This window comes from Grampus griseus, assembly GCF_964374135.1.
Source record: "Grampus griseus genome assembly, chromosome: 11".
NCBI classification, from domain to species: Eukaryota; Metazoa; Chordata; class Mammalia; order Artiodactyla; family Delphinidae; genus Grampus; species Grampus griseus.
Window position 1 is genome coordinate 83,025,455 of NC_139005.1, and position 127,109 is coordinate 83,152,563.

Consider the following 127,109-nt stretch of genomic DNA (forward strand, 5'->3'; position numbering starts at 1 on the left):
ATTTGTATCATCTTTAATTTCTTTCATCAGTGTCTTATAGTTTTCTGCATACAGGTCTTTTGTCTCCTTAGGTAGGTTTATTCCTAGGTATTTTATTCTTTTTGTTGCACTGGTAAATGGGAGTGTTTCCTTAATTTCTCTTTCAGATTTTTCATCCTTAGTGTATAGGAATGCAAGAGATTTCCGTGCATTAATTTTGCATCCTGCTACTTTACCAAATTCATTGATTAGCTCTAGTAGTTTTCTGGTGGCATTTTTAGGATTCTCTATGTATAGTATCATGTCATCTGCAAACAGTGGCAGCTTTACTTCTTCTTTTCCGATTTGGATTCCTTTTATTTCTTTTTCTTCTCTGATTACTGTGGCTAAAACTTTCAAAACAATGTTGAATAATAGTGGTGAGAGTGTGCAACATTGTCTTGTTCCTGATCTTTGTGGAAATGGTTTCAGTTTTTCACCATTGAGGACAATGTTGGCTGTTGGTTTGTCATATATGGCCTTTATTATGTTGAGATAAGTTCCCTCTATGCCTATTTTCTGGAGGGTTTTTATCATAAATGGGTGTTGAATTTTGTCAAAAGCTTTTTCTGCATCTGTTGAGATGATCATATGGTTTTTATCCTTCAATTTGTTAATATGGTGTACCACATTGATTGATTTGCATATATTGAAGAATCCTTGCATTCCTGGGATAAACCCCACTTGATCATGGTGTATGATCCTTTTAATGTGCTCTTGGATTCTGTTTGCTAGTATTTTGTTGAGGATTTTTGCATGTATGTTCATCAGTGATTTTGGCCTGTAGTTTTCTTTCTTTGTGACAACCTTGTCTGGTTTGGGAATCAAGGTGATGGTGGCCTCATAGAATTAATTTGGGAGTGTTCCTCCCTCTGTTATATTTTGGAAGAGTTTGAAAAGGATAGGTGTTAGCTCTTCTCTAAATGTTTGATAGAATTCTCCTGTGAAGCCATGTGGTGCTGGACTTTAGTTTGTTGGAAGATTTTTAATCACAGTTTCAATTCCAGTGCTTGTGATTGGTCTGTTTATATTTTCTGTTTCTTCCTGGTTCAGTCTTTGGAAGGTGTGCTTTTCTAGTATTTGTCCATTTCTTCCAGTTGTCCATTTTATTGGCACATAATTGCTTGTAGTAATCTCTCATGATCCTTTGTATTTCTGCAGTGTCAGTTGTTACTTCTCCTTTTTCATTTCTAATTCTGTTGATTTGAGTCTTCTCCCTTTTTTTCTTGATGAGTCTGGGTAATGGCTTATCAATTTTGCTTATCTTCTCAAAGAAACAGCTTTTAGTTTTATTGATCTTTGCTATTGTTTCCTTCATTTCTTTTTCATCTATTTTTGATCTGATCTTTCTGATTTCTTTCCTTCTGCTAACTTTGGGGTTTTTTGTTGTTCTTCTTTCTGTAATTGCTTTAGGTTTAATGTTAGGTTGTTTATTTGAGATTTTTCTTGTTTCCTGAGGTAGGATTGTATTGCTGTAAACTTCCCTCTTAGAACTTCTTTTGCTGCATCCCATAGGTTTTGGGTCGTCGTGTTTTCATTGTAATTTGTTTCTAGGCATTTTTTGATTTCCTCTTTGATTTCTTCAGTGATCTCTTGGTTATTTAGTAGCATATTGTTTAGCCTCCCTGTGTTTGTATTTTTTACAGTTTTTTTCCTGTAATTGATAGCTAGTCTCATAGCATTGTGGTTGGAAAAGATGCTTGAGATGATTTCAGTTTTCTTAAATTTACCAAGGCTTGATTTGTGACCCAAGATATGATCTATCCTGGGGAATGTTCCATGAGCACTTGAGAAGGAAGTGTATTCTGCTGTTTTGGGATGGAATGTTAATTAAATTAAATCTATCTGGTCTGTTCTGTCATTTAAAGCTTGTGTTTCCTTATTTATTTTCATTTTGGATGATCTGTCCATTGGTGAAAGTGGGGGGTTACAGTCCCCTGCTATGATTGTGTTACTGTCGATTTCCCCTTTTATGGCTGTTAGCATTTGCCTTATGTATTGAGGTGCTCCTATGTTGGGTGCATATATATTTCCAATTGTTATATCTTCCTCTTGGATTGATCCCTTGATCATTATGTAGTGTCCTTCCTTGTCTCTTTTAACATTCTTTATTTTAAAATCTATTTTATCTGGTATGAGTACTGCTACTCCAGCTTTCTTTTGATTTCCATTTGCATGGAATATCTTTTTCCATCCCCTCACTTGCAGTCTGTATGTGTCCCTAGGTCTGAAGTGGGTTTCTTGTAGACAGCATACATACGGGTCTTGTTTTTGTATCCATTCAGCCAGTCTTTGTCTTTTGGTTGGAGCATTTAATCCATTTACACTTAAGGTAATTATCAATATGTATGTCCCTTTACCATTTTCTTAATTGTTTTGGGTTTGTTATTGTAGGTCTCTTCCTTCTCTTGTGTTTCCTGCCTAGAAAAGTTCCTTTAGCATTTGTTGTAAAGCTGGTTTGGTGTTGCTGAACTCTCTTAACTTTTGCTTGTCTGTAAAGGTTTTAATTTCTCTGTCGAATCTGAATGAGATCCTTGCTGGGTAGAATAATCTTGGTTATAGGTTTTTCCTTTCATCACTTTAAGTTTGTCCTGCCACTCCCTTCTGGCTTGCAGAGTTTCTGCTGAAAGATCAGCTGTTAACCTTATGAGAATTCCCTTGTATGTTATTTGTTGCCTTTCCCTTGATGCTTTTAATATTTTTTTCTTCGTATTTAATTTTTGATAGTTTGATTAATATGTGTCTTGGCATGTTTCTCCTTGGATTTATCCTGTATGGTACTCTCTACACTTCCTGAACTTCATTGACTATTTCCTTTCCCATTTTAGGGAAGTTTTCAACTACAATATCTTCAAATATTTTCTTTGGCCCTTTCTTTTTCTCTTCTTCTTTTGGGACCCCTATGATTCGAATGTTGGTGCATTTAATGTTGTCCCAGAGGTCTCTGAGGCTGTCCTCAATTCTTTTCATTCTTTTTTCTTTATTCTGCTCTGCAGTAGTTATTTCCACTATTTTATCTTCCAGGTCACTTATCTGTTTTTCTGCCATAGTTATTCTGCTATTGGTTCCTTCTAGAGAATTTTAAATTTCATTTATTGTGTTGTTCATCATTGTTTCTTTGCTCTTTCATTCTTCTAAGCCCCTGTTAAATGTTTCTTGTATTTTCTCCATTCTATTTCCAAGATTTTGGATCATCTTTACTATCATTACTCTGAATTGTTTTTCAGGTAGACTGCCTATTTCCTCTTCATTTGTTTGGTCTGGTGGTGTTTTTTTACCTTGCTCCTTTATTTGCTGCATATTTCTCTGTCTTCTCATTTTGCTTATCTTACTGTGTTTGGGGTCTCCTTTTTGCAGGCTGCACGTTCGTAGTTCCTGTTGTTTTTGGTGTCTGCCCCCAGTGGGTGAGGTTGGTTCAGTGGCTTGTGTAGGTTCCCTGGTTGAGGGGACTGGTGCCTGTGTTCTGGTGGGTGGGGCTGGGTCTTGTCCTTATGATGGGCAGGGCTGCATCCAGCAGTGTGTTTTGGGGTGTCTGTGAACTTAGTATGATTTTAGGCAGCCTCTCTGCTAATGGGTGGGGTGGTGTTCCTGTCTTGTTAGTTATTTGGCATGGGGCGTCCAGCACTGGAGCTTGCTGGCCGTTGGATGGAGCTGGGTCTTAGTGTCGAGACAGCAATCTCTGGGAGAGCTCTTGCTGATTGATATTACATGGGGCCAGGAGGTCTCTGGTGGACCAATGTCCTGAACTCGGCTCTCCCACCTCAGAGGCTCAGGCCTGACACCCAACTGGAGCACCAAGGCTCTGTCAGCCACATGGCCAGGTATGTGGGGAGTTTCTTGCCTTTTGGAAGACTGAGTTCTTCTGCCATCGTTCAGTAGGTGTTCTGTAGGAGTTGTTCCACATGTAGATGTATTTTTGATGTATTTGTGGGGAGGAAGGTGATCTTTACATCTTACTCCTCCACCATCTTGAAGGTTCCCCTGCAATAGGAGACTCCACTGAAGATACCAACCTCTGCAAGAACTAGAGGTGTAGAGGCATTTTTTCCAGAGGGTTTGCAGCTTGCTCTTTTTTTTTCTTTTCCTTTGTGCTTCGTCTAGTTTCCCTTGTTCACAGGGTGCTTCATGTAGAGGCCTCGCACCCGGCACTTCAGATCAGAGTGCCTAGTGAGAAAAGGCTGTGCTGACACCTTAGCTGCATGGGCCGGTCCCTGTCAGTTGAACCTTTAATCATTACGTAGTGATCCTAATAATGCTTTTTGTATTAAAATTCTATTTTGTGTGATATTAATAAAACTTCTCTATGGTTTTTTGTTTTGTTTAATATTTACCTAGGACATCTTTTCCCATCCATTTACTCTCAAACTTTCCATATCCTTTTATATTCATGTGTATCCCATAGTGCATATGTGGTTTTGTTTTATGATACAATATAATAGTGGTTTTGTTTTATGATACAATGTAATAGTCTATCTTTTAACTGGTAAGTTCTGTCCATTAACAGTTTCTGTGACTAACTCACACTTCTGAGCTTCTTCCTACCATGTAGTACTTTATTTTTTTTCCTTACCTTTTCTTTTTCTCTTGTGTGCTTTGTGTTGAATGGAGTGTTTTTGTTTCTGTTTTAATCTCACATTTTACCCACCTCTACTCATTCAGAAATTATATTTTTAATTTCTAACTCTTGTAGTTTACCGTTCACACTTAAAATCTATAATTATTCAATTTCATTTTCTTTATAGAATTTTTAAAAATTAATTTAGTTTTGGCTGCATTGGGTCTTCATTGCCGCGTGCAGGCTTTCTCTAGTTGCAGTGAGTGGGGGCTGCTCTTCGTTGCAGCACACGGGCTTTTCATTGTGGTGGATTCTCTTGTTGCAGAGCACAGGCTTCAGTAGTTGTGGCATGCAGGCTCAGTAGTTGTGGCTTGCAGACTCTAGAGCACAGGCTGAGCAGTTGTGGCACACGGGCTTAGTTGTTCCATGGCATGTGGGATCTTCCCAGGCTGGGGATCGAACCCATGTCCCCTGCATTGACAGGCGGATTCTTAACCACTGTGCCACCAGGGAAGTCCTCAGTTTCATTTTGAACAGCTTTCCTTTGAACACTTTGATTCCAGTCATCCCTTTCCAGTCATGATATATATACATTCCAGTGTGTACATATATACACTATTGTTATCCATTATTTCTGGCTTTAATCCCTGAAGTTAGACACTATTATTATTGTAATAATATATACAGACAGTTGATAATTTACTTATGTATTTGCCAGTTTCTGCACTCAGAAAATACTACTTTTTGGATCTTAGACCATCCTTCTGGCATCCTTTTCCTTCTTCTTGAAATAACATCCCTTAAAAGTTCTTTTGGTAGTAAACTCTATTTTCACTTATCAGAAATTGTCCTTATTTGCCTTTTATCTTAAAATATCATTTTCTGATTTGATATTTTTTCTCAGCAGTTCAAATATATGCCTCCACTGATGCTGTTAGGAAGTCTGCTTATTATTGCTTCATAGGCAGTTTATTAAATTGTAGTTCATTTTTATATGATCTGAATATTCTGTCTCGCTACTATGATTTTTAGGGTTCTGTAGTTTCATTACAACGAGTGTAGGTGTGGATTCTTTTTATTTGTCCCCTTCGGTTCTTCATATATCTGTAGATTCAACTGTTTCATAGAAACAAATTTTATGGAAAATTCTTAGCTATTCTCTCTTCATTCTATCTCGGACTCTAATTAAATTATATTAGATCTTATTACATCCACGATATCTATAAACTTCGATCAATTATCTGTTACTACGTAGTAAACCACCCTAAAGCTTAGTTGCTAAAAGCAAACACCATTTTATTTGTTTGCAATTTTATGGGTCATCGCTTTGGGCTGATCTCACCTGTAACTCATGTGGCAGCAGTCATCTGGCAGGTCTATGGGGACTGGATGATCTAATATGTCTTTGCTTACACGTTTGGGGATATGCAGGCTATTGGCTACGGTGCTTCAGTTCTCCTCTAAGTGGGCTCTCCAAGAGGCTGGCTCAGGCCCATTCACATTAAGGTTTCAAGGTTCCAACTGAAGCCAAAAGAGGGCAAGCCCAAAGTACAAACAGTTTTTAAGCCTCTGCATGTGATGTGTTCCATGTGCCAAAGCTATTCAAATAGCAAAGCCAGCTTTAAAGAGTGGAGAAATAAATTCCAGTAAATTGGTGGGAGGAACAGCATAGTCACAGTGCAAAAGTCTGTGCATACAGGGACAGGAGGGATTATTGTGGCCATCTTTACAAATAAGCTATCACAAATCTCTTTCATGGGAATTCCCTGGTGGTGCAGTGGTTAGGACTCCGTGCTTTCACTGCTGAAGGTCCGGGTTCAGTCCCTGGTTGGAGAACTAAGACCCTACAAGCCACACAGTGCAGCCAAAAAAAAAAAAAAAAAGCCAAAACAAATCTCTTTCATAGTTTGCAGCTCCCTGTATCTCTGCTGAGATGTGTGTATTTTTGGTTAGTCACTATGTGAAATGCAGCCAAATGCAATTCTGAACAATATAGAGGTAATAACTGAAATTCATTATTTTACCTAGTTTGCATTAGCTAAAATGGACTCTTACTGGGAAAAATCCAAGCATATATAATGACTCAAAAATTTTATTACTTCTGTAACAGTGCTGGGCAAGTGAATAGGTCCTTGGGCCAGTTTCCATCCATGTGGTCAGTCAGGGACCCAAGCTGATAGAAACTGCCGTCTTCAACATGTGACTTCCAAGTTTGCCCTAGAGGTGGTCTCCGTACTCTTTTCCCCTTCTAGCTGGCGGGGATGGAGGTTTTTATGGGCTAGGCTTGGAAGATGTAAGCAGTTGACACATCATTTCTGCTCACATTTTATTGGTTAGAACTTAGTCACCTGGTCACACCTAACAGTCAGGAAGACTGGCAAGTGTTGCCAAGCTGAGGGCCCAGGAAGAGAAGAACGAGGAAGCTAGGTGAGTAGTTAGCAATCACTGCTTCCTACCAAGAAGAATTCCAAAAAGAATCTTAGAAGTTAAGTATAATATTACCCAAGGAGAAACTCATTCAAATGGTTTAAAATGTGACATGGGGGCTTCCCTGGTGGCACAGTGGTCGAGGGTCCAACTGCCGTTGCAGGGGACACAGGTTCGTGCCCCCGGTCCGGGAGGATCCCACATGCCACGGAGCGGCTGGGCCCGTGAGCCACGGCCGCTGAGCCTGCGCGTCCGGAGCCTGTGCTCTGCAACGGGAGAGGCCACAACAGTGAGAGGCCCGCATACGGGGAAAAAAAAAAAAAAGTGACATGAAAATCTAGGACAAAATTAAATTGGGCTCTGCCACTTATTAACTGTGAGAACTTGGTCAAATGACTTGAGTTCTCTAAGCCTCCACTTTCTTCACTAACATAATGGCCATAATAATAGTATTTATCTCAGAATTTTTTCTTTTAGAAACGTGAAATAAATGCATAAAAACTCTTAGTTAGGTACTCAACAGCATATAGCCAAGGACTCAGTAGATATAAGCTATCGACATTGATAATATTATAATGGGTACTTGTTGAGTCACTGGTGTAGTATTTCCTGAATATCAAACATATGAATGCCTACCAACACCAGACATATTTAACATAAAAAATAAAAATTTTATGTTAAAAATTAGAAGTAATATTTTATCAACAAGTGTAGATTTTTAGATGGAAAATAACAGTTCCTTCTTTTTTTTTTTTTTTTTTTGCGGACACGGGCCTCTCACTGTCGTGGCCTCTCCCATTGTGGAGCACATGCTCCGGACGCACAGGCTCAGCAGCCATGGCTCACGGGCCCAGCCGCTCCACGGCATGTGGGATATTCCCGGACCGGGGCACAAACTCGTGTCCCCTGCATTGGCAGGCAGACTCTCAACCACTGCGCCACCAGGGAAGCCCAACAGTTCTTTCAAATAGAATAGTTACTTAGGTTATGTAGAAAGCATCTGAGTCTTTAAGGAAGTATTTTCAAGAGAAGATCTAAGGGGACTTCCCTGGTGGTCCAGGGGTTAAGACTTCACACTTCCACTGCAGGGGGCACAGGTTCAATCCCTGGGCAGGGAACCGAGGTCCGGCATGCCGTGCAGTGCAGCCAAAAAAAAAAAAAAAAAGTATCTAAGAAGTTGACAGCTATTTAATCAAAAGGAAAACTGTTTTGCATAGACTGGTTTAGAAGGACCCTATGGTAGTCAGTGCTTTCACAATCTTAAGGCCAGTCTCATTCCTTACCCCATCCAATTCTGCCTATAATTGGCAAATTATATTGATTTTTATTAAGTTTAGTGAACTGACACTTTGCACATGAAAGAGAACAACTTCCTAGACATCCCTTTAACCAGGGAGCCCTTTCCCTCCAAGACCCTGTAGGAAAGCTTCATGGCAGCTGCCAGTTCCCTCCCACTGTGTCTCCTACTTGCTCGCCTCCCCACTACACCTTTATTTTTCCTTTTTCCTGTTACCCTGGATCTTCCCTTTTGTGTTCTTCTATCATTTTCTTTTGTAAACAAGATAACTTTCTCATGCTTTTGTTGCATCCCCTCTATTACTCCATTCACCAAAACAAAGGAGCCTCCTAAGAAGGTCTGAAAAGGACAAGATTATATGTAAGTATTGATATTTTTGCAATCATAGTTAAAAAGAAAGCTTAATTTGGAAAGTTAATCTTCTAGGCAGACGTCCCAAGCAGCCTTGATATGAACCTCTTGGTCACTCCTGTTCACTCACTGAGCACTATGGCATCTGCCACAATCTTCTCATGTTGACTCCTGCTGCCCTCGTCCTTTGGCCTCTCCGTTCCTTAAGATTCTTGTCTAAGTGACCTGCCCCTACACTCCATGCAATGCCCTCCAACTCCTGTGGCCATACCTGGAGCTGTTCCACCTTCAGAATTCCTCTTTCAGAAATCCTACCCTCAAACCAATTCCTCCTACCTTTCTAGCTCAGTCTCATCTGTTCCCACTATAACCATTTGCCAGGCTCATAAGAACTTCCAATCCTTTACCTTTTTATATACTTTTCCTCTCTCCATGAGCCCCACTCTTGTTGTCTTAGACTCAGATTCCATCATTTCACTCAGTCTCTTGCAAATAACAACCTGTGCTTCCACTGCATTTGTCTGGCAAAGTGTTACTCCTGCAAAAATCCAACTGTCTTTCTTATGCCTACCCCAGCACTGGTGCCTCTGAAGAAAATTACCCAATGGGGCAAATGTGTAACATTTAAATTTATGAGTTCTGGCTTCATTTGGGCCCTCAACATTGCCCCAGTTTCCCATTTCCCTCTAGCCAATTCATTCTCTCCAGTAAGCCTTTTCTACTCTATTCAACCTTTAACCCTACCACCTCCCTTCATGCTTAGTATTTGTTCCTCTTCCTATTTTTTTCTGAGGAAATGTTGAGACTGAAACCCCCAAAACTCCTGCCATCCAACTTACAACCTACCTGCATCTGTGTCCATCCTCTCTTCCTCTTAGACTAAGGACGATATCCCTCCTCCTGTGATCTAACTTCTATGGCCTCTTGTCTTCCAAGATTCTTATATTATCCATTATTTCTCTCTTTCTCTGCTCAATCCCTCCCATTAACATTAACAAATACTCTCTCAGCTTAATTCCTGAGCCTTATTTCCAAACAAACTGCTACTGTCCTATCTCTTCCTCTTAGCAGCCAAAGTTCTAGAAAGAATTATCTAAGTTTGTTGCCTCAATTTCTTCTCCTCCCATGTGTGCTTTAAGCCACTTTAAAACAACTTTGGCCCCTCCCACTAATTCAAAATGGTGATCGCTCTGAAGTGACCAGTTATCTCCGTGTTGCTGAATTGAATGGACGTCCTCTGGTCCTCACCTCACTTGACTCTCAGCAACAGTCAAAACTATCGCCCACTCTTTCTTCCCTCATTCTGTCTTCCTTGGGCTTCTTCCACAGCTACACATTCTCTTCCTCTTATCGTGGCAGCTTCTCAGTGCTTTGCCAGCTCTTCCTCCTCTAATGGACCTTTGGATGCTGGAGTTCCCCAGGAATTGGTTTTACTTGTATTTTTTTTTTTTCCTCAGTTTGCACTCTTTCTCTAATGTTTTCATATATACATATGGCTTCAAATATCAGTTTTGCAAAGTGTGGTTCATGGGCCAGCCTGTACCAGGATCACTTGCAGAGGGTGAAGTGGGGCATGTGGCGGAGTGGGAGAAAGGAGTGTTAAAATTCAGGTTCCCTGGCCCAATCCAGGGTCTACCAAATTAACTGTGGGCGGAGACTGGGAATCTGCATTTTAAATTCATTCTCCAGGTTATTCCCATACCAACTAAAGTATGGAACCACTAATTTGATTTGTCACATTAACAAGGACAGCTCAGCATCTCCATCTGCTGACTTATTAAAATCATTGCCTTATTTTCTCAAATGTTAGGAAACAAAAATCAGAAACACAGGAACAAAGTAAGGAACAAAAGAGATGAAAGAATTATCTGCCTCATGAATAATCAAGATTGGATTATGTCAGCTTTTGACTTTCCTAGCTCCAAATGAGAACTGTTCTATATTTGGGTTTCAATTTTTAATCCTTAACCAACTGAATAAAAATGTAAGAATTGGAATGACTATTTCATCACACACAGTCTCTTAAAATGCAGCATTTTATTCTTTTGTTGTTATTTCTGAGATATACATTTTAAAGTAATAACTAGAATTATGACTTATAACATTATACCAGAACATATAAGATTTTTAGAAATTTCATGTAATGTCTGAAACATTTATATTAACATATTTCCATACAAATAACCCAAAGAAAATTTAGTACTAGTTTTTTTTGTTTGCTTTTTTTATACTGCAGATTCTTATCAGTCATCAATTTTATACACATCAGTGTATACATGTCAATCCCAATCGCCCAATTCATATCACCATCCCCACCCCACTGCAGTTTTCCCCCCTTGGTGTCCATACGTTTGTTCTCTACATCTGTCTCTAAACTTCTGCCCTGTAAACTGGTTCATCTGTACCATTTTTCTAGGTTCCACATACATGCGTTAATATACGATATTTGTTTTTCTTTTTCTAACTTACTTCACTCTGTGTGACAGTCTCTAGATCCATCCACGTCTCAACAAATGACTCAATATTGTTCCTTTTTATGGCTGAGTAATATTCCATTGTATATATGTACCACATCTTCTTTATCCATTCATCTGTCGATGGGCACTTAGGCTGCTTCCATGACCTGGCTATTGTAAATAGTGCTGCAATGAACATTGGGGTGCATGTGTCTTTTTGAATTATGGTTTTCTCTGGGTATATGCCCAGCAGTGGGATTGCTGGATCATATGGTAATTCTATTTTTAGTTTTTTAAGGAACCTCCATACTGTTCTCCATAGTGGCTGTACCAATTTACATTCCCACCAACAGTGCAAGAGGGTTCCCTTTTCTCCACACCCTCTCCAGCATTTGTTGTTTGTAGATTTTCTGATAATGCCCATTCTAACTGGTGTGAGGTGATACCTCATTGTAGTTTTGATTTGCATTTCTCTAATAATTAGTGATGTTGAGCATATTTTCATGTGCTTTGGCCATCTGTATGTCTTCTTTGGAGAAATGTCTATTTAGGCCTTCTGCCCATTTTTGCACTGGGTTGTTGGTTTCTTTAATATTGAGCTGCATGAGCTGTTTATGTATTTTGGAGATTAATCCTCTGTCCGTTGATTCGTTTGTAAATATTTTCTCCCATTCTGAGGGTTGTCTTTTCATCTTGTTCATGGTTTCCTTTGCTTTGCAAAAGCTTTGAAGTTTCATTAGGTCCCATTTGTTTATTTATTTTTTCATTTCCATTACTCTAGGAGGTGGATCAAAAAAGATCTTGCTGCAATTTATGTCAAAGTGTGTTCTTCCTATGTTTTCCTCTAAGAGTTTTATAGTATCCAGTCTTACATTTTAGGTCTCGAATCCATTTTGAGTTTATTTTTGTGTATGGTGTTAGGGAGTGTTCTAATTTCATTCCTTTACATGTAGCTGTCCAGTTTTCCCAGCACCACTTATTGAAGAGACTGTTTTTCTCCGTTGTATATCTTTGCCTCCTTTGTCATAGATTAGTTGACCATAGGTGTGTGGGTTTATCTCTAGGCTTTCTATCTTGTTGCATTGATCTATGTTTCTGTTTTTGTGCCAGTACCATATTGTCTTGATTACTGTAGCTTTGTAGTATAGTCTGAAGTCAGGGAGTCTGATTTCTCCAGCTCTGTTTTTTTCCCTGAAGACTGCTTTGGCTCTTCGGGGTCTTTTCTGTCTCCATACAAATTTTAAGATGATTTGTTCTAGTTCCATAAAAAATGCCATTGGTAGGTTGTTAGAGATTGCATTGAATCTGTTGATTGCTTTGGGTAGTATAGTCATTTTCACAATATTGATTCTTCCAATCCAAAAACATGGTATATCTCTCCATCTGTTGGTATCATCTTTAATTTCTCTCATCAGTGTCTTATAGTTTTCTGCATACAGATCTTTTGTCTCCCTAGGTAGGTTTATTCCTAGGTATTTTATTCTTTTTATTGCAATGATAAATGGGAGTTTTTCCATAATTTCTCTTTCAAATTTTTCATCATTATAGGAATGCAAGAGATTTCCGTGCATTAATTTTGTATCCTGCAACTTTACCAAATTCATTGATTAGCTCTAGTAGTTTTCTGATGGCATTTTTAGGATTCTCTATGTAAAGTATCATATCATCTGCGAACAGTGACAGTTATACTTCTTCTTTTCCAGTTTGTATTCCTTTTATTTCTTTTTCTTCTCTGATTGCCGTGGCTAGGACTTCCAAAGCTATGTTGAATAATAGTGGTGGGAGTGGACATCCTGGTCTCGTTCCTGATCTTAGAGGAAATGCTTTCAGTTTTTCACCATTGAGAATGATGTTTGCTGTGGGTTTGTCATATATGGCCTTTATTATGTTGAGGTAGGTTCCCTCTATGCCCACTTTCTGGAGAGTTTTTATCATAAATGGGTGTTGAATCTTGTCAAAAGCTTTTCCGCATCTACTGAGATGATCATATGGTTTTTATTCTTCAATATGTTAATATGGTTTATCACATTGATTGATTTGTGTATATTGAAGAATCCTTGCATCCCTGGGATAAATCCGACTTGATCATGGTGTATGATCCTTTTAATGTGTTGGATTCTGTTTGCTAGTATTTTGTTGAGGATATTTGCATCTATATTCATCAGTGATATTGGTCTGTAATTTTCTTTTTTTGTAGTGTCTTTGTCTGGTTTTGGTATCAGGGTGATGGTGGCCTCATAGAATGAGTTTGGGAGTGTTCCTTCCTCTGCACTTTTTTGGAAGAGTTTGAGAAGGATGGGTGTTAGCCCTTCTCTAAATGTTTGATAGAATTCACCTGTGAAGCCATCTGGTCCTGGACTTTTGTTTGTTGGAAGATTTTTAATCACAGTTTCAATTTCATTATTTGCGATTGGTCTGTTCATATTTTCTGTTCCTTCCTGGTTCAGTCTTGGAAGGTTATACCTTTCGAAGAATTTGTCCATTTCTTCCAGATTGTCCATTTTATTGGCATAGAGTTGCTTGAGGTAGTTTCTTAGGATGCTTTGTATTTCTGTGGTCACTGTTGTAACTTCTCCTTTTTCATTTCTAATTTTATTGATTTGAGTCCTCTCCCTCTTTTTCTTGATGAGTCTGGCTAATGGTTTATCAATTTGTTTATCTTCTCAAAGAACCAGCTTTTAGTTTTATTGATCATTGCTGTTGTTTTCTTTCTATTTCATTTATTTCTGCTCTGATCTTTATGATTTCTTTCCTTCTGCTAACTTTGGGTTTTGTTTGTTCTTCTTTCTGTAGTTCCTTTAGGTGTAAGGTTAGATTGTTTACTTAAGATTTTTCTTGTTTCTTGAGGTAGGCTTGTATAGCTATAAACTTCCCTCTTAGAACTGCTTTTGCTGTATCCCATAGGTTTTGGATTGTCGTGTTTTCATTGTCATTTTTCTCTAGGTATTTTTTGATTTCCTCTTTGATTTCTTCAGTGATCTCTTGGTTATTTAGTAAAGTATTGTTTAGCCTCCATATGTTTGTGTTTTTTATGGTTTTTTCCCTGTAATTCATTTCTAATCTCATAGTGTTGTGGTCAAAAAAGATATTTCGTATGATTTCAGTTTTCTTAAATTTACTGAGGCTTGAATTGTGACCCAAGATGTGATCTTTCCTGGAGAATGTTCTGTGCGCACTTGAGAAGAAAGTGTAATCTGCTGTTTTTGAATGGAATGTCCTATAAATATCAATTAAATCTATCTGCTCTTTTGTGTCATTTAAAGCTTCTGTTTCCATATTTATTTTCATTTTGGATGATCTGTCCACTGGTGTAAGTGAGGTGTTAAAGTCCCCCACTATTATTTTGTTACTGTCGATTTCCTCTTTTATAGCTGTTAGCATTTTCCTTTTGTCTTGAGGTGCTCCTATGTTGGGTGCATATATATTTATAATTGTTATATCTTCCTCTTGGATTGATCCCATGATCATTATGTAGTGTCCTTCTTTGTCCCTTGTAATAGTCTTTATTTTAAAGTCTATTTTATCTGATATGAGTATAGCTACTCCAGCTTTCTTTGATTTCCATTTGCATGGAATATCTTTTTCCATCCCCTCACTTTCAGTCTGTATGTGTCCCTAGGTCTGAAGTGGGTCTCTTGTAGACAGCATATATATGGGTCTTGTTTTTGTATCCATTCTGCAAGCCTGTGTCTTTTGGTTGGAGCAGTTAATCCATTCACGTTTAAGGTAATTATCGATACGTATGTTCCTATGACCATTTTCTTAATTGTTTTGGGGTTTATATTTTAGGTCCTTTTCTTCTCCTGTGTTTCCCACTTAGAGAAGTTCCTTTAGCATTTGTTGTAGAGCTGGTTTGGTTGGTGCTGAATTCTCTTAGCTTTTGCTTGTCTGTAAAGCTTTTGATTTCTCCATTGAATCTGAATGAGATCCTTGCCAGGTAGAGTAATCTTGGTTGTAGTTTTTTCCCTTTCATCACTTTAAGTATATCATTCCACTCCCTTCTGGCTTGTAGAGTTTCTGCTGAGAAATCACCTGTTATCCTTATGGTAGTTTCCTTGTAGGTTATTTGCCATTTTTCCTTTGCTGCTTTCAATAATTTTTCTTTGTCTTTAATTTTTGCCAATTTGATTACTATGTGTCTCAGCATGTTTCTCCTTGGGTTTATCCTGTATGGGACTTGCTGTGCTTCCTGGACTTGGGTGGCTGTTTCCTTTCCCATGTTACGGAAGTTTTCAACTATAATCTCTTCAAATATTTTCTCTGGTCCTTTCTCTCTCTCTTCTCCTTTTGGACCCCTATAATGCAAATGTTGTTGCGTTTAATGCTGTCCCAGAGGTCTCTTAGGCTGTCTTCATTTCTTTTCATCCTTTTTTCTTTATTCTGTTCTGCAGCAGTGAATTCCGCCATTCTGTCTTCCAGGCCACTTATCCGTTTTTCTGCCTCAGTTATTCTGCTATTGATTCTTTCTAGTTTAGTTTTCATTTCAGTTATTGTTCATCTTTGTTTGTTTGTTCTTTAATTCTTCTAGGTCTTTGTTAAACATTTCTTGCATCTTCTTAATCTTTGCCTCCATTGTTTTTCCGAGGTCCTGGATCATCTTCACTATCATTATTCTGAATTCTCTTTCTGGAAGGTTGCCTATCACCACTTCATTTAGTTGTTTTTCTGGGGTTTTATCTTGTTCCTTCATCTGGTACATAGCCCTCTGCCTTTTCAGCTTGTCTGTCTTTCTGTGAATGTGGTTTTTGTTCCACAGGCTGCAGGATTGTAGTTCTTGCTTCTGCTGTCTGCCCTCTGGTGGATGAGGCTATCTAAGAGGCTTGATGGGAGGGACTGGTTGTGGGTAGAGCTGACTGTTGCTCTGGTGGGCAGAGCTCAGTAAAACTTTAATCCACTTGACTGTTGGGTGGGGCTGTGTTTCCTCTCTGTTGGTTGTTTGGCCTGAGGCAACCCAACACTGGAGCCTACTTGGGCTCTTTGGTGGGGCTAATGACAGACTCTGGGAGGGCTCACACCAAGGAGTACTTCCCAGAACTTCTGCCAGTGTCCTTGTCTCCACGGTGTAACAGAGCCACCCCCTGCCTCTGCAGGAGACCCTCCAACACTAGCAGGTAGGTCTGGTTCTGTCTCCCCTATGGTCACTGCTTCTTGCCCTGGGTCCTGATGCGCACACTACTTTGTGTGTGCCCTCCAAGAGTGGAGTCTCTGTTTCCCCCACTCCTGTCGAAGTCCTGCAGTCAATTCCCACTAGGCTTCAAAATCTGATTCTCTAGGAATTCCTCCTCCTGTTGCTGGACCTGCAGGTTGGGAAGCCTAACGTGGGGCTCAGAACCTCCACCCAGTGCGTGGACTTCTGTGGTATAAGTTAAGTGTTCACCAGTCTGTGAGTCACCCACCCAGCAGTTATGGGATTTGATTTTACTGTCATTGTGCCCCTTCCACCATCTCATTGTGGCTTCTCCTTAGTCTTTGGATGTGGGGTATCTTTTTTGGTGAGTTCCAGTGTCTTCCTGTCGATGATTGTGCAGCAGCTAGTTGTGATTGTGGTGTTCTTGCAAGAGGGAATGAGAGCATGTCCTTCTACTCCGCCATCTTGGTTCCTCAAAATGCAGCATTTTATGGATTTTCAAAGTTAGCTTTCCTGGGGTTGGCTAATAAAAACCATTGTACTTTCCATTAAAAATTTAACATGTGTCACTATAATTCTACCTAATATTTATTGTTCTTGTTATAAAAGTATTCATTCTAAAACAATTTTTAGAAGATAAATAATTTATGAAGAAATGAAATTCACTCATAGTCTCACTACCAAGAGACAATACACAATTTTAAATTTGGGGTATTATTTCCTTTCTTCTGTACATAAATGTATTTCCCCCCAGATAATGTAAAAGTATATTTTGACCTTTGTACCTGCCTTAGACCTTTGTACCTACCTGAAGAACTACCAGTTCTTCAATTTATTTGTCTGTTTTTAATTATATATTTTTACCTCTTTAAAATTTGGCAAAGGCTTCAGGATTTTATTGACTTTGATCATACTTAAGAAACTGCCTAGTTCAAGTCTCAGGGCTAATTCTTAGAAGACCACATTTTTACTACTCCTCCATATATGTCATTTGCCCATTTATTCCCTCTAATTACCTGGATTCCTGACAAAATGTTTTCTTCTTTTCTTTTTTTTTAATTGTTGCACATTTTATCATTGAAGTATAGGTGATTTGTAATATTGTATTAGTTTCAGGTGTACAGCATAGTGATTTGGTATTTTTGCAGATTATATTACATTATAGGTTATTACAAGGTAATGGGTATAATTCCCTGTGCTATCCAGTATATCCTTGTTGCTTATTTACTTTATATATAGTAGTTTGTATCTGTTAATCTCATACCCCTAATTTGTCCCTCCCCACTTTCCTCTCCCATTTGGTAACCACAAGTTTGTTTTCTGTATCTGTGAGTCTGTTTCTGTTTTGCGTATATATTCATTTGTATTATTTTTTAGATTGTATAAGTGATATCGTATAGTATTTGTTTTTCTGTCTGATTTATTCTGTAGGTCCACCCACGTTGTTGCAAGTAGCAGTATTTCATTTTTTTAAGCTGAGTAATATTCCATTATATATATATATATATATATGTATGTATGTATGTATATATACCACAACTTCTTTATCCAGTTGTCTGTTGATGGGCACTTGGGTTGCTTCTATGTCTTGGCTATTGTACATAGTGCTGCTATGAACATTTTGGTGCATATATCTTTTTCAATTAGTGTCTTCATTTTTTCTGGATATATACCCAGGAGTAGAATTGCTGGATCATATGGTATTTCTCATTTTAGATTTTTTTTTTTTTTTTTTTAGGCCGCACCATGCGGCATGAAGGATCTTAGTTGCCCGACTGGGGATCGAACCTGTGCCCCCTGCATTGGGAGCGTGGAGTCATAACCACTGGACCGCCAAGAAAGTCCCGATTTGTAGATTTTTGCGGAACCTCCATATGGTTTTCCATAGGGTCTGCACCAATTTACATTCCTACCAACAGTATATGAGGGTTCCCTTTTCTCCAAATCCAATATTTGTTATTTGTAGACTTTTTGATAGCTATTCTGACAAGTATGAGGTGATATCTCATTGTGCTTTTGATATGCATTTCTCTAATAATTAGTGATTAGCATTTTTTCATGTGCCTGTTGGCAATCTGTATGTTTTCTTTGGAAAAATGACTATTCATGTCTTCCCATTTTTTTGATTGGATTTTTTTTATATTGAATTGTATGAACTGTTTGTATATTTTAGATACTAACCCCTTGTCAGTCACATCATTTGCAAATATTCTCTCCTATTCTGTAGGTTGTCTTTTCAATTTGTCAATGGTTTCCTTTGCTGTGCAAAAGTTTAATTAAGTCCCATTTGGTTTTGCTTTCACTTATTTTGTCTCAGGAGACTGATCTAAGAAAATACTGCTATGATTTATGTCAAAGAGTGTTCTGCCTGTGTTGTCTTCTAGTTTTATGGTTCAAGGTCTGACATTTAGGTCTTTAAACCATTTCAGTTTATTTTTGTATATGGTGTAAGAGAATATTCTAATCTCGTTGTTTTACATGTGGCTGTCCAGTTTTCCCAGCATCACTTGTTGAAGAGACTGTCTTCTGTATTGTATCAATATATTCTTGCCTCCTTTTGTCATAGAATAATTGACGGTAGGTGCATGGTTTTATTTCTGGGCTTTCTATTCTGTTGCATTGATCTATGTGTCTGTTTTTGTGCCAGTACCATGCTGTTTGATTACTGTAGCTTTGGAGTATAGTCTGAAGTCTGGGAGGGTTATACCTCCAGCTTTGTTCTTTTTTTCTCAGGATTGCTTTGGCAATTCAGGGTCTTTTGTGGTTACATACAAATTTTAGGATTACTTGTTTTATTTCTTTGAAAAATGTCCTGGGTATTTTGATAGGAACTGCATTAAATCTGTAGATTGCTTTGGGTAGTATGGCCATGTTAGTAATATTGATCCTTCCAATCCAAGAGCATGAGATATCTCTCCATTTCTTTGAATCATCTTCAGTTTCCTTAATCAATGTTTTATAGTTTTCAGAGTATATGTATTTCATCTCCTTGGTTAAGTTTACTCCTAAGTAATTTTTAATGCAATTTTAAATGGGATTTTTTTAAACTTGTATTTCATTATTAGTGTATAGAAATGAAGCAGTTACTGTATAGTAATCTTATATCCTGCAACCTTGCTGAATTCATTTAGGGGGGACTTTAGTGTTCTCTATAAAAGTATCATTTCATTTGCAAATAGTGACAGTTTTACCTCTTCCCTTCCAATTTGGATACCTTTTATTTCTTGTCTGACTGCTGTGGCTAGGGCTTCCAATACTATGGTAAATAGAGGTGGTAAGAGGGGTATCCTTGTTTTGTTCCTGAATTTGGCAGGAAGGCTTTCAGCTTTTCATCATTGGGTATTATGTTGGCTATGGGTTTGTCGTAAATGGCCTTTATTATGTTATGTTCCCTCTATACTCACTTTGATGGGAGTTTTTATCATGAATTGATTTTGAATTTTGTCAAATGCTTTTAGAGATGCATCTGAGATGATCATGTGATTTCTGTCTTTTGTTAATGTGGTGTATGTATCACACTGATTTGCATATGTTGAACCATCCTTGTTACTCTGGAATAAATCTAACTTGATCATAGTAATGATCTTTTTATGTATTGGTTGGATTCAGTTTGCTAGTATTTTGTTGAGGATTTTTGCATCTGTATTCCAAAGATATTGGTCTGTAATTTCCTTTTTCTGTAGTATCTTTGGTTTTGGTATCAGGGTGATGGTGGCCTTGTAGAATAAATTTAGGAGTGTTCCCTCCTTGATCCTTTTGGAATAATTTGAGGATAGGTATTAGTTCTTTTTTATATGTTTGGTAGAATTCCCCTGTGAAGTTGTCCAGTCCTGGACTTTTGTTTGCTGAGAGTTCTTTTTGTTTTTTTGTTTTTTTCTTTTTTTAACAGATTCAATTTCACTTCTAGTGATTGGTCTGTTCAAATTATCTGATTCTTCTTGACTCAGTCTTGGCAAGCTGTACATTTCTAGAAATTTGTCCATTTCTTCTAGGTTGTCGAATTTGTTGGCATATAACTGTTCACAGTATCATGATTTTTTTCCTCTGTGGTATGGGTTATTTCTCCTCTTTCATTTCTTATTTTATTGGGGTCCTCTCTCTTTTCTTCTTGGTGAACCTGGCTAAAGTTTATCAGTTTTATTTATTTTTTTAAAAAAAACAGCTCTTGGTTTCATATTTTCTAATTGCTTTTTTGATCCCTATTTTATTTCTTCTCTGATCTTTATTTCCTTCTTCTGCTGACTTTGGGCTTTTTTTTGTTCTTCTTTTTCCAATTCTAGGTTGTTTGTGATTTTTCTTGCTTCTTGAGGAAGGCCTGTATCACTATGAACTTCCCTCTTAGTATATTGATATAGCTTTTGCTATATCCCAGAGATTTTGGAAAGTTGCGTTTTCATTTTCATTTATCTTGAGGTATTTTCTGATTTCCTCTTTGATTTCATTATTGACCCATTGGTTTTTTTAGTAGCATGTCATTTAGTTTGCACATGTTCCCCCCCCTTTTTTTTTCTGTAATTGATTTCTACTTTCATCCCATTGTGATCCAGAAAAATGCTTGATATAATTTCTATGCTGTTTAATTTGTTGAGGCTTGTTTTGTGACCTAGTATGTGATCTATCCTGGAGAACATTCCATGTGCACTTGAAAAGAATGTGTATTCTGCTTTTTTTGGATGTCATGTCCTTGAGATATCAATTAAGTCCAACTGGTCTATTGTGTCATTTAAGACCTCTGTTGCCTTATTCATTTTCTGTCTGGATGACCTGTCCACTGATGTCAGTAGGGTGTTAAAGTCTCCTACTATTATTGTATTACTCTCAATTTCTCCCTTTATGTATGTTAGCACTTGCTTCATCTATTTAAGGTGCTCCTGTATTGGATGTGTATATGTTAACAAGTATAATATCCTCTTCTTGTATTGATCCCTTTATCATTATGTAATGCTCTTTTTTTGTCTTTCATTATAGCTTTTGTTTTAAAGTCTATTTTGTTTGATATGATTATTGCTACCCCCACTTCCTTGTCATTTCCGTTTGCATAAAATCTTTTTACCATCTCCACTCTCATTCTGTATGTCTTTTGCCCTGAAGTGAGTCTCTTGTAGGCAGCATATTGAAGGGTCTTGTTTTTTTATCCAATTAGCCACCCTATGTCTTTTGATTGGATCATCTAGTTCATTGACATTTAAAGTGATAATTGATAGGTATGTATTTATTGCCATTTTATTCCTTGTTTTCCAGTTGTTTTTGTAGTTCTCTGTTCATTTCTTCTTTTTGTTTCTCCCATTGTGGTCTGATGGTTTTCTTTTGTAGTATGCTTAAGTTCCTTTCTTCTCGGTTTTTGTGTACTACTGTAGGTTTTTGATTTGTGGTTACCATAGGGTTCATATATATTGACCCATAATTATATCTACTTGCTTTAAACTGATAATCATTTAAGTTCAAACACATTCTGAAAGATCTACATTTAAATTTTTAACTTTTTAATTGAAGTATAGTTGATTTAGTTTGTTAATTTCTGCTGTATAGTAAAGTGATTCAGATTATATATAGATATAGATAGATAGATATAGGTATATACACATTCTTTTAAAAATTCTTTTCCTCTATGGTTTATCACAGGATATTGACTATAATTCCCTGTGCTATACAGTAGGACCTTGTTGTTTATCCATTCTCTATATAATGGTTTGCATCTACTAACTCCAAACTCCCAATCCTTCCCTCCCCAACACCCCCACCCCCTGCCTTGGCAACCACAAGTCTGTTCTCTGTGTCTGTGAGTCTGCTTCTGTTTCATAGATAGGTTCATTTGTGTCATATTTTAGATTTCACATATAAGTGATATCATATGGTATTTGTCTTTCTCTTTCTGACTTACTTAATATGATCATCTCTAAGTCCATAAAAGATCTACATTTTTTATTCTCCTCTACCATGTTTTGTTTTTCATGTCATATTTTATATCTTCATGCTTATCCCTTTACTGTTTATTGTAGTCATAATTGCTTTTCAATTAAAAAAAATTTTAAATCTATCTACTGGCTTATTTAAGTGATCTTCAATCCTTACTACATATTTGCCTTTCCTACTGGGATTTTTCCCTTTCAGAGAAGACCCTTCCACACTTCTTTCAAGGTAGGTTTAGTATTGCTGATTTCTTTATTTTTGCTTATCTGAGAGATTCTTTCTCTCTCCTGCTATCCTAAAAGACAATCTTGTTGGGTAGAGTATCCTAGGTTGCAGGTTTTTCCCTTTTAGGACTTTGAATAATCATGTCACTCCCCTTTGGCCTTCAAAGTTTCTGCAGAGAAATCAGCTGATAACTTTATGGGGATTCCCTTGTATATGATTCTTTTTTTTTCTCTTGATGCCTTTAGAATTCTCTGACTTTTGCCATTTTAATTATGATATGTCTTGGTGTGGGTCTGTTTGCGTTCATCTTCTTGGGGACTTTCTGTGCTTTCTGAACCTGGATATCTGTTTCCTTCTTTAGGTTTGGGAATTTTTCAGCCATAATTTCTTCAAATACATTTTCAATCCCCTTCTCTCTCTCTCTTCTCCTTCTGGAACCCCTATAATGTGAAAGTTGGTACGTTTTATACTATCCCATAGATCTTGTATGTTGCTTTCATTGTTTTTGTTTGTTTTGTCTCTCTGCTCTTCCGATTGGGTGATTTCCATTATTCAGTCTTCCAGATCACTTGTGTTCTTCTCTGTCAGTTAGTTGTCTATTCACTGCTTCTAGAGTGCTTTTTATCTCAGAAATTGAATTATCTATTTTTTTATTAAGTCCTAAGTTTCTGGTTCCTTATTAAGATGATCTGTGCTTAGACTGATTCTCTTAATTAAATTAGCATTTTTATTACCAACTTCTTGAATTCATTGTCTGGTAGACTGATTATCTCGGTTGCATTATTTTTTCAGGGGTTTTCTCTTGCTCTTTCAACTGAGAGTAGTTCCTCTGCCTTTTCATTTTACTTAACTTTCTCTGTCTCTATGAATTTAGGTTTAACAGTTATCTACTGTCTTGAAGGGGTGTTTTTACGTAGGAGCATCCCTGTGTAGACTGCATGTGCCCAATGTCTTTGATGGGAGGGCTGGATTTGATGTGGATGTCAGCCACATCTTTCCTCAGGGTGTGCTGTCCACTGCCACTTTGATAGGGGGTGTGCCTGGTGTTGCTAGAGCTAGAGTCTGCACAGGGTGTGAGGCGGACTTCTTCTCTGCTCAGTGGCAGGGGCAGGGCCTGCTCCCAAGTGGCTGGAGTGGATGCCCTGAGGGTCAGGCTTGAGCTGGCTCTGCTCCCTTTGTGTTTTTTTCCTTCTCCCTGCATTGGGGCCTTTGCCCCAAGGAGGGTAGTGCAGAAGTAAGTGGGGCTCGTGTACTTAGATAGGTTCCATGCACTGCCTATACAGGTGTCTGCAGCTCCACTCAGATGTAGCCTAAGGCCGCATCTTTTCCCTTGTTGTGGTTGTCCCACATCTAGTGCAATGTTGTGGTGTGGAATGGGCAGGGCTCAAGTGTTTGCTTGGCTGGGGCTCATGGCATTCTGGTTGTGGGCACTGAAGCAGCTGGGCTGCTGTCAGAAGTCTGGGCTGCTTCTGTGACACTGTCTGAGTAAATGCCAGTGGCCTCTGCCACCCCACCTGGATCATACCCCAGGCCTCCCAGCCACTTCTGCATCCTAAATCAAGTCTTTTCCCAGGACCTGGCTGCGCTAGATCCAGTACCAGCGGTGGTGTGGAGTGAGGTGTTCATTCAGCTCAAATGGGGCGTGCAGTAAGACAGCAGCCACTAGGGCAGACCTCTCTCCACCCTGTCTGGGGATGAGCCAGCACCCGTGTACTTCTCACGAGTGGGGTCTAGGCTTCTCTCCTCTGCATGGGAGGCCCAGTCTGTGGCTCAAGACACTCACTCCTCGGGGCAAGTCTCTGCCCTTGCGATTTCCCCTCCCCTCCCCTGTGAGTCCCCTCTCAGGGGCACAGGTCTCGACTCAATGCTGTTTTATTTTTTAACTGTGCTGAGCAGCTTGTGAGATCCTAGTTCCCTGACCAGGGATTGAACCCGGGCCCTTGGCAGTGAAAACATGGAATCCTAACCACTGGACCACCAGGGAATTCTGGGGTTTTTTGTTTTGTTCTGTTTTGTTTCCGAGCCGATGTTTTTCTTCCTATCCTACCCAACCACGTGGGAATCCTTCTTGCAGTTTCCCTTTTTGGTCCCCCGGATGTGATTTGCAGTGCTTTTCAAGTGTTGGGCCAACCTGCAATCCTGGACTGGGCCCAGCCTGATCATAAAGTGTTGCTCCTTTGGAGAACGAACTAACGTGGCTTGCTAGTGTTTCGTTTGGGATTCCCATGAGGTAGACTGGCCTATGGTTTTTCCTTTCTTGTGGCAACTGAACCAGGCTTTGGTGAGGGGTTGTGTTGACCTTGACGGAAAAATGAGACAATGTTTTCCTTCTGTTTTCCATGCTCTGGAGGAATTCTGGGGGATTAGTGCTATTCCTTCCATAAATGTTCTGACCTAAGCTGCAATCACATTTTACTTTTAAACCCTTGATCATTATCTGTATGCTTTTTGGTGTATGTAGAAACAGTTTTAAAAGTAAACACTTTAAGAAAAAGTAGGCAAAAAATATTTTTAATTAGAAAATGTGTCACTTTCTTAGCTAAAAGCAATGTAATAATTTCACCCTAAAGACTACACTGGAAACCTCACCCCTGACCTGGATAACAATCCTTTACATACTTTCCTCACTATCATCCTCACCACTGACATTTATCAGGCAGGAGTATTTGCCAGGCACTGTGCTGGGTATGTTGCATGTCATTTCTTCCATCCTCACCAGAAGCCTATGAGGTAGGCAGACACCAGTATTGCCTCCTACGTTTTAGAAGAGAAAGCTGAATCTTGGCAATCAATGTCTAGGAGCGAGGACTCAAACCCCGTAAGTCGGACCGCAGAGAGTGTGCTTTTCACGTGCACATGCCACTGTGTCCTGGGGAGGCGGCATGGCCTGGAGGGGACTAGAGAAAGAGACAAGCTGGGCTCCAGCCCACCTCTGCCCCCAGCTGGCTGTGAGACCTTGGACAAATCATGTAATCTTCCTGACCCTAGTGTCCTCGATGATAACATACAAGATGTGGGGCTTTGAAACTGCCTGTGAAGCCTGGGAGTTTTGGAGGCACTGCCTTGGGGTCAGGTAGGGTGAGCAGCTTTCCCTCTTCTGTGTTACATACTGGTCTTCCAGAGGGTTTCATTTGGACTATTGGTTCTGAGGCTTTAAAATTCTGGAAGACCATTTGACGACTCATCAACTTCTGAGGTTCTTTCGTTCTAATGATTCTACTGAATCATTAGATAAATGATTCCATGAACATTCTGATTCTGTTATCCATCTCATTATCTATTAAGCTCTGAATAAGGTGTGGATTGTATTCACCTGACCAGAAATCTCCATCACACCCAAATATTCATTTCTTTAACTTTTCTAGAATTCTTCATGTTAAGAATGATACCCAGATAACCCCTAAATTTTTACCACATAAATCCCATTTAGAACTTATTTTCCCCCATACAGTGACATTCTCCAGGTTGTAATATTACCACCCTCTCCTTACACTGCTTTCCACTTAATTTCAGTTGTGTTAAGGACAGATCCTGACATTCCATGTAAGCACTCAAAGTGATTTCTGAATCTGGATAACGAACTCACTCCTCAAAGATTAAAAATCAAAGCAGCAGATAAAATTTAAGTTTTTATGAGACTTCAGTTTTTCAAATACATAACTCTTACAGCACAAACACAGTTATTTACAAGTTCTTTTTACAAAATATGTATGCCATTTTGAAAGAATACTGTTAAGATCATGATCTAAAATGCCTGTCAGAGTTCAAAAAGGACACATAAAGTCCACAGTACAATGACATAAATAAAGCATGGCTGAACATCAGGGCTTACCCACACGTAAAAATACTAATTCTCTATCCCAGTGGTCACAGACCAATGGCCTATGGCCCGAATCCAGCTGGTGGCCTGTTTTTGTACATCTGCGACTTAGACATGGTTTTGACATTTTTAAAGGATTGTTAAAAACAAAAGCTAAACTAAACAAAGAATATGCAACATAGACACAGGTGGCCTGCAAATATTTACCATGTGGCTTTTTTACAGAAAAAGTTTCCTGACCCTTCATTGTGTGAAACTGATTGAGAGCCAGCTACTGGAATATACTGATGGGTATTAAAGAAGACACCACTGTTATGGGCCACGACCACCAGCACTACTCGTCTCTAAAATGAGGCACTTCTTTTTGAATATGTACATCTTCAAAACATAATTACATCTGGCAAGTAGCTCAGCTACTTAACTCTAGCCCTTTGTCATCAGGCCTCCACATGAAATCACAGTATTCTTAGGGGCTGAAGAAAACAAGCACAAAGTCTCAGATGTCAGTCACTGAGCTCATAAATAATGGTAAGTGCGTTAAGATCCCATTGTTTTAAATGTTAATAAAATCCATAATTTAGGTACTGCCAATAGGACATGATATTGCTGCTGCATTAGTTAAATAACATCTATAAAAACATGTTTACACATCCCGATTCACTGTTTGCAAAAGCAAGGATAACTTAACTTAGTATGTACTTACTTTAGAAATGAGAAATGGAAAAACCAAACAAACAAAAAAAACCCCAAAATGTAAAACCACAGCAAAAAGCTTTGGAATGCAAGACTGGGGACTCTTAGCAATAGCACTCAAGCTGGCTGAGGCTTCTCATATTAGTTAGCTGCTCAGTTGCCATAGCAACCATTGCTGTCTCTCATCAGCGAGGCTTTTCATTAAAAGAAAGATCGGTCCACGAGCAGATGCTTTAAAAGTAAAACCAGAGCTGCTCAACACACACATTTCCCGTGTGTTGGTTAAGCAATTCCTGGTCAGTAGGCTACATTCATTCCAGAAACCAAGTATTACACTGGATGGTATTCCTTCTTCAGGCCAAGCTGGCTAAGCATTACATCATGAAGACATCTCTGATGTCGAGTTTTAAAATGCTCAGTGAATGCTGAGGTAGATTTTCAGATGAAGATCCTTTATACCTTGATTCGGTCAGGACTGGCTTCTTTGTGTATCCTCCTCCTGGGAAATATCTTCCGCTTAAGTGCAATTAACTAAAGGATGAAAGACAGAAAATAAATTTTAATTCTCCAGGTTGACAAACTTTAACTTTCTTTCTGAGGGTCCTATGACCTTAATCTTTTCCACAGTCCTATACATAAAAAACAGACAGCAAACATCATTCCTCCCCTCAAAACGAAACCAACCACTGATTTTGTCTGGCTTTGGTTAAAGTTACTTTGGTCCAAGTTTCATTTTTTTAAGACCTATAAAAACTACAGGGCTTCCCTGGTGGCGCAGTGGTTGAGAGTCCGCCTGCCGATGCAGGGGACACGGGTTCGTGCCCCGGTCCAGGAAGATCCCACATGCCGCGGAGCGGCTGGGCCCGTGAGCCATGGCCACTGAGCCTGCGCGTCCGGAGCCTGTGCTCCGCGATGGGAGAGGCCACAACAGTGAGAGGCCCGCGTACCGCAAAAAAAAAAAAAAAAAAAAAAAAAAAAACTACAGATTTTTACATAGCAATTACCACGTATATTTATTTTCACAGTGTCTGTCAAGTCTTTCTACTGAAGGAAATGGACTCTTCAGCCATTAAGATGTTGTCTCTGGGTTTGAAAATGACTACATGTGTAAGTTGGAATTTTAATTTTAAGAATTCTATCACCACTTTTTTTCCTATACTTAGTGACCACAGCAATAATCATTGGGCATTGCCTGTATTTTCAAGTTCATGAATGGGTTGAAATACAAAAGTTCATTTATAACTTAGCAGCTTAGAACTTGGATAAATACTTCTAATAGAAACAGTTTATCCATGATACATCTGAAATAGAAAACCTGACCACCTTTATAAGAAAGTTTCAATTTCTACTGCTCCATCTTGAGGTGAAAGCAGAACTTTGCCCGGACCACCCTGGTCTGGATGACGAGCTGGGATTCTGGGGCAGCGGAAGAGGCAGCCCTGGCTTGTGTGGGAGTGTGCAGGAGTTAAGGAATTCGATTCAGGCAGGTGAAGAGCAGGGTGTCGGGGAGGAGAGGGGATTTACTCTTCCCTTCCTCTCGCCCTGCCTCTCTGGTCCCCTATTCTCTGCAGGTATAAACGACAGCGGAGAAAGACCCTCCTGCTCCTTCCATGGCCGCCAGCTGCTCCTTTCAGCCAGTGTCCCTCTCCTCCCCCATCGCAGGCCAGCACACAGCTGACTCACAGGTTCCTCGCTGGACCTCCGTTCTAAAAGCAGGTACAATCTGTTTAAGATCTTTTTCCTAAGATTTTTACTTGCCAAGAACAATGGCAACAAGACCAAGAGGAAGGTTTCTATTCCGTGGGAAGTGGATGAAGGTTAAATTGCAGTCCTGCTCGCCTGTCAGACCTTTATTTCCTGAGTTTCCTTCCATCTGCAGCACGCAGCCCAGGGCTATTTACCCTAAAGCTCTCAGTTCTCGGGCCGCCGCCCCGCGCCCGGCCTCCTCATTGTAAGTAAACTCTGTAAGCTTCCCATCCTGACAGCCAGAAAAGCTCCACTTGAGAGTCACCTGGAATGAGGCTGAGGCAGGTTCGCCTGCCCGGCACAAGTCGGTCAGCCCAGACACCCGTCCCTTCCTTCCGAATCCTTTCTTTTCAGAGCATCTCACACCTGCTGTGGCCTAATGAGGACTCTCTTATCCCTTTCTTTCGACCTCACAAATCTCCCTCTGACTTCTGGGAGGTGGCTGTGTGCGCGCCTGTGTGGGGATGAACTCCCAGCAGCTCAAAGGAAATGTAAGTGGGAGACGGGCCGTGTGCCCGAGCCAGGCACCGTCAGCAGAACAGGGGGAGGCCTGAAGATAAGATGCTGTGGCCACTAGTTTGGAAAGATTAACAGAAAATTAGTGTCAGATGCAGATTCGAGGTGGTTTTTTTGGTTTAAAATAGTTTGACTTGCAGACTTCAGGCTAAAACTGAAAAGCTCTGTTTATTGAGCTCCAGGTACAAAGAATACTGGTTATAGATTTAGAGGATAAATGGAAAAAAAAAAGGCGATTATGACTGTTGCCTGAATATTATGAAATATTTAACATGAGTATAAGCCAACAGGAGAAATAAACATTTTCTTCTTATGAATTTATATCATTTTCTTAAAAAAATCAGATTAATGATACCAAGAAATACTGTTTGACATCCACATAAAATATATAACACTTACCTGTTCAGCAAAAAATGAGAATACAGTAAATATAATCAATGTTGCTAGCACACAATGAGTCCAAAACTTCAATTTGTCTCGATACACCCTCCTGTTCAGAGAGAAAAGAAGGAAAATATGTAGTTATGTGTAGGGTTTAACTATCATTACTTAGTAAAGCTACTAGTTTAGCAAAAACAATGTCTGGAGGCAATTCTAAAATGTTAACATAATTATACATTTCCCACCTGAGTTCAGATTTTCATTGTTATAGTAAATATTGGAATTAGTAAAAGTTACCCAGGCAGGGGAGAGGACTTCAAAAGAAAATAAGAATTTTTAACAAATTAAACAAAATCCCCTCTTCCATTCATTTGTATTTGCTCAGTCACCCAACCGACACCTCCTGTGGATACAGCAAGGCGACAAGGAGAAGTCCCTGCTCTAAAGTATCTGCAAACCTGGGGAGGCGCTGACGTGCAGACAACTAGCCATCATACACGTGGACAGAAATATCTGTTATCAAAAGCAGAGTCTTGTGGAAAAACAGTGAAATGAGGAAAGCACCACAGAGATGGGGACACTCCATTTGAGCCTTGACGTGGGGAAGGAGAGCCTGTGGCTGAGAAAGGGGATGAGCGTCAGCAGCCGCTGCAAGCTGCGTCCTGCTCAACTGAGCCCAGTCTGCACGGAGGCACGAGGGACACTCGGCCGAGGAGAAGCAGGTAGGTGTAAACTGCAGCTGTTCGGGAAAACCATGCAATAGCATTTGGACATAATACTCTGTGGGAAGTGCGTGTGTGTGTGTCACAATCGGGGTGCAAATGGCGGCCGTGTGAAGGATGGATGTCAAAGCAGGTGGCCAGAGGCAGGCAATCCGGTCAGTCTGGGCAGAGAAAAGAATAAGGGCTGTACTAGGGCAGTGAGAATGGAAGGAATGAAGCAACAGAAGAGACATCCTGAGGGTGGGATCAACTGGCCTAGGAGATAAATGGGAGTACAGCAGTTTCATCACCTGTAATTTGGAAATAATAATTTGTTATGAAGATTAAATAAATGCTTAACATAAGGCTTAGAAGATATGCTATGCTAACAACTGCCAGGTTTAGGCCTCTGCTGAGTTCCAGGCTTATTCACACCTGCCTGGTAGCGGGTGTCTCTACTCTGAGTCACATATTCCAAATGGTACCCTGCCCCGCACTGTTCTTCCTCCTGTGTTTCCTACATTAAGAGGATCAAAAACCAGCTCAGTGAGTTCTAAGTCTACAGTATCATTCAGAATCTGTGTGTAATTTGAAGAGCTAAGAAGCCACAGGCTGTGACACAGCTAATGAGTTGCCCCAGTGACCAGAGAACCCTGTAACGGGAGCTGAGCTCCCCTCAGCCAGCCATGCACTGAGCACCTACTGTGCACCACGGATGCAAGTGGACTCGGACAGGGAGAGCCAGTCTCTGCCTCGACGAGGGCTCACAGTCTACAAGGAGCGACAAGCACACCACATGGACTGCTCTAAGTGCAGAAGCTGCTCTTCCCAAGAAAGGGACAGGAAGAAAGCCACTGCAGGAAACCAGGGGAAGATGACGGGGACTCAGGAGTGCAGGATCATGAAAGGAAAGCAAAGGAAGACGTTTCTATCGGGTTGGCCAAAAAGCTCGTTCAGGTTTTCTTCCGTAATGTGGAAAAACCAGAAGGAACTTTTTGGCCAGCCCAACAGAAAGCAGGGCGGCATTGGTGGGTCAGCAGTGAGAGATGACACAGAAGCAGGGCGGCTGAGGAAAAGGAAGCCCCCGATCAGCAACCTGCACCTGATTCACCTCATCTGTACAACAAAGAACTCAAAGCCCCCTCCAGCTACTCTTAAACCCACTCCTTTCTTATTCAGTAGGCCCTTGAAGGTGAATTTAGTCATGAACTGGATTGGTGGGGACTGACAGCTGGAACTGTCCAAAGTTCTTTTTCCTCTGAGCTAAGGCAAAGTGAAAATGGTGAGAAGCCGTTCCTTGCCATTGCTAGAAGACAAGTTATTTAGTAACAACTTCTCCTTATGAAAATAAAAATAGGTACATAGTAGCAATACACGTGCTAATTGTCTCACTTACCCAACTGCAAGACACCAAAGAGCTCTAGCTGCCAAGGTCTGCTAATTTCCTCTCTCAAATCTCTGCCAGTTGTATCTACTGCTTCTCTTTATTCCCTGGGCCATGTCCTTGGTTCACACCTTGACCATCTGTTTCCAGGACAAGTGAAATGCTTACTGCTTGTCTCTCTGCCTCAAGTTCCCAGACAACACTGCCTTACTCCAGACGCCTTCCTCACCAGTCCACCCCGCAAGCACTGTTAAGTTATCTTTCCAAATCATGAACTCTGATGAGACAGACATCTAAAAAAGTCTCTCCTGGGAACCGCTATTCTCTAAAGAAAGATGTCTAACTCAGATACAGCCCTTCACAATTTCTCCTTTCCCTCTCCACAGCACTGTCTTCTGGAAAAGTCCTTTTCATAATTCAAAACCAAGTCCAAATGTCACCATCCTGTCATGGAACTAGCTGCTTCCTCCTCTGTACTCTGAGAGCACTGAAGCCTATCTAGTCACGTCCTCCGTGTCACGGCTGGTTCGCTGGCTTCTGGTGAAGGCCGGCGCAGTGTCCCTTCCATCTTGAACAGGCAATACCACACCTAACTGGCCTCACTTTACTGCACTGCACAGCCCTGTGTCAAGCAAGTCTGTCGGCACCATTTTCCCAACAGCATTTGCTCACTTCGTATTTCTGTATCACATCTTGGTAATTCTTGCAATATTTCAAACTTCTTCATTATTATGTTTGTCACGGTGATCTACGATCAATGACCTTTGATATTACTACAACTTGCTGAAGGCTCAGATGATGGTTAGCATTTTTAGCAAATATTTTTAAATTAAGGAATGTACTTTTTTTTAGATATAATGCTAGTGCACATTTAATAGACTATGACATAGTCTGAACATAACTTTCATGTGAACTGGGGACGGCAGTGGTCTGGAACCGAACCCGCAGTATCTCCGAGGCTTTGCCCCTGTTCCTAGTGCCTGGTGTGGCGGGCAGGCAAGGGGTCAAAAATTTCCCTAAATTGAAAGATAAAATGATCTTTCTAATGAAGTGTTGGTAGTAAAAATCAAAGAAGGAAACATTCTAAAGCAGCTTTGGAATACAGTGGAACGAACGTGTGGAGGGTCAGGAATCGGGCTGGACTTGCCACTTGTCAGCTACTCCACCTTGAGCAAATCACTCACTTCTGTTACTGTGCTCTCACCTGTAACGTGGCAACAAGAGTAGCACCTTTCATTGTAAAGAGTAAATATACTGCCCAGCGGGTACTCAAGAAACAGGGCAGCCACTTTGATGGCAGTGATGACAAATAAGGCTCAGAAAGTGTGCTCAGCCAGTGAGCTCAATAAAAACTATGCGTGTACTTTACAAAGAAAGCAAATAACACAGTAAAGAAATTTCATCACTCTAAAAAAAGAAAAAATACACATATGTACGTATATGAAACAGGAAAACTTACCATTCCTGCAGCTCATGCATATGAAGGAAACGGTTTCGATACTCCCTTGGCAGCTCAAACTGGGATGGGATGGGGAACACTGATTCGTAGAAGTCCCTGAGAACAGCCTTCACTGTCTGGGCATCTTTATGATTGTGGTCAATGTTGTCATTCAGGCAAACAAACTTCCTGGAAACGAGAGAGACCCAGGGTTACTACCGGTTATCATAAGGATGATCCTTACCTAACGAAAGAAGTGTGGATTCCAAATATATTTTAAATGGACTTATGTCCCAAGCTGTTGCATTTACTGATATGATTCTCTAGGGGAGTAATGTTCTGTAAAATTTTTCTTTAGATATTCCTCTCCTGTAAAACAAAAAGAACTAGGGATGATAATTTTGAATGTGCCTTCTAGCTATGGGAGTGAATTATTTTAATTTCTATTTGGCATGTCCCTGACTGAAGCATTCTGTTAGCATCCAGGGAAAAACCTACTAAATGCCTACAACTGAGTTCTCTGAACTGATACAGTTACATTACTAAGAACAGTCCTGTAGATCATTGCGATAGAGATGGTTCCTTATAGCTATAGATTTTATGAGATTGATGACGACTTCTTCACATGTCTCCAACCAGGCTGTAAGATGCTAGAGTTCCAGCAAAAAGTAGGTTACAGTGGTGCTTCCCTACTTGTTTCAGGTTCCCTTCCTGGCAAAAGTCACTAAACTGAGGGCCCATTAAAACAGTAGGTAGGGATAACACCACTTTTGAAGTACATTTAATTTTAATTTTTTTTTACAATTTTATCAAGTCTAATAAAGCCCTCAGATCCTACTACCAACTTACAGGAAATACAGGGGACAGAGAAACACGTTAAACAACTGGGAGACAATCAGAAAAGTCCAAAGTTCAGGAAATCTACAGAATATATAATCTGATTTCTTCATATACACATGCAAACATTTATATGGTTTAAAAAAAAGAGATGGGGAACCTATGGACTTAATTGCAATGAATTAACTTGATACCATTTCAAACCAACAAAGTTAAAAACATAAATGCTTATAAAAGACAACGGAGGAGAAAAGTCTCTGCTTATTGAAGATGAGTGATGAGTAAGTGAAAGTTCATTATCCTATCTCTTCTCTAAAGTTGGGGAAGTTTAAATTAAAGGATATTAAAGAGTTATGTCAACCAAATACAATGCATGAGGCTTGACTGTTTCCTAGATTAAAAACAAACAACAGCTGTAAAGGGCATCTGGACGCAACTGGCGAAGTTTGAATATAGACCATCTATTAGATGGTTCTATTTTAGTCAGTGTTAAGGTTCTTGGATATGTGTTAGTGGTCCTGTGGTATAAAGGAGAATGGCTCTGTTTAGATGTGCTAAACACTACTGACCCTGTGCTCTAGAGCTCGTGAGCCACAACTACTGAAGCCTGCGCACCTACAGCCCGTGCTCCAAAACTACTGAGCCCATGCACCACAACTACTGAAGCCCGCGTGCCCTTGGGCCCACGTGCCGCAACTACTGAAGCCCACACGCCTAGAGCCCGTGCTCCACAACAAGAGAAGCCACCGCAATGAGAAGCCCACGCCCAGCAACGAAGACCCAATGCAGCCAAAAAAGGAAGAAGACGTGCTAAAATAATGAGGGGTAAAGGGTCTGGATGTTTGCAACTAATTTTCAAATGGTTTAGCAAACAAAACAAAAACCAAACCTGTGTGTTCATACAGAGAGATGGAGAGAGAGAGCAGACAGACATAACAAAATGCTGAAACTTTAAAAGTCTGAGCTAAGGGTTTATTGTACTATTTTTTTCAGTTTTTCTGTATCTTCAAAATTTTTCAATAAGTTGGGAAAAGTTAAAGAAGAAAGTATGTGTATGAGACAAAGAGTATGTGTAGACACAGGGTAACTAAAGCAGACCTTGCTGGGTGCCCAGCAAACACTCCCTCTCCTTCCAATGAGAACTTGCATTTTGCTCCGTATTTCTCCCCCATGAGCTGACTCAAAAGGTAGGCAACCGCACCCCAACCCAGAGTCGGCTTCTGACTAGCGTAAGTGAATCCCTCCCCTTCACTGCGACTGGTATAGAAATGGGGGGAGGGAACAACACACGACACACAGGAAGGGACAATCCCCTATAGCCTCAGAACATGGCTATGTCTGCAGGGACATTGGAACAGCTGCAGCTGCCCTATCTCCAGCCTGAGGATGAAGCCAACACAAGCAGGAAGGGAGAAGGGCAGCGGAGCCCAGATACCGCCTATCCTAGATTCCCTGTTAATGCAATAAACCTGTCCTTAAAGTGTACGTCAGTCAGAAGGCTGGTTTTCCACTCCTGACTTAAAAATCAGCCCCCCAAAGTAAAACAGAACAAGAGTTAAAAATGATAAAATCTGTTCAGGGTTATAGGACGTATCTGGGCCCGGCAGACACTGCTGGAAAAGCCTGTCTTGCCTTGGGTCTTTTCAGCAAAACCCTATCCCTTTAAGTATCATGAAGATGTCTGTGAATCCTCTCGCCCAACAACTTTCAAACTGGCACAAGACATAAAAGTATAGGATACAACTAAAAACTCTAATTCTCCATTGGTCTCACTACAGATCACCAAGGACTGAGCAAGCACGTCAATAGAATGGGGGAAGCAAGAAGCAAGTACTGAAATTGGCTCTTAAGGTTGTTTTTGTTTTTTAAAATTTGAGCAGGGCATTCCAAGAAGGGAACAGCATGTACAAAAAGAGCTGCAAGCTGGGTGGTTCTTAATTATTATGGCTTATTGTTTGTTTAGCTTGTGGGAAATATTTGTTATTTTGTAGGAAGTATTTTATGAATATACTACATAAGTATTAAAAATATTTTCATTTTTCTTAAAATTCCATATTCCCCTCTGCCCAAAAATCAAGAATGGAATTTTAAGAAAAAATGCCATGGCTTTAAAATGCCTGGAAATTTTACACCTCTGATCATATATAATTAAGATCATAATTTAAAAGAGATAAAACTGAAAACTTCCAAAAGCATTTGAAAAACTCAGATGAAAACATTCAATTTCATAAGCCAAGGTTTTTCTTCTGAGAAACTACTGAAACACCTATTTCCCACTAAAGTTCAAAACTCAAAAATGCAGATTTTAACCAATTTTTTCGAACTAGAGCAACTGTTAGGGGGCCAGGCTGGAAATTTTCAAGGTTTATGTAAACCTGAACATTGAATTTATCCCCAAAGAATGACTGCAGTTTACTGGATTTTCACATTTATGGTAGCCTTCCTTTTTCCTCAGAAGCTAATTTGAACTTTACTTTGAATTGCAGGTCTAACCACCAAAACAACTTCTCTGGTAGCACCTTTTTAGAAATGCTCTGAGAGTGCTAGCCGTCTGGCCTCACCTCCCCGATGATGCTGTCTGCCCCTCAGCCCAGCCCTCAGCCTCACTGAACAGTCCTGTCACTGGACTCTGAGATGTCCGTGCTAGTCCCTGTGCGCGCGGGGCCCGATCTCAACTCACAACTCCCATCTCTCGGTTCAAACACTACCTCTACCGTTAGACATTTCCGTCTGCTCCGAACAGAAATAAGCCACTCCCGTTTCTATAGTCCTACTGCTTTTTTTCCTCCATACTTTCTATTCAATTGCGCTGTGAACCTAAAATGTTCTAAATTAAAAACGACAACAAACAACAACAACAACAGTACCTGGGGTTTTTTCTTATATCATCCAACTGGCCAACCACATGAGAAACATTGGTACGAATCATCTTAAAAGCAATTTCTTCTTCTCCCATGATTTCAAATCTAATATCAAAACATATTTAAAGAGTTTAAATATTTATGTGGATATGTAAAATAAAATTTCAATAAGAAAAGCATTGTATAAAACTTTAAAAAAATCAGCATCCTTGGAATGACTTAATTTTTCCATATTACTAAAGAAAATCTCACATAAATTTCAAAGAATGCTTAATAAACTATGGTAAAATTATGAAAATACCACTCATAATTATCCTTAAATTAAACAAAGAGAAAATGTATGTAGTACTTACCTATATTTGTTTTTGTCCTTATATGCTTTGTGGATTCTATCAGTTACTGGTTTACAGTTGGTTACTAGACTTTTAGTGACTGGTGGCTGCGAGAAAATACAGACATTATATCAGGGCAAAGACAAGGGTGAGGCAACTGAAGCATCATCTCAGGTGCAAAATTTAAGGGGGCACAGAAAGACTCAGTAATTAAGATGACTTTTTTTTTTTTTTTTTTTTGCGGTACGCGGGCCTCTCACTGTTGTGGCCTCTCCCGTTGCGGAGCACAGGCTCCGGACGCGCAGGCCCAGCGGCCATGGCTCACGGGCCCAGCCGCTCCGCGGCATGTGGGATCTTCCCGGACCGGGGCACGAACCCGCGTCCCCTGCATCAGCAGGCGGACTCTCAACCACTGCGCCACCAGGGAAGCCCAAGATGACTATTTTAATGTAATATTCTTAAAAATCAAATTGGCATACTATGGCCCGCATGCTAATTGCCTGTTATTGTGAATAAAGTTTTATTTTAATCACACATTACTACACACTATCTGTTAAAACAGTCTTATAAGTGATTGCTATAATTTTTTCAAAATGAAAATAAATTCGAAGATAAACTGTAATGAAGTGGTCTATATGATACTCATAAGCTAAGCTGTCATTCTTATAGTCTAATTAGAAAATACTTTATCCTGTGTGTAATCACAGTTAATTACAGTAATGAAGCCAACACCTTGGCTAAGAGTTCACTCGAGTAATGTTAACTAATGCTGTCTGTATAATTAGTACTTATGCTCTAAACAGCTTTATTTGCATAAGCCTGAAGACTAACTTATAACCATTAGCAAAGCAGCCCCTACTTACTTAATCCTTAGCATTCAAAGGATATTTGCTGATTCTAAACCTCATGCCAGATATTTGGTAAAACAGTAAAATACTCTAATAGATGAATATGTGTGCATTTCTTTAAAAAAAGCCCTAAAATCCCTCAAGAACCTTTCATCATGCCTGTAAAAGGGAAAGATGAATAACTGTTTTCTACGCATAGATCATCTTCCTTAGAAAAGAACACTCTTCTCTAAGTTCTATACCAGTGCAAGGGGTTGGTAATTGTAAAATCTTACTAGGAAACCAAAGTTTATAGAGAAGGAAAGACAGACAAGTGAAAGGACGGATGTGGAAATACAGATGGTGAAAGACAAGTCTGGAGCGAGCACTGAAACAGGCTGAGCCACTCGCAAAGCTCCCTGGACCTGGGGTGACGTCAGTGCCTCTAAGGCAACCTGTCAGTACGATCACAACGTGGTCCCGAAGACAGTAAAGACCAGAGAGGCCTGGTCCAGGGGAGAGGCTGAGCGGAGATGGTTTAGGAGCCCAGCACACTTTCTCCTTTCTTCCCCCTCTGTCCAGTGCTCTGGGTTTGCCCACCAAGAAGATACCAGAAAAGACAAGTCAGGGCAGCCTGGAACCCTCGGCTTACTGTTCCCCTCCTGGAGAAAGGGTGTACCCAGATCTCTGATAACTGGTAGAACTTTATTTGGACAAATACATAAAAAAATGTTTAAACCAGGACACTGACCTCTGGATGATTTAGAGTTGACTATATTAGCTTTGTTGGGGTAACTCCAAATTGGGGGAAAACAGAAAAGAGCTTTATCATTGTTTGAAAAGTCCTAAAACTGAGAATGTCTTTTAGCCTATGCAATCTACTTTTTTTTTTTTAACTTTGATTCTATTCTCTGTGGAGGCAGGGAACACACCTACAGTGATTACAAATGTGCCTTTTTAATCATTAAGACCACGCTTGTAAAGAACTACTAACATCTCTGTATAACATTCTGGGTCTGACAAAGCATTTTTACTGGATTGCGCCAAAGACCCAGAAGAAGCTGCTGCAGCTCACAAGACAAGCTGCCATTCTCCTATCAGCCTGACTGCGCATCAGCTCCATGCGAGGCCTCCCGAGGACCCGCAACCCAGGACTAGTCTCCACCTGCTGATTCATGCCTGTTTACCCCACTAGAGGAAGATCCCTTAGGGCTGACACCAGGTCTTATACCTCTACCTCAGTTTTGTTGATTTCATAGTTTTACGTTTTAGAATATTTAGAGAACTGGCTTTACGTGACACATTTGTATACAAACCCATGTCATATGCTAAACTAACCAACGCATGATCAGCAATACTTAGTTTGTCTACGGGTAACTAAAGCTGCTGGGCTGCCCCTCACACTGTCTCCTCATGAGGGAGCTTCCCAGGACCCTCCGAGAACACAAGTGAGAAATACCATCCCTGCCGTGTGCAATGAATGCCAAAGGAATGACTGCCTTCTTCCAGGAATCAGATTTTTAACTGATTCATTACTCTTCTCTACATTCATTTACAACCATCTGCAGTTAATTACAGGGCTTGAACATTTGCAAGATGGTCAGTTTTTTTTAAATACATGTTATTATGCTTATGAAAGTGTAGTCTATTCATTATAGAAAATATGGAAAATACTAGTGTGAAAAAACGATATTAAGAACTACCTATGGGGCTTCCCATGGTGACTCAGTGGTTAAGAATCCGCCTGCTAATGCAGGGGACATGGGTTCAAGCCCTGGTCCAGGAAGATCCCACATGCCGCAGAGCAACTAAGCCCCTGCACCACAACTACTGAGCCCGAGTGGCACAACTACTGAAGCCCACGCACCTAGAGGCCATGCTCTGCAACAAGAGAAGCTACCCAATGAGAAGCCTGCGCACCGCAACAAAGAGTAGCCCCTGCTGGCTGCAACTAGAGAAAAGCCCGTGCGCAGCAACAAAGACCCAAATGCAGCCAAAAATAAAAATAAATAAATTTATATTAAAACTACCTATGTTATTAAAAAAAAAGCCGGACACAAGACTGCACGCTGCATGATCTAAAAAAAAAAACAAAACATATACACACACACACACACACACACACAAATAGACTATTACTCAGCCATAAAAAGGAAATGAAATTGAGTTATCTATAGTGAGGTGGATGGACACAGTCTTTCATACAGAGTGAAGTCAGAAAGAGAAAAACAAATACCATATGCTAACCCATAGATATGGAATCTAAAAAAAAAAAAGGTCTGAAGAACCTAGGGGCAGGACAGGAATAAAGACGCAGACGTAGAGAATGGACTTGAGGACACGGGGAGGGGGAAAGGTAAGCTGGGATGAAGTGAGAGAGTGGCATGGACATATATACACTACCAAATGTAAAACAGATAGCTAGTGGGAAGCAGCCGCATAGCACAGGGAGATGAGCTCGGTGCTCTGTGACCACCTAGAGGGATGGGTTACGGAGGGTGGGAAGGAGATGCAAGAGGGAAGGGATATGGGGATATATGTATATGTATAGCTGATTCACTTTGTGATAAAGCAGAAACTAACACACCACTGTAAAGCAATTATGCTCCAATAAAGATGTTGAAAAAAAGAAAAAGAACTACCTATAATTTAACCTACTGTCATTTTCATTAATTTTGGGGATGTGTGTGAAGGTATCAGGAGTTTTCCATAGTTCAAACCGTATTCTGTATATGGCAGTACCCATTTTCTCCCCACCTAATTTTATTTTATAAACATTCTTCCATATATATCAGTAAAAATTAACTGTAAGCATCACATAATGGCTGTATTATATCCTTGGTCCATCAATTCTAAATGCATTTTTTCCACATTATCATTTCTCTGAAGCTGGGATGCATCTTACAGATATCAAGAGTCTTCCAATCATTTCAGCCAAATGCTGCTCTGATATACTTGTGTATAGATCATCCACTGCCCCTAGTGGTAAGATCCAGAAAATGCCAGCATCAAAGCAACTGAGCTTTGATGAAAGATGGGATTCCGCCTGATGTTTAACCTCAGGATTGTTCTCCCAAGCCAGTGAGTATACTCTGGCGCTGCCTTCCGCTATCCTTAGTGAACAGGATGTCTGCTTACAGAATATAAGCAACTAATCTCAGTATTAGCTTAACATCCGTTAGGGAGGAAAAAAAGATATTCCAAAGAAAAATATGAATGATTCTGGATTATCTGTGCTACTGATTTCCACCAAAGACCTATAAACAGAGCCTGCTTCTAGTTTTTCAAGTGCTCTACAGAAATGATGTAACTAACACCCGATAAGGATACACGTTCTACTTTACATAAAAGAACCCACGGCACTCACCAGATTGGGATCATAGTACGCTTCCTGAGTTGGTGGGATGTTGTTTAGCTGAGTGATGTTAGCAGGAAGCATTTTCGAACAATTTATTAACACGTGTTCCAGACCTGTTAAGTCCTAACAAAGCAAAAATAAAAGGATAAACCTATATACATTACAAGTAACAACTGTGGTTTTAAAAATAAAAATGTTAAAGTCACCAAAATTTAAGCGTTATCGTCAAAGAGGGTTTGACTATATGATTCTTAAAGACACCCTAAAAAGAGCAGAATGAAACAATACAAATAACTCATCTTTGTCTCAAAGTAGAACATACGGGCCTGTGAGGCACCGTTTTACACAAGGTGGTCCACGGGATCACCAGATGGGTGTCCTGCAGCTGGATTCATCTTGGAGCTCTCCGTTAGTGAGTGTCCTACTCCTGGGACTAAAGGATGCCATGACAGAAGGGGCTCTGCAACACCGTGGGCCTGGCTAAGATCTCCACTCGGCCACACCTGAAGGCCCTGAATGAGCTTGACACGAGAATCTTATCTGCAGGTATGGTCTGCCTCGTCTCCAGAAAATACAATTACAATCCCTACTAAAAGCCTAAAAAAAAAAATCTTATACAATATGAACTTCAAATTTGATTTTAATCCTGGCATTTAAAATGGACTAGTTGTGAACCCCCTCATTAAATATGAAGAATTACTTGTACTTGCATTCCATTGAAGTATGTAGGGGAAAGAGAGAAAGTATCAAATGTAAAAGTTTCATGCAAAATGTCATTAAGTTTAGGGGAAAAAAAATGACAATACCTGCAAACTTAAAGGCAGGTCGTGAATTCTGGTAGCCAGCGTGCGGATTTCTCTGTCAGATAAGACACCAGATTGGTCTGTGTCAACTTCATCAAAAACCTGAGATATGTTCAGTGGCTGAACTGCACTCATGAGATAATAAAAATAAGAGAAGGCAAACTGCATGTCCTCAGAGTGGCGCACTTTGTGAAATGACGTCTTGTCAAATTCTTCAGGGAACCTGTCCAAATGTAGCATACCATAAGATCTGGATATTTAAGATATATACAGTACCTAACACTTGTGGAGTCAGAATCTTCCTTCCCACTTATTTAGATAATACCTTCGACATACTAGTCATCAAGTGTTAGAGCCATAAACGCAGCATAGCAAGGATGTAAACTTCAAGCAACCTTGGCTCTGAGCACACACAAACAACTCAAACACAAGCAAGACTTACATGTCTTGCAGTTCTTGCATAACTATTCGGTCGATCATGTGAGGCATGTGTGCAGGGACTTTCCGAGACGTGAATCCAAACTTGCTATTTAGAATTTTGTTTACATATCGGAGGGAATCTGCGAACGTATCTTTTAGTTGCCTCCCTGTGTGCTTGCTCTCAGTAAAGTATGCCAGTTGTGTCTTCAGTGACTCTTCTTCCTGAAAAGAGAATTCCACACAACACAGCATTGTGTTTAGTGCACAGGTGCCCTGTGCTAACAAGAGACAGAGGTACTACTTTATGTCACCTGGTAATAACTAGTCACTAACTGTCCTGAGGGGCAAATGAAACGAGCACTAACAGGTCTCCTCAAGCATCCTAACATCAGGACAAACTGGATTTCAGTGAAAGTATCGCCAACATCGGCTCGAGAACAACAGCTGTGGGGTGGAGGTCTGCTTTTAGGGTACTCTTTAAGGACTAGTCATTGATCATGAGATTTCATAGCCAATTTCAATGCAATATTTAATTGATTTACAATAAATTTGATAGTGCTTTCAGTATCAAGTTATTTCTACTGGTGACATCAAAGCAGCAAGTCCCTTGAGTTCTGAACACAAAGACTAGAATACAAAATTGGTTTCACCATATAATAGTGTTAACATTATGAAATGTAAAGAACCCTATCAAAACCAGTAAGAGGCGAAACTGAATGAATGGGCAAAGAATATTGGCAAAGAACCTGAACACACTTTACAGAAGACGAAATATTTTTGCTTCTCAAACTGATGAAAATATAGATGCTATTAACTGCTGTTGGTTAGTCCTGTGGAGAAACAAGCACGCTTGCATACTGTTTGTGGAAGGAGGAAGGGGTGCAATATTTAAGAAAGACAGTTAAATTTTATATGCAATAGACCCTTTAACCTAGCAATTCTACCTACAGAAATAAAACTTCCTCAAGAGTAAGATATATGTACGAGAATATTTATTGCAACATTAGGTATTTGTACTTGCAAAAACACTGGACGCAACTTACAGCTGTTAAAAATAAACAATGGCAATTTGCCCACATACTACCACATCAAAGGCAACTGCAGAGCAATATATATAACTTCACTGCTGCAAAACAAACTATATAGTATGTCTGCATATCTATAGAAAAATACTGGAAGAATACCCACCAAACTACATATTCATAGTGACTGTCTCAAGTAAGGAGATTAAGGAAGGAAGGAGACAGACCTTTCCCTTTTTTTTTTTTCTGCTTTTTTTGTTTTTTTGCATTGCTTGCGATTTTTACCATTAGCCTATAGTACTTTTGCAATTTAAAAAGCAGGGAGCGGGGGAGAATGAGGAAATCAATGCAGGCAAGAACTCTGCAGCCCCTTGCTTAACAATTAGTAAATGCTACCATGGCAGGGACAATATACTTCCTGAAGACCATGAGAGGAATGAGACAACGCCTCTCTTCATCACTTTCCCCCAGCCTAACATCCACTCACGGCTGTGCTTTGGTCACGATCCAGCCCCACCCTTCCAAGGTCAGCTCACAGGGCGTGTCCTCCTGTATGCCTCCCCCAATACCTCCAGGCAGAGTTAAGGAATCTTCCCTTCGGACTCCTTGTCCATACTTCAGCAGACACTTATCACACTGCCACAATTATTTGCCCACAAATCTGTCCTCCCAGCTTGCTCTTTGAGTCTCCAAGAGCAGCAACTGTTCTCACCATCTTGCACTCCCCGGCAGTCAGCACAGTGACGGCGCTTGTGAGATGTACAAAGGACCCCAGGGCACCGTGGAGGCCGTGGTACAGGAGGGAGAGCTCTGGGCTCACCCTCACCTGCTGTTGTGATGTCGGGAAAGCTAACGAATTTATCTGCCTCTCGGGTTTTTCATTAGTAAAGTTTGAAAAACATGAGATCTGACTGCACGAGGTATTCAAAAGCGTTTTCTGATATCGCAACATGCCAAGTAAAGATACCATCCCTGTTCTACTATGGACTCAGGGTATGCCCCTGGCTAAATCCCTTACTCATTCACATGAAGGCTGCTTCCTAAACTGCAAAATGGGGACAATGATAGCAGACCCTTACAAGGTAGTTTTATTGTTAGAATTATTGGGACAATTAAATGAAACCACATAAGAAAAGTACTGAGTCCAGTGGCGGGCACAGGGAAGTACTGAATGAATGGTAGCTATTATTATATCACTACCACTTACAAGGTTATTTATTTTTCCTGAGCATGGGAAACAATAAGGCTGGATGTAACTTACATCAAGAAGATCTTGGAAATACTTTTTCTTCTCCCATGGCAAAAAGCCCAGGTAACTCTGTGTGTAATGTTGCAGTTTTCTTCCAGGTAATACTTCATTACCACCTAGGTAACTGTTAGCATTTTCCTCCATTCTGTGCTTCTCTTGTTCTTTCCCTGTGATTACCTTTTGTGTCTCCCTGTTTTCCAGTGGGAAAATCAGAGATGAGAGCTTTTCTTTTGACACACCTCCACCTCCTACTTTCGGGGTCACAGTTTTGGACCTGAATCTTGCTTTGGTTTCTAAGTCCAGGGGTGGAGTCTGGCTCTGGGAGTGGCCATTCACTGTCATTGTCACTGTTGGAAAAGGCAATAACCCCTGGAATCTTTCAGATGTTCCTAAGCTGCTGGGTAAGATGCTTTTGTGAGCCTGTTTTTCCAGTGGGGCCTCCAAACTGTCATTTCTTTGCTCTGTCATCAGAGGGTGATTTATTGTTAACTTTGCATCCTGTGGGTTCATCGGAAACGACCTCAGCAGGGCTGACTTGGATAGATTGTATCCTTTCATGGTGATGTCTCCGTGTTCTAGCTGCAAATCCAAGTTATTCAGGCTCAACTGGGTCTCTTTTGGAAGGAGTGAAATATTGACCAGCGGAATTTGCACCTCCATTTGGAAACTTCCTGTTGTGTTAACATCGTGTCTTTTGACCTTGGGGAAGCGTTTTTCTTCGGGGATATCCTCAAACAGGATTTCCACCTCTGGAAGAAGAGCTGAGGGGCTAACCAAACTTTGGTAAGACTTCTGGGTCGTAGAATTCCGTTTGGGCTCCTCCCTTGTGTCAACCTCTACTGCTATCTGGATTCTGAACTCTTCATCACTTGTACTTTGAAATGTGAGATTAAAATGTATTGTGGTCGCGTTCATTCCACTGTGCATTAAGAGGTGGATGGTCTTCCACTTATTGGCGATAGAAGCATGTCGGACTATTGGGTTGTCACTATAGGCGCCTTCGATTCCCCTTTTGGCTATTTCTGCAAAGCTGAAATAAGGCAGGCATTCACCTTTCGGAATAACATAGTGAGTCTGGTTTGGGAGAAGAGTTACTTTATACAATTCATGAAAATGATCTAAAGGAAAAAAACACAAACATGATTTTTAAAAAACTACGCATTTTCCCCCTTTTCCTTTAATTCTTAGGGTTTGAGTTTTCACTTTCTAAGAGTGACTTTAAATGGACTTTAAAATCATCAGAAGTTCTAACACAAAAGCTACTGGTATAGGGCTCATTTTTACTTTCTGAAGCAATCACTATTATCGACATGGAATGCTGAGGCTGACTCACTACAGAGACAAGGCACGGTTCAGGACAGCGAATTCCAATGGTCAACTTCCATCTTTTTGTCCATTTGAAAAAAAGACAACTTTCTGACCAAAAGGACCGCCATTAATAAGCTATCAACAAGATCCAGTATTCAAACCAAGCTTATTTAATGAATTATTGGTCTCCTTTCACTGTTCCCAAATTAAACCTTCACCATGTAAGATAAATCTGCTAAGATAAATCTGCTTACTAAAAAAAAGAAAAAAAAAATCAGACTAGAGCAGTAACAGGAAAAGATGCAGCTTCAGTGTCTCGTGTTGTCTAAAGATCTGTGCCCTCTTATAACTCACAACTAGTTTGGATGCAAGGCTGGGAAAGGGATACCTAGAGAATTATTACTTTAACAAAAACGATCCAAACTCCTCTATTTATGAAAGATTGTTATCCCCTTATCCTAAATACGTTTTTATGGCAATAAATATACCTTGTCCACAGTCACCAGCATCAAAGCCACAGGATAAGACATTGCAGGCTTGGTCACAGAACTTATCAGCCAGCCAGGAATTTGCACATCCTTGATTGCAGTAAGAGACGCCGCTTATTCCTCCACCGAAATGCCAGGGCTGTCCGACTCCAATGCCCCCGGTGCCCCCACCTCCTCCTACATAGCGACCCGCACCACTGTTACCTGGAGGGAGAGGAGGAAAACAGAATCCTGCTGTGCTTACAGTCTTGGAAGAAAGCCAGTTCCTTATTTCTCAGCTGTGTTTTCAAGACCGATGCATGAATTTCAGTCAGGAAAGGTTCACCCCATTCTTTAACAGAAGATTTTACATAGCTTAAAAAGAGACAATCTGAAAAGGGGGCATCAGTTGCCAGTGGACTGGGCGTGGGATGACCAGGCCTCAGCACTTACATCTGTGCAACCCAGAAGTACAGGCCTCAGATGTGCTCAAGGGGGGCACATGCAGATGTGTATGGAGGATCAGATTATTCTGAAGACCGTGACTCTCGGGACTGACAAGAACATGTCCTAACACTGGCAATCAGCTCGTGACCAAGTGTCACTGCTCTGTCCCCGAGCTCTCCGCGTTGCAGAGACTCTCCTGCACGTCTACGTTCTCTCCCTGCAGCGGTTCGTATCTTTCAAAAGTGCCTCTGATAGAGCTGACTGAAACACAAGCTTTGTTTCTTCCAACACCTTCCCAAACCTGTTTCCTCAAATGCAGTAGGATGAGAATTATCTGTGCACCTACTCTCCTTCTTTTGGTGACTAAGAAATTCAAGTGGATAATGGATGATGCTTTATAAACTGAAAGGCAATAAAGAAATGTAAAAACTTGTTATCCTCAACAGTCTAAATGTTAGTGTACAAGAAAGGGAGAAGAGATGCTGAGGAGAGGAGATGTTTATTTCTTCTGCATCTCTTTAGTCCCTCACTGACCTGGAGTAGTGTGCTTCCAGGGGCCACTGGCCATGAGCTCCGACAGGAACCAGTGAGAGCGATTCTTACTCTCAAGCTCACATAATTAAGGGTATAACTGATTTTCATATTTTGAATAATAAAAAACACTTTCAAGTGTAGGGTCATATGGGAAAATGCCCCCAACAATAACAATATGAATAAACTGGGCCACATGGGGACACCAGTCATCACCTCCAAAGAGTCTACGATGATTGTTTCAATACGCGAAGAACGTTTAATTAAGTCACTGTACCTGGTTGATAATGACGACAAATGAAAAAAATTCTGTCAACATGGACAAGTTACATTTGAACACACCCTCACCGGAGCAATCACCGCCATCCCAATCACAGGCCGAATTATTACAAGCCTTGTCACAATAGCCGTCTTTAATCCAGGATCCCGGGCAGCCCTCAGCACAGTTTGGCACAGGCCATGTCAAATAAACCTATGATAAAACCAGAGGGAAAATAAAGTGGTTTCTGGTTTCTGACACTTTTTAAAAAAATATTTATTTATTTATTTGGTTGCACGCCAGGTCTTAGTTGCAGAAGACGGGCTCCTTAGTTGCAGCTTCCCGGCTCCTTAGTTGTGGCATGCGAACTCTTAGTTGCAGCATGCATGTGGGATCTAGTTCCCTGACCAGGGATCGAACCTGGGCCCCCTGTATTGGGAGCTCAGAGTCTTATCCACTGCGCCACCAGGGAAGTCCCCTGACACTTTTTATTCTTAAATTAGGATTCCTTTAACAGAAAAACAAAACAAATTGAGCCTCTAGAAAAGGTCTGCGTTCAGGGCCATCCTGTGGTAGTTTCTCAGTCCTGCCCTGCTGATGGGTCTTACCCGGCACATTTACTCTTTTCCGTTGCTCAAGGAAAGGAGACAAGGACTCAACTTACGGGTCAGTCTTACAACATGGTTTTATAAATGATCTATTTTGAAATAAAGCAGCAACATGCCAAACTTAAATGCGAGTTCAAGAGCGTGCAGGTGGAAAGTGTGCACACAAGTCACTGCTTTTCTGTGACACTGTTGTCAACTCCTAAGCAGATTCATGCACCGTCTCGTCTCAAGGCTGAAAAGGGGGGGCAGACGAACTCTCAATATCCTTATATGCGAGGTCCTGTGATGAATTATCCAGCACAGCATTCTGAGCTGTGAACCTGTCTGCTTTCAGAACAACTGACATGGTATATGGTTGCTTTCTAAATTAAAATCATTTTTGAAAAATGCATTCCCCTTTAAAATCTCCGTATCTTTGCACGGTGCAACTACCTGCAAGGTCTTTCTTCATCTGGTTAACTCCTGTTCTTCCAAGCTCATCTCAGTCCCTATCCCAGTGTGACTTCGCTCTCTGGCACTCCGACTCCTCGCACCCAGGGCACACCTACTGGCACGGAAATCGCTGTACACAGTCACTAGTTTTGTCTGTCTCCCCTGTCAAGCCATAGCTTGACAGAGTTCTAGAACTTACAAGCTCATGGTGCTAAGTCTCCAACTGATCACTGTACCCTTCTAACAACACTACCAGGGTCTTCCTGTTCCCCCCAATACACAGACAGGAAACCTAGAGGCCAGGTCATCACCCACGACAGTGCTACACAGCTGGCACCCATATCTGTGCTCGTGACCACTTTCCCATCCTGCCCCTCAAAGCCAGAGTGAGACCGGCTGCCTCCAATGAAATTTCAGCCCTGTCTTTAAGCACTACTTTGAGCTTTCTATCTTGGGCATTTTGCTGACATGGTAAACATGATTTTGTGTTTCACAGTTATTTGCTATTTCTGCTGTTGTAGTAGCAAATGTAGAGTGGGTCCTGGGTGAGAATATAGGGAAGCGAAGTTCCTACTATAGTTTTCTCACTCCCTGATTGTTAACTTTCCTGAGCTTAACACTCAAAAATGCTTGTTTGATCAAATGTGAATATGGTATATATACTGATTTCCTTATTTCCTGTCTGTAACTTCTAAGTGACTTCTAAGCCAGGCATCTCTTAGCTACTCACCTTCTGACCTTTGGAGTGACTGTAAAAATCATCCGGCCAGACATCCTTTCCAAACATGACATCATCATTCAGGTAAATGAACTTCTGGGACAGCCCTTCGATGCGATGGATGTGACTTTCAATAGCAGGTGAACTGAAGGTAGGCAAGTGGCTCAGATTTCGAAAAACATCCTTTTAACAGAAAAAAAAGAGAAAGAGAGAGAAGGCGGATGAGAGGTTTTTGTTTTGTTTTGTTTTTGTAAAGAAGGGAGGGAGGGAGGCGAATGGAAGGATTAAAGGAAGGTGGAAATGGAGGTGAGATGGGTAAGAGGATGGAATCAGGAACAAGACAAAGAACAGCAAAAGACAGAACAGGAAATCGCAGCCTTGTGACACATGGCGAGTCACTACCTGGTGTGTGACTATTGTCACTCGAGGATTATCGAGGTTCAGCCAGGATGGGATCTGTCCATTGGTGACAATGAAAATGTTCCGAACCCATGGTGCGTGCCTCTCGATAGATCGCAGTGAGTACCTCAGCTCTTCGTTATCTTCAAAACGGCTGGCAGAAACGTCTTCATCCTGCTTAGACTGAGAAAAGCATGGGGCACAGAAAGATGTAAAATGCGCCTAAGTCACACCTGCCCCTCCCAGCTGTCCCTTCCGCACTCAGGGAGCGCCAGCAAACTTCCAAAGACCGTGTCCAGCTTTTACACATTACAAAAAATGCAGAACACTCAGCATATTTAAAACAGCACAACAAAAACAGCATTTCTTTCACACATTTTTTGAAGAAAAATTTCTTGGATCTGATTCTAGGTCACGTTCAATTAGTATAAACCAATGGCAGTGACTGGAAAATTAGAGACGTGCCAATCAAGTGACCTCTCAGTAAGCCCTCTTCCTTCTTCTAATAGTGACTCATAAATCTTTAATAATCAAAGCCCTCAATTCGGGTTCTAAAACAATCTCTGCATCCCTTACCTGGCTGATGGCACTCAGATCCCATAATAAATATGCAGGACTTATGGTCAGTTCCTTTCCATTGATGGTCATATTCTTCTTCGTCTGCTTATTCAGTTCTTGGAAATCTTTGGGGTTATTCAACTTTAGAAGTGCTACACTGGCCTCTGAATACAACTGCAACTATAAAATAACAAGAGGGTTACATGTGGAAAAACTGAACAACAAAGAAGAGACACCTTAAACTTCCCAGTTTGATCCTCGATCTTTAAATACATACAATACATATATATACTACATACTGTGTACTCTGCTATATGCTACATGTTGTACATATTAAATGTACACTACGTATATTTAAAAGATTAAAAGTCTCACATACATGTATGAAATAGTAAGCCAGTATCACCAAAAACAGAAGACCTGAACAGGCCAGACACATTTCCCAAATGATGCAATGGACCAAGCATTTAGAAACAAGAGGGAGTCAGGGGCTTTGGCAAATGGGACATCTCAGGCCCCATCTGAAAACTGCAGCCACTAGTCAATAGTGACAAAGGCTGCCAGATCTCTGGAGAGGCCAGAATCCCCAGTGTTACATGAAATCTCCCGGTTTTCAATGGTAGCGCAAATATTTCTGATTGGCATGCATTCAAACAAAACGCATCTGGTCCCCAGTTTGTGACCTCTGTTCTAGAATATTACCCATCTGCCTACACTGGGGAAAGCCCTGCAAGGTAACTTCGCTGAACACTGGTGGAGAGCACACCTGCCAGCAGGTGTCTAACAGCTCTCGTGCCCACACCTACGACGGGTGTCCTGGCTGCTTGAAGTGTTTCCACAGGAAAACCACCTTGAGGCAACGTTTTCAAAGCAACCATAAATCCAGGAGGGAACACCACAAGCACCAACATGTTTTACAGGCAGGCTTCCCCACCTTGACCAGAGCCCACACCACCCTTGATAAGTTTTTTGTTTTAACTCTGTATCATACAATTTCCTGTGAAAAGAGGCTTTCAGAGCTTAAAAAGCAGAGAGAGGGTTGAAAACCAGTCATCTAGGACAGCAACATCCTTCTGCTGAACTGGCTCTTCTAATAGGGCCAATTTCTTTCTTGATTTTTTAGCCTTCTTTCTTAATTTATAAAACAGAGCAAACAGTTACTTTGGGCTCATTCTGATCTCCTGTATATGCTACATGACTATATCTAGCTCATCTTGCAAAGCTTCCTGAGTTTATATAGGCCAGAAGTAGAGTTTATGTAGGCCCTTTTTATTATGTAGGCATTAACTCTTACTGCAAATTGTGTGTGTGTGTGTGTGTGTGCGCACATGCACACGTGTGTTGTCTTCCTGATTACTTTCTCTCACCTTAACAGTGTCTGGTATACACAAAGCACTCACCCAAGGTCAGCTCTCACTGCCGTCTCTATTCTGCCTCGCTATGTAGGGGACGGATGGGAGGCGGGCCACGCAGGGCAAACATTCTGTCTGTTCTATCTGGGTACCTAACAGTCTCGCTGCCCTCCCCCAGCCTCTCCTCCCACAGTGGCTCCTACGGAACCTTGGAGGGGCTCCCTGGAGTGCAAAAATCACTACTATAGGATAAATAAACGTAGTACTTTAATATCCTAATTTAATTTTAAATTTATTTGGAAAATACCCTTATCTTAATTAATCTCTTCTATCCAAGCTGCTTTTATTCTAGAAAAGTATTTTGAAATTTCAGACATTTTCCTAAGGTGATCACTAGGGCACAAGATGAGTAGGCAGTACCTGTCCTGAGATGCTCACAGCCCGGCCAGGGTCTCTGGGACAGAACTGAGTGCTAGGTGGCTTGGGGTCCACAGGCCTTTGCAAAGGCCCCCTGGAGGAGCCTGGGAGGGCACAGAGGTTCAGCTGTTCAGGTCCTGAAGCCCAATGTCTAATGGCCCTCCCTCCCACATGCCACAAGGCCCCTCCAATGTAACACCCCAAACTGAGCTCTCAGGGTCCTTCTGAAAACCTCGCTTCTCCCATGAAGCTCTGAGTGTGGTTAATGCCACCACACCCGTCTTTGCTGGTCACATCCACTTCCCCTTTCATTTCTCCTTCCATCTGCTCCAGTAGCTAATAAGTCACCAGGTCGTGCTGAAGGTTTCTCTCAGATGGCTCTGGAACCACTCTCATCACTGGCACCACTGCCAAGGCACTTGTGGAACCTGAGTGTCTTGCTGGGCTACGGCAGCAGCGGCTGAACTGGCTTTCCTGCCTCCGGCTTCCTGTTTAATGTCCACCTGCTACACCTTCCGCTCCCGTGTTCTGCAGACCTGAACCGGGTCCTCCTCCTCAAGACGCGCTCTGCCTCCAGGATAAAGTCCGGCCTCCTCACCAGGGGATCTTTCTCAATCTGGCCTCTGCCTAACTTCCCAGTCTCAGCATCAGGAAAATCCCCACCTGGGCTCTGGCCTCTGAACAGCTGCCTCGGTTCTCTGAAAAGGCCATTTACTTGCAAGCCCCTAGCCCTCTGCTCAAGCTGCTCCCTCCTCTCAGAAGGTCTTTCCCACTGGCTTCTCTGCTGGAAGAACGGCTGTTCTGTGCACGGCCCCAGCCAAAATGTTTCTATTCTGCAAAGCCGTCTTTGCCTGCAGTACAACCGAAGCCCACATGTTCTCCCAGCACTTTGTACAAACATTTTGTTTGGAAGCAATCACACCCAAACACTAAGTGATTTTAGTCACTCAGTTATCCTTAGCACAGTCCCTGGCACAACAGCAGGTGTTTAATCAACGCTCACTAAAGGGACTGGGAACCCAATGACTGGAAACTCCATTCTCCGGGTGCCCATAATAGAACCAGAAAGTGGGACCCAAGGAAAGAGAGTCCCTTGGAGAACCAGGCTTGAATACTGACGCTCTCCTTCTGTGCTTCCTCTTTCTCACTTTCTCTCTAGCCTCGAAAAGATCAGAAGTCCTCATCTCTGAAGCCAATCGCAGGTGCTGGCATCGTGACAGTGAGCTGCAATGCACACTGTGAATAATTGGCTGTACCCCCAGGAGGTGCCGGCCTCCACAGAGACAAGTCTGGGGAATCCAGATCAACCTCCAACTGGGTGAATGGCGGAGGAGGGGGCGTCCACATGTACCGAGCCTGGTGGTGCTACTGCCCAATTCAAGTTCCTGCGCCCTCAGCGTCTCCTGGCACACACCACTCCACACTGCCCAAAAACTCGTTTGCTGCGGGGTGACCACGACTTGGGCTGGTGATCTTTGGCAGGACACGCCCACCTAGCAGCACATGTGCTGGTCAAACGTACAGATGCGCATATGTCTATAACCGTAGAACCAACAGCTAGGAAGCCAAGAAGCCAAATAAACATTGGCTGAAATGAATGCTAATCTATGGTTTTATCTGCCCAAATCCATACTGAAAATAATTCAGGGAAGGAGGAATATAATATCTGTTTTAAAATAACTGCAGATTAAGAAATTACTCAACTCTAATCTAGCCGGGCATCACCATACTTCCAGGTACCATAAAGAAAGTTATGGAGGAAAATATGAAGAAAAGAAAAAGCATAAATGTCATTCATATTACCATGGTATTTACAAAGGTAATACAATGTATCTTAAAACAGTGAAACACTTAAGGGGAAAAGGAAACAAGTTAAACAGGAACTTTGACCGGCAGAGAGAAAACATGGTCCAGACATGAACTAAATAACCGACTCTCCCCGAGTCACGGCTCTCCCTGCCACTACCTCCACCCTTTCACCTCCCAACTGTTAAATGACATCAAGAAGAGCAGGGATTGAGAAGCAGGAAGCTAAACACAGTGGCAGAATTTAAAGCACATTTTTTTTGTAAAATCAAGAAAAGCAGAGCCTAACGAATTCTGAGCCAAGAACTTTATGCCCTCTAGTCTGAGAGAAGAAACATTCACGTTTTTACAACCTGGACTGTTTCTGACAGAAAAGCAGGCACCTTGGCATAAGGTCAAAAGGAAAGCACACCCACACGGACTGTGCCCTCCATGAATCAGACAGATGGCTCTGAGAACAGGAAATGTTATGGAAAGACATGTCACCATCTCCAAAGTCAACTCGCGAATGGCCTCGGTGGTCAAGCGTGAGGAGTTAATAAGTATAAATACTAAATATGTTAGTGGCTCAACTAGCTATTAATGAATGAAGGTTTCACATTATCAAATGTTCCAAAAATCTGAAGCATCCCCCCTCTGTGAGTGGAAGCTCTTCATAAATCCACAGGGGTCTGTGTGTACCTACCACCACATGTCTGATTTCCCCCCATCCCCTCCTTCCACGCTTCCACTGCCATCAGGGCTTTTGTCTGCTTTGTCCACTGCTACAGTCTCAGCAGCTAGAACAGCACCTGACACACAGTAGAAGCTCATTTGTTAAACAAATGAATCCTGCTTCTGTCTGGGAAACCAACAAACCAAGTTAAGACTCAGAATTTTGCCCAAATAAAGAGTAAAAAGGGAGGATCTTCTACAAATAAAGAGCTGTCTTCGTGACAACACTGTGACAGAATTGAGACCCTCTTTGCTTATGACTGTCGGCTATTCTATAACAAAGGGGGCCACAGAGAAGAGGCACGCATGAAATGGGATGTGCTACACTAATTGCTCTATTTTCTATGCTCTTACCAGTTTTATTTTAGAAGAAAGATTTTCTGGCAATTTTGTTTTCAGTTGATTTGTTTCCTTGAATGTAGGTGGAAATCCACTCAGGAAAGCCAAATCTTGCATTAGCACTAACCCAGGGACTTCCTTATCTGTTGTCTGAAATAAAAAAGGGAAAAACACAACTCACTTTCCACATCATAAGGCTGGTGAAAACTTACAGCTGAGAAAACTAGTAAATATCTATTGCATCACACAAGCTTCAAAATAAGAATATTACAATTATTTAAATCGATATTCACTAGTACTAGAAAGCTAGGCTTAGAGGAAAAGTAAACATTAAAAAGCCTCTCAAAGTTTTATTTCTCATACTTTTATTGTAATCTACTGCAAAAATACAGTTAATTTAAAGTAACATACCAAATAGCCCCTCCAAACTGTCTGTCTGCTGTTTCCTTTAAAAATTCCAGTGTGGGCATCTTCAACTACAATAGAGAATACAATAAACAAGCATGTTTTTAATGAATACTTAACTATGATGTCTGGCAGGACACTGTGCAAGGCATTTTGAGAGCTGTTAAACCAGTATAATACATGGTCTCAAAGAAAAGGTAGTTGGGGGAGACAAAATTAACCCATCTAACAAAAGGGGAACAAATGTAAACTGCTGTACAATTAAACGTTAAATTTTGCAATACTGAAGGAGAGACTTGTGTGGGCAAAAGAAACGTAGAAATGACAGACGGACAGAAATCACAGAGGTAGAAGCAAACATCAAACATCGACATCTTTAATTTAAAAAACAAAATTGTTTGACCAGAGTAAAACATCTGGGAGTGGTGGGTACTAGGAAAAAAAGGGCAACCAGAAGGGGGCTTTGAAAGCAATGCCAGTGGCATTTAGATTAACGGCAGGGAGCCACTTAGGACTCTTCTAAGGTTCCTCCAGAGTCACAGTGAATTCCTAAAATTCATCAGGTAATGTGATTAGAGCAGATTAAGTTGGGGGTGAGGTGGGTGATGACACAGCCCTACGGGGAGAGAGTTCTAAAGTGATGGGAACAAATGAGATCAGCAAACCTGCTGATATTCGGGGACCATGGAAAACAGGACAGGTTGGAAGGCTGCAATTCTGATCCTCAAAATGGGCACAGAAAGCAGGGTCTGCAGATTATAGCCTGCAAGATGGGTGTTGATCCCGAGCAAGAGTCTCTAATGTATCAGAAAAGTACAGTTGGTGAGCACTGGAGAAAAGGAAGTCCTCACAATATACTGTTTATCTTTAAAGAAAGTACTGGGCACTAAGAGCATGAGTTCATTATGGGTAAATTTATCAGATACACAGCTCACTCTGCCTCCGTCTGTCTGTCTGTCTGTCCCTCCCCATTGGTATGGTGGATTCTATACTGGTAAATCAGACAATTCGAATAGATGAGCAATATGTATTTGTACATAATCTCAGGAAGGCAGCTAAACAACACATGGCATCTTTGTGGATTTCACAGACACCAGATCTCAAGTTAGGCGGATTATAACCAATTCTGATCAGGGAGTGTAAAATTGTAAAAGCCACAATCAGCCTAGAGGGGAGTTCTGGAGGTCTGCTATAGGTCTGCTCAACAATCCATCAGAGTTTTGGAAGATACAGAAGGCATGCTTGTGAAATGTGTGGGCTTACACGGAGCCAACAGAGAAGCTACTATCCTGGATAACAGACTAAGGGTTCCCCAAAGTCCTTGACTGTTTGGAGCAATCAGTCAAATCTAGCAAAATAAAATCTCTTACAAACGAAGGTAAGATCTTTAACTTGGCAACAAGCCAAGTAAAAATTAAAAGGAGTACTTTAAAAAACATTTTTTTAAAATAAATAAAAGGGGTATTTGAGCATTAGCACATGTAAGATTTTTAAAAAGACTTAGGAGTTTTAGCGGACAGTGAGTTCAGTATGAGGCAGTAATGCTCAGGCCACACTGAGTTTCCATCCCAGTTTTGTGCTTTTAAGCAGAAGAAGAGGCTTAGAGTAAGAAGGGTGACATTCCCCAATACCAACCCATCAGGAAACCCTGTTGAGCTGACCTTCAAAATGTCCACAGTCCAACCACTTCTCACCACCACTCTGATCCAAGCCCCCTTCCTTCCTGCCTGAATTATTACAAGCTTTGCCCCTCCTCAGTCTATTCCCACCACAGCAGCCAGACTGATCCTTCTGGAATGTAAGTCAGATCACATTACTCCTCTACTCAAACCCTCTGATGATTGATTCCTCACCGCACTGTGACTGGAAGCTAAAGCCCGTTGTGGTTACTGAGGCCTGTACCATTTGGTCTCTGTGACTTCTCTGGGCTCATCTCTTGCCTTCTCCCCCTTGGTTCACTCTATTCCAGCCACACTGGCCTCCCTGCTCTTCTTCAAACATGTCAGACACCCTCCTGCCTCAGGACGCTTGCACTGGCTTACTTATATAAGTATATATGTGTATATATATATATACACTTACCTTATATATAGGGAATATATGGAGAATCACTCCTTCCCCACATATTCATGTTGCTGGCTCTCTCACCTCCTTTAAATTTTCACTCAAAAATCGCCTTCTTGGGGAGTCTGCCCTACCACTCAATTTCCCCTGCTCAATTTTTCTCTACAGCATTTATCTTCTACAAACTACATAATTTACTTGTACGTTGTATCAATTGTCTGGCTCCCTCTGCCAAGATGTAAATATTTTTTAAAATTTATTTATTTTTTAAATTTTTGGCTGTGTTGGGTCTTTGTTGCTGTGCGTGGGCTTTCTCTGGTTACACCGAGCAGAGGCTATTCTTCATTGTGGTGCACGGGCCTCATTGCAGTGGCTTCTCTTACTGTGAAGCACAGGCTCTAGGCATGTGGGCTTCAGTAGTTGTGGCATGCAGGCTCAGTAATTGTGGCACACGAGCTCTAGAGCGCAGGCTCAGTAGTTTTGGTGCACAGGCTTAGTTGCTCCGCGGCATGTGGGATCTTCCCAGGCCAGGGCTCGAACCCGTGTCCCCTGCACTGGCAGGCGGATTCTTAACCACTGTGCCACCAGGCAAGCCGCCCAAGATGTAAATTTGCTAAGGGCCGAGATTTCTGTCCATCTGCTCACTGCTGCATCTTCAGCACTGAGTAGTACATGGCACATAGTATGCGCTCAGTAAACACTTCACAAATGAAGAGTCCTGATCTCTTTGAAGACTGAACCACACTGAAACAGAATGTTCAATTCCAGTTGAAACACTTTTAAAGTAATAGAAACTGAAGCTCATTCTGAGAAGAGCAAACTAGGGTGCAGACAAGCCCCTAAGAGACAGCTAAAGGAAGAAGAAGAAATGTCACACAGGAAAGGGATTACACTAGTTCTGTAGGATCCCAATGGGTATAAATTTGATCAGTGTGAGAGAGCTATAAGGAGGCACTTTGTAATTCCTTGTAAAAGTCAATGTAGTCCAGAGGTAAAATCAAGTGTCACAGGAGGAAATTCATTTCCTAAACATCAAAGGGATAAGCCTGACTGGAAAAACCATTTTGCTGAGGAGACGCAGGCCCCGGCTGCAGCGCAGGATGGCTGACTGCAGGAGGACTGTCCAATCGGTGGACACAAGGGAAGTGGCAGGGTAACCGGGACAGAAATGACACATTTGAGAAGGAAAAAAATCAACAGATCTCAATGATTAACTGGAAAGAGGCTAAATGATTTTTTTTTTTTTGCGGTACACGGGCCTCTCACTGTTGTGGCCTCTCCCGTTGCGGAGCACAGGCTCCGGACGCGCAGGCTCAGCGGCCATGGCTCACGGGCCCAGCCGCTCCGCGGCACGTGGGATCTTCCTGGACCGGGGCACGAACCCGTGTCCTCTGCATTGGCAGGTGGACTCTCAACCACTGCGCCACCAGGGAGACCCTAAATGAGATTTTTTAAAAATGCCAAACATGGCTAAAATTTTTTAATCTAGATCAGGGTTTGGCAGTCCATGGTCTAAAATCTAGCCACTGCCGAATTTAGTATGGCCCCAAGCTAAAGACAATTTTGACATTTAAAAATGGTTAAATGTTTATACAAATACCTACATAATATCTGCCATTTTGCCTCTTGGCCCACAAGGCCTAAAATACTTACTACCTGGTCCTTTAACAAAGAATTTTGTGGGCTTCTCTGGTGGCACAGTGGTGAAGAATCTGCCCGCCAATGCAGCAGACATGGGTTCGAGCCCTGGTCCAGGAAGATCCCACATGCTGTGGAGCAACTAAGCCCATGTGCCACAACTACTGAGCCTGTGTGCGCGCTAGTGCCCGTGAGCCACAACTACCGAGCGCACGTGCCACAACTACTGAAGCTCACGCGCCTAGAGCCCATGCTCTGCAACAAGAGAAGCCACTGCAGTGAGAAGCGCACACACCACAACGAAGTGCAGCCCCCACTCGACGAAACTAGAGAAAGCCCGCGCACAGCAACGAAGACCCAACACAGCCAAAAATAAATTAAAAAAACAACAACTCAGCTTTAAGAAAAAAAGAATTTTGTGATCCTGGATCTCAATAACTAAGGATGCTAAAGAGTGAGTTTCTGGGGCTTCCCTGGTGACGCAGTGGTTGGGAATCTGCCTGCCAATGCACGGGACACGGGTTCGAGCCCTGGTCTGGGAAGATCCGCCGCGGAGCAACTAGGCCCATGAGCCACAACTACTGAGCTGCGCGTCTTGAGTTCGTGCTCTGCAACAAGAGAGGCCGCGACAGAGAGAAGCCCGTGCACGGCGATGAAGAGTGGCCCCCGCTCGCCACAACTAGAGAAAGCCCTCGCACAGAAACGGAGACCCAACACAGCCAAAAATAAATAGATAAACAAATAAATAAAAATTAAAAAAAAAAAAGGGCTTCCCTGGTGGCGCAGTGGTTGAGAGTCCGCCTGCCGATGCAGGGGACACAGGTTCGTGCCCCGGTCCAGGAGGATCCCACACGCCGCAGAGCGGCTGGACCCGTGAGCCATGGCCGCCGAGCCTGCGCGTCCGGAGCCTGTGCTCCGCGGCGGGAGGGGCCACGGCAGTGGGAGGCCCGCGTGCCGGAAAAAAAAAAAAAAAGGAAAAAAAAAAGAGTAAGCTTGTGGCCCACTAAAAATGGATGCGCCATGAAGGCAGGAATGTGCCTTTTCTTTTTCTGCGCTGTTTGCCTACAACAACCACCAACTCAGAGCAGTGGCTCGACAAATCTTTACTGAATGAATCAATATAATAGGATAGTCAAATAAAAACCTAAGTGAAAATTCAAAAACAGTGTTCAGAAGACTGTCATTTAACACAGATTTTACTTATACCAAAATTTATAATCTTTTATGTCTCTGATATGTTATAAAATTAGTGGAGATAAACCCAAGATTCTCTCCATAGACGTTATAACTGAGTTATAACTGCTCACATAGTGTCATTCTTTTTTCTCTTCAGGAGAAGTGTTATTAGAGTACCTTAATTTAAAGAAACCTCAATTTAAAAAACAAAGCTAGTGCGAAAGGAGCCAAGATGGCGGAGTAGAAGGACGTGCTCTCACTCCCTCTTGTGAGAACACCAGAATCACAACTAGTTGCTGGACAATCATCAAGATGAAGACACTGGAACTCATCAAAAAAGTTACCCCACAACCAAAGACAAAGGAGAAGCCACAAAGAGATGGTAGGAGGGGCGCAATCACAGTAAAATCAAATCCCATAACTGCTGGGTGGGTGACTCACAGACTGGAGAACACTTATACCACAGAAGTCCACCCACTGGAGTGAAGGTTCTGAGCCACATGACAGGTTTCCCAACCTGAGGGTCCGGCAATGAGAGGAGGAATTCCGAGAGAATCAGACTTTGAAGGCTACTGGGATTTCACTGCAAGATTTCAACAGCACTGGGGGAAACACAGACTCCACTCTTGGAGGGCACACACAAAGTACTGTGTGCATCGGGACCCAGGGCAAGGAGCAGTGACCCCAGGGGAAGGACCAGTGACAGCAGAGGAGACTAAACCAGACCTACCTGCTAGTGTTGGAGGGTCGCCTGCAGAGGCAGGGGTGGCTGTGGCTCACTGTGGGGAAAAGGACACCGGAAGCAGAAGTTCTGGGAAGTACTCCTTGGTGTGAGCCCTCCCAGAGTCTGTCCTTAGCCCCACCAAAGAGCCAAGGTAGACTCCAGTGTTGGGTTGCCTCAGGCCAAACAACCAACAGGGAGGGAACACAGCCCTACCCATCAGCAGTCAAGTGGATTAAAGTTTTACTGAGCTCTGCCCACCAGAGCAACAGTCAGCTCTACCCACGACCAGTCCCTCCCATCAAGCCTCTTAGATAGCCTCATCCACCAGAGGGCAGACAGCAGAAGCAAGAAGAACGACAATCCTGCAGCCTGTGGAACAAAAACCACATTCACAGAAAGATAGACAAGCTGAAAAGGCAGAGGGCTATGCACCAGATGAAGGAACAAGATAAAACCCCAGAAAAACAACTAAATGAAGTGGAGATAGGCAACCTTCCAGAAAAAGAATTCAGAATAATGAGAGTGAAGATGATCCGGGACCTTGGAAAGAGAATGGAGGCAAAGATCGAGAAGATGCAAGAAATGTTTAACAAAGACCTAGAAGAATTAAAGAACAAACAAACAGAGATGAACAATACAATAACTGAAATGAAAACTACACTAGAAGGAATCAATAGCAGAATAACTGAGGCAGAAGAACAGATAAGTGACCTGGAAGACAGAATGGTGGAATTCACTGCTGAAGAACAGAATAAAGAAAAAAGATTGAAAAGAAATGAAGACAGCCTAAGAGGCCTCTGGGACGACATTAAACACAACAACATTTGCATTATAGGGGTCCCAGAAGGAGAAGAGAGCGACAAAGGACCAGAGAAAATATTTGAAGAGATTATAGTTGAAAACTTCCCTAATATGGGAAAGGAAATAGTCACCCAAGTCCAGGAAGCACAGAGAGTCCCATACAGGATAAACACAAGGAGAAACATTCTGAGACACATAATAATCAAATTGGCAAAAATTAAAGACAAAGAAAAATTATTGAAAGCAGCAAGGGAAAAACGACAAATAACATACAAGAGAACCTCCCATAAGGTTAACAGCTGATTTCTCAGCAGAAACTCTATAAGCCAGAAGGGAGTGGAATGATATACTTAAAGTGATGAAAGGGAAGAACCTACAACCAAGATTACTCTACCAAGGATCTCATTCAGATTCGATGGAGAAATCAAAAGCTTTACAGACAAGCAAAAGCTAAGAGAATTCAGCACCAACCAAACCAGCTCTACAAGAAATGCTAAAGGAACTTCTCTAAATGGGAAACACAAGAGAAGAAAAGGACCTACAAAAAAAAAAACCCAAACAATTAAGAAAATGCTCATAGGAACATACATATCAATAATTACCTTAAACATGAATGGATTAAATGCTCCAACCAAAAGACACAGGCTTGCTGAATGGATACAAAAACAAGACCCAAATATATGCTGTCTACAAGAGACCCACTTCAGACCTAGGGACACATACAGACTGAAAGTGAGGGGATGGAAAAAGATATTCCATGCAAATGGAAGTCAAACGAAAGCTGGAGCAGCAATACTCATATCAGATAAAATAGACTTTAAAATAAAGAATGTTACAAGAGACAATGAAGGACACTATATAATGATCAAGGGATCAATCCAAGAAGAAGACATAACAATTATAAATATATATATGCACCCAACATAGGAGCACCTCAATACATAAGGCAACTGCCAATAGGTATAAAAGAGGAAATCGACAGTAACACAATAACAGTGGGGGACTTTAACACCTCACTACACCAATGGAAAGATCATCCAAAATGAAAATAAATAAGGAAACAGAAGCTTTAAATAACACAACAGACCAGATAGATTTAATTGATATTTTTAGGACGTTGCATCCAAAAACAGCACATTACACTTCCTTCTCAACTGCGCACGGAACATTCTCCAGGATAGATCACACCTTGGGTCACACATCAAGTCTCAGTAAATTTAAGAAAACTGAAATCATATCAAGCATCTTTTCTGACCACAACGCTATGAGATTAGAAATGAATTACGGGGAAAAAACGTAAAAAACAAGAACACATGGAGGCTAAACAATACGTTACTAAATAACCAAGAGATCACTGAAGAAATCAAAGAGGAAATCAAAAAATACCTAGACACAAATGACAAAGAAAACACGATGATCCAAAAACTACGGGATGCAGCAAAAGCAGTTCTAAGAGGTAAGCTTATAGCTATACAAGCCTACCTCAAGAAACAAGAAAAATCTCAAACAATCTAACCTTACACCTAAAGGAACTAGAGAAAGAAGAACAAACAAAACCCAAAGTTAGCAGAAGGAAGAAATCATAAAGATCAGAGCAGAAATAAATGAAATAGAAACAAAGAAAACAACAGCAACAATCAATAAAACTAAAAGCTGGTTCTTTGAGAGGATAAACAAAATTGATAAACTATTATCCAGACTCATCAAGAAAAAGAGGGAGAGGACTCAAATCAATAAAGTTAGAAATGAAAACGGAGAAGTTACAACAGACACCGCAGAAATACAAAGCATCCTAAGAGACTACTACAAGCAACTCTATGCCAATAAAATGGACAAAAGAAATGGACAAATTCTTTGAAAGGTATAACCTTGCAAGACTGAACCAGGAAGAAATAGAAAATATGAACAGGCCAACCACAAGTAGAAATTGAAACTGTGATTAAAAATCTTCCAACAAACAAAAGTCCAGGACCAGATGGCTTCACAGGTGAATTCTATCAAACATTTAGAGAAGAGCTAACACCCATCCTTCTCAAACTCTTCCCAAAAAGTACAGAGGAAAGAACACTCCCAAACTCATTCTATGAGGCCACCATCACCTTGATACCAAAACCAGACAAAGATACTACAAGAAAAGAAAATTACAGACCAATATCACTGATGAATATAGATGCAAAAATCCTCAATAAAACACTAGCAAACAGAATCCCCACAACACATTAAAAGGATCCAACACCATAATCAAGTGGGATTTACCCCAGGGATGCAAGGATTCTTCAATATATGCAAATCAATCAATGTGATAAACCATATTAACAAACTGAAGAAGAAAAACCATATGATCATCTCAATAGATGCAGAAAAAGCTTTTGACAAAATTCAACACCCATTTATGATAAAAACTCTCCAGAAAGTGGGCATAGAGGGAACCTACCTAAACATAATAAAGGCCATATACGACAACCCCACGGCAAACATCATTCTCAATGATTCTCAATGATGTTTTTCAGTGAAAAACTGAAAGCATTTCCCCTAAGATCAGGAACGAGACAAGGATGTCCACTCTCACCACTATTATTCAACATAGTTTTGGAAGTCTTAGCCATTGCAATCATAGAAGAAAAAGAAATAAAAGGAATACAAATAGAAAAGAAGAAGTAAAACCGTCACTGTTTGCAGATGACATGATACTATACATAGAGAAACCTAAAGATGCCACCAGAAAACTACTAGGGCTAATCAATGAATTTGGTAAAGTTGCAGGATACCAAATTAATGCACAGAAATCTCTTGCATTCCTATACAGTAATGATGAAAAATCTGAAAGAGAAATTATGGAAACACTCCCGTTTACCATTGCAACAAAAAGAATAAACCTACCTAGGGAAACAAAAGACCTGTATGCAGAGAACTATAAGACACTGATGAGAGAAATTAAAGATGATACCAACAGATGGAGAGATATACCATGTTCTTGGACTGGAGGAATCAATATTGTGAAAAGGACTATACTACCCAAAGCAATCTACAGATTCAATGCAATCCCTATCAAATTGCCAATGGCATTTTTTACGGAACTAGAACAAATCATCTTAAAATTTGTATGGAGACACAAAAGACCCCGAGTAGCCAAAGCAGTCTTTAGGGAAATAACCGGAGCTGGAGGAATCAGACTCCCTGACTTCAGACTATACTACAAAGCTACAGTAATCAAGACAATATGGTACTGGCACAAAAACAGAAACATAGATCAACGGAACAAGATAGAAAGCCTAGAGATAAACCCACACACCTATGGTCAACTAGTCTATGACAAAGGAGGCTAGGATATACAATGGAGAAAAGACAGTCTCTTCAATAAGTGGTGCTGGGAAAACTGGACAGCTACATGTAAAAGAATGAAATTAGAACACTCCCTAACACCATACACAAAAATAAATTCAAAATGGATTCATGACCTAAATGTAAGACTGGACACTATAAAACTCTTAGAGGAAAACATAGGAAGAACACTCTTTGACATAAATCACAGCAAGATCTTTTTTGATCCACCTCCTAGAGTAATGGAAATAAAAACAAAAATAAACAAATGCGACCTAATGAAACTTCAAAGCTTTTGCACAGCAAAGGAAACCATAAACAAGACCAAAACACAATCCTCAGAATCGGAGAAAATATTTGCAAATGAATCAATGGACAAAGGATTAATCTCCAAAATATATAAACAGCTCATGCAGCTCAATATTAAAGAAACCAACAACCCAATGCAAAAATGGGCAAAAGACCTAAATAGACATTTCTCCGAAGAAGACATACAGATGGCCAAGAAGCACGTGAAAAGCTGCTCAACATCACTATTAGAGAAATGCAAATCAAAACATCAATGAGGTATCACCTCACACCAGTTAGAATGGGCATCATCAGAAAATCTACAAATGAGAAATGCTGGAGAGGGTGTGGAGAAAAGGGAACCCTCTTGCACTGTTGGTGGGAATGTAAATTGGTACAGCCACTATGGAGAACAGTATGGAGGTTTCTTAAAAAGCTAAAAATAGAATTACCAAATGATCCAGCAATCCCACTCCTGGGCATATACCCAGAGAAAACCATAATTCAAAAAGACACATGCACCCCAATGTTCTCTGCAGCACTATTTACAATAGCCAGGTCATGGAAGCAACCTAAATGTCCATTGACAGATGAATGGATAAAGAAGATGTGGTACATATATAGAATGGAATATTACTCAGCCATAAAAAGGAACGATATTGAGTCATTTGTTAAGACGTAGACGGATATAGAGACTGTCACACAGAGTGAAGTAAGTCAGAAATAGAAAAACAAATATCGTATATTAACTCATGTATGTGGAACCTAGAAAGATGGTACAGATGAACCGGTTTCAGGGCAGAAGTTTAGAGACAGATGTAGAGAACAAACGTATGGATACCAAGGGGGGAAAACCGTGGTGGGGTGGGCATGGTGGTGTGAATTGGGCGATTGGGGTTGACATGTATACACTGATGTGTATAAAATTGATGACTAATAAGAATCTGCAGTATAAAACAAATAAACAAACAAAACAACTAATACTAAACTTTCTTTGGGTTATTTGTATGGAAATATGTTAATATAAATGTTTCAGACATTACATGAAATTTCTAAAAATCTTATATGTTCTGGTATAATGTTATAAGTCATAATTCTAGTTATTACTTTAAAATGTATATCTCAGAAATAACAACAAAAGAATAAAATGCTGCATTTTAAGAGACTGTGTGTGATGAAATAGTCATTCCAATTCTTACATTTTTATTCAGTTGGATAAGGATTAAAAATTAAAACCCAAATATAGAACAGTTCCCATTTGGAGCTAGGAAAGTCAAAAGCTGACATAATCCAATCTTGATTATTCATGAGGCAGATAATTCTTTCATCTCTTTTGTTCCTTACTTTGTTCCTGTTTTTCTGATTTTTGTTCCCTAACATTTGAGAAAATAAGACAATGATTTTAATAAGTCAGCAGATGGAGATGTTGAGCTGTCCTTGTTAATGTGACAAATCAAATTAGTGGTTCCATACTTTAGTTGGTATGGGAATAACCTGGAGAGTGAATTTAAAATGCAGATTCCCAGTCTCCGCCCACAGTTAATTTGGTAGGCCCTGGATTGGGCCAGGGAATCTGAAGTTTAACACTCCTTTCTCCCACTCTGCCACATGCCCCACTTCACCCTCTGCAAGTGATCCTGGTACAGGCTGGCCCATGAACCACACTTTGCAAAACTGATATTTGAAGCCATATGTATATATGAAAACATTTAGAGAAAGAGTGCAAACTGAGGAAAAAAAAAAAAAAACGAGTAAAACCAATTCTTGGGGAACTCCAGCATCTAAAGGTCCATTAGAGGAGGAAGAGCTAGCAAAGCACTGAGAAGCTGCCACGATAAGAGGAACAAGAGAATGTGTAGCTGTGGAAGAAGCCCAAGGAAGACAGAATGAGGGAAGAAAGAGTGGGCGATAGTTTTGACTGTTGCTGAGAGTCAAGTGAGGTGAGGACCAGAGGACATCCATTCAATTCAGTAACACGGAGATAACTGGTCACTTCAGAGCGATCACCATTTTGAATTAGTGAGAGGGGCCAAAGTTGTTTTAAAGTGGCTTAAAGCACACATGGGAGGAGAAGAAATTGAGGCAACAAACTTAGATAATTCTTTCTAGAACTTTGGCTGCTAAGAGGAAGAAATAGGACAGTAGCAGTTTGTTTGGAAATAAGGCTCAGGAATTAAGCTGAGAGAGTATTTGTTAATGTTAATGGGAGGGATTGAGCAGAGAAACACAGCTTTGGAAGTCCTAGCCACGGCAATCAGAGAAGAAAAAGAAATAAAAGGAATACAAATAGAAAAGAAGTAAAACTGTCACTGTTCGCAGATGACATGATACTATACATAGAGAATCCTAAAGATGCCCCCAGAAAACTACTAGAGCTAATCAATGAATTTGGTAAAGTTGCAGGATACCAAATTAATGCACAGAAATCTCTTGCATTCCTATACAGTAATGATGAAAAATCTGAAAGAGAAATTATGGAAACACTCCCGTTTACCATTGCAACAAAAAGAATAAACCTACCTAGGGAAACAAAAGACCTGTATGCAGAGAACTATAAGACACTGATGAGAGAAATTAAAGATGATACCAACAGATGGAGAGATATACCATGTTCTTGGACTGGAGGAATCAATATTGTGAAAAGGACTATACTACCCAAAGCAATCTACAGATTCAATGCAATCCCTATCAAATTGCCAATGGCATTTTTCACGGAACTAGAACAAAATATCTTAAAATTTGTATGGAGACACAAAAGACCCCGAATAGCCAAAGCAGTCTTGAGGGGAAAAAACGGAGCTGGAGGAATCAGACTCCCTGACTTCAGACTATATTATGTAGCTACAGTAATCAAGACAATATGGTACTGGCACAAAAACAGAAACATAGATCAATGGAACAAGATAGAAAGCCTAGAGATAAACCTACGCACCTATGGTCAACTAATCTATGACAAAGGAGGCAGGGATATACAATGGAGAAAAGACAGTCTCTTCAATAAGTGGTGCTGGGAAAACTGGACAGCTACATGTAAAAGAATGAAATTAGAACACTCCCTAACACCATACACAAAAGTAAACTCAAAATGGATTGGAGACCTGTATGTAGGACGAGATACTATAAAACTCTTAGAGGAAAACATAGGAAGAACACTCTTTGACATAAATCACAGCAAGATCTTTTTTGATCCACCTCCTAGAGTAATGGAAATAAACACAAAAATAAACAAATGGGACCTAATGAAACTTCAAAGCTTTTGCACAGCAAAGGAAACCATAAACAAGACAAAAAGACAGCCCTCAGAATGGGAGAACATATTTGCAAACGAATCAACAGACAAAGGATTAATCTCCAAGATATATAAACAGCTCATGCAGCTCAATATTAAAGAAACAAAAAACCCAATCCAAAAATGGGCAGATGACCTAAATAGACATTTTTCCAAAGAAGACATACAGATGGCCAAGAGGCACATGAAAAGCTGCTCAACATCACTAATTATTAGAGAAATGCAAATCAACACTACAATGAGGTATCACCTCACACCAGTTAGAATGGGCATCATCAGAAAATCTACAAATGAGAAATGCTGGAGAGGGTGTGGAGAAAAGGGAGCCTTCTTACACTGTTGGTGGGAATGTAAACTGATACAGCAACTATGGAGAACAGTATGGCGGTTCCTTAAAAAAATGAAAAAAAGAATTACCATATGATCCAACAATCCCTCCACTGGGCATATACACAGAGAAAACCATAATTCAAAAACACACATGCACCCCTATGTTCATTGCAGCACTATTTACAATAGCCAGGTCATGGAAGCAACCTAAATGCCCATCGACAGATGAATGGAAAAAGAAGTTGGGGTGCATATATAGAATGGAATATTACTCAGCCATAAAAAAGAACAAAATTGAGTCATTTGTTGAGACGTGGATGGATCTAGAGACTGTCACACAAAGTGAAGTAAATCAGAAAGAGAAAAACAAATATCGTATATTAACGCATGTATGTGGAACCTAGAAAAATGGTACAGATGAACCAGTTTGCAGGGCAGAAGTTGAGACACAGATGTATAGAACAAATGTGGACACCAAGGGGGGAAGCCGCGGCAGGGTGGGGATGGTGGTGTGATGAATTGGGCAATTGGGACTGACATGTATACACTGATGTGTATAAAATGGATAACTAATAAGAACCTGCTGTATAAAAAAATAAATAAAATTCAAAACTTAAAAAAAAAAAGAAAAAACAAAACAAAGCTAGCTCTCGCTTCGGAAGCACATATAGTAAAATTGGAACAATACAGAGAAGATTAGCATGGCCCCTGTTCAAGTATGACATGCAAATTCGTGAAGTGTTCCATATTTTTTAAACATAAAGAAGACGAAAAGACAACCCTCAGAATGGGAGAAAATATTTGTAAATGTAACAATTGACAAAGGATTAATCTCCAAAATTTGCAAGCAGCTCATGCAGCTAAATATCATAAAAACAAACAACCCAATCCCAAAATGGTTAGAAGACCTAAAGAGACATTTCTCCAAAGAAGATACACAGATTGCCAACAAACACATGAAAGGATGCTCAACATCACTAATCATCAGAGAAATGCACATCAAAACTGCAATGAGGTATCACCTCACACCAGTCAGAATGGCCATCATCAAAAAATCTACAAACAGTAAATGCTGGAGAGGCTGTGTTGAAAAGGGAACACTCTCACACTGTTGGTGGGAATGTAAATTCATACAGCCACTATGGAGAACAGTATGGAGGTTCCTTAAAAAACTGAAAAGAGAGCTACCATACGACCCAGCAATCCCACTACTGGGAATATACCCTGAGAAAACCATAATTCAAAAAGAGTCATGTACCACAATGTTCATTGCAGCTCTATTTACAGCAGCCAGCACATGGAAGCAACCTAAGTTTCCACCAACAGATGAAAAGATAAAGAAGATGTGGCACATATATACAAGGGAATATTACTCAGCCATAAAAAGAAACGAAATTGAGTTATTTGTAGTGAGGTAGATGGACCCAGAGACTGAAAGACAGAGTGAAGTTAAGTCAGAAAAACAAATACCGTATGCTAACACATATATATGGAATCTAAAAAAAAAAAAAAAAAAAGGTTCTGAAGAACCTAGGGGCAGGACAGGAATAAAGACGCAGACGTAGAGAATGGACTTGAGGACACAGGGAGGGGGGAAGGGTAAGCTGGGACGAAATGAGAGAGTGGCATGGACATATATACACTACCAAATGTAAAATAGCTAGTGGGAAGCAGCCGCATAGCACAGAGAGATCAGCTCTGTGCTTTGTGACTACCTACAGGGGTGGAATAGGGAGGGTGGGAGGGAGATGCAACAGGGAGGAGATATGGGGATATATGTAAAGCTGATTCACTTTGTTATAAAGCAGAAACTAACACACCATTGTAAAGCAATTATACTCCAATAAAGATGTTAAAATAAAGAGAAAGAAAATAAAAACAAAGCTATATTTAGCAAAACAATAAATCATATAACTTGTTAAATTTGTCAAAAATTACCCCTGTACTTTCCCTATATATTTTAAAATATAACCTAAATTTTAAAAATAGGTTAGTTAGTGCTTGCTTCAGCAGCACATATGCTAAAATTGGAATGATACAGAGAAGATTACCATGGCCCCTGCACAAGGATGACATGCAAATTCGTGAAGCGTTCCATATTTTTCACTTTGTTATAAAGCAGAAACTAACACACCACTGTAAAGCAATTATACTCCAATATAGATGTTTAAAAAAAAATTACTCACTGTAAATAATAATGATAATAAAAATAAATAGTAATTATAAGTAAAAAAAAAAAAGTTAGTTATACAAAATAGTTCAGAAACAGGTCTATGGTGTGAAGGGGAGATACCTTTGCTTAGAAAAGTCATAGTTTCCTTTCAAATCACAAATAATAAGTACCAGGAAATGAGCACTGTGTTAGACACTGTTCAGGACACCAAATGGTGAGGATAAGGTTTCTGCCCTAAAGAAATTAGATGAGGGACTTCCCTGGTGGTCCAGTGTGTAAGACAGCGTTCCCAATGCAGGGGGCCCGGGTTCAATCCCTGGTTGGGGAACTAGATCCCACATGCATGCTGCAACTAAGAGCTCGCGTGCTGCAACTAAGAAGTCCGCCTGCCACAACTAAAGACCGCACGTGCCGCAACAAAGATCCAACGTGCCGCAACAAAGACCCAGTGCAGCCAAAATAAATAAATACATAATAAATAAATAAAATAAAATGCTGAAAATAAATGGTGAATTAAAAAAAGAAATTAGGGTTTCCCTGGTGGCGCAGTGGTTGAGAGTCCGCCTGCCGATGCAGGGGACGCAGGTTCGTGCCCCGGTCCGGGAAGATCCCACATGCCGCGGAGCGGCTGGGGCCGTGAGCCATGGCCGCTGAGCCTGCACGTCTGGAGCCTGTGCTCCGCAACGGGAGGGGCCACAACAGTGAGAGCCCCGCGTACGGCAAAAAAAAAAAAAAAGAAATTAGATGAGAACACCATAAACTCCTGTGCACTCAAAAACTAAGTTGTGAGTTAGGTTACAAGTACTACAGGGATACAGAAAAATAAAATCATTGTGAATGTACTAGTCCAGGATCTCCATGGAGACAGAACTGGAGAGGGGGCTGGAAAGAATAGGAGATGGGCTGGGAGAGGAAGAGGCTCAGGACAGGCAGCCCCACATCTGTGAGATGACGCCGGCGGCTGTGAGGAGATGCGAGGAGGGCAGGGATGCGAGGGCCGATGGGCAGGACCAAGGCAATTAAAACTCCATCTGGAACACCAGCAAGAGGAATTTGTGTCCATGTGAAAAACAAATATATACTACTATTATTCTCTCCAAAGAGACAGCAACTGTAAACAAATTGGAAAACTCTGATTTTATCAGTTTCATGCTAGACAGATCAGAGAAGAACTTCAGAGGCCGGCAGAGCAGACAGGCATCTATCATTGGGGCCTGGGTGAAGAAACTCAGTCTGGTGTAGAAGAAATCTGATGAGTATGAAAGGTAAGAATCTAAGATTTTTGCAAAAAAGCAAGTCATAGGATGAGGCGGATTACTGGTTAGAGTATGAACGGGTCAAAGATGGTTCCAAAGATTTAGGTTGGGAGGTACGGCATTGAAAGAATGGGAACTTGAGAACAGGGCTGTAAAGAGAATGCGACAGTTTTCATTTTACACAAGTGAAAACAGAGCTTCCTGGGAGAGTCACTCAGCACAGAGGAAGGATGAGACAAAAGGAAGGATGATTGAAGGAGACGCAGGCGTGGGGCTCAGCAGCTCAGTGGCCGAGGAGAGGACGGGATCTCTAAGGATGCGGGTGCAGTTCTACGTCAAGAACTACAAATTTAATTCTATTATCGGGCCAAATCAACTGCATAACCACATGATTCAGAACTTAAAGTATGAATGCTCCAAGTATGGTCAGTCCAAGCTGCAGAAAACAACCTTGCTGAGGAATTTTGAAAGAAAAAAGAAAAAAAATAAAGCCTCCTGAATACCTCCCAGCCGAGAGAATACGGTAAATTTGAGTGAGAACCAGGTTTAAGGTCCCGACCACAGCACAGGAAGGCATGTGTATTACACAGAGTAAAACAGATGCAATCCCTTTCTGACAGCAGGGCTGAAATCCAATGGTAGCTCCCCTTTTTACATTTTTGGTTTATCAGGCATTTCTTTAAAAGTGAACCAATTCTGTTCCATTCAAAATTTTGTTATTACAACATCCAATGATAACATGATTTTAAAATACCCACAAGAAGATCTTACCATTCTTTGTACTGTCGAAAACAACAACTGAGACATTAGTGGAAGGGTTTTTTGGTTTTGCAACGTTGAATATGTCACTGGCAGAATGAAAAGAAGGATAAAGAGACGGCAGGTCCTTCAGTGTGATGTTGGTCGGCAGAGCTGGGTCCAGGACGAGCATTGGCACCTTAATGCAGTGTGTCAGCAAACACTCCAACTGCTTCTCACTGGAAAGAGACATGAACATGCTCACAACTACATGCTTGAAAATTTAATCAACACTGAAAAGCTTGTTGGTACTACTAAATTTCACAGGTGTTTCTTCTATATTTTATTTAAAAATCATGATCTTTCAATAAACAAGGAATTTTATCTCAAGAATATAAAAATTTAGTAAGTTAGCAAGTATGGCATAAAACTATCAAACAAGTGCAACTCGGAAGACAGAGCTTTCAAACTCCTGTTAATAAAATAAGACTGCAGACTTCCCTGGTGGCGCAGTGGTTGAGAATCCACCTGCCAGTACAGGGGACGCAGGTTCGAGCCCTGGTCTGGGAAGATCCCACATGCTGTGGAGCAAGTAAGTCCGTGCACCACAACTACTGAGCCTGCTCTCTAGAGCCCACGAGCTGCAACTACTGAGCCCATGTGCCACAACTACCAAAACCCACACGCCTAGAACCCGTGCTCCACAAGAGAAGCCACTGCAATGAGAAGCCCGTGCACTGCAACCAAGGGTAGCCCTTCCTCACCACAACTAGAAAAAGACCGTGTGCAGCAACAAAGACCCAACGCAGCCAAAAAAAAAAATTAATTAATAATTAAATAAATTTAAAAAATAAAATAGGACTGCCACAAAATTTACTAACTCAAAGGTGTACAAGAAATTAAGCACTTCATTACTATTGTTTTAAACATTATTTGTAATTCCAGTAAAGCCCAATATCAGACAGATTAGGAAGTAGAAAATTTCTGGTTAACAGAGTATCATCTTACCAGAAACAGTTTACCAATTCCAACTAGAATACAATTAAGTACACTGAATATGACAGGACACTGATGCAAACAAAAGCAAATGTGACAAAGTTTTATGAAGTTACATGAAATATTCCTGTCTAAACATAAGAAATACCTAAATTAAACAAATGGGCAAAGGACACAGCTAGAGAACTCAGAAGGTGGGAGCCATGACCAGTTAACAGACTACATGAAATTGTGCAACCTCACTAATATTCAAAGAAATGCAAAAGAAAACAATGACCTTTTAACTAAATTAGCACCCCTCAAAAAATGACGATGCAATGTTAGTGCAAGGGCAGCAAACTCTGCAGGTATCCCTCCAGATGGGTTCCCCATTTCCTCTTTGGAAAAGCAATTACATTATATATACATATATACTTCTTCAGACCCATGAAAACATACATACGTTTCTTCCTCATTAGTTTATGTCCAGGAATCTAGTCCAAGTAGAAGAGAAACAAAAACAGGAAAAACAACAAACCCACACACAGAAAATGCCATAGGCCCAAATATAGTATCACAAAATATTTACAAAGTGAAAATACGGCAGTACCCAACATTTAGCAAATTATAGTACAGTTACTTTATGGAATATTATATATTAAAATTGATAAGAAGTATTACAATAATTTATCAACATAGAAATATGTATGATTATATAAAATAAAAAGTAGGACACAAAATTGCAAAGATTATAAATTATTTACTATAAAAACATACATGAAAATAGAATAAGAAAATGATCATAATTGTTGAGTGAGGGCCAAAGAATTATGTGAGTTCTTGTCTTTCCTCTCAACCTTTCTGTAATGTTGCATCATTGCTTCAATTTAAAAGTCATTTAAAAATAACAGTCTTGGGGACTTCCCTGGTGGTGCAGTGGTTAAGAATCCGCCAGCCAATGCAGGGACACGGGTTTGGGCCCTGGTCCGGGAAGGTCCTACATGCCGTGGAGCAACTAAGCCCGTGCGCCACAACTACTGAGCCTGCTCTCTAGAGCCCATAAGCCACAACTACTGAAGCCAGTGCACCTAGAGCCTGTGCTCTGCAACAAGATAAGCCACCGCAATGAGAAGCCCACGCACAACGACGAGTATAGTCCCCGCTCAACGCAACTAGAGAAAGCCCACGTGCAGCAACGAAGACCCAATGCAGCCAAAAATAAATTAAAAATAAATAAAAATAACAGTATTAGCAATAGGTATTTATAAATAAATATGCATAATTAACATTAACAGATGATTCAGAAGGCACTTTTGGATCATTTCTATGAATAACTCTTCTATTTTAAGTCTAATGGTTCAGTGGGGAAGTGGCAGTTAACAGAGATTTCCGCCTGTTAGTGAGACGGTCTTGTTTTAAGGACCTATCAGAGTCAGGTATGATTCAAATCAAGAGAGATCATCTGATTCTTGTCATTGGGTTAAATCTCCTTCCCAAGTCCTTAAATATAAGACATACAACTATGACAGCTTTTAAAGATAAGGAAATATACACTGAACACATAGTTAAACAATGGACATAGATTCTATAAATGAAAACACTGGTGTAAGTTAGACTTAAGTGAACCAAGAGAACAGCACATCAAGACCGATTAATGGAAACGACAAAGAAGAAAAACCTTACCTAACGTATCTAGAAACGATAAAGTTTTGGTTAGCTACAACCAGAATAACCACAGTTCTCAATCAGCTGTGCCTCTGTTTTCTCATCTAACGGATGCACTTAATTTGGGGGTCAAAAACCACAAGAAGAGGGACTGAACAGGAGCAACAGAGTAAGTAAAAAATACTTACTCTGTTTTGTTGTGTACTCAACAAAAGCAAGGGAGAAGAACCTAGACGTTTCACCTCCCTCCTTTGATTTTCATTACTGAGAGGAAAATCAAAATGCTTACCTCTTTTTAGTTGGTTCCGTTGTGTTTTTCCCAAGGATTTCTCTAGTGAAAGCAAATAGATTTCATTATATATGCATGGACTAGTGCTAGACTTACATGTGAATGAGGGAACTTAACAACATTGATTTTCCTGGTTACTCCATGAGAACCAACCAGTAAGTTAAGAAGTACTGTACTGTGTATAACATTTAAGATGCATAATAAATTATACATTTTAATACGCTATGATCAACAAATATTATCACGTACCACCCACAGTAACCACAAAAGTTTACTTAAAATATAAGCTTTTACATTTACTAGTAAAACATAGTTACGAGGCTATCAAAGTGATTTTCATGCACTGGGGAGGAGCACAGAGAGAGAGGCAAATGTGTTGCAGTGTGACATGGCCAAAGACCTGCAGCTGGGGGCACCCATAACATTTACAGAGAAATGAACGGGGAAATTCTCAGTAAATACTCCTGAGGACTCGGAGGGAAGTTACATCAGCCAGATCTCCAGCTCAGAAGGCTCTCCAGAAGCCCACTGTACTTTTCCCAGATAAATAAGATAATCAAAATTCCATATTTAAAAAAATTACCAAGGTTTCTAGTTCCATAGTATACTATTTGATATTAAAAAGGGTAACAAATATACTTTTTACTGCCTTTATCAAATGGAAAAAAACTTATGTCTGTAGGCCTGTTTTATTTTCAAGGGACGAATCCATCTTACTGTGTAGCAATTCTGCATGATAAAAGCTTACTTCATGAAGTTATCATCACATCTGGGACTCAGACTGAATGAGCAGGAAGCCCAGGGCTCCCTTAGGTGGCTCCTCCACCTTTAGGCCCTTTGGAGACCAAGGCGTCACTAGAACACCACATTCATGAGATGGCCACCTGACAAAGTGAGGCCAAGATCTCACCGAAGTGGCCGAGTCCTCCTTGGGCGCCAAGGGTCGGCTGCATGACTGCCAGAATCTTGTAACGGCATGAATTTGAGAGGCAGATTCTTGTTTGAACAGCAGTGTAAGCATCATCTTACCTTCTGAAATGTACCATTAGTTACAAGTGTAGAGCTTTGTGTGTCTTGTTTTCTGACGATCAGTTTTACCTCATTGCTTTCTGCTCCTCCTCCATCTGCTCTCTGACTTGCTGCAGTTCCTTCAGTAGCTCAAGATCCGTGCCATTCACCCAGGTGTAAACCACGTCGATCGGCATGGGCAGACAGAGCCTAGGGTAAACACACAAGTCCTCCAGCTCATGTGCATGTTGCCAACATACTTGGGAATAAGAGCATAACAGGGTTTAAACTCAGAGGTTACGAAAAAATCAGCGAAAAGGTGATCCAACCATAGCGTATACCACAGACTTGCATGCTTTCAAACTGGGGCTTGGGCACTAATATTTACTGAGCCCCTTCTCTGGAGTTGCATTCTGCTAGACACTTTATGCAGTTTTGCATCGTCTGATCATCACAGCTACCCGGTGGAGGCTGCTGTCCCTTCAGTTTTAAGGCTGTGGGGGAGGTCTTAGAAGCTCACTTTAAACTGCTACATTCTCAGTTTAGCAAGTGAGAAAGCTGGGATACAAATGCAGCCAAACATAGAAAAGAAATTAGAAGCTTAAACAAAATTACCAAAAAAAAAGTTAGCCAGCAGTCCCCAATGAAGACCTGGCCCTCTTTAATGCTACAGGCTTCCCATTCCCAGCTGCCCCCAAGCCTGGCCCCTCCCCATCCTGTTCGCCCTACTCTGTTTTTTTTTTCCATAGCAATGATCACCTATGAAATAATTAACATGTTACATACACTGGTAATTCATGTGTCCCTCCCCTAGAATGTAAGCCCCAAGGCAGCAGGAAACATACCTGTTTTGTTCCCTAAAGTACCCAACGGATTAGGATTTGTGCCTGCAACGTGAGGAACTCGATGATTTACTTGAACACTACTAGCATAGAAGACCTTCCCGAACCTGCTTGATTTTTCCCTTACTATCTTACCCCTAAGGAGTCAGGCAGGCTTTTAATTCTTGAGTATCCTAAGCTCCACCTCAGTGTTTTTGTTCAGGTTTTACCCCTGTTGAAAGCTTTCTTCTCCTTTCCTTCATCAACTTACCATAATCCTACCCATCTTTCAGAGTCTGCTCCAGACCTACAACACGGGAGTTCATAGTGACATAGACATAATTCGGATACTTCTGTTTCAGGTTTGATCTTTTCCAAGAAACAGTACAGTTTCTTTGCTTTTTTCGTTTTTTTTTTTGGGGGGGGGGAGTTGTTTTTTTGGTTGCTGGTTTTTTTTTTAGGCCAAGGACCTAAAGCTTACCCTCCTTTTGTCTTTCTCACAGGCCAGGCACAGGATCAGGCCCCCAGCAGCACGAAGGGCTCCAAAGACTAAGCAAAACATGACTTTTGGCCACAGGGTTAATTATCTCAGGGGAAAACAAATGCAGTTTGGTGGATAAATCTTTCAAATTATGGAAGGAAAAAAATAAACAGAGTGACAAACACTTATAGCTTAAAAGAAGCAGGTGAGATGACTGGATGAAAGGAGTGCTTATCCATTTGGTGAATAAATATTTACTGAGCACTCAGTATGTGCTAGGCACTGTTCTAGGTGCTGGGGACTCAGCAGTAAACAAAAAAAAAAACAAAATCTATGCCTTCATGAAGCTTACATTCTAGAAAGGTGAAGACAGGAAATAAACCAAATAAGTGAAGTCAGATGATGTTCCATGTTATAAAGAAAATGAGGATACACAGTACGTCTAAGTGGGGGGTCAGTTTTAAACAGGGAGAGCAGAGATGGCTTTACTGGAAGGTGGCATTTCAGCAAAGAGATGAAGGAAGTGAGGAAGCAGGCCATGTGGGCAACTGGGGAAGAAGAGCCCAGAGAAGGGAAACATCATGTGCAAATGCCCTGAGGCAGCTGCCTATCTGGCATGGTTAAGGAACTAGAGGCCAGTGTGGCAGAGACAACAGGAGCAAAGGGAAGAGCATAAGAGGAGATGAAGGTCAAAGAGGTTCCAGGGGACCCAGAGCTTCATGTGGAAAATGCGGAATCAATCAGCTCATACTCAGACACAAGTGACAGCTGAGCATCTACCAACCCTCCCGTAAAGGTGCACCACTGCCCGCAGAATAAAATCTAAACTCCTTCATAATCTATACCCTGTGCTCTAGACGCTCCATGTGTATGCCCTTACCCAAACAGGATAAGAACTTGCAGGCTTCTGTGTCTTTGAACATGCTTCTCCCTCTGCCTAGAATATCCTTTCTTTCATGCTTCTTTTTAACCACTTCCTCATTCCCCAAATGCCCTCCTCCCTCACCTCCCACAAAGAAAATATACTGCTTAAGAAGCAACTTCCACTGTACTTTGTACTCTAAAGAAGCCTTAGCATACTGGTTGTACTATTTTTTTTGATGTCTGTCTTCCACTAGATCAACTATCTCTAAGGCAAAAATGGTGTCACGCATTCTGTGCCCCTCTTCATTAATTATTTCCTCTCTTTCCTGTACAGGCTCAGGCTCTCTCTCCTTACTGTAACGATACGCAAATGCTTCCTCATCTAGGTTTTCTTCTGCGTGTGTCTATATGGATGGTTCCCAAATGTTAGCAGACATCAGAATCACCTGTAGGACTTTCAAAACAGATGGCTGGGCTCCATCCCCAGAGTCTCTGATTCATTAGTTCTGGAGTGGGGCCCCAGAATCTGCATTTCTAACAAGTTCCCAAGTAATGCCAATGCTGCTGGTCTAAAAACTCACACTGAGAATTACTGATTTATAGGTAGATTATAGTTCATGTTTTTAAGTTAAAAAAAAAAGGCTTCCCCACTAAAATATCAGTTCTAGATGAGGTCAATGAGCTCCTCTTGTTCATCACTACATGCCTAGGAATAGTGCCTGGAACATAGTGGGGTTTAATATGTATTTACTGTCCAAATAACTATTAGTTCATTCCCTCAACATAAACATTAGTCTTTCCTATTAAAAAAAAAATGCCTCACATTACCCGCAAGTAAATTATCCAGAGTCATCTCACTCCCAAGTTCACAGGTGATCTATCTATGCTCAGACTAAAAATTAATTTGGAAAAAAAAAAAAAGCTTAAGTGACATATTTTAGAAAGAAAAGGCTTTTAAAAAGGAGGCAAAAATTTGCACATTCCAAAGCTTTTCTGTAAGAGTAATTATCTGCTATTAAAGATTGTTTTAATAGAGTCAAGAGATATCCATGCAAGTTCAACTGAGGAAAACAGCATAAGTATGTAATAATGCATGTATGTGCTGGTGCTTCTAGTAAGGCTGTATTACACGATCAATCCAATCCTCTGGTGTTAAACCGACAACCCTGAGGAGATCGTGTGATCTGCCCCTGGTCAGTGAGTCAGTTGTTTTTCTACTTATTAGACATGGTCACAGTGAGTGTGAGTCTTTTGTTCTAACCACAGACCACTAGCTTAGTTTCCAGATGAGAAGGAAGTCTTTAACTTAGAGCTGAAGACTAAGAAAGTTACCTATGATTCAGAACCAAAGCCGTGGTGATACCTTTTATTTTTATTAGTTTAGTTTAAGTGAATATGAAGGCACTCAATAGTCCCTTGGTTCTACATCACATAAAGCAGAGAGGAAAACTTAGAACATGAATAGTATCTTAGAAACAAAGTTGGAAGAGATTGTACACTTCATCTAATATCTACATTTTAGAGATGACAAAACTGAGCCCAGGCTGACTCAAGCCCTCACAATTAGCAGCAGCAGACAGTTCACATATTCATTGGTCACTGGCATATAGAATGGGATTTTTTTTTTCATTCAGGGCAAACAACATTAAAAAGACATGTAGAAACACTAGCAAAACAATGAAAACTTCCTATAAACATTATGGTTTTTTTAAATATATTAGATATTACATATGATCCATTTTCTTGTCATCATCGAAATTAGATAATCTTGAAATATCCCTACATAAAAATCAAACTATATTTTAATGCAATCTAAAATTAAGAGAAGAAATATTTAAAACACACACCCACACCCTTCAGAAAGAGAACAAGAGTGTTTGATTAAAACTGCTGACCTCAGTATCTAGATTTTCTGAGCTAGTTTTCCTTCTAAAAGTTTTGAGGCTCCGTCCAGGCAGAGATTTATGCGTCTGTGCACCACCAGCACGCAGCACAGCATCAGACACAGTAGGCCGAGTGAGTACTCAATAAATGTTGGGAGTGAAAGAAGGCCATTTTGAGCTTTTCTTAGGAAAATCAGCATTGTTAAAATAAAAGTTGGAGAAGGAGGAAAATTATGTTTCATTAAGAATCCGTTAATACAATAGTTGTCAAAGTGTGGTCACCAGACCAGTGGTTTCAGTATCACCAGTGAACTTGTTAGAGATGAAAATTCTCTGCACCCCTCTGAGACCTACAGATGCAGAAACTCTGGAGATGGGGAGAAACTGTATTTTCTCAAGCCCTCTGTGGAATTCTGCTGCACACTGAAGCTTGAGAACTGCTACATTAACGAATTATTCTCAAACTTTTTAGGGTCCAGACACTTCACACTCTTAAATATTCTTAAGGAACCCTAAAAGCTTTTGTTTTTAGGTTATAACTATCTACACTTGCCATTTTCTTTTTGTGTGTGTGTGGTTGGATATAATTTACTTTTTTTTTTTTTAACATCTTTACTGGAGTATAATTGCTTTACAATGTTGTGTTAGTTTCTGCTTTATAACAAAGTGAATCAGCTATACATATACATATATCCCCATATCCCCTCCCTTTTGCGTCTCCCTCCCACCCTCCCTATCCCACCCCTCTAGGTGGTCACAATGCACTGAGCTGATCTCCCTGTGCTATGTGGCTGCTTCCCACTAGCTATCTATTTTACATTTGGTCCATGCCACTCTCTCACTTCGTCCCAGCTTACCTTTCCCCCTCCCCGTGTCCTCAAGTCCATTCTCTAAATCTGTGTCTTTATTCCTGTCCTGCCCCTAGGTTCATCAGAGCCATTTTTTTTTTTTTAGATTCCATATATATGTGTTAGTATACGGTATTTGTTTTTCTATTTCTGACTTACTTCACTCTGTATGACAGACTCTAGGTCCATCCACCTCACTACAAATAACTCAATTTTGTTTCTTTTTATGGCTGAGTAATATTCCCTTGTGTATATGTGCCACATCTTCCTTATCCATTCATCTGTCAATGGACACTTAGGTTGCTTCCATGTCCTGGCTATCGTAAATAGTGCTGCAATGAACATTGTGATACATGACTCTTTTTGAATTATGGTTTTCTCAGGGTATATGCCCAGTAGTAGGATTGCTGGGTTGTATGGTAGTTCTATTTTTAGTTTTTTAAGGAACCTCCATACTGTTCTCCATAGTGGCTGAATCAATTTACATTCCCACCAACAGGGCAAGAGGGTTCCCCTTTCTCCACACCCTCTCTAACATTTACTGTTTGTAGATCTTTTGATGGTGGCCATTCTGACCGGTGTGAGATGATACCTCATTGTAGTTTTGATCTGCATTTCTCTAATGATTCACACTTGCCATTTTCAAAAATAAATCAGACATTCAAAAATTCATTTTAAAACAATAATAAACCCCTTCATGGGTTAACATAAATAACTTTTTAAATGAAAAGAGCAGGGACTTCTCTGGTGGCGCAGTGGTTAAGACTCCATGCTCCCAACGCAGGGGGCCCGGGTTCGATCCCTGGTCAGGAAGCAGGATCCCACATGCATGCCACAACTAAGAATTCACATGCCACAACTAAGGAGCCCGCCTGCCACAACTAAGGAGCCAGCAAGCCACAACTAAGACCCAGTGCAACCAAATAAATATTTTTAAAAAATAAAATAGGACTTCCCTGGTGACACAGTGGTTAAGAATCTGCCTGCGAATGAAGGGGACACGGTTAAAGCCCTGGTCAGGGAAGATTCCACATGCCGCGGAGCAACTAAGCTCATGCGCCACAACTACTGAGCCTGCGCTCTAGAGCCCAAGAGCCACAACTACTGAGCCTGCGTGCCACAACAAGAGAAGGCACCGTAAATGAGAAGCCCGCGCACCGTAATGATGAGTAGCCCCTGCTCACCGCAACTAGAGAAAGCCTGCGTGCAGCAACAAAGACACAATGCAGCAAAAATAAGTAAATTTAAAAGAAATAAAATAAAATAAAAACTAAATGAAAATAGCAGTATTTTCTGAAACAACAGAACAATTTAGTGAGAAGAGAGGCATTACTTTACATTTCTCCAAATCTCTTTAATGACTTAGTAGAAGCAAGCAAGCAAGCATGTCAAATCATCTGAATTCAATCTGTTCCCATATGCTCTTTTGGTTGAAGAAAACCCAGGCCCACAGATACGTACTTGGAAAGGGGAGGCGTATTTTAATAGCCTTTTCAAATAATAGTGCATATTCTTCTTTGATACTACACCAAAATAAGGGGAAGTTTCTTAAAAATTGGTTGCAATGTGTGATCTGAAACTACATTAATGAACTTTTTGTGCTTTTACATTAAAGTCCATCGGTCTTTCTTGCACTTTGAATGGCTTTCACCCATGTGAAATTCTGTAACATCAATGCATTGGTCATCTGGAAAACAACAGCTTACTGAGTTACGCAGCTCTGCCAAATGTGACATATTTCCTTAATTTTCTTACATAATATTAACAAACGCCATTTTCTTGGATAATGCTGCAAATCTAATCAGAGAAGGTTTTACAGTATTGTGAAGCTATTAGGCTTACAGTGGTGGAAACAAGATTTCCAAAATTCTAATTTTCACTTCAAAGCTCAAATTTTATCTTTGGCAGCAAATACTATCATTTCTTTCCTTTCAAACACAGGATCGCTTTGTTTACTGTCAAGAAAATACCTGCCAAATATAACAAGTCTGAGTAATGACACTGTCATCTGTCCTTCCAAGTTATAACAATGGTGATCCATGAAACAGAACAGTGAGTTCAGGCTGCAACTCAAACAACCACGAAAGGGCTTTTCCTCAAGACAATCGCCATGCAGCCAGGTGCCTGAGGTGTGCTTCCCGTTGCATCACACAGAACATTAAGAAAATGTGTACTCACGGGGTCAGGGTAGAATCAAATCAACGATTTTTACTGCTTCCTCAGGAACATTCTTAAGCGAACCGGCTTTTTTCTGCCCCGTGCAGATATGTGGCGGTGGTGAATTACAGTGGCTTGTGCTAAGGTGTGGCAATTTTACCCACCATGGCTTTTACACAATTCGTGCAAATGTCAACGCAGTAAAAAAAGGCAAATAACACCTCAGCGCTCTTATAAATATAGCTCTGATTTCGCAGATCCCCCAGGTTCTTTGGAAACTGCTGTTTTAAGAGATCCTAAGAGAAAGATCTAGAGTTTCCCTACTTCGCCCTTCACTTGCTTAAAGTAAAGCTTAGGCTAACTCAAGGAATCCTACAGCCTTTCTTCGCTGAGAGGTTCAGGACTATAACAGTGCATACATCTATGCCTAATTAGCGCAGCTTTTTTAAAAAACTACTTATTTGATAGGGACCATATAGGCACTCATAACAAGTGGATAGAGGCGCAACGAAGTGCTTCTAAGCGGGGACAAGAGCTCCAGCAGAACTGCCGATGCAGTCTAGAGGCTCCCAGAAAATGGTCCAAGTGCATCAATTGACACCGATTACTAGTTACACTTTCACTAGGTTTTCTGGTTCAGTGAAGGTAGAGAGGAGGACTTATGGTGTCTATTCTCCAGGGAAAATGGACAGTCAGGATCTAGGGAAGTTTCTGATTATGGTCTCTGACAGTTAGACCAAGGTCTATCTGTGAGGTTAACTACCTTTGTTAGCTACCTCACATTTGTTTTTGGTCACCCCGTGCTCCTTGCCCTATAGTGATTAGCTGTGTGCCGTTACAATGGAAAGCAGTTAATAGATACTGCATAAAGTGAGTAAACCAAAAAGGAGAGAACTCCGTTTTTTGTTTTTGCTTTTTTTTTAAGTTGAAAGGACGGTCACCAGAAGAATCCAAAACAAAAATTCATTAACCATGGTTCCTCTGGGTCAGGGGAAATTCAGAATGGAACAGAGAGAGGCTTTACTTTTTCTTTTTGTTTTTCTTTTTCTATAATGTTTGAACTGTTTTTGACCATAGACATATATTGCTTTTATGATATAAAACCATACAAGTAACAGTTTTACAGACAAAAAAATGAAAAGACCGTGTGTGACTTATTTTAGCTGTGAGAAGGGAAGGAGGATGTTGGAAAAGATTGCTTTAACTTTGAGGTCTGTCTTGTGAGGGACGAAAAAGTCTCCAAGGAAAAGGGTGAAGGCAGCATTCAGGAGTGGCTGCACCAAGAAGCTTGGCTTTAAGGAGAAAAAGACCCAACCTGTGAGGTTGTTTGCTCCTCCCCACAGTGAGGCAGCCAGATGTGGTGACCACAGGGGCATGTGGGCGTCCAGTCCTGGTGGATACCACAGCAGATGCTCTGGTTAACACAGTGATGTCAACAGAAGAACACTGGCCGGGGCTTGGAACTGGCTGCAGAGTAGCCGCCTGGCTTCCTCATCCTACAGGGGGATGGAATTACCTTGAGCTCACAGAACTGGGGCAAGGACAAAGCGAGATCGTGTAACTTAAAGTACTCAATATACTGCAAAGCAGGATTGCTCTTTGGCAATCAAATTTTTCATCCATAAAACGTGAGGATGGATTACAAGGTACCTTCACATGGGAGTAGTCTTGAACAAGCTAAACCATACCTACAACTTGGAAAGACCCCTTCAACTATTCTACTTAAAGCATGGGTGATTTCATGGCTTATTTAAGCCCAAATAAGCTACTCTCCAAAACTGATCTCTTCTCACCGATTCTGAAAGGACTTCCCAGCAATATTGTCTCTGTAGGAATCAAACAAAACATGGTATTGATCCCGGCTCCATTCCAGAACCACCTAGGGAAAAAAAGAAAAGAAAAACAAATGTTTTCTTTGCATCAAATACTGAGAGTATGTAACTTTCATTTCATTTTAATTTCATTAAGAATTGCTAAAGGACTCCCAAGGCAATAGAAATAAAAGCAAAAATAAACAAATGGCACCTAATCAAACTTATTACAAGCTTTTGCACAGCAAAGGAAACCAAAAACAAAATGAAAAAACAACCTATGGACTAGGAGACAATATTTGCAAATGATGCAACCGACAAGGGCTTAATTTTCAAAATATATAAACAGCTCATGCAACTCAAAACAACAACAACAAACCCAATCAAGGACTTCCCTGGTGGCCCAATAGTTAAGAATCTGCCTGCCAGTGCAGGGGACATGGGTTCGAGCCCTGGTCCGGGAAGATCCCACATGCCGCAGAGCAACTAAGCCCGTGTGCCATGACTACTGAGCCTGCACTCTAGAGCCCGCGAGCCACAACTCCTGAGCCTGCGTGCCACAACTACTGAAGCCCATGCACCTACAGCCCGTGCTCCACAACAGGAGAAGCCACCGCAATGAGAAGCCCGTGCACCACAACGAAGAGTAGCCCTTGCTGGCTGCAACTAGAGCAAGTCCCTGCGCAGCAACAAAGACCCAACACAGCCAAAAATAAATAAATTTATAAAAATAAATAAATAAATAAAATAAAGCTCAATATAACTGTCCTTGGCTAGTACGGCTACCTGGAAGGTGGGGAGAAAACATCACAGAGAGTGCGCTTCACAAACGGCTGAGAAATGCTGACGTGCTGTATGTTAATACAACATGCCTTCCTTCATCAGATAAATTAATCTTGGCATCTCCAAACCGCTCCGGTGTATTAGAAACAACGGCAATAGCAAAGGGTCCTTAAATACCACATTTAGGAACGTTCCTCTAGTTCAGAGTTCTGCACTCTTAGATCTTGGGGGAAGTGGTAGGAATGCTGGCTTATTACTCGGGATGTGGGTTTTCATCCCAGCTCTGTCACTTTTATGAGTGACACTGAGCAAGTTACTTAGCCTCTTCAGGCTGTTTCTTCATCTGTAAAATGCAGGGGGTCTTTGAAATCCCTGCCAGTCCTAAAAGTCTATGACTTAAGAGGGGCTCCCAGCTGCAGGGTTGACACTGTGTTTCTCACCTGTATCCTCCATGCCCCCACGTCAACTCCATAAGGACACCGTGTCTCTTCCTGTCTTCACCTCCTCTGGGTCTTTTGTCCCTGCTCCTAAGCCCATCAACATTTGAACTTGATTCTCTTCCATCAGAAACATTTCCCTTTTCTGCTATTCCTGTCAACTAAACCCTATTATGAAAATCTTTCTAAACTTTTCTAGATGAATGAGTAATATGCTCTATGAGGAATGAAAAAGGAAACTTGTAAATCAAATAAAATTCATCTAAGGGTTAGTGTCAGATCATTTCCTTAATACTATCAAGGACGGAAAAGAGTAGAAAAAACTTGTGCAATTAAAAAATTGTTTACTCTGGGGTAAACTGTAAAAATATGAACACCTTCCAAACAACAAAGAAGCCAAAAAAGACTTAAACTTGCAATTAGATAGTTTTCAGCCATTATCAGCAGTAAACAAAAGACCAGAGGAACAGGTGAGAGAAACACTGACTACTGTAAAATCGAGTCTCTGTTCTTGCACAAAGCCTTTCCATATTCTTCAGCCCAGTCTGAATGCTTCCTTCTCAGAACTCTGGATAACTTCTATCTCTATCACTTACTTGATGCCTTGCATCACTTAGTTTTATTGTTATTTACCTTTTACCCCATGTTAGCATCTTGACAGACCAAGCAAACTGCTCAAAGGGTAGAGAACGACTTACAATTCTGCTTATTATCAACTCATACCCAGCACATTACATACCATCTTCTTCTTAGTAAATATTACCTCACTACTGTAGGAGTGATGTAAGAGCAGGCTGGATTTGGGAACTTGGGATGCCTTCTAAGAGAACCTCCCAGCTCTCCTGCTTCGTAGTTGTGTAACCCTGGGTAAACTACAATGTGTGGGCCTCAACTTCCTCAACTATGAAATAAGTACTAAATCTATTTCATTGGTCTGCTGTGCTGCTGTAGTAGGACGGTGATTCTCCCATGACGTGGGCAAGTAAAGGGTATGGGGAGTGTGCCAGGCATACTGGAAGCCGAGGGTAAACAAGCTTAACTTCTGAAATGCCATCATTTTTATAATGGCAAGACATTTAAAACATTCTATTGGTAGTAATGCAAATTTTTTATGGAGAAAAATGGAATATTGATGTGATAAAAATACCAGATATAATGTTGACCTTCAAAAAATGTCCTGTTTGCCATTTTGAGCTATTTTCCACACACACACACACACACACACACACACACACACACACACACACACACACACACACACACACACACACACACACACACACACACACACACACACACCCCTCCTCTCTACATTATTCTCCTCAGAGGACTTACTTTTGTCTGTTACTAAGGGTAGTTTGTTGGTAAAAATTTAAGACACAATGAACAAAATACTATTTACTAAAATACTACATGAGCTCTCAAATACCACATAAACAATGTATTATTAATAAAGAATTATAAAAATCATCTAAAGGTAGTTTATTCTACTAGTTAAAGATGTTTATCACTTTTGGACTTCCCTGGTGGCGCAGTGGTTGAGAATCCGCCTGCCAATGCAGGGGACACGGGTTCGAGCCCTGATCCGAGAAGATCCCACATCCTGCAGAGCAACTAAGCCCGTGCGCCACAATTACTGAGCCCACATGCTGCAGCTACTGAAGCCCACGCACCTAGAGCCCGTGCTCCACAAGAGAAGCCACCGCAATGAGAAGCCCGCGCATCGCAACGAAGAGCAGCCCCCGCTCGCCGCAACTACAGAAAGCCCACGCGCGGCAACGAACACCCAGTGCAACCAAAAATAAATAAATAAAATTAAAAAAAAATTTTTTTTTAATGTGTATCACTTTTAAGACTCCATCTTAGTAATCATGGCGTCCAAGGTATTCAAGATCAATTGTTGGTTAGTTTTACAAAATTGCAGCCAAAGTCAGTCTTAATGTGCTGATCACAGGAGAAGGGGTTCAAACACACACTCACCAAGCACCACTGTGCCAGGCACACCCCTCCATTGAATCCCCACAATAAGGCACCACTTTGAGGCACGTACACAATGGCACAAAAAGAAGCTCCAGGCCAAGTTGCAGTGTGTGTGATGGGGCTGAGGTTTGAATCAACCAAACTCCGTAGCCCACGTTCCTGTTTAGCTTGGCCCGGGCTCTCTCAGCTTCACCTGGCCTGCTCTTCTGATGCTTATTTACACAGAGCCAGCTTTGTCAAATACACATTCATGAATGTGGTCATTCAACCAGTTGAAACTGGTATGTTTATCACCCTTAATTCAATGGCCCAGCATTTTTAGAATGTCTGATAGTCCTTCAGCTGGTCTGTGCGCACAAACGCTAAAATTTTCAGTTGATAAACTTTTTCAATTATGAAACCGGCACACACTTTTGTTGATGATCTTGATGGTCCCGAAACACGACCAAATGCATGCCTGTGGTACAGTAACAGTGAATGAGGTGCAAGCCCCATAATCCTCTGGGGATTCCCCAGCTAAGGAAAGGAGGAAGGTAATTATTAAGAAGCGAACTGGTGAACAGTGCAAGGATCATAAGATTACAATCAGAAGTTTAAGTCTGGAACTTATCAATAATAAAATCTAGGGCACTTCTCCATTTTCAATTTCTTCTTCTGCAGAATGAGGATATAAATACCACCTATTTCACAAGATTGTTTTGATAAGATATGCAAATCCTATAGGGCTGTACAATACTCACTGCAAACTGCTCACAGGTCTCTTAAAGACAGCGTTTACATGCTACAATATAATTAATTCACCTGTTTAAATATCATCTACACCTCTGCGAGCAACTCAAAGCCAGGAACTTAATCTCTCTCATTTTCAGTCCTAGAACCTTGCACACTGCCTGGCACAAAATCAATAAACTTTCTAGAATGAGTGAATACGGCTACTAGTTTTACAAGACAAACACCTTGGAACAGCCTACTGCTCTGTGGTTTCCCTCCAGAGCTTCCTGCTTTCAGATCCACTCCCAGATAGTCAATGTAAAGGCTAAAGTCTACAGGTATAGAGAGACGACAGCAGGCCTCAGCACACAAGGATGCCAAACTCTCTCTGTAAAAACACATGTCCCTTTCTCAAAGTTTCAAGTGTATAAATGTGACGAGCTACCTTGTAAAACTTAAGATGCCAGGGCTCTCCAAACTCAAGCAGCAAGAACTCTAAGTCACTCTGACAGAGCTTTTCATACATTGATAATCACATCAGAAGTTTATAATATTCCCAAATTACAACAGGTTCTCCATAGTTTCTGAAAACAAAATATATTTTGCATTAAGAGCCACTAAATGGCAGACAAAGATAATCTAAGCTTTATCTTTTTCTGCTAATCCCCCTCCTCCCCTGATACCAATCAGGAAGTCAAATCTCATCACCAGCAGCATTTTCTAATCACATTTGATTAAACATGTTTGTTTTCCTGCTTTAGTCCATTAGGGTTGCTCTGACAGAATACTACAGACTGTGTGGCTCAAAACAACAGAAATTTATTTCTCACAGTTCTGGACACCGGGAAGACTAAGATCAAGGTGCTGACAGATTTGCTATTTGGTGAGGGCCTGCCTCCTGGTCCACAGATGGCTGTGTTCAGGCTGTGTCACCTCACACGGTGGAAGGGGCAAGGGAGCTCTCTGGGGTCTGTTTTATAAAGGCACTAATCCCACTAATGGGGGTTCCACCCTCATGACCTAATCATCTACCAAAGAGCTCACCTCCTAATAGCATCACACTGGAATAGTTTCAGCATATAAATTTTGGGAGGACACAAACAGCTCACTGCATTTCCCAACACGAAGTGGCTAAAATAAAAGATTAACCCATTTCTTATTAGGCATTGAATGGTTACCAAAAGTGGGCTGATCTCTCCTTTTCATACACAGGAAATGACCCAAACCCAAGATGCACAAGACCACTATTTACTTGAACATTAATTAAACTCAAAGATACTTTTCTAGACCACGTCTACCTTCTTTGAATTCTTCACAGAATTAGATACACGACATACATTTGATGACCATTTTAAAGGGCACAAAACGGGAACCAGGGCTTTGTCCTCAGGGAGCTGACATCCTGTTAAGGACTAATCATGTACTTGCATGAAATGATTTAGGAATGCTTACTGTTCAGCTTTTACATGAGTACAGATTAAAACAGATTACTGTTGGAGAAAAGGAATAATCCAGGATAGGGTTAATCATAATAACTTAACAAAATCTCTCTCCTTTTTCTAGGAGAGAAAGCTGAGATTTTTAAAGAAGTAGAGGAGCAAAGAGAGGGAATTCCCTGGCAGTCCAGTGGTTAGAACTCCGCTCTTTTACTGCTGAGGGCCCGGGTTCGATCCCCAGTTGGGGAACTAAGATCCCGCATGCCGCACAACGCAGCCAAAAAAAAAAAAAAAGTCTCCTCAACCACACTTGAATAAAAGGAAAAGGTGTGTGTGTGGGGGAAACTACCAAAGATGGTTTCCAAATATATTCAAACTGCCTTTCTGGGTACATATATGTAGGTTTAGTTGCTTTACAGTTCAGAGTTTACAGAATCACAGAATTACACAGTGCCAATGTGTGAGCCCTGCTAGAACGTCCTTGCAAACAGTTACTCTACCTATGAATTTAGATCTGCACTGTCCAAAAACATGGTATTCCCCACTAGGCATGTGTGCTAATTTAAATTAAGACTAAATAAGTTAAATTTAAAACTTAGTACCTTAGTCACACTAGCCACCTGTGAAGTGCCCAACAGCCACATGTAGCTAGTGGCTACTGTACTGGACAGCTCATAATTACAGGCCATTTCTAACACTGCACAGAGTTCTCCTGGACAGGGCTGCAGCTATTCAATGCCTAAAGATTAAGTACATGTCACAAAAGCAGGCCCTGACCTCAGCCCCAGTTTTGTGATTTTATTTATTTTTTTAATATAAACTCTTTATTGTACAGATGAGAATCTGAGACTCAAAGAGTTTAAGTGACTTATCTAAAGTCACACAAAAAGAAGAGTTCTGGGCCTCCCTGGTGGCGCACTGGTTCAGAATCCGCCTGCCAATGCAGGAGACACGGGTTCAATCCCTGGTCCAGAAAGATCACACATGCCGTGGAGCAACTAAGCCCGTGTGCCACATCTACTGAGCCTGCACTCTAGAGCCCACAAGCCACAACTACTGAGCCCACATGCCACAACTACTGAAGCCTGCACGCTAGAGCCCGTGCTCCACAAAAAGAGAAGCCACCGCAATGAGAAGCCTGAGCACCGCAACAAAGAGTAGCCCCAGCTCTCTGCAACTAGAGAAAGCCTGTGTGCAGCAACGAAGACCCAACGCAGCCAAAAATAAATAAAAATAAAATAAATAAATTTATTTAAAAAAAAAAAAGAAGAGTTCTGACTCCCCCTCCCCTCCCAAATTTTTGTCAACAGGCTGCTGGCTCCTCTTAGCAGACGGATGTTTCCTCGGATCTCAGACAGCTTCTCTCCCGCGTGGGATCTGGCACAGATATCTTTCACCATCTTCTCCCATCAGAACATGCATTTCTGGCAAGAGAGCAGCTCTGATTCCCTGGCTTTTCTTCCTATTTCCTCTGGATAAGGTCTCTATAGTTTTGTTTTTGTTATTTTTTTAATGGAAGAAGCCAAAGTACTGCAGTGAGGATATTTATCTTTGAGATTCATTTAGGGGAACCTGGTTTTCTTGGCCAAATGCTATAGTGAGCTAACCCTAGGTAGAAAGCATGGGCAGGATGATGATGGACAAATGTAATAGCTTTGTGATTTTAGACAAGTCACTTAAAGCTCTCTAAGTTCCAAAACAATTCCTTATCCCATAAGGGGCTGTTATAAAAGAAATCAAGTGAGCTGATATATATCCATCTATTCGAATAACTACAAAGTACTGCAGGAAATGTAAGGTTTTAAGACTATGAAAGAACACTGAACTTATTTAGTCCTTCAAGAGGCTCACAGCCTACTGGGCAGACAAATATGAAACAAACAATTATAACATGTGAAAAATATACCCAAAGTATAAATAAAAGTGTAGTTGGTAAACATTTGTTATTATTAAACCAGAAGCCAAAACTAATCAAACTAAGTTTTTTTGTTTTTCCTCTTTATTTTGGTAAAATTTAATTGCCATAAAAATGTTTAGTGAAATGAGATAAAATTTTACAAAATATCTGCTTGTGGTGCTTACTATACTTACCTCCATCAACAAATGAATTTTATCTCATACTGTTACTTAGACAAAAACATTTTTTAAAATTCACCAAGGAGAGTTCTCTTTTTATGAGTGTCAAATGCAGAGAAGTCATAAATTAGGCAAAAAGAATGCTATATATTTTTAAATAGCTTTAAAGCCATTAAAAAACCCCTTTCCTGAGGGGCAATTAGCAATATGTATCAAAGGACCAAAGAAATGGTCATGTCTTTGTTCTAATTCCACCTCTAGAAATACATGCCAAGAAAATCATCATAGGTGCACCCAAACACTTCTGTATAAATGTAATAACCATTATTACTTATACAAATAAAACCTGGAGATAGTTTAAAAATTAAACAGCAGGTAATTGGGTAAATAAATTAAGGTACAGTCACACAAATATTATGAAGCTATTAAAAATTATGCAGTTTTTAAGCAACTATTAAAAATTAGTAACTTCAGTTAGCCAACAAATATGTGGCACCATTCCAGACTCTGAGGACATAGTAATGGACAAAACAAAATGTCCTCCTTCTGGAGCATACAGACTAGTCAAAGGGTAAAGTGTTTGGTAAAATATTACATGAAAAAAGTAACAATCAGAACTATCAGTCTGGAATGTAACCTCAGCAAAATGGCAGAGTAAGCAACTCCAATCTCTCATCTCCTCAGAAACACTGAAAAACAAGCAGAAACTGCCAGAAAAATAAAAGACAAATATTGTATGAAATATACATTATATGAAATGTCCAGAATCAGCAAATCCATAAAGACAGGAAGTTATCAGAGGTTACCAGGGCCCAAGGGGAGAATGGAGAGTTACTGCTTAATACCAAGTTTCTGTTTGGGGTGATGAAAAAGTTTTGGAAACAGTGGTAATGGTTGCACAACAACGTAAATGTAATTAATGCCACTGAGTTATACACTTAAAAATCATTAAAATGGCAGGGCTTCCCTGGTGGCGCAGTGGTTGAGAGTCTGCCTGCCGATGCAAGGGACACGGGTTCGTGCCCCGGTCCGGGGAGATCCCACATACCGCGAAGTGGCTAGGCCCGTGAACCGTGGCCGCTGAGCCTGCACGTCCAGACCCTGTGCTCTGCAACGGGAGAGGCTACAACAGTGAGAGGCCCGCATACCGCCAAAAAAAAAAAAAGGCAAATTTTGTTATTTGCATTTTGCCATAAAATTTTGGAAGAGAAGTAAATCACTATAATACTCCTCCCAAGAGTAATAAAGGAACATTATCAACAATTCTGATCACAGATTGGATAACTTAGATGAAATGGACCAAATCCTTGAAAGATACAAACTACCAAAGCTCAAACAAGGAGAAATTCATAATCTGAATAGCCTATACCTATTAAATAATTTGGATCAATAAGTAATAACCTTCCAAAACAGAAAGCAACTGGCCCAGATGGGTTCACTGGTGAATTCTACCAAATATTTAAGGAAGAAATGATACCAATTCTCTACAATTTCTTCCAGAAAATGGAAGCAAAGGGAACACTTTCTAACTCATTTTATGAGGAAAATTATAAACCAATAACTCTCATGAACATGGATGTGAAAATCCTCAATAAAGTGTTATCAAATAAAATCTAACAATGTATAAAAGGAATTATATAACATAACCAAGTGGGATTTATTCTAGGTATGTATTTTTGAAAACTGGTTCAACATTCAAAAATTAATTAATGTAATCTACCGTATCTCAAGGCAAAAGAAGAAAAATCATATGATCATATCAACAGATAAAGTATTTGACAAACTTCAACACCTATTTTTTCTTTTTTTGGCTGCACCATGTGGCTTGTGGGATCACAGTTCCCCAACCAGGGATAGAACCCTTGCCCTCGGCAGTGAAAGCGTGGAGTCCTAACCACTGGACCACCAGGGAATTCCCTTAACACTCATTTTTTTATTTAAAAATAAAAAATAAAAGCCTCTCAGCAAATTAGGAACAGAAGGGAACTTCCTCAACTAGGCTATTTCCAAGTGAAATTAACATTTGCATTGGGACTAGTAAAGCAGCTTGCCCTCCCTAATGTAGGTGGGCCTCATCTAATCAGTTGATGGCCTAAATAGAACAAAAAGGCTGAGTAAGGGAGAATGTCCTCTGATCTGACTGCCTTGAGCCGTAACATCAGTCTTTCCTGCCTTCTAACTTGAACTGAAACGTCAGCTCTTCCTGGGTCTCTAGGCTGCCAACCTTCAGACAGGAACTACAGCATCGGCCTTCCTGGTTCTCAGGCCTTTGGACTTAGACTAGAGCTACTTCATTGGCTCTCCTGGACCGCTAGCCTTGCTAAATGCAGATCTTGGAGACTTGTAAGCCTCCACAATCCTGTAAGTCAATTCCATATAATCAGTCTATTTCCACACACACACACACACACACACGTGCGCACATGCACGTATGCACACACATACATATATCCTATTGGCTTTGTTTCTCTGAAGAACCCTAATATATTTATATGTCAACTGATATCAACTAAACCTGTATACTTTTATATTAAGGTTCAATTTAGAAACTGATCACTCAGGTGACCTTTCCATATTTAGATACTAGGGAAAAAGTATCTCTGCACTCCACCTCTTGGTGCCAGGCTCTATTCTAGGGGCTGAGGATACAGTAGTGAATAAGACAGAAATGCTCCTCCCACGGAGCTTACATTTTGAGGGAGAGAGAAATGAGACATTAAATACACACATACATATTTTCAGACTGAAACTACGTACTACTTTTAAAAAGAAGGGGAATAGAAAAAGGAGTGACCTGGTGAAAGAGGCTGCTTTAGGTTGGGTGGTGGGGAAGGCCCACCTGAGAAGGCATTACTGAGCTGAGACCTGTATGACCAGGAGCACGTCACATGGTGGTCTGCGGGCAGTGCTCTCCAGCCTGATGGGACAACAGTGCAAAGGTCCTAAGGCGGACACAAACCTAACGTGTCAAGGAACAAAAAGAAGACACCAATTCTGAGCCTCAACCTCAGGCAGGTTTGCAAGTATCCGCTTGCTTTCTGTGCCTTTACCACTGCTTGAGAAGAACATGTCCAGGCTGGTCTGCTGGTCCCAGGACGAAAGACATGCGGTCCAAGTCCAACCCAGATGAGCCAACTCCCACCTGGCCTGCACATCCCAGAGAAGAAATAACTGTCATTTTAAGCCAGGGACTGACAAACCTCTTCTGTAAAGGGCCAAACAGTAACCATCTTAGGCTTTTCAGGCCATATGGTTTCTGCCACAGCTATTCAATGCTGCTGTTGTACTGAGAAAACAGCCATAGACAACAGTAAATGAATGGACGTGGCTATGTTCCAATAAAACATTTATTTATGGACACTGATATTTATAATTCATATAATTTTCATGTGTTATGAATTCTTCATCTTCTTTTAGTTTTTTAAAGCCACTTAAAAATGTAAACTCCATTCTTAGACTGCAGGCCATACAAAAACAGGCGTAGTTTGCTGCTCCTGTTTTAAGCCAGCAAACTTGAAGGTAGTCTGTTAGGGTACATTTTTGTAGAAATAGTTACAGCACACACAGTGGATACGTGACACAACCTGCTCAAAGAAGTGGCGCATTTAGGATCTTACATACAGACCATTAGAAGGAGTCTGAATTTTCTACTGTGTACAATGGGCATGATGTAGCCTGATTCACATTTTTTAAAAGGTAGCCTGGTTGCAATGTGGAGAATGGATTGTAATGAAGCAATAGTGGTGAGAGATGATGGTGGTTTAAATATCCATAACACAGGTACCACATCTTTTTTTTGGGGTGGAGCCCACATGGCATGTGGGATCTTACCTCCCCAACCAGGGATCGAACCTGCGCCCCCGCCAGTGGAAGTGTGGAGTCTTAATCACTGGACCGCCAGGGAAGTCCCACCACATATTTATTCTTAAATTCTTGGAGCAGAGGTTCTCAGCTTTTTCAGTCTTAGGACCCCTTTATACTCTTAAAAATTATTTAAGGGCTTCCATGGTGGTGCAGTGGTTGCGAGTCCACCTACCGATGCAGGGGACACGGGTTCATGCCCCGGTCCGGGAAGATCTCACATGCCGTGGAGCAGCTGGGCCCGTGAGCCATGGCCGCTGAGCCTGCGCGTCCGGAGCCTGTGCTCCGCAGCGGGAGAGGCCACAACAGTGAGAGGCCCGCGTACGGCAAAAAAAAAAAAAAAAAAAAAAAAATTATTTAAGATTCCAAAGAGTTTTTAAATTTTATGTGGGTTATGTCTACTGATATTCACCATATTAAAATTAAAACTGAGGAAATTTTAAAATATTTGTACATTTAAGAAATAAACCCATTACAGGGCAACATAAAGATTTTCATGAAAAATAACTGTTTTCCTAAACAAAAAAGTTTAGTGAGAAGAGTTGCATTGTTTTTAATTTTCACAAATTTCTTTAATGCGTGGTTTCATAGAAGACAACTGGAATATCTTTGTGTTCTGCATTCAGTCTGCTGCAATGTCACATGTCTGTTAAGCCTCTGGGAAACTCCACTGTACTCTAATAAGAGAATGAGCGAAAAAAGGTAAATAATGTCTTAGTATTATTGTGTAAATAGTTTGAACTTGTGGATCACTGGATAGGGTCCCCAGACTACCTGTGGAAAACTGCTGGCTTGGGGTAATAGCTTACTTTTAAATGCTAGAATCTCAGTGATTCTGAAGTACAGCTGTCCTTCGGTATCCTTAAGGACACCTACCCCGCTTCCAACCCACAGATACCAAAATCCACAGATGCTCAAGTGCCTTATATAAAATGGCATAGTATGTGCATATAAACTAAGCACATCCTCCCATATACTTTAAATCATCTCTAGATTACTTATAATACCTAATACAATGTAAATGCTATGTAAATAGTTGCTGGCGCACTTGCAAGTTTTGCCTTTTGGAACTTTTTAGAACTCCCCCCCCCCTTTTTTTTTTTGGCTGCGTTGGGTCTTCGTTGCTGTGTGCGGGCTTTCTCTAGTTGCGGTGAGCGGGGGCTACTCTTTGTTGCGATGCGCAGGCTTCTCATTGCGGTGGCTTCTCTTGTTGCGGAGCACAGACTCTAGGCACACGGGCTTCAGTAGTTGTGGCACGTGGGCTCGGTAGTTGCAGCTCGTGGGCTCTAGGGCGCAGGCTCAGTAGTTGTGGCGCATGGGCTTAGTTGCTCCGCGGCATGTGGGATCTTCCCAGACCAGGGCTCGAACCCGTGTCCCCTGCATTGGCAGGCAGACTCTTAACCACTGCTCCACCAGGGAAGTCCTCCCCAAATGTTTTCAATCCCTGGTTGGTTGAATCTGCAGATATGGAACCTGTGACTATGGAGGGCTGACTGTACTTTGAGGTAAGTTACTCTACTTTACATACTATTCAGTACGGACAACTTTAAAATAAAGAGACTCGCCCCAAAAGTCAAGCAATTAATTAGATATAGATTATGCCAGTTTCCAAAAGCAAAGACATTGTTCTTTCAGGCCTTTGTACAATTATAAAAATCAACATGCAAAGCCTGCTGACTGTGCAGCACTGCACCCAGTGTGGCAGGTTCACCTGAACCCCTACTACGCCCCACAGTCTCCTGTTCCCAGTTATCCGTCTGCAGTTCACTGTTCACAACACCACAGAGCAACTGTTCTAAACACAGATTTGACTCATCACTCTCTTGCTCAAAACCATTTGAATGGTCCCCATTTTCTTCAGGAGGAATCCAAATTCCTTGGAGTCACTCCATAGGCGAGTTCTAAACTGGCCACCGCCTGCCTCTCCAGCTTCACTCCTGGGTACGCTGCTGCGGCCCTTCAGAACCACTTCTGTTCCAGAAGGTGAGGGCTACCTCTCATACCCATACCTTTACACCTAGAGCATCCTTCACTTACAAGGGGGGAGGGGCTCCCGTTTCTTCCCTCAGCCATCTCCTTCAAGATCAAGCTCACATGTCACCCTGAGAAACTTCCCCGGACACTCCGGTTATCACAATGCATCTTAAGTTTGCCTATTTGCTGGTCTGTCTGGAGAGTGAGCTCCTCAATAGCAGAAAGATACAGAACCATCTTTGTGTCTCTAAGCAGTAGAGTACCTGGCCCAGAGTAAACACCTCCACTGATCTCTGCTGAGTGAACAACTTACGAAATTTGGTAAAGAAACTTTATCCAATTTAGAATTAGTCAGAAACAGAAATGAAGTTAATGGAGAGAGGTAATGAAGGAGGGATAAACTAGAACCTAAAAGAAGAAACAATTTTAGGAAGCAATTTTAAAGGGCAATACAGGGCTTCCCTGGGGGCGCAGTGCTTAAGAATCTGCCTGCCAATGCAGCGGACATGGGTTCGAGCCCTGGTCTGGGAAGATCCCACATGCCGCGGACCAACTAAGCCCGTGTGCCACAACTACTGAGCCTGCACTCTAGAGCCCGTGCGCCACAAGTACTGAGCCGGCGTGCCGCAACTACTGAAGCCCACGCACCTAGAGCCCGTGCTCCGCAACAAGAGAAGCCACCACAATGAGAAGGCTGCGCACCGCAACGAAGAGAGGCACCGCTCGCCGCAACTAGAGAAAGTCTGCGCACAGCAAAGAAGACCCAACACAGCCAAAAATAAATAAAAAATTAAAAAATAAAGGACAATACAGTTTTTAGTCTGATCATACATAGAATGCATTTGACTCTCCTTGCACAAGTGTGACTTAGTCTGTAACATTTCTGAAAGATCACTTTTTTCCCTGCTTAATTTAGTGTATGTATGAATCACACACAGGCTGACTAATCACCTGCTAAAGATACTGCATGTGGATCACAAGATTGAAACAATCTAAGGACAGTAAGAACTTAAAGAGATACATTGTGAATATACATAACCTATCACAGCTACAATTGTTCGTTACAGTTTAGAAGGAACCAGGATAACATACGTTATTGTAAAGTGCAGGCTGTGCTAAATTAATAAGGCACTTGCCTCCTCTGCTTTCATATCAACCAAAATAAAGCACACTCAGATAAAGAAATCATTGTGAACTTTTCTACTCTGTCTCTAAGAAAAGATTAATATACTCTTCAGTGTGACCTTGGACATCAGGCCAGAAGGTAGGTGCCCTGTTGTCTTCGTGAGTGTTGTGGTCAAGGGAAGATCAGGGCTGGCATGGGGCACTTGGCATTGAATTGGCATCTACTCAGCACCTTGCACCAGGCACTATGCAAGGTACCTTATATACTTTAGGCATCTTATTTAAACCACCTTTCCTCACAGGCTCAATCACAATCAGTGAGCAAAACTAAATATTTGTAAGTATTCATTCAACAAATATTCACTGAGCACCTATCGCTAGGGTCTGGGAGGACAAACGAACCTATCTTGTTCACTTTTATATACCAAGATGTCAGTGGAGTGTCTGGCACATAATGGGACATGAAGGCCAGATGATTTTGCCTCCTAAATCTCTCAAATCTGCCCACTTCTCTTTATCTGCCCTCCACCAGCCTAGTGCAAGGCCCCTGACTGAGTGCCCTGCAGCCATTCTTGTTTCCTCTAATTCAGGGTTTCCCATTTTTGGCACTACTGGCATTCAGGGCCTGACAACTCTTCGTTGTGGGAACTGTTCTGGGCACTGTAGGATATTTAGCAGAATCCCTAATGCCAGCAGCACCAACCCCATGCCCCAGTCATGCCAATCCAAAATGTCTCCAGACACTGCCAAACGCCTCAAGGCTGAGCGGCAACATCACTCCCAGGTGAGAACCAACCGCCTAGAGCAGACTTGCTCTCCCTCCGCCCTCTGCCTCAGTAGTTCTGACCCTTCAAAGCTGAGCTCAAACTGCATCAAGAAAGCCTCTGGAATATTACTCAGCCATAAAAAGAAAAGAAATTGAGCTATTTGTAATGAGGTGGATAGACCTAGAGTCTGTCATACAGAGTGAATATGGAATTTAAGAAAAAACAATGTCATGAAGAACCTAGGGGTAAGATGGGAATAAAGACACAGACCTACTAGAGAATGGACTTGAGGATATGGGGAGGGGGAAGGGTAAGCTGGGACAAAGCGGGAGAGTGGCATGGACATATATACACTACCAAACGTAAGGTAGATAGCTAGTGGGAAGCACCCGCATAGCACAGGGCGATCAGCTCGGTGCTTTGTGACCGCCTGGAGGGGTGGGATAGGGAGGGTGGGAGGGAGATGCAAGAGGGAAGAGATATGGGAACATATGTATATGTATAACTGATTCACTTTGTTATAAAGCAGAAACTAACACACCATTGTAAAGCAATTATACTCCAATAAAGATGTTAGAAAAAAAAAGAAAGAAAAAAAGAAAGCCTCTCCCAACGCAGCCACTACAGGGTGGGTCTCACTGCTGGTCTCTCCCACAACACTCTCCCCTTTAGCATTTTTCACAATTGTAATTAAGTAGCATTTAATGTCTGACTGCACAACCAGGATATAAACGCTCAGTCTGCAGGAACCAGTGGGCTTTGTTCACTGCTCTAAGCCCAGGGGCTGTGCTACAACAAAAAATTTACTAGTTTAACGAATGATTTAAGTGCTCTGCTGGGGCACAGGGATTCCAAGGGAAGAAAGACAACATCTTTGTGTTCAGAGAGCTGAGTACAGAAATGGCAAATAAGTTTCATCTCCTGGGCAAGCTCAATTAATTTGTACCTGCTTTGAGAAGCTGTACATCTAGACATGTTTCTTCTAAAGCACCAATATACCAGATACCACATTCCAAAGCAATATGTAGGACCAAGATGCAACGTTTCCTCAGGTGGTTGAAAACTCATCCACATCATGGCAGAAGGGGTCAGAGGAGAGCTCTGGGAAGCTGCTGGCGCTCTGTTAATCCCGTTCTGCCTCATCGAAAGGACAGGGGTAGAAATCTCTCTCCCACGCCAGGAAACTTCAAGTCCGGGAAAAGGACTCAACTAGGATCACGGAGAGAGCCAACCTCGGGTTCACACAGTTGGGTGCATGCAACATCCACCTCGTACCTGAGAAACAGAAAGGGCTGGCTGGCTATCGGCTCCGGGGACAGGGAGACATTACTGCCAGGCTGGAGTCAGCCCACACACCCCCACTTTGAGCTGATGGGGTTCAGGACATGCTACCTCAAAATACGGCACCTTGGCAAACTGAATATTTCAAGCTGAATGAATTTGAGAAACACCACGTAAAAAGGATTTTCTGACCTTCCCCTGAAACAGGTCATAAGACTTTCTGTGAGACAGGCCCACTCTATGCTCGGAAGAAAGGAGAAATCCTCATCTCTAAAGACAGAGGAATGCCGCAAGAAATCTGAATGAACAGGCCTCGCGTCTCCCCCAGCTAATCCCCAGAGCGCACACCCTTTTTTGTCCCATCGCATTTTTTCCGCTGTTCTCCATGCTCCATCAAGCCCAGCGTTACAACCCTCGGGTTTAACTGCTTCTTTGGTCTTCATTTCCTTATGAAGGCCCCAAGGTCATGTAAAACTTAGAGTATTTATATTTTTTGGCTGCACTGGGTCTTCGTTGCTGCACATGAGCTTTCACTAGGGGCGGCGGGCAGGGGCTACTCTTCGTTGTGGCGCGCAGGCTTCTCATTGCGGTGGCTTCTCTTGATGCAGAGCATGGGCTCTACGTGCGCGGTCTTCAGTAGTTGTGGTGTGCGGGCTCAGTGGTTGGAGCATGCAGACTCAGTATTTGTGGCGCACAGGCTTAGCTTCTCCACGGCATGTGGGATCTTCCCGGACCAGGGATCGAACCCGCGTCCCCTGCATTGGCACGTGCATTCTTAACCACTGTGCCACCAGGGAAGTCCCTAAAACTTACATTAAATAAATGTATGCTTTTCTCTTGCTAATCTGTCTTCTGTTACAGGCGCCCTAGCTGAGAACTAAGGAGAGTAGAGGAAAAGGTATCTTTCCTCTCTTACAGAGCAAAGGATGCAGGTCACCTGTGCAAGAGATGAGATGTGGGCCATTCACAAGAGAGCACTGCAGAGGGTCACCTCAGACCAGGTCCATGGTCCCCCAGAAGAGCAGACACTGAGGGGCTAAGGAAGGAGCAAGCAACCAGCCCAGAGGAAGAGGCATTTGCTCTCAGCAGAGTAAAAGCAAGTGACAGCGCTCAGGGTGGGGTCTCTGAAGGATGCCCTTTGAAAGCACTCAGAAGAGAACGAGCATTGACACCAGCAAATCGCAGAGCTCCAGCGCCTATTTAGGAAGGACTTTCCTGCCCTCATTTCCTTTCCTTCTTCCCAGTCCTACAACCCAGGAGGGGTCAGAAACAGGCTCCGTGGCAGAAAGAGAGAAGCAGCCCACCGTACCCAAGCTCCCTTCCTCAATTGCAGGCTTTCTGCTTGGAGCAGGCCTGGGCCGGAGAGGCAAGAAGCTTCAACTTCAACAGGCTCAAAGTTCTGTTGTGACATGAGACTGAAGGCTTTCATGGCTGAACTGACAGTGTGTTTTGTAATCTGAAGCAACCACGGGACATTTTCTTACCCAGGAGTGACAAGAGCAGGCTGAGTTAGGCCCACAAGAGTGTCTCATCCAGGGGCAGAGGCAGAGCTAACTCTACAAGCTGACGTCAAGGGCCAGTGGGAGAAAAAGACACCTGCTACGTGTCCTCCCGGCTGTGCTCACCAACACGACCGTACAGCTACTACAACCGTACAGCTAGTAGCCGCCAGCGACACCGACCTATTCTTTCCTAGTGGAACACCACCTCCATATAACACAAATGTTCAGGAGAGGGGTCCCAACTTCACGGGGGCATCAGACTGGTCAAAAAGCAAACCTCTTCCTCCTTTTAAGGTGTCTATTAGGGGTGGCTCTATGATCCAGCTGGGGCCAGTTCCAGGAAAGGTTTGGTGAGGTCTTGGGGCAAACTCTTCCTGTATCTTCTGGGAGAGTTCAGGAGCTGGAAGAACGCTGAACTGTTACAGAATTATTCTGCAGTCACGTCTGCGCGTGGTGAGGAGAGAGCACCGTGACGAGAGAGGCCCCTGCATCACAGGGCGGCGCAGTGGCAGGGACGTGCTGCAGGCAGCCAGCAGGAGGTGTGCATCCAGGACCTGTTGGCAAGGCACTGGAACCGGGGAGTCACAAGCATCCGGCTGGGGTCTGAAACCTGACATCCCCTCTAAGAGGAGACAGCCAGGGAGCAAAGCCTGGAGAATCCCAGCGTTTAAGACAGAGAAGTAATGGTGAGGACAAGGAGAACAAAGAGGGGGTCTTCCTGAAGAAAGAGGGAGTGAGCATTCCCACATACATGGGGTGACAGATGCTGCAAAAAGGTCAGGTGAAGCTTTCTCTCTTAATTTTCTGCTTAATTTCATTAACAAGATCAACATTATTTAGACCTCAAGAGTAAGTCAAATCAAATGCAAATATCAAATCACCCATTAAAGATATATATTGAATCGTTACTGAAAGATTTATGAGTGCACACTAGCACTGTGTTTAACAAAACTCCATATTAATACGCCCACTCAAGAATACAAGTTTCGGTGGGCTTCCCTGGTGGCGCAGTGGTTGAGAGTCCGCCTGCCGATACAGGGGACACAGGTTCGTGCCCTGGTCCGGGCCCGTGAGCCATGGCCGCTGAGCCTAAGCGTCCGGAGCCTGTGCTCCACAACGGGAGAGGCCACGACAGTGAGAGGCCCGTGTACCAAAAAAAAAAAAAAAAAAAAAAAGAATACAAGTTTTGGGGGCTTCCCTGGTGGCACAGTGGTTGAGAATCCATCTGCCAGTGCAGGGGACACAGGTTCGAGCCCTGGTCCGGGAAGATCCCACATGCCGTGGAGCAGGTAAGCCCATGCACCACAACTACTGAGCCTGTGCTCTAGAGTTCGCATGCCACAACTACTGAAGTCTACGCGCCTAGAGCCCGTGCTCTACAACAAGAGAAGCCACCACAATGAGAAGCCCGCGCACCACAACAAACAGTAGCCCCCACTCGCCACAACTAGAGAAAGCCCACGCACAGCAACGAAGACCCAATGCAGAAAAAAAAAAGTTAATAAATAAAATTTTTAAAACAGAATACAAGTTTCACAGATTAGAGTACTTAAAAACACAGTATCAAAAATGGAAAATGGAAACAACATACTTTCACATCTTCTAGAACAAGGTAAAGGGCTAACAGCTATCACAGTCACAGTGTCAATGTGTCAATGTTAAGGCCAAGGAAAAGATGGGTTTTGACTCAAGCCAGTGTCTAGGACATCTGTTGCTCTGGCTCTTTGATAACAGCCTCCTGATTTCCCTCTGGGGAACCCCTCTCAGTTCATGTGGTTCAGTGGAGGCTGACAGTCCCACCCATAACCTTAGCTCCGGAAATGATCAAGGTGGTTAATGAAGGCACAAGGGCACTCACTCCCCAGCTAGGCAGGCTGCCCTGGGTCTAGCTGGCACTAATGAGGAAGAGAAGGTTACTAAACTGGGAGACCAGCTGCTGGAGTTGCTGCCACCAATCTTGGCTCCCATACGGCGAGAGCTTGTCTGAGAACTAAACCCATGGAGCTGGAGAACAGGGACAAGGAGTCCTGATGACATCATGTGAGCACCTCGATCTGATCCAGCCAGAAATTTCACCCTATATTTTTCAACTACATGAGTCAAAAAACTGCCTTTTTTTCTTAACCCAGGTCCGAAGTGGAATTCTATCACTTGCAACCAACTGCCATTGGCTAATACCAGCAACAATTTTAAACCACTAATAATTCAAAAAGAAAAAGCTCCCGTCTCCTTGTAAAAGTCTCAACTTCCCTTAGGATGTTTCAACCCATAATTTTCTTCCCTTCCTCTGATCTTCTAAGTCATTACTGTGTACCTACTCAGGTATTCAATTATTTACTCGCTTGTATTGTTACTCATATGTATATCATGGCCTCATCTCAACTAGTCAAAGATGGCCAAGGATGAGCTGTACATAATTCTTTGTATCTGATAGTACCCTCCACCGTACAGGGTATAACCTGACTAATCATGTCTGAGAAATAAAAGGTAAGTAAAGATGGGCTGCATCAGAGTAGAAAACTTATCTTTACTGGAAATGAGCTTAACGGGAGGTTCTTTAAGATCACCGCCAGTTCATTCATTCATTCACACATCAAGTATTTATTTGGCACCTACTGGGTACAAAGCACTTTAGAGGTGCTAATAATAGCAGGGAAAATGACAATGTCTCTGATTTGACACTTAGCTGGGCTGTGTATCTCTCCCAAACCCCCCAAAAGAAAGATACCATTTAAAGAGGCTCAGTGAGGGAATTCCCTGGCAGTCCAGTGGTTAGGACTCTGCGCTTTCACTGCCAAGGGCGCAGGTTCAATCCCTAGTTGGGGAATTGAGATCCCGCTAGCCACGCAGCACGGCCAAATAAAAGAGGCTCAGCGCAGCCACCGGCATTTTCTCTGTAGCACAAACTCCATTACATTATAGTTCATGCTTTCCCATGTGAAACATCCAATAAAGTATATTCACAGAACATTAAAGCTAAAATGGGGGTGTGAGAAATCCAGTCTGGAAGTTTTAAAACATTTTTAATAATGAAAGTTTTCTCCACACCCAAAAGAAATCTACACAAACAGGCAAGAGTGGCTGCCCCAACCTAGGAGGCAGCTGGGAGTAACACAGTCTGGAAACCATTGAGGATACAGTTTATGGTGGGGCTAGAGCCAGGCCAGAGGCTGCCTCCCAGCTCTCAGGCCAGGTTCCTATAACGTCGACTATTTGTTGCCTTTGGCAAAGAACACACTCAAAATGTATCTGTTTAATGAGCAAAGTAATCAAATATAAGCATAACTAATTTCTTTCTTGAAATTGGGCCAGTATGAGAAACTGGAGCTGGACCCAGTTTTCAATCTTCTTTTTCACTGAATATCTAACTAATCCAAAATGGCGATAGAAGACAGGTGAGCAAAAGAGAGGAGGGAGGCCAGGGTTACTACCCAGTATGGGTAGATTCTATCTGAACTTGTCTGACTCCCTCACTGAAGTTAATTTTTGGACACCTCTTTGTTTCCATACTTAGTACATGTAAGGAAGTGATATATTGTATTTTATACACACACATGCACACAGATACACACATACCCAGTAATGATCTACAATCCTTTATTCACAATCCTAAAATCCAAAAAGCTCTCAACACTGAAGATCTTTTTTGGCAAGAAAACCTGACCTGACCTGAACTCATCTGGTGGCAAAACTTGACCTAAACTGACTTGAAGTTATTTATTGTCTTTATTCTCCCCACTGAGTGTAAATACATGTTTCACTACAAGATACCGATGTTTAATTCCAAAGTTCAGTAGAATTTTCAGATAAGGGATTGTGGATTTCCATATAAAATGTACTAAATAATGAGGACCCTGAAATAACAGATTTTTACTTCAAAAGCACACTTTAAGGTCTATACAATATTAACAGAGGACAAACATTTAAAATCAGAAGTTTCTGAGCTAAAAGGGATAATCATTCATTTATAGATGAGGAAACTGAGGCTCCCGGAGGCCACATGACTCGCCAAAATCAACTAGTTTACCTGCTACCCTCACCCAAGGCGATGCACTTCAGTGGCCATTAGTCCCCATCCAGAGGGCCCTCCCTGTGGGTTTGGATCAGGTTCTGCTTTTGTTTCATCAGAGTTCCCAAGGGTTCTTCAAAAGGACCTGGCTCAACTTAAGGGGAAAATAAAAAAAAAATTTTTTTTAGTACTTCCCTCTCTCAATTCCACTTTTCTTTCTCAGTATTTGGATGAGTATACAAATAGCTTACTAAAAGGTAGCAGCCAATAATACCACTTATCCTGAGAGAGGGAAAAAAGATAGTGATGAACCCACAATTAACAATGATCTTAGCCCTTCTACCCATTACAATCAGTGAAGTTATTAACAAGTTGGTAATATTAACTGTGTGATGAGCATATTCTATTTCAAAGGTTTGTTTCAAAATAAGTATGAAGGGCATAAGATAGTTGATGACAATAATGATAGCAGCTGTAGTTCTACCACTTAACGAGAGCCTATTATGTGCCAGGAGCTAATAGGCTCAACCCTGCAAAGAAGGTATTCTTGCCTCCTTTTTGAAGATGAGGAGGCTGAAGTTTAGAGAGGTTAAGTATCCTTCTGAAGATCATATAAGGGACAGCCCAGACTATCTGAGAAGCCATAGAGACATGCTTAAGAGTACAGCTCTGGAGCCATACACTGCCTTGGTTTGAAGCCCAGCTCCGCCATGAACTAGCTGGATTAATTTGTGCAGGTGCCTCAGTTTCATCACCTGTAAAACGGGTATACAGTCAGCCCTCCAGTATCCCTGATGCGGAACTGGAGGATACGGTGGGCTGAGTGTAAGGGTCTTGATCACCTTCAGACTTTGGTATTGGAGGCAGGGGTGGGGGATGGTTAACACTAGTACCCATCTCACAGGTATGATGTTGTGAGGATTCAATGAGTTAATATATGTAAAGCAGTCAAGAGAGTGCCTAACATCTGATAAGCCCTATGTATTAGCCATGATCATGATCATTAATACTGGCACCAGCATTCAAACTCAGATCTGCCTAATCCTGCAGCTCCTCTTTTCAGCTGCACTGTAGAAATTAACTACAGGCAATATAGTAGGGGTATCGAGCCAGCTGTTTCCATTTCCCATGCCACCTGCTGGCATTCTTTGCCTCTCATTTCTTTTGTCTGTTCCAAGCTTTAAGATCTGTGGCCATTTCAAGACTTTCAGTAACTAAATAACCAGACGTGGAATACATAAAAAGAAAAAAATTTTTTTTTTCAGGTGAATGACCTTTAATCCAGTCCCTGCCTCACCAAGACGAGGCGTCCGGAGTGATGGCAGAGCCCTAGGGGACAGGGCAGGCTAACAACTGATGCCTTTGAGTCACCTTCACGCTGCAGGGGAGTTAATAAACAGCTAACTTAAAATTACTCAGGGCCAAAAAAATCTTTTATCAGCAATAAGACACTTAACTATGTATAGATACAATCACTGCATTAAGGTGCAATACATGAAACAAAGACAGAACAGCAGGTAGTATAATATTAGGTACATATTCCACATTTACAAGTCTGGGGCACTTTCTCAACCCTTACTTATAAGACTTGTTTTCATCAGCCCCTAGACCAAGAACTACTAAAAGTGTAAACCTGAAAATCATGCCATATATTCATTAGACAAATATTTAGACTGTATACTCTGGCAGTACCTGGCACAGCACCTGGTCACAGTGGTTAAATATAGCAACCTCTCTTATGGAGCCCACAATCCAGCATGGGTACAGACTTCAAGCAAATGTATACTGTGGCATTTCTGAAAAATATTCTGTCAATTTTTAAACCTTTTGCAACCTCCTACCCTCAAAAAAGAAAAAAATAATAAAACAAAGAGACGAATTTCTAACAACTTGAAAATACAACTTTCTTCCAATTCCTAGACACATTTTAAAAGGGGATGTTCTCTAAAATCACATACGTGTACTCCAGTTCTCACCTATTCATAGTCTCCTGCACATCTGTTTATGACAAAGAATACTGTATTAGACTGTCAGTCATGAAATAGCCATGCAACCTAAATCAAAAGGCTGTTTCATTCAAGAAAATATTTAAAGTCCATACCCAGAGGGGCACAAAATCTATTAAACCTGGGTGTTTCCACCTGCCAAACCTGTTGCTTGGACCCTCTGGGGTTTACAATCTTAACGAATTACTTTATGCTTATACGTATGCTTTACGCTTTAACTAACAGCAGATCAAGACAGGCTGGGTTTGTGTGATCTGGAATCTAAATGATTAGCATATCCCATGACCCGAGAGCTTGTGCTGATTCCCAAGAGACTGGGTGCTGGAATCCAAGACGGTTATGGGCATCCTGTTCACAGGAAGGGGCCCTAGGCTCAGCTGATCTCGGGATAGAGAAAAGTGTTTGGAGATGACACACATCAGTGTTTTCACATCTACCAGTACAGCCTCTAAGGGCTCACTGATGATATTCAGCTGTCTCAAATAAGAGACAAAAAAAATGAAAAAAAGCACCTTTTCACGTGGAAGTCCTTTAAATTTGGGGCCCGTACACTCTCCCCACTGCAAATTCACGTGCCAAGAAAACACCCCTCTTGGACAAAGTTTTGAGATCCGGGAAGAAACGGGATTAAGAATATAAAGTGCCTCTGTCAAAGGGAAAAGATTAGAAGGGTGACACCTGAGGAGGAAACCGCAGGTGGGGCAAGGACTGAGAAATCAGTGCAATTTAGGAACTCTGGGTCCCGGGAGAGGGGTGCGTGGAGAGCAAGGCCTGAGGGAGAAAGTCAAATGACTTGGGGACCCTGAAGAAGGCACCTGGAGGGAAAGGGAATCGGCAGAAGGAGCGCGTATCCCCCAAACCGTCGGGAGAGCGAGGTCTGGAGCCCAGGTGCTGAAACCGCAGCCCGGAGAGGAGCTCAGAGTTCGCGGCGCCCCCGGGGAAAGGGCAGGTTCTGGAGCTCGTCCCCGGAGCTGCAGAGAGGATGGCGAGGCAAGAGTGGAGCGCGCCGGGGCTGAGGCGCCGTGGGGTCGTGCGGGTTCAGCGCGCCCCGGCCAGGGCTCCCGCGCCTCTACTCACCTCTCCGAACTGGAAGGCCGAGACGATGGTGACAACGACGCCCACGAAACAGACGTAGAGCCCATACCTGTGGGACAGGCAGGTATAGGTCTGTCTCTGCAAGAGCTTGAGCAGCATCACCCCGGCCGCCGACACGCCGCGCCGCGCCCGAAGGGCCGGAGACGTCGCCGCCGCCGCCGCCGCCGCCGCCGCCGCCGCCTCCTCAACGAGCCGCCATTCCGCGGCCCCCACCGGGCTGCCGCGTTCAGGTCACAGGCTCCGGCCGCCGCGCATTGCCGCTCCGGGGATCGACGCCCGCTCGGCTCCACGCCGCGGCCGCCGCTTCCGGGAGCCGGGAGCCCACGCCCTCGGTGCGGCGGAGGCGGTCGCGCGGCCCGCTAGGCGGCCGGCGCCGCCCCGGTCTAGCCCAGCTAGAGACGGGGTCGGCGGCGGCGGCGGTGGGAACAGCAGCGCCACCTGCAGGGCGGAGGGGTAGAGGGCAGCCGAGTGCCCTCCCCGACTGCGCGTGCGCCGCGGGCTCTCCCGGCCTGGCTGGGATCCTCGAAACCGGGTTGGGCGGGCCACCGGGCCGGGGCTGGCCTCTGCAAGGAGGCCGCGCCCCAGACGGTGCTATATTGACACGAATGTTTTGGTGCACAAAACCCTTCCTGCATTTACAATAATTGGGAAATCATGGTTTTTCACAGCCCTAGGAGGAGATGCTGTTATGGGCCTCCTTTCCTCTCTGGCTGTCTAACCATATTGTTTGAAAGAGGAAATTTGGGGGCTAAATGTGCCAAAACCTAAATTCATTCATTCATTTATTAATTAAATATGTATTTAGTGTCCGGTGCCTGGCATAGTGCTTGGTGTTGGATATTCAAAAATGAGCTAGGGCTTCCCTGGTTACGCAGTGTTTAGAAAACCGCCTGCCGATGCAGGGGACACGAGTTCCAGCCCTGGTCCGGGAGGATCCCACATGCCGCGGAGCAACTAAGCCTGTGCGCCACAACTACTGAAGACCGCACGCCTAGAGCCCATGCTCTGCAGCAACAGAAGCCACCGCAATGAGAAGCCCGCGCACCGCAACGAAGGGTAGCCCCCGCTCGCCGCAACTAGGGAAAGCCTGTGCACAGCAACAAAGACCCAACACAGCCAAAAATAAATAAATAAAGTAAACTAAAAAAAAAAAAAAAAGAACTAGATCTGGCCGCTGTTCCCAGAGAGTCTAGTTGGGGAGATAAACACATAAACCACTAAATACAGAAAAAGTTGTTATGATAGAAGTCATGTGATGTACTGGAAGTCATGCGGGCAGGAACCCATGTAAAGCGGGTCAGTTATTTCTACTTTGGCACCAGATGATTTCTAGCAGGGCCTTCAGGTAGAAGAGGGGGTTTAGACAGTACCACATAATGGAATAAAACCAGAGGACTTAAGTCTCAAGGGGTTTGCAATGACAATATTTCATTTCAAGATACACTTTTTTCTTTCAACATTTTATTAACACTCCTGGGGTCTCTTTCCACCCCTCATCCCAGGAGAAGAGGGAGGTACCTGACTGGTGAGGTTGCAAGGAATTGAGCTTGTCGGCCAGAGACAGGAGTTCTGACCCACTCTCTGCCAAGTACAGGAGCACCTGTGTCCCAGCCTGGGCCTGGGCCTAGAAAGTCTGTCTCACTCAGGGAGAAAGTATTGGCTGCCCACTTGTCTGAGGAGGTGAACAACATTCTCCAATTAACTCTATCAGTACTAAAGCTGACGCTTTGATCTCCATCTCTCTGTACCTATACCACATTCTCAGTGGTTTTGAAACTTAGGAGACGAGAATGCTTTAAGTGTTGGGCTCCAAAACACCATCCATCTCTGAGTCACCTTTTGCTCAGTCTTGATGAAAAATGAGCAACCAAAATAAACAATCCTACACAAAGAAGAGCCTCTTGCTCTGGGCCTGCAAAACGTAAATGTTGAATATAAAGATGGTGTATTTGGAAGCCCTTACCTTAAGCTTGATAAGAAAACTGAACCTAAACAAAGAGCTTGAACTAGCTGATTAAGCAAAGTTGAAATAACTCCTGATACATCTATATTTAGCTGAGTCCTTGCTTTACTCAAGGTAAAAAGTTGTTAAAATAAATAAAGTAAAATAAAGTGTTCACATTATGAAATGCCTTTACTTTTCAGCTTTAGGTTTGAAATACTTGCTTGTTGTCAGACAATCTACTTTAATTTTATCCCCTGCCTCCTTTCAGGGTATACAGTGTGTGTTCATAAAACACAGGTCAGTTGTAAGTGACCGCATGCCTTTCTTTTTTTATCCTAAAAAAGAAAGCCAGGGAGGCTTTTAATTTTTTTTGCAAAATATCAAATAAAACAAAATTATTAAGAAATTTTATTGCTTCTGATAGAATTCCAAGAGCCAAAACATAACATGGCCCACTGTTTATTTTTGTGAATGCAAATATATCATGTACACATAAACAAATATACATGTTTTTCTCATTAGTGTGACCATACATTATTCTATTTACTTGATTTTTACTTGTGGGTTTTTTTGGTAGGTTTCATCGATGCCATACAGGCATCATAAAGGCAAGAGACTTGCCCATCTTATTCATAATACATCCCTACCCTTAGTATTGTGCCTTGCCTATAGTAGCCAATTGATAAAAATTATTGGATGAATGTATATATTTTGAACTGATAAAAGTATCAAGTACACAGTTGGAATTATTGAAGTTTTGGTGAGTTGAATTTCAATATGTTGTTAATGGAAACAAGAATATTATGGGGCTTCCCTGGTGGTGCAGTGGTTGAGAGTCTGCCTGCCGATGCAGGGGACACGGGTTCGTGTCCCAGTCCGGGAAGATCCCACGTGCCGCGGAGCGGCTGGGCCCGTGAGCCATGGCCGCTGAGCCTGCACGTCCGGAGCCTGTGCTCCGCAACGCGAAAGGCCACAACAGTGAGAGCCCCGCGTACCGCAAAAAAAAAAAAATAATAATAATAATAATATTATGAAGAACACACCAAAATTTTGAGGTAGGACTCACTTTGAAAACTATCTGGACCTAGATCATTTTGGCTGGGGGATTTCCAGAAATGTACTCAAGTCATCTAGGTTTTAAAATTTCTGTTATGTTTATTTACTCTGTTTCATTTTGTATATTACTTTTTCGTCTGTGTCAATTTTTTCCTTTTTTTTTTTTTTTTTTTTTTGTCCGCACCCAAGGCGGGCATTTTTGCGCCCGGACCAGGAACTTCAGCAGTGAAAGGAAGGAGTCCTAACCACTGGACCGCCAGGGAATTCCCTTCTCTGTTGCTCTTGAGCTAGTTGTTTCAGTGTTTATTGTTTTTCATAAATGTTCCAAAACTATAAGCTTCCCTCTAAGTACTAACTTTATTGCATCGCATGAATGTCAATATGGAATGCAGGTGCACTCTGGGAGGTGGGGCTCCACTGCATGTGCCCTGCCTGGGGCGCACAGTGTCCACATCAGGGGGACCGAGGCAAGATGGTTCCAGACCTAGGCTAAGGTGGTAACTTGGGCTCTCTGGATGTTCATGGATGGGGCAGAGCACCACTATGTCCCCACACACTGGTACAATAACCCACCAGGCAGCACGTGAAAGAAAAACCGAAAACAACCCTCTGGAATCAGGAAGCGTCCCCTTCCTCCTGCAGTATGCCTCTAGCGCTCTCTACTGGCAAAGGAGAAATACTCCAAGTCCAAGTCCAGTATTACGGAGCCAGTTCTGAACGGTTGAAGTCGGAGCTGAGAGGCAACAACTGATAACTGGCACATCCCTGAAACTAGGGTTCCAGGTGTAATTTAGATTCTCCTAATAAGATGAATTCACAGAAGATTTTAATCCGGGAGTGACATGGGGTGAGAAGCTGGGCAAAGGGCACCTATTTTTTGCCAGTGAGTAAGTGCAGGTTTGATTTTGTTCTGAAGCCAGCACTGCTGGAAGTGGCTTCCTGCCTCTGTAGCAGATGTCCTGGTCTGCTCTTCTCCGACCGTGGCAGAGTCCACAGCTCCCTTGGAGCTCAGTTCAGCTGAGGTTTGGGGAGCACTTCCTACATATTCAACCTAAAATCTTTGTTCATCCCTCCTAATGGTTCATGGATGAACCAACTGAATCTTTTTATGTTTAAATCAATGAGTAGATGTTCTAGTCTACAAATAACGATCTGACCAAAACAAGGTAAAAGAATGTATTTCATATGATATTGACACTTTGGAATTCATAGAGGCTTCCTTTGTTGTCTAGTACATGGTCAATTTTTGTGAAAGTTTCAGGTTTGCTCAAAAAGAATATATATTCTCTCTCTCCCTCTGCCCACCCCGCTCCAGCTCCTATACTTCCCCATTTAAGTTCTCATGAGCTATCTATTTAACTACAGGTTCCAACTATTTCCCAGGATCAATATCAAGCCCACCATGATATACTTTGCAAAATCTACCTACCTGCAAAAGCTAACTCCTACCCTTCTGTTTGAAAGTTGTATCAATTTCCTGATCCTCACACCTTTGGAGCTTTCTGATCTCCATGATTTTTTTTTATTGGTTTTTAGTTTTCTGCTCCTTAGAGCCAAAGTAATGAGCACTCAACATACATATTTATTTATTTATTTATTTATTTTTGGCTGCGTTGGGTCTTCGTTGCTGCGCGCGGGCTTTCTCTAGTTGCAGTGAGCGGGGGCTACTCTTCGTTGTGGTGATCGGGCTTCTCTTTGCAGTGGCTTCTCTTGTTGCGGAGCATGGGCTCTAGGATGTGGGCTTCAGTAGTTGTGGCATGCGTGCTCAGTAGTTGTGGCGCACGGGCTTAGTTGCTCTGCGGCATGTGGGATCTTCCTGGACCAGGGATCCAACCTGTGTCCCCTGCATTGGCAGGCGATTCTTAACAACTGTGCCACCAGGGAAGTCCCTCAACATAGGTATTTGATTATCTGTAAACACTGATTATCTAACTCCTTGCAATGTTAAGTGCATAATTAAATAGGAAGACTTTTGTATCTTACACGGTCTGCCTTCTAGAAGATTTGCAGGGGTTACTCCGATGTTTTGCTACAATGCTTTGGCAATGCTCTAAATTTATTATAGTGACTGTTACCAATCTTAAGGAAACAGTATAAATCCAAGTGATGCCAGCTATATAGTTAAGGGCACCAAATTCCAGAGTTAGTTTATCTGAAGTGCAGATATCACAGTAGAAGGCAATATAACTGATGCCTCTGACATTTCAGGCCAAAAGGGTTAGGAAATGATTATGGTAAGAATCTCTAGGGGGTACCAAGGGAAAGGGTTAATAATGATTAGCATTAAGTGTGAATAGAGAGGGAAGCTCATGAAAAAGAAAAGTCTATTTTCTTTTGTCTTTTCTTCTATCATCAAGTACAGACTAGCTGCCGGTTTCTCTCTATTGCCCCATTGTGAGGTGCATGTGAAACAAACAAAACTCTAAAAGCTACATTCTAAGTTCTCTCCCTTGCAATGTGGACAGTTCTATTCCTTCCTAGGGCTGATATCCTCTTTGAGTCCTCAATTGTTTTTTTTTTTTTTTTGAGTCCTCAATTTAAAGCAGGTTTAATTGCATTAAAACTGCAATTGAGATGAGACAGAACTAGTTTTGCTCATGTTTCCCAACCCACTTCATACTTGTCTAGAGTCAATGGGTAAAGTCATTCTTCTTGGCTTTATTTTCACTTCACAATGTGCAGATTTACTGCTAATTAATTCTGAGAAGTTCCTCTAGATAAGCTAGAAATATTCCTTTTTTTAAAAAACTGAAACATTCTTTTATATTGAGATAAGTTCCTCTCTAATAATATTAAATAAAAAGTTATGGGTCAAAACCTCAGTGTCTGTTGAGCAATCATGAAACAATATTTTGGCTTCTGTATCCATTTACCGCCCTAATTCTTTTACCTCAATTTCCTAGAATATTATCTAGTTAACATTTTTTTAAAAACCAACGTTATCGAGAGATAATTTACATACCATAAAATTGAGACATTTTAGGTCAACAACGTTCTTAGTAAATTTATAGTTGTTCAACCATCACCGTGATCCAGACTCAGAATTTAGAATATTTTCATAACCCTAAAAGCTCTCTTTGGAATTCCCTGGCAGTCCACTGGTTAGGACTCTGTGCTTTCACTGCCGAGGGCATGGTCAGGGAACTAAGATCCCGCAAGCCACAAAGAGCGGCCAAAAAAAAAAAAAAAGTTCTCTTGGACTTGTTTGCTATTCTGAGCAGCATTCCATTGTATTCCTACCATGTTTTGTTTATCCAGTCACTGGACATTTGAATCATTTCCAGATTGGGTCCATTATGTGTCATGCTGCTGTGAACAATCACATATCTTCAGGTGGGCTTATGTTTTCGTTTTCATTTCTCTTGGGTAAATATGAAGGACCGGAATTGCTGAGTTCTGTGGTAAGTTTACATTAACACTTGAAAAAAACTGCCAAACCATTTTCCAAAGTGGCTACACAATTTTACCTTTTCAGGAGCAAAGCAATAGGATTCCAGTTTTCTCTCATTCTCTCCAACACTCGGCACCGTCTCTCTTTTTTTTTGAATTTTTGAATTTTATTTTATTTATTTTTTTATACAGCAAGTTCTTAGTAGTTATCCATTTTATACATATTAGTGCATACATGTCAATCCCAATCTCCCAATTCATCCCACCACCACCACCACCACCCCTGACCTCTCATTTTATTTATAGTCACTCAGTAGAGTTTTGATTTGTACTTCCTTGCCTTTCCCTAATGACTAATGATGTTAGCATCTTTTCAGATGCTTATTAGTCATTTGTATGTCTTCTTGGATGAAATGTCAATTCAAATCCCTTGGCAAATCTTAAATTGAGTTCCCTCCTTAACCTCTGACAACCTGATTTCTACCCTTGCTGCTATTAAAACTGCCCTCTCTGATGAGACAACTACCCTCAACTCTAAACCAAGTGCTAAAAAAAAAAAAAAAACCCTGCCCTCTGAAAGAATAAAACACCACTGAAATAATGAATCCTACACTGTTTGGTAATATTTTCAATAACCCCCTTCTTTGGCCGTGCCATGCAGCATGGGGTATCTCAGTTCCCTGACCAGGGATTGAACCCGGGCCCTCAGCAGTGAAAGCACTGAGTCCTAACCACTGGACTACCAGGGAAGTCCCAAACAACCCCCTTCTTGAAATGTTGTCTTACTTTGGTATTCAGAACAGAATACTTCCCTGATTCTTCTCAAGTATCTTTTTTAATTTTTATTTTGGCAGCCCCTGAGGCTTGTGGGATCCTAGTTCCCTGACCAGGGATCAAACCCGGGCCCCCTGCAGTGGAAGCATAGAGTCCTAACTGGACCACCAGGGAATTCCCCTTAAGTATCTTTGATAAATTCCTTTTTTGGGTTGTGTCCTCCTGTCCTCTCTAGGTGGTCCGGACTACATGGACGAGACCTCTGCCCTCTGCTCTTCTCCTTTTCCATTTCATTCCATGGCAAAATTATAATATCTCTAAGGAAATGTCTAAAAGGAAATGGTGTATTTAACAATATCTTCAAGGAAATGGTGTTATCAGAATCTGGTGAGAGCTGGAGCTGTGGAAAAGGAGCTGCCCAACAGGAGTTGCAGTCGTGGATTAGAAATGCAGGCATTATCAGAAGGGATGAAGCCAGCCACGCAGAAGCTACAAGAGGCTGGGAAAAGCCATTTATGGGGTCAGCAAAGGGTATGGGAATGAATCTGGGAGCAAATGGAGACTAGTCAATATAACGTCCTATTCCTTCAAATTCAGTGTCTAAAACAGATCTCATCATCTTTGTGCCTAAATCACCTCCCTGTTTTACCTCCTGTGCCTCTGTCAATGGTACCATTACTCTCACAGACTCTTAGGCTGGAACCTCAGGAATCACTCTGACCCTCAGTCAGTGATCTCTTCTGCTTGTAAATTCTCTATCCCTTATTTGACATTAACCATCTCATGAGGTTGAACCAAATAATGGTTAAGATCCTCTATATAAGAACCTACTGTATAAAAAAGTTTTTTTATTTAAAAAATAAAAAAAGATCCTCCATAAATGTGAGATGCCATGGTTTTATGGTATGCAACACTGCATCATGCTTTTATTGAAATTCTCAAGTGCGCACTTGTATTTTGAACAAGACTGTAAGCCTTTTTTAGGGCAGGGTCTACTCCTCATACGTCTTCAAACCTTCTTCATGCCCATCAGGTTTCTGTTAGGGAAGGGACTCAGAAAATGTTTGTAAAATGAATAAATGAATGATTTAATCATGGGCCTAAAACTTGCTTAAATCCTTTGTCCAAATTACAGATTTTGACAACAAATACTCAACACATTTTGTTACCTAATAGAACTCAGTTTCACTCACTCAACATGCAGCAAAGCCAATCTACTGACACTGGGTTGTAGTGAAGGAAATTACAGCATTTATTTGCAGGGCACCAAGCAAGAAGAACAGGCAGCTAATGCTAAAAAGACCTGAACTCCCTGATGGCACGGGTTTTTAAAGGCAACATTAGGGGTGAGGGTTGCAGGGTGTGTGATCAGCTTGTGGACATTCATCTGATTGGTTGGTGGTGAGGTAACAAGGTGATTATTTCAGAAATCTCAATCCTCAACCTTCTGGTTCCAACAAGTCTGATTAGCAGTTTCTATCCAGCAGGGGTCCTGGTTTCTATGAAACAACTCAAGGATATGCATCTGATTGTTATCTATATCCTTCCAGGAGGAACTAGGGGTCCTGTGACTCTATTGTTCAAGTTATTAGTACTTTTCTTGCTTGACTGCTTTTCCTTTTTTTCTTCATTTTCTCAATCATTAACTGAGTCTGCCCTTTGGAACTCAGGGAAGCCCTAGAAGTCTAAAGCTTTTTCTACAGACAAGAAGCTAGAGACACGGAGAGACTTGTACCTGGGAAGGGCCTTCAGGGTCTTGCTTGGTTTCAATTTCACCTCTAAGTGGCAGGACCCACAATGATAATTTCCAAAGAAGGTCCAATTCCAGCAAGCACATCCTTGAGGCTTCAAAGATCATGGTAACAAGAGTGTAATAAGAACAGAACCCGTTAGTCAAACTATTCTCTTTTTGGTGAAATTTACCAATGAATTACTTTCCGTGCAAATAATTTCTAATAAATGTGGGTAAGAATCAAAAATGTCTGCTTAGCAAATATTTACTTTTGTGCATTATTTCTATGAATTTTAATATCTTTTTGTTTTTAACTAAATCTTAGTTTAGTTTTCTTATTATGAAAGTATTACACTTAGTAGGTCAAAGAAGACAAAATCTCCTATAGCTCTCATCCTGTTTCTTTTCTCTGTGAATGTTTCCTCTTGCCTTTTCTTTTGCATATTGACCTTTATTTTATTTTATTTTTATTTTTTGGCCATGCCACACAGCTTGTGGGATCTTAGTTCCCTGACCAGGGATCAAACCTGGGTCCTTGGCAGTGAGAGCACAGAGTCCTAACCACTGGACCACCAGGGAATTCCCACAAATTGACCTTTAAATTTTATTGTTCCAAAACAATTCACACTCATAAAAATAAAAACAATAAAAGCATATAAGGTAAAAAGTTAATGACTCCTTCCCTCCAAGGCCCTGTTGCCAATCCCAAGGGGTAACCATTGTTAACAACAGGATGCATATTCTTCCAGACAATTGTTTTTGCAGATTTAATTATTTTTTAAAAAAGTTGAAGCATTTTTTATTGAAAGTACAATACCCACCCTGCACCTTCTCATCTACTACTAGATTCTACTATTAGCACATTGCCTTATTTGCTTTTTCACATATCTATTCAAACAGCTATGCCAATTCCCATTCATCAGTCCATTTTTTCGGATTTCAAAATAAGTTGCGGAGATCAGCACACATCATCCCTAAACACTTCACCATTAAATTGCATTTAAAATATCATCTCATATATATTGATCCACAACTTGCTCTATATATATGTTGCAAGAAGGGGGACCCCTTCCAGGGCCCAAGAGTGGGCTCTTGTCTAGTACTCAGAAATGAATTGTCTGGGGAGACACACGTGCTGACAAAGCAAGAGACTTTATTGGGAAGAGGCGCCCAGGTGTTAAGGAAATCCAGGAGAAATGCTCTGCCCCGTGGCTCGCAGTCTCGGGTTTTATGGTGATGGGGTTAGTTTCCGGGTTGCCTCTGGCCAATCATTCTGACTCAGGGTCCATCCTGGTGGCGCACACATCACTCAGCCAAGATGGATTCTGGTGAGAAGGATTCTGGGAGGTTGGTAGGACATATGGACTGGTGTCTCCTCTCTCCTTTTGACCTTTCCCAAATTCTTCGGGTTGGTGGTAGCTTGTTCTTTCTGCGTTCCTTACCAGGACCTCCTTTTGTAAGATAACTCATGAAAGTTGTTACTATTGGGCCTGGCTAGGGTGGGTGGTTTCGGTCAGTGGTTCCCCTCACATATAGATTCAACAAGTCAATATTTTTTATCAAGGGTTTACTATGTGCCAGGTACTTTGCTAGGCCTTAGGGTTATATTTACAAGGGAAAGAAACGCCATTCCTGAATCATGGAGCTTACTCTAAAGGAGACTTTGAAACTCTTTCCACAGTAATAATGTTACCCCAAAACTGGGTTCACCTCTTGGTAGGTATCCAGACAATAGACACAACCAAGCCAAAGATCAGGAGAAGGAAAGATTTATTACTTGCAGCAAAGTAAGGAGAACAGCAGGGATCTTTCCCGAAGCAGAGTCTCCCCGAACAGCAATATTGGGGAAGCTTTAAGCTAGGGTACCTGCATATTCATGAGGCGGCTTGAGCAGAGGAGAGTTCAGCATAGAACTGGGGCAAAGGTTGACAGAGTCCAAGCTTTAGTTGATTGAATTCAGAAGGGTGAACATCACCATTCCCTCCTCCACCTGAGTGGGGGCCTTAGTTCCTGCAGAACTCAAAGATATATTATTGCGTATATCCCTTGAGGAGGAACTAGGACTCTGCTTTATCGCCGCACTATTGTTTGACTGCCTTTTACCGGTTCCTCCGTTCCTTTGTTCCCTAAGATAATTGATTACTGAGACCTGATCATGCAAGCACTGTGGCCAGGGTTAAATCACAAAATGGCTTAGGCCAGGACTTCCCTGGTGGTCCAGTGATTAAGGCTCTGTGCTTCCACTGCAGGAGGCACAGATTCCATCCCTGATTGAGGAACTGAGATCCCGCACGCCACGTGGCACGGCCAAAATAAAAGGCTTAGGCCAAAATGGCTTCTCTAACATCAAGAAAGCCATTCCCGGTTCTCTTTCTCTAGGGACCCCCTAACCTATCTGCTTACAGTAATGATAATAACAAAGATAGTAATAATAATTAGTAGTAGTATGACAATATTATAACAAAATAATAATTATTATAATAATATAATATAATAAAGTCTAGTATTTCTTGTGTGTCTAACTATATCCCTGACACTGTTCTAAGTATTTTAAATATATTAACTAATTTAACCCTATAGAGTAAGAACAATTGTAATGTTCGATTTGGAAATGGTGATGAAACTGAGCAGTGTACAAATCCTTTTCATGTCCCCTGTTTCTTTTATTTATTTATTTATTATTTATTTTTGGCTGCGCCTGGTCTCGCGGGCTTTCTCTAGCTGCTGAGAGTGGGGGCTACTCTTTGTTACAGTGCGCGGGCTTCTCCTTCTGGTGGCTTCTCTTGTTGTGGAGCATGGGCTCTAGGGTGCACCGGCTCAGTAGTTGTGGCTCATGGGCTTAGTTGCTCCACGGCATATGGGATCTTCCGGACCAGGGCTCAAACCCGTGTCCCCTGCATTGGCAGGCAGATTCTTTTTTTTTTTTTTTTTTTTTTTGCGGTATGCGGGCCTCTCACTGTCTTGGCCTCTCCCGTTGCGGAGCACAGGCTCCGGACGCGCAGGCTCAGCGGCCATGGCTCACGGGCCCAGCCGCTCCGCGGCATGTGGGATCTTCCCGGACCGGGGCACGAACCCGTGTCCCCTGCATCGGCAGGCGGACTCTCAACCACTGCGCCACCAGGGAAGCCCTGGCAGGCAGATTCTTAACCACTGCGCCACCAGGGAAGTCCTTGTCCCCTGTTTCTTGTTCTTAGGAAAAAAAGTCTCAGCCTCCTAGACCTTCCCTGAGTACCAAAGGGCAGATTCAAACAGCAGTTGCTAATCAGGGAAGTAAGGGATTGCAGAAACAAAGGAGGAGCAGTCATGAAACAATAGTGCAGCTTTGGGGCAGGGTCTTGTTTCCACCTGAAGGGATACACGTCACAATATCTTTGAGCTCTTCTGCAGAACTAAAACCCCCACCCAGGTGGAGGATGGTAACTTCAGGTGAGCACATGATCCCTGGAGCACCGCTCTGTTACCTCACCATCAACCAATCAAAAGTAAGTCACTTTGCAGCCCTAACCTCAAATTTTACCTATAAAAACTTCTCCATGAAAACCATCCAGGAGTTTGAGGTTCTTGAACATGAGCCACGTGTCTCCATGCAGGGCCCTGCAATAAGCCTTTCTCTGCTCCAAACTCCGAAGTTTCAGTTTGTTTGGCCTCACTGTGCATCGGGCATGTGAACTTGCGCTGGGCAACAGAAAGAACCCCTGAATGATATTGAGACAGGGGAGGCACGAAGGCACAACATTTAAAAGAATGACATAGCTGTTGAGGACACAACAAAAACTGCTTAGAACCAATAAGGCCCAAGAGGTGGAAGCTTCAACTTCCAGTAGACCTTGAGCCTCATGACTGTAACGCATTAGCATATGCTAAATGACACACCCATGGGCACCACGACAGTCCCGACCATAAAGGCCAAAAAGTGGGCGGTAGGGCTTCCCTGGTGGCGCAGTGGTAGGGAGTCCGCCTGCCGATGCAGGGGACGTGGGTTCGTGTCCTGGTCCGGGAGGATCCCACATGCCGCGGAGCCATGGCCACTGAGCCTGCGCGTCCGGAGCCTGTGCTCCACAGCGGGAGAGGCCACAGCAGTGAGAGGCCCAAGTACCGCAAAAAAAAAAAAAAAAAAAAAAGAAGTGGGCGGTGGCCCAATTCCTGGAAATCCCCACCCCTTCCCCAAAATAGTTGGAATAAACCTCACACCCGTTAGCCCATAAAATTACCCAGCCCATAAAAACTAACCACCCCCATATTTCAGGGCCTCTCACCTTCTGAGATGGCCCCTACTCTGTCTATGGAGTATCTCTCTCAGTAAATCTACTTCTTCCCTATTACTTTGCCTCGCCCTGAGTTCCTTCTGTGAGGAGACATAAAGAACCTGAGCTTCATTAAGTCCCGAGACCATGTGTGAGGATTTCAATTAAGACAATGGGTTCAAGGGACTTCCCTGGTGGCCCAGTGGTTAGGATTCCTTGCTCCCAATGCAGGGGGCCTGGGTTTGATCCCTGACCAGGGAACTAGAGTTCGCAACTAAGAGTTCTCATGCCACAACTAAGGAGCCCGCCTGCCGCAACTAAGACCTGGTGCAACCAACCAAATAAATAAATATTTTTTAAAAATTAAAAAAAAAAGACAGTGGGCTGGAGTCCCAGCCCTTGGGTTCAAGTCCCAGTCTGAGTTTTGGATGAGATCCAATCCCATCTGAGATGAGGTGTGCGGGGTCATTATGCCCAATCTAAGCACAGGCACTGAAATTACATGACTGAGATTGAGAAACTCAAAAAGTTCCTGGAAATGAAACACACTTTTGCTCCTGTTCATTCCCTCCTCCTGCTCCTCCATGACCTTGTTTCATCACTTACTTCCTCTGCTAATCAGTCCTCAGATTGGACTCTGTCCTAACCTGTTAGGGCAACCACTGGCCGAAACCGCCCACCCTGGCCAGGTGACCATTTGCATGAGTTGTTTCACCACAGGAGGTCCTGGTAAGGAACACAGTACTAACAAGCCATTACCAGCTGGAAGAATTCGGTAAAGGTCAAAAGGAGAAACAGTCCATATGTCCCACCAACCTCTCAGAATCCTTCTCGCTGGAATCCATCTTGGCTGAGTGATACGAGCACCACCAGTAAGGACCCTGAGTCAGAATGATTGGCCAGAGACAACCCAGAAACTAACCCCATCACCATAAAACCCAAGACTTCGAGCCACGTGGCAGAGCGGTCTCCTCTTGGGTTCCCTCACCCTGCGGTTCTCCGCCTGGGCGTCCCTTTCCAGTAAAGTCTCTTGCTTTGTCAGCACATGTGTCTCCTCGGACAATTCATTTCCGAGCATTAGGCAAGAGCCTGCTCTCGGGCCCTGGAAGGGGTCCTCCTTCCCGCAACAAACCCATCAGTGTGAGCATCTTCCCATTTTGTAATCATGTACTTCTCTACCTGTCCTCTTAGAATTGGAAGTCTAAACCTAGTGCCTTCAGTCCTCAGTCCAGTGCAACCTAACTTCTGTTTGTACCATGCTACTGACATTTTTCATGTAGCGATGTTCACTGACTGCTTATCTGCCCAAACCAATCTTTTTCCTTCTTGTGCTTGATGTCACGGCAGCACTTACTCCCTTGGTGGTCTCACCTATTTTAATAATGTACCCCCCTGCCCTGGTCCACTGATGCCACCTAAGTCAGTTTCCATCTACCTGTCAGTTGGCTTCACCTAGGTTTCCTAGAAGCATCTTAAACTAGTCATTAAACCGTTGTTATATCTAAAACCAAACTCATAATCATACTTCTGTTCCCGGGCTCAGTTCATGATTAATATAGGCAGTGAGCCCCTCAATCAGGAAACCAACTGCATTTCAACTCTTCTGTTATTCCACTCATTCAATTGGCCACCACATTTTTTCTCCATCCACAGTCCAATGCCTTAGATTAGGTCATTAGCATTTCTTAAAAGGACCCACCTATCCTTAATCCCCACTGCTATCTCTAGTCCATCCACCCAACGCCTGCAGCAGCCTTCACCTGCAGAGAATAAATCTGATAATGACACCACCCTACTCACAGAACTTTTGCCTTTTTCTTGAAGGTTTCTTCCAGGTTATACCCAATCTCTCTATCATATGGATGTAAATCCCTTCACAATGTCATCCCAGGATCTCCCAGCCTTATCTTCATGTGTTCCAGTCACCCAGGACCACTTTTCATCCCCCAAGCAAACCAAGTTCATTTGAACACGGAGTCATTAATTTCAGGCACTGTTTGCTTTATGTATCCTTAAACACAAAGCACAACATCTGACAACTTGTACATCTTCAGTGTTTGTTGAATGAATTAACTACAAATCCTGGGTGATTGGTTCTTCAATAAAACATTAATTATTAATTAATTTAGTAAGTAAGTAAAAGAATTATGAAAGGAATGCCTCCTTCAAAAAAATTACTTCTTGGGAATTCCCTGGCCGTCCAGTTGTTAGGACTCGGTGCTTTTCACTGCGGTGGGTCCAGGGTTCAATCCCAGGTCAGGGAGCTAAGATCCTGCAAGACATGTGGTATGGCTAAAAAAAAAATTACTTTTTTTTTCAGATGGGTGGGAGGCAAACAATTTTCTGCTGACCTGGTATTTTTGTCATTTTCCTAGCCAATTTCAAATCTTGTTCAATTTACATCAGAACAGCTGACGAAACCTCTTCCCCCTTCCCTGTAATATCTTTATCTACAGAAATAAATTCACGAGATCATGGTCAACATGAGCATATACCTCAGTTTTCCATAGATAACGACAACTAAAGCATGAACTGCACCTCCTAAGAAAACCCTGTATATGTAGAGATTTAAGATTAGCTAAACTGAGAAAGTCAGATCATATGAGTTGCTATATTTGCAAGTTAATTTTGAAACTATTCATAAGGGGAAGGAAAGAAAAACTGAACTCTTAAAATTTTTAAGAAATTCTCACTCTCATTGTCATCATGGAAATCCCCAAATTTCTCAAATATGTTCTTTCTTCCTTAACCCTGGGAGCCTAAAAACATCTGCCAGAAAACATGATGATACTGAGGAAGTTTCTGGTACC

The 127,109-nt window shown here is 41.7% G+C and overlaps 1 protein-coding gene across 3 annotated transcripts; it reads right to left on the reverse strand.

Moving 5' to 3' along the window:
- Positions 1-25,436: 25,436 nt before the first annotated feature.
- Positions 25,437-111,275, reverse strand: GNPTAB (N-acetylglucosamine-1-phosphate transferase subunits alpha and beta). 3 transcript variants are annotated; one of them, XM_082666676.1, is made up of 21 exons: positions 111,141-111,275; positions 86,098-86,183; positions 77,341-77,460; positions 76,243-76,284; positions 73,347-73,552; positions 55,522-55,586; positions 55,126-55,260; positions 50,501-50,662; positions 49,928-50,107; positions 49,538-49,708; positions 47,851-47,980; positions 46,552-46,755; positions 44,768-45,873; positions 42,507-42,706; positions 42,068-42,287; positions 41,271-41,384; positions 37,098-37,183; positions 36,751-36,849; positions 33,068-33,235; positions 29,542-29,632; positions 25,437-27,411 (listed from the first exon to the last, which is right to left on the reverse strand). In XM_082666676.1, exons 1-21 carry the CDS (start codon positions 111,255-111,257, stop codon positions 27,334-27,336), a joined length of 3,780 nt encoding a protein of 1,259 aa, XP_082522802.1. In that variant the 5' UTR covers positions 111,258-111,275; the 3' UTR covers positions 25,437-27,333. The 3 variants fall into 3 exon arrangements, with proteins under 3 accessions (XP_082522802.1, XP_082522803.1, XP_082522801.1); XM_082666677.1 differs by having other exon boundaries at positions 47,857-47,980; positions 111,141-111,274; XM_082666675.1 differs by lacking the exon at positions 86,098-86,183 and having other exon boundaries at positions 47,857-47,980; positions 111,141-111,274.
- Positions 111,276-127,109: the final 15,834 nt, after the last annotated feature.

Coding starts and splice junctions, on each gene's coding strand:
- GNPTAB (XM_082666676.1), bottom strand. CDS start 111,257: ATGCTGCTCAAGCTCTTGCAGAGACAGACCTATACCTGCCTGTCCCAC. Junction 36,850..37,097: donor AAGGACAAAAACAAATATAG/GTAAGTACTACA, acceptor TTTTGATATTAG/ATTTGAAATCATGGGAGAAG. Junction 29,633..33,067: donor ATGCATGAGCTGCAGGAATG/GTAAGTTTTCCT, acceptor CTCTCTGAACAG/GAGGGTGTATCGAGACAAAT.